Source organism: Phyllostomus discolor, chromosome X, assembly GCF_004126475.2.
Source record: "Phyllostomus discolor isolate MPI-MPIP mPhyDis1 chromosome X, mPhyDis1.pri.v3, whole genome shotgun sequence".
NCBI classification, from domain to species: domain Eukaryota; kingdom Metazoa; phylum Chordata; class Mammalia; order Chiroptera; family Phyllostomidae; genus Phyllostomus; species Phyllostomus discolor.
In genome coordinates this window covers 55,343,600-55,487,778 of record NC_050198.1, presented here as the reverse complement: position 1 = coordinate 55,487,778, position 144,179 = coordinate 55,343,600, and the positions used below count along the sequence as shown (strand labels likewise).

Genomic DNA, 144,179 nt, shown 5'->3' with positions numbered 1-144,179 from the left:
ATTTTTTATAAGTAGGAAGAGTATGCTCAAATGATAAAAAATATAGTATAGTAAATATAAACCAATAATGTAGTTGTTTATTATTGTTATCAAGTATCATGCACTGTATATAAATGTATGTGCAATACTTTTATATCACATGCAGAGCAGTGCAGTAAGTTTGTTTATACCAGACTTATTGCAAACTCATGAGTAATGTGTTGTGCTATGCCTTCAATGCTACAACATCACTAGGCAGTGGGAATTTTTCAGCTCCATTTTAATCTTATGGAACCACTGTTGTATATGCAGTCCATTGTTGGCTGAAACATCATTATGCAGCACATGACTATATCTGAGTATAGTTACCACATTGGTTTCCTCAAGTCTGTCTTTTGACTTCTATTTTATGTCACCTTGGCCAAATCTACAACATTTGCTCAGTGGATGCCTTTCATGGTATGATTTCACAGCTGAGCTACTTAAATCTCAGGTCCATAAACCTCCTGGAATTATATATAAAATATTGGCTAAGTGTTCCTATGTGTTTTCCTCCAGCGTTCATAGCTTTCGACAATGGTCCAGGACCTAGAACAGGCCTTAGTCTATTGACCTTATAGCATCTTAGTTACTTTCCTTTGGTAACACTCAGATTTGTGAAGATGCCTCTTAGGGTTCCTGGCCAAAACTGAACACAGCCCTCCTGGGGGGCTCTAACCAGCACAGATTATAGTGGACACAATGCTCGTATGAACAGCTTGATATTGTACAGTTCTCACTTTTAGAGAACTCTCAGTTTAATGGTTGGATGAAAACATCTTGTTCTTAGGTAACGAACCCTCACCAGGACTAGTCCTGGTGACCTTTTTCAAAAGGTGACTTCACTTGAAGAGAATCTCAGTTCTTTCAGTGGGAGCTAATGGAAGCCCATTATGGAGACTTGTCAGTCATACCACTTAGAAGGCTAGTAGAACAGCAATGTGACTGAACAAAGTCCTCAAGTTTTCTCCAGTACCTCCATTTTCTAAATTCTGTTCACTGTAAATAAATGCTTGTTTCACACACACTCAGAAAGGACTAGGACACACAGCTAGCCCTTCTTGAAGGAGCAGGCCTAGGTGCTTTTAGAGATAGTTTGGGGTTCTGGTGGCATCAGTAGAGAACAATGTCACAAATGCCTCAGGAAGGACCATCACTTAAACATGAGTGGCTGGTGTGACTCTGTGACTGAGTGCTGGCCTGTGAATCAAAGGGTTGCAGGTTCGATTCCCAATCTAGGGCACATGCCTGGGTTGTAGAACAGATACCCTGTAGGGGGCATGCGAGAGTCAACCATGTGTTGACATTTTTCTCTCCTCTTTCTCCTTCCCTTCCCCTCTCTAAAAAATAAATAAAAATCTTAAAAATAAACAAAAAACAGAAACATCTTAGGAAGATAGGCTCTTCCCTATTCACTGTACGCTAGTCACCCAGACACAACACAAAAGGCTAAATATTAAAGGCACCAGGGACTATATCGGGTAGGAGCAAGCTGACTGGTAAGTGACAATCACCTACAATGTGTGACATGAAACAATGATGCCTCCAGAGTCCCATGTTCAAAAATATATCCCTTATAGCCTGGTGGTTAGTCCAGTCTAACCATCACTTCCTCCACTAACTGTAAGGGTGCCTACTTTCACACTATCACAGTCAGTCTTTTAGGTGTAGCTATTAAAGATTGTTGTGAAAATGTAACTATATTATATGAGAGAGGAAATGCCTCAAATAAAATACTAGTCCTGTAAACTGTTCTACAGAAAGAAAAAGAAAAGAATCTGTGGCCAAATAAGTTTCAGAAATGCTATATTCCCCTGTTAGATTTTCACAATGCACATTAGCATATTAAAGGCTCTGAGAATTCCTGTATTAGAGAAACCTGCTAACATTGTTTAAGGCTTCCAATATGTATTTAATCATAGCTCACCATCTTTCTCTTTTCCTCCTCAAAAACAATCTATTGACATCCACACAACCGCTCTAGAGAACTCAGCTTTCAGCCACGACCCACCATTGAAACCTGGGTGCACAGATGACTCAGTGCATCCAAGGTTCTGGAGAAATGAGATAAGGGTAGGTGAATTGTGTTGTGGTGAGGCAGTATGAGACTCTTGGGACAGGGAGAAAGCATCAGGAATCTGGGAGAGGGGACCTCAAAATTAGGAAAATAAGACGGGATTCTGGAGACCAGCTTCTCTCCACCTACCAGTTTTTCCACTGGCCAGCTCTGGTAGATGCCATGCTCCCAGCTCTGAGCTAATGATAAGCAAAGCAGAGCAGATTTGGCTGGGCCCAGACCCTGCTGGCCTGGTCATTGGCTTCTCAGCTGGGACCTTTCATTCCCTGCCTGCTGCTCTCCATCCCCTCCATGGGTCTCTGGTGCAGTTTCAATCTCATTCTACTAGTTGATCCATTTCATATGGGTCTTCTTCTTTCCTCTTCCCTTCAGTGGGACTGAGGAGGCTTTTGAGTTTTCTGCTGCCAAAGGGAGGAATGAGAGGATGGGGTGGGAGAAAAAACAAAGAAAAGAACATGTCTTCTGCAGAAACTGAGGCAAGTCTGTATCTCCTATGTACCCTCAGAGTAGTAATGGACACTTATATAGCCATTGCTGGGCTTTGGGGAGATGCCAAAGAGATCTTTGGAAGTAGAGAAAACTCCTACATTTTGTTAAGAGAATTTAAGAGTAGTTGAGGGTCAGAAATGCAGGGGGTTCCCTCTGGTTCCCAAAGGGACATAAGAGTGAAGGACTCCAGCTGTTATATGTTTTTTTAATCATTTTTTAAAGATTTTATTTATTTTTACAGAGAGGGAAAGGGAAGGAGAAAGAGTGGGAGAGAAACATCAGTGTGTGGTTGCCTCTTGCATGTCCCACACTGGGGACCTGGCTTGCAATCCAGGCCTGTGCCCTGGACTGGGAATTGAACCTGTGACCCTTTAATTCACAGTTGGGTGCTCAATACATTGAGCCATACCAGCCAGGGCCAGCTGGTATCTGTTGAAAGTGTCTCAGGCTGGAGGAAAGAAGAGGGAAGAGAGAGAGAGAGAAAGAGAAAGTACACAGACTATATGTGTATAAACAGTGGTCCCTTCTTATCCACAATTTTGTTTTTTGTACTTTTACTTATCTGTGGTCAGCCACAGTCCAGAAATATTAAATGGAAAACTCCAGAAATAAACAATTTATAATTTTTTAATTTTTTAGGTTTGTATTTAATTAACTTATTTTATTTTAAGTATATTTTATTGATTATACTATTACAGTTGTTCCAATTTTTTTCTCCCCTTTATCCCTCCTCTGCCTTGCACCCCCCCTGCCCTCCACCATTCCCTCCACCCTTAGTTCAGCTCCTTGGGTTATACATATAACTTCTTTGGCTTCTCAGTTTCCTATATTATTCTGAACCTCCCCCCATCTATTTTATGCCTACCAATTATGCTTTTTATTTCCTGTACCCTTCCCCCACATTCTTCCCCTCCCCCTACCCACTGAAAACTCTCCATGTGATCTCCATTTCTCTAGTTTTGTTCCTGTTCTAGTTGTTTCTTAGTTTTTGTTTTGTTTTTTAGGTTCTGTTGTTGATAGTTATGAGTTTGTTGTCATTTTTTTTGTTTATAATATTTGATCTTCTATTTCTTAGATAAGTCTCTTTAACATTTCATATAATAAGGGCTTGGTGATGATGAACTCCTTTAACTTGACCTTATCTGGTGATCCCTGTATCTGCCCTTCCATTCTAAATGATAGTTTTGCTGGATAGGGTGATCTTGGATGTAGGTCCTTGCCTTTTGTGACCTCAAATACTTCTTTCCAGCCCCTTCCTGCCTGTAAGGTTTCTTTTAAGAAATCAGCTGATAGTCTTATGGGCACTCCTTTGTAGGTAACTCTCTCCTTTCCTTTTGCTGCTTTTAAGATTTTTTGTTTATCTTTTATCTTGGGTAACTTAATTATGATGTGCCTTGGTGTGTTCCTCCTTGGGTCCAATTTCTTTGGGACTCTCTGAGCTTCCTGGACTTCCTGGAAGTCTATGTCCTTCACCAGATTGAGGAACTTTTCCTTCACTATTTGTTCAAGTAAGTTTTCAATTTCTTGCTTCTGTTCTTCTTCTGGCACCCCTATGATTTGAATGTTAGAGTACTTAAAGTTGTCCCATATGTTCCTAAGCCTCTCCTCACTTTTTTTTTTGAATTCTTGTTTATTCATTCTGTTCCAGTTGGATGTTTATTTCTTTCTTTTGTTCAAAGTCATTGATTGAGTCCTGATTTCCTTCCCTTCACTGTTGGTTCCCTGTATATTATGCTTTATTTCACTTTGGGTAGCCTTCATTTCTTCTTTCATTTTGCAACCGAACTCAGTCAGTTCTGTGAGCATCCTGATTACCAGTATTTTGAACTCTGCATCAGATAGGTTGTCTATCTCCTTGTCACTTAGGTCTCTTTCTGGAGTTTTGATCTGTTCTTCATTTGGGCCATATATCTCTGTCTCAGTGCACCTGTTATGTTGTAATGGGGTGGAGCCGTAGGTATTTGCCAGGGTGGGGCAACCCTCTTTGCTGTGTTGTGGAGCTGTCTGTGGAGGAGGGGTCAGAGAAGGAACAATGCCACTCACTTGCTCCTCTCTAGTCCCACTTTCCAATGAACTCTCCTGTGAGACTGGGAGTTATTCCTGCCATTGCAACCCCCACAGTATTTTATAGCTAGTTTTGAGTCTTTAGTTTCCCATTCAGCCACCCCCTACCTTGCCTGAGTGGTCCTGTCTGCTCAGCTGCTTGTCTGCCATCTCTACCCCTCCTGCTGGTCTGGGTGAATGTTTCCTTAACTCCTTAGTTGTCGGAGTTCCATGCAGTTTGATTTATTGGTTGTTATCCTTCTTTTGGTTGTGCAAGGAAGCAAAGCATGTCTACCTATGCCTTCATCTGAGCCAGAACTATGTTTTTTAAGATTTTGTTTATTTATTTTTTAGAGAGAGGGGAAGGGAGGGAGAAAGAAAGGGAGAGAGGCATAAATGTGTGGTTGCCTGCTGCATGCCCCCTACTCGGGACCTGGCCTGAAGCCCAGGTATGTGCCCTGACTGGGAATCAAACCAGTGACCCTTTGCTTTGCAGTCCAGTGCTCAATCCACTGAGCCACACCAGCCAAGAGAACAGCTGATAATTTTAAATTGTACATTGTTCTGGATAGCATGAAGTCTCACACCATCTTGCTTCGTCCTGCTTGGGATGTGCATCATCCCTTTGTCCAGCATTTTCACACTGTATATACTATATAATAAGATATTTTGAGAAATCACAAAGAACTTTTATTGCATTGTATTGTTATAATTGTTTATTTTATTATTAGTTATTGTTGTTCCTCTCTTACTGTGCCTAATTTATACATTAAACTTTATCATAGGCATGTATGTTGAGGAAAAAACATGGTATATATAGAGTTTGGTACTATCCATGGTTTGAGGCATCCACTGGGTTGTTTTGGAACATATCTCTTGTGGATAAGGGGGAACTACTGTATGTATGTGCTCTGTATATGCTCATGTGTGTGTAAGTAAATCTGCAAGGTGCTGACTGTTTCCTGACTGAGAAGGTCTAGGGGTCACCTGGACTTTTGCAGGGCACATCAGGATTACAGAAGTGACTTGTCAGTTAGGAGAAGGGGAAAAAATCCCTGTAGTGTCATAGCCTTTTACTAATAAGTGAAACTAACTAGATGGGACAAGCTCATTCCTTCCATGCAGGGTGCAAGGGTGCGAGTATGTATGTGTTAGCGCACACACATGTGTTCACCTCTGATGACTAACCCTGCAAAAGGCTTTTTAATGCTTTAGGCTTTTTAAAGGCTTTAGATCCATTCAAACCCCCACATTTTTCCTTATTGCTTTCAAACAGGAAAGATTTCCTGGTACATACTGATAACCTCCCTAGGAGCTGATCTTGCCTAGTTTGAATGCTTCAAATAGTAATGACTCAACCTCTGCCCTTGCTAGGCAGTTTATTCTGCTGCCTAACTTCATTAAGGTTAGGGAATGGGCTTTTTTCCACATACTAAGTTCTTTCTGTTTTTAAATATGAAGACCCCAGTCTTGCTCTCACTCACTGTCTTTCTCCCTCTCTATCTCTCTCCCCCTCCTTCCCCCTCCCCCTCTCCCTCTCTCTTTTCTTCTTCTCCCTTGTGCTCTCCCTCCTTCTCCCTCTCCCATACCAGGTCACAAAGTCCTGTGGTAATAGTACATTTTCCTACTCACACAGAGATGACCCAAGTTTGCTTTGAAGCCACAAAATGTCCAGATATTGAATGCTCCATCCTGCTCTAGAACCAAGATTTTCCTTTTTCTGATATGTGGGCTTCAGTTTTGCCTATCAGGAAATCCCTTCCCATCTTTCCTTTTGACTTCACTATACTTTCTCCCCTGCAAAGACTCTCTCCACTACCCAGAAACTGCAGAAAACCTCCCAAACACCTCCCTCCCACTTCACTGTCTCCCAGATCACCCCTTTGGAAATTTCAAGACTAGAACATCATACAATATAAAAGTGCATGCCCACTCCACATCACCCCATCCCTAGCAGCCCAGTAAGACAGGGTAGTGTGGCTAAATGGATTAGAAAGCTGAGGCATGGACAAGAAGTCCTAACAAGTTTACACAACAAGTATGATCTCAGAATTTACATGCATCCAGTGTTATGCTAGATGCCGTGGAAAATTGAGGATTATGATGTAGGCCTTGCTCTTAGGATACTAGTTATCTAGCTAGGGAAAAACACACAAAGGAACTTCCAGATGAAACTTCTTTTTCATTTAACCAACTAATATTTAATGAATACTTCCTATGTGTCTATCCCTGTTATAGGCACTTGGAATACAATGCTGAAGAAACAGACAAAATCTCTGCCCTTGTGGAGCATCCATTTTAATGGGAACACATGTTTCTTTTTTAAAGGTTTTATTTATTTATTTTTAGAGGGGAAGGGAGGGAGAAAGAGAGGGAGAGAAACATCAATGTGTGGTTGCCTCTCACGTGCCCCCTTTTAGGGACTTGGCCCACAACCCAGGCATGTGCTCTGACTGGGAATGGAACCGGCAACACTTTGGTTCAAAGTCCAGCACTTAATCCACTGAGCCACACCAGCCAGGGCAGGAACACATGTTTAAAACACAAACAAATAAATCATTCCTACTTTTATTAATAGTGACAGGAAGGAAAGAAACAAGGGTCTGGGGTGGAGAGTAACAGAGAGCTACTTCAGCTGGGGCAGTCAGGAAAAGTTCCTCTGCAAAGGTGATATTTGAGCTGAGGATTGAGTGGCTTGAGGACAATCCACACTTCATGCTTCAGACAGAAAAATCACACAGGCAGGAGGAACTAGAAGGCTTTCAGGGCTTTGACTACTACTTTCCTAGGATTGGTCCCATTCTGGCAAAACAGAGAAATGCACTTCCACTCAAGTAGAACAGTCAGTCTCCTCTTTGGTACCTAAGATGACCATATAAGAGGAAGGGTCTTAGGATTTCTCCAGATGACATGACTATAAAACCCTTTCTATGTCACACTTAGTAGTTTCCAGTTAGAAACACTGAGGCTTTCCAGGTAAGGTACAGTCAGGAAGACAGTTTATGGGTTGGAGAAATCAGGGGATTATTGTAGCAGGAAGTAGAAGGTATGTGGTGGAGAATAGAGAAAGATATGTAGGCAGGGCCAAATTACAGTAAGGGTCATGAAGAGTGCTTTGGTCTTTGATCCAGTAGGCAATGGGAAGCTGCTGTCAGTTCTTGAGCAAGGAAATGAAGACAGAAGGAAATAAAGAAAAGGTCCTGCCCTGACTAGTGTGGCTCAGTGGGTTGAGTGCCATCCCACAAACCAAAGGGTTGCTGGTTCAGTTCCAGGTCAGGACACATGCCTGGGTTGTGGGCTAGGTCCCATGTAGGGGATACATGAGAGGGCCAGTATCTTCTTATTAAGGTATCTTATTATCTGGCTTTAAAATTTTTTTGAACATTAATTCATTGGCCATTGTCACTGGGTACAAAGCCTTCAAGGGAATGGGACACAGGATGGTATATTAGTTATCTATTGCTGTGTAACAAATGACCCTAAAACTTAGCCATTTCAAAAAACCAAACATTTCTCATATTACAGTTTCTGAGGATCAGGAATCTGGGTGCATCTTAGCTGAGTGGTTCTGGATCAAGGCTGCTCATTAGAGTGCGGTCAAGCTGTCGGTCAGGACTGTAGTATCTGAAGATTTAATTATGGCTGAAGGATCTGCCACCAAATTCACTCATGTGGTTGTCAGCAGGCTTCAAGAATTTCAGTTCCTTTCCATGCCATGTAGGACTCTCCATTAAGCTCCTTAGAATATGGCAGCTTGGTTACTCCAGCATGATTGATCAGAGAGTGAGAAAGAGTGCATGCATGTGCAACCAGAGTCGGGCCAGCACAAGGCAGAAGTTTCAGTCTTTTTATAACCTTATCTTGGAAGTTATATTCTGTTACTTCTGTCATATTCTATTTATTACAAGTGAGCCACTAGGTTTAGTGAAGCTCGGCAGGAGGGGAGACAAAAAAGTGTGAATATCAAGAAGTAGAGATTATTAGGGCCATTTTAGAGGCTGTTTACCACAGATAGATAAGGATTGATGGTAGGGGATAGAAAAACCCTAGGAAAGAGGAAACGTGAAATACTTTGGCTAATTGGGGTTAGCATAGTATAGTTATTGGACTTAGTGGTAGCCGAAGATAATGAGTACCAAAACAGCAAAGAGAACAACCAAAAGTTATGGTGGATGGTAGCTGGGAGGTGTCTGCCCCACATCTGGAGTTACCGAATGTCCTGGGACCTTCTTCTCTGATCCAGGCCCAAATTTGTGCAGAGGTATCAGACACCCCTGCCCTTGCCTATAAAGCCCAGCCCTGTGGGCAACACTGAAGATGGAAGAGGGACCTGGGATGCCTTGGAAACCCAATGGCAACAGAAGCAAGAGAGGGGAATGCAGGTTCAGCAACTACATTTGTTTGCAGTTGGGAAAAGTTGTTAATTTTAGCTTCACACTAGGGGCTGAAGCAGAAGGGTTTGTGATTTCTGCTGATCTAGCCCTTGGCTGCCTCTCACAGGCCACTGCTGCCTTGTCAGCTCCAAGCCGCTGTTTGCAGTGTGGTGAGTTTGGCTAACAGTAAAGAATGCAGTGTGTTCTGTTAGACCTGATGGGTCTGAGGCCTTGAGTAGGGAGCCCAGCTACCCCTGAGCAAAATAGTACTGTGGGCTAGCAACTGCCTGCTGATACCTCCTCCTCCCACTTCTGTGTTCCTACCCTGGTTCTACCACTTAGTGATTTTGTGACCTAGGACAAGTAACTTTATTTCTCAGTTTCTCCATTTCCTCCTTTGCAATATGGAGATAAATAGTCCCTAACTTACATGGTTGCTGTGAGGAATCATGAACTCATGTAGGGCAAGAACCAATAAATGGTAGCTGTTATTACTTATATACCCAGCTCTGACTCAGGACACCCAATCCAAATGAGGTAGATCTCTCTCAGCACAGGACTCCACTTTCCAAACCAACCAAAAAAACCTCTCTGAGACTAAGTATCTTCTTGTGCTGAGGACTTTACATGGGTTTACATGGAATAAACACTCTAAGAATCTCTACTTTACAAGAAGAAACATGAGGGTCAAAGTGGTGAAGTGACTTTCTCAGGGACCATAGTTAATAATAAGTGGAAGAGCGGGGACCGGTAACTCAGATCTGTCGCAGTTCCAAATCTGCCATTTTTCTATCTTACTCACAATTGATTGACTCAGAGCATCATTTTGGGATCTGATGGTAGACAGTGGAGCCACAGATTGGTTGCAAAGGTAGAAGTCTTTGGGTCCAGATCATACAACATCTTGGACCCCACAAACTTGATTTTGTAGTAGAGTTGTACTGCAACTCCATATGGCTGAGGCAGGAGTAGACACTCTAATTTGTGTAACGACACTCTCCTACCCTCACTGCCAACACAAACACACACATTCACTCTTCTGTCAAATTGCTACTTTCCTTTTGAACATATTTCTGAGATCAAGAAATAGGGGAGCAGCCCTGGCTGGTGTGGTTCAGTGGATTGAGTGCCAGCCTGCAAACCGAAAGATCACAGGTTAGATTCCTTCAGGGCACATGCATGGGTTGCCAGCCAAGTCCCCCATTGAGGGTGTGCAAGTGCCAACTGACTGATGTTTCTCTCGCAAATCAATGTTTCCCTCTCTTTCTCTCTCCCTTCCACTCTCTCTTAAAATAAATAAATAAAAATCTTTTAAAAAAAAGAAAGAAACAAGGGAGCAGATGTGAGTATTGGCAAACCTGTTCAAAATGCTAAGTTCTGAGAGCACAGTCATCCTCCCAGAGATGCGGATACCCTCTCCTCCTTACCAGGGGAAACCCTGGTCTGATTCCTGTGGTGGGAGGTGGGGATCTGGCTTTGCCACAGCTTGCCCTGGCTTTGCAGTTTATGATAAACTCACATTCTCCTTTATTTACAATAGCTGCAGAGAGGGGAGAGCTTGAAACCCTTGAGGTTTGAGACAAGGAATTAGGAATTGAGAAGATTCCAGAATTAAAGTTTGGGCTGGAGAGAGGCAGGCAAGGTGAAAAATATGTAGATTTGAGAGGTCAAAAGAGGATTAGGAAGAAGTACAAGGATTGACAGAAAGACTAAAGGAAAGGGAAAAGGAAATCAAGGAAGAGACGAGTTTGAGAGACATGAAGGAATAGAGGAAAGATAAAGAGGGCAAACTCAGATTGCAAAATGCAAAAAGATACTGAAAGATGGCTTCCAGAATTGTCATACAGGAAGAACATAGGGGCAACAATTTCCTTGGTTGAGGGCTTAGGAGATTTGTCTCAAAGCTGTTTTTGCACACGGTTTATACTTAGGTTCTGTATTTGTTGGAGGTAGTTTGTAGTAGGGCAGATGCTGGTTAGATTAATGGTTTCTCCCCAGCTACTCCTTGACACTACTACCTCTAATGAGCAACACTTATGAAGTGCTTACTGTGTGCCAGGGGGGATGAGACTAGAAAATCAAACAGCAAGAAGTAAAGAAAAGGAAAGAACCCAAGGGGTTGATGAAGGCTGCAACAAGTTAAATTGCCCTTAAGTGGGTAGGAGAATAGGGTTGCTGGTGGAAGCTTTCTTCCTCTTTAAGGATTTTATTTATTTTTAGAGAGGGAGGAAGGGAGGGGGAGAGAAACATCAATGTGAGAGGGAAACATCTATTGGTTGCCTCTCATACACACCAGACACCACTGGTGACTAAACCAGCAACCCAGGCATGTGCCCCAACCAGGAACCAAACCAGCAACCTTTTGCTTTGTGGGATGATACCTAACCAACTGAGTTACACCAGTCAGGGCTGATGGAGGCTTTCTGCTCAACAGCCTCTGGAGGACAAGTTGACAACATGAAGGCCTAGTATGAGAGACTCCCAAAAGAGAATGGGTGTATATTGCAGAATCTTATTTTAGAGTACTATCAGACCTACCTCCACCAACAGCAAGACCAGCTTTGCATTTAGAGTAATGATACCAAATGTGTGTACACACACACACACACACACACACACACTCCCAGAGAGGAACATTTTCTGTCCTGGAACACAGATGCATTGCACACCCATGGATAATACACATGGTGAGTGTGAGAAGGATGATGCTCTGTCTGCTCTCTGGATGGCAGTGGGTCTCCCCTTGGCCTGTGAAGTCCATTTAATCCCAGCTCTCTTTCTCCCTGAGTTCCTTTCATGTGTCTGCTCTGCTCTGTGGAAGAAGAGCCCAGCTGGCAATGTGTTTTCTTTTTTCCCTGTTTTTCCTCTCTCTTCTTCCCCAACCTTAGCCTGAGCTGCTATTTCCTCAACAACATCCAAAGGGGGAAGTGTTCATTGGTTGGAGAAGAATCTTCGAGCCAATGAAACATCAGCTCAGCTGTTGTTTCCAAATGCCTAAAAGAGAATGGTTCACAGATGGAGTGAAACCTCTGTAGACCAGAATATTGGGGAATGGGCAGGTAATAATGTAGTTTTCTGGATCTTCTTTTCATTTTGATTCACGGTTGAATTTCCCTCTAAAGTCAGAGGCCTCTTTCTTGCTTTAGAGTATAAGGTCCAGTGAAATGAATTCTGTGTTTGATGACTGAGGTCCTCACTTTCTAAATATCAGCCCTGATGTTTAGGATCAGAGGATGTTGGCAGGCTTCAGTGAAAACACTGAATTCTACAAGTCAAAGGATGTGCATTCCTGTACAATGCAGCCACACACAACCAGTGTGACTTTGAGCAGTGGCTGTTCCTTTTTGTGCTTTGATTTCCTCATCTGTAAAATGGAGTGGTGTAAGTTTTTAAAAAGGGAGCAAGTATAGGTGAAAATGTGTACAGACCATTTCCTGAAAATTAATTGCTAGAATTATTCCATCATGAAGGCTGATTTCATTATGCTTTGCCTCTTTCTCCAAACAGCTGAGTAAAGAAAAAATGTATCTGATCAATTGATGAATCAGAAGACTGTACTTTTATTGTCTGAAATTTCACCATTTCTTCACCAGAACGTTAACACCAGATGACATACTGTGCCAGCCTCAAATCATTCACACCTCTCTTGTTAGTCATGTTCAATGATGGTGCCAGTGCTGATACCTTCATCGCTCTACTACTGGGCCAGGCCACATGTTCAGACATGATCCCTGCTTCAAGACCTGTGGATGAGCACAGGTCTTGGCATTCAGTGAGTGCTTTTTACCTGATGGCTGCTGGTCCTGTTACCATTTTTCTTTGGTGGCTACCTACTCACTGGGGAAGACAGTAGGAATGAACACAGGGTTTCCAATGTCATTGTGAATGCTGCAGTTGTATGCATGTTTATGGAAAGGGGAATACTAGGGCTGGAAGAGACCTGGCAGATGAGAAAACCAAGATCAGAGGCTCCTAACTTACATAGCACACCAGAGGCAAGTCTAAGCATTCTCTCTTCAGGGGCAGATAGTAGAAAGGGAGGCAGAGAGGCAAAAGCTGAAGAATGTTGTAGTCTGGGCTCAATCCTCTCCCCCAGCCCTTTTGCATCTGCTAACTGGGATTATCTCACCTGCTGATTGAAGGTTTGGGGTAGAAGAGAGGTAAGAGTCCAGGCCTAGCTGACTTGGGTACATTTGTGCCCTCAAGAGAAGAGAGCAAGAATGCGTGGGGCACCCATGCTAGAAAGACAGTCAGAGGGCATCTAGCCAAGGGCTGGGGCAAAGGGTGGTAACAATGGCATATATATCTTCCCTTAAAGACATCCAGCCTACTCCCCAATATTGCCTGAGGATACTGGAGACATAGGGTGCTGGCATTGCCCTAGGAAATCTCTTTGGGGCTCCAGGAAAGAAGTAGAGCCTTCTGAGTGCCCCAGGGCTGTTGGTAATTCTGCAGACAGAGCTGTGGTGGTTATGATCACAGCATCTACTGCAGAGAGAACTGTGGAGAGGCCAGGCCACCTGCTCACCCAGGATATGACTGCCCTATAGAAATATTCCTATCTGGATAGTTCTAGAGAAGCAAGTCTAGGTAATGATAAACTATGAATTTTATGCATGGATTGAACATTGAAAAACTTCAGCCCCAAGCTCCTGGTTAGCATCTGAGCCAAATCCCACTTGCACAGCATTTAATCAGCTTCCTGTCAGATCCCAGTAAAAGGGAGATGAATTTATGAAATTGATTAGCTAATACCCAAGTGTTAGGCTTATTCTGTGATCTAAAAGCACCAGGCTGGGGCATCTAGACTTTCTGCTGCTCAGATTCTGGAACTGCTGCCATAGCAGGTGGGCCTGGGAGCTGCTTCCTAGGGAAGGGACTGAGGTGAACTATTCCTGCTCTCAGGCTCCCTCCCCAGCCTGAGATGTTTCTCCCCTCAACCTAGGATGCATCTGGGCCTTGGGAAAGAATCATTCTTCTTTTTGCCTTCCATCCCTTAGCTAGTTTATTGCCCACCTTCACCTCATTCCAAGATGCCCTCTTCTTGTCTATACCAATCCAAAACCTGCCAATCCTTCACCTGCCTGGACTATCACCTCTTCCAGGAAGCCTTCCCTGACTATCAGAGCCCTTGCTGTGCTTTTCCTTCTGTCAACTCCAAAGGTTCAGTATTGTTTGAATTACAGATAATCACAGTCCATGGTTAGAGCTAAAGCAGACTTCAGCTGGTTCCATCCATCACCATTTGTAAATGTTTGCTAACTTTAACCACAAAAGTACAATAATACATGCACATTACAAGTCAAAAAATACAGAAGCTTAAAGAAAAAAAATGTATTTCTCTCTTAAGCTCATCTCATCCCTTCACCTCAGAAGGGATGCCCTGGCTGGTGTGGCTCAGTGGATAGAGCGCCAGCCTGCAAACCAAAAGGGTTGCCAGTTCAATTCCCAGTCAGGGAACATGGCTGAGTTGTGGGCCAGATCCCCAGTTGGGGGCACACAAGAGGCAACCACACATTGATGTTTCTTTCCCTCTCTTCTATTCTGTCTAAAAATAAATAAAATATTTTAAAAGATTAAGAAAACCAATTTCTTAACATTAAAAAAGATTAAGAAAACCAGTATTACCAGTCTCTCTGCTCTGTCTCTATACTTATATAAAGATATGTTCACAGTTCCTTTGTCCTGTAAGAAAACTGAAGCCCAGAGAGGTGAGATGATTTTTCCAAGATCACATATAGCTGGCTAGTGGCTAAGCTGGGAGTAAGAACTCAGGTGTCCAGGCTTCTAGTTCCCAAACCAGTGCTATTGTGGTTTAGTCACCTCCTGAGAGAGTCTTGTCTCTCCAAGTGAATTGTAAACTCAACTGAGAGTAAAAATATAAATAAAAACAAAATGTGTTCTCTCTCACATTTCCCACAACACCTAACACAGTTTTGAGCATCTGGTCCATGGTGTTTACTAAATGTTTGTATTCTAGTTTTGAATCCTTTCTTTAATAAGACACAGCATAAATAAAGAAAAATAAAATATTTGACTCAGTGCCTAGTGCTAGACAGCAAAACCGATCCATGAAATCATACAGAAATTGATTGTAAAGAAGCAGGAAAAAAGCAGTCAAAAGCTCAAGTGATTGGTGACTGTGTGCAGGTATCTGGAGGCAGAGACAAATCCAGAGACTTAGGAGCTCAAATGCTTAAGTCAGCAGAGCTGAGAACCTGGTTTGGGGATGGTTATGGGCAGTGCTAGGGCTGGGGAGGGAGGCCCCTCTGTATCCCACTTTCTTTGGTAATTGTCACTCTCCACATGAATGGCTTGGCTGCTGCAGTCCTCCACATGCTAATAAAGGCTGCTTTCGTGTTTCAAGTCTTGAGAACCTACTTTATGGACTCCTTATGGACTTTATTTTACTCCTTTGTGGTGTGCCAGTGATGGGCTTTGTATGGGTTTCTTTGATATATTTGTTTATTGCTGATCAGATGTGAGGGTACAAAAGTCTGGGCTGGAATTAAGGCTCTTATCCAGAGGAGTATCTCCATGCCTTAGGGATCTAGGGAAGGACTGAGTGTGGCCTCCGGCACATCAACTGATCTAAAGGTGGAACCCTTTGAAAAATAATAAACTCTAACTGAATTTTAGAGCTGAAACAAAATTGCAGGATCATCTAATAAGGTTATTAATGCCTCAATTTATATAGCACTTCATAATTTATGAAATGACTAAATGTGACTCATGCTTCTTATTTTACATATAGAAATCTTTATTTATTTAAGAAGACCCTGGCAACTGGATGGTAGATTATTTTGTGTTCAGTGTGAGAATGGCATTGTGGATATATGGGAATGTTCTAATTTTTAGACAATGAATGATGGCATATTTAGGGGCAAAGGGTCATGATGCTTCAAACTTTAAAATGATACAGCATTTAAAGGATGAAAATAAGAGCTAGGGAGGATACAGAGTTGTTTAATGAGTATAGAGTTTGTGTCAGGTGATGCAGATCCTGGCTCCTGGGATCTGCGGTGTTATGGATGAGACAAGAGAAATTCACTCAGACTACCAAGTCCTGTGAAGGAAAAGGGATGGTGCAGCCACTCTCTCAAGGGGAGAGTACCTCGGAGCACCTCGACCACTCTCTCAAGAGGAGAGCACCTCGACCCTTGCCTTGACAAGTTCAATTTGCAGAGGAATACAGGGTGTATACATAAAGCTCATCAATCATTGTCAGGCAGAAATGATTAAACAACAGGTAATGTTTGAAGAACTCTGAGGGGCTTATTCTGAGTCAGGGTCAGATAGTTAAAGGACCATAAAACTTTGGAGAACAAACTCACTTCCTGCTTGGACCCTTATCATTTAAATTGAGGGTATTAGCAAAGTAGGTTTCATAGGATTTTATGCATTCTTTCTTAGGCCTGATCACCCTAGGGAACCCGACCTTTCCAGCACAGGGCTGCACCCACCTCTAGCATTGTTTCAGGCTTAAGGCATTGTTTCAGGCTTAAGTCAGGCAGGAGAAGTAAGGCAGCCAAGAGATTAGGAGACTTCTTGAAGACAGAATGAGGACTCAGGCTATGTCAAAGCTGAGGGGCAAGGGTCCATCACCCCCTTTTTCTGTAGCCCCCCAAGTCCTTCCCTGAGGGCCCCTTCATGACCATGCCTGTCTTAGGTCACCCCTCTTTTGAGGAATCTTACCCATCATTGGCTAACCAGTCATCCGCCCGGGGCCAAGCAGGTTGAAGAGAAAGGGGGCAGAGGTGGTGCCCGTACAAGGAAGATAAGCTTTGTCTCCTAAGTGGCCTATGGTCCCAAGGTTCTTTACTCAGGCTTAACCATGGGGGATTGCAGCTTCTGAAACCAGGCAGGGCAGTTCCCAACAGTTGGAATGCACAACAATGTGAATGTACTTAATGTCACTGGACTATATATTTAAAATGGTTACTTTAATGTTGTGATATTTTGCCACAGTAAAAATATATAAAAATAAATGCACAGAAATAGATGAATAAAGAAAATGGCAAAATACAAATAAATATTTCTTCTAGGTGATGAATAGAAAAGTGATCGTATTATTTTTAACACTACTTTAGCAGCTCTGTATATTTGAAAATATTTACAATAGAACATAGGGGATAAAAGAAACTCTTAATGGGAACAGGCTTATGGAGAAGTAGACAATGGCTTTCTGTATCATCCAAAGACTGTTCCAAAGATGAGTTGTAGGACCCAAGGGCATGTGGAAGACTCATAATGGAGAAGGGAAGCAAGTGGGTTGCGGGTTGCTGTGTGGTTGGGCATTGTTGGCCAGTAGATTGGTGAGATGGCAGAGCCGAGCAGTTACCACTCTGGATGTTACCTGGGGTGGGTGATAGAAAAGTTGTTACATAGAGGGCCTTTAGTTTGTAACACAACACAGTCCATAGTGAGGGGTACATGAAGGGCTCTGAGTTACTCAAAAGCTGACTATCCTTTTTCTGCCTCACACCTCCAGGGCCATGGCGATCGATACTTGTGAGTTCTCCATGACTGAATAAAGTAGAGAGATAAAAGTTGCTGTAACTGTATCAGTTTATTTGTGTTGGCTTCGTGCTATCCAGATCCACTCTCAAAATCTCATCAAATTGTGCATCTTGACCCTCATGTGCATCTACATGGGGGTCAGAACAGGTCCCTGAAAGGTGACTCATAGTGTCTTGGTGGTCCACAGTTTGGCAAAAGAAGTCAAAACATAGGACCTGTGATTCAGTTACCCAGCCCTACCTACATGTGTTCTGTTGGCCATTTGAACCTTTGCTGATGAGAGGGAAGGGGAGGCTCAAGCCCAGTCCTGGGGCCCTCCAGATGTTCTAGCTTAGAGTATAGAAGTTCCATCCACCCCACTGTTGGCAGGGTCTGAGGGTCAGTTCAAAACTCAACAAATAGAGCTATTAGGGTGTGGTCCAGCTGCCCTCCCCCACAACAAAGTGACAAGCTGTAATTTGTGGGGGTCATTTTGTCCCCACTGTTGCTTTGCTAGACTTGCCCAACTTGAACCCCATTCCTCCTCATTCCAGGCCTCATTCCTCCTCAGCAGACAGTATGGCTTTTGACTAATGCTCCCAGTACACAAAGAAAAGAGGCAGGGCTTAATTTGCATTTTCCCTTGGCCAGCCATTTGTCTGGTGTCTACGTTAATCACCATAAAGGATACAAGCCATGAAGAGCATGCAACATGCCAGTGAGAGGGAGAGGGAGAGAGAAAGTGAGGAGGAGAGTGAGAGAGCTAGAAAGACCAAGAAAGAGTGAGAGAGAGAATAAAAGAGAGACAGAGACAGAGAGAGTGTACCTGAACAAGCACTGGGGCCTAATGGGAGAGGAACTAGTTGGTCAGAAAAGAACTGGCCAAAACAAATCCTTGGTGAGCTCTCACTTCATCTCTTGGTTCTCTTGGATTTCAGCCACTTGAAAATTAGATTTCCTTCAAAGTCATGTTTGATAGCCATGTTCCATAATAATGTAGTCTGGGACTAAAACAAATTAGGCTGTGAATAAGGCCTGATGCAGTGTAGCATAAAAAATTAATGCAGGTGGGAGATAAGAGGGACAAGGATAGAGCAGAATGTTAGAGATTATTTAAGTTCAAGGTCCTTCCTTATTTTACACACCAGGAAACTGAGACTCAAGGAGAAAGGACTTACCCAAGACCACACAGATAATTAGTTTAGGTGGATCCTCTGAATCCTAATCTAGTCCTTTTTAAATAAATCATAACTTGCATTGTGCTGGCAAGCAAAACCGCCATGAGCTGAGAGTTCTTTTCACTCAAACATCTTTTCAAGGTGGCATGACAGAAACTGCCTTGGAAATCAGTTGCCCCTCCTCCCTCCCAGTCTTACCCAGCAAGGTGGTCATGTTCTGGAGTCAGGCCAAGCTACAGTAAGTCCTCAAGCTGTCTTGAGCCTGCTCCCCCTCCCCCTCCCTCTCCTTTGTCAGCAGAGGCTTACTGAGAAGGCCATTCTAAAATGAAGATAATGCCAATGAAGTGCTTGTTAGTAGGTAGCCACTGGGTGACTCCAGACTTGGTCATCTCCCTTGTTCTTGGTCTGAGACTCTTGATCTGTGTTTTACCTGGTCTAACTCCTCTTACATTCAACACTGAGCAGAAGGGTCACCAGGTTCTCTTCTGGGGTCCATATTTTTACCCACCTCAGCTTCCAGGGCCACACAATCCCCTGTTGGGATGCTGAAGAGGTGGAGCTAAGGAGCAAACCTTGGAGCAGGAATAGTAAAGTGTTTTCAGAGTCACAGAACCTCAGAACAGGATAGGACCTTTGTCTTCCCCCAGTGTATAGATAGGGAAACTGAGTATTATCCTCGCAAAAATATAGCCTAGTTCTACTTTAGAGTAGAGCACGAGGGAACATGGTCTTTAAAGAGTTTGCTTGCATAGTAGTACTAATATGATTGGGCAGGGTGGTCAAGTGGGTGGTTAAGTGGGGGCTTTGGGAGAGGGGAGTCCATGGCAAAGGTTGGGGGATGCAAAAGACATGAGTATTGCTTTCATGACAGAATAAAACACAGTAAAAACAAAAAATTGCAAAGCTCTTAATGGACAGAAGGACCTGGAAGATAACTTCCTCACAAAGGAAAGGACATCTCCATCTCGACCTCATAATATAGCTTCCTGCTGGTCTTGTGCCCAAGCTCAGGTCACCATTATCCCTGTCCAGAGACTGAGCCCTTTCCTTGCTTCTAAACTGATGAAGATGGGATACAGGTAAGGCTTTCAGTAGCTCGGTCTTCCTGAGTCTCACTGTGGAGGAAGAGGGGAGTTATTTGCTGCAGTCAGAGCTGCCATATACAGTTGTGCAGATTGTGAACTACGTAAAGGTGCTTGACCAAGGTGGTAGGTAGGGGCAGAAATCTAGCCTATGCTCTATTCCTCAAAACAGGTGTCTTGATGCAGGGCTGAGTCCACCTGGATGAAGGGGTACATTTTCATTTGACAAAGAGTAGCTTTTTCTAAGCTTTTCACACAAAGGCACAGAATAGACTACTTGTGGCTCTGGCAGTCACTGGTTATGGGCTCCCATGCTCCATGGTGACCCATCTCTAGGCTCCTGAGTTCTTCACTGAGGCTCATCCTCATCTTGTATACCCCATGGTCCTGGGCTTTTTGTTCTTGCCAGTCAACTTCTGAGCACAAGGGCAGGAAATCCAGTGAGGCAGGTCTCCTAGGGCATGGAGCCTACCTCATGAAGACTCCTCAACTTCTGTGTTGTCTCAGACCTGAATTTTCTGCACCTGTGGTCTGCCCACCTGTTTGGCTCAGCTGCTACATCTTAGATGTTTGTTCCCTTCCTGATAGTTTGGTGCCAGCTGTTTATCTGAATCATGATTCTGTCTGCTGTGTCCTCTGTTTTCTGTGCCCTGTTCTCCCAACTGCCCCTCCATAGTCAGCTGTTGTAGCCAGAACACATCTCCTGGGCCTATAAGGCTTAACCAAAGCACAACAGTTCCCTCCCCCTGCCTGCCTGCCGATCTGGATAGAGGTCTCCTGTAGATGCTTTTCACTACAAAGGAACTTAAGTGTGGGGTGAGTGGGGAGGAAGACAGTGTCCAGGGGCTCTCAGCTGAGGCGCTTTATCATGTCCATATCTTGCTGTGTCCAGACCCCCACCAAACGCCTACCCTGTTCTCCTAGACTGCAGGGGAGGGACTGTGGCAGGGCCAGGAACTGGTAGAAACCTATGTGGTATGAAGGGGAGAGGGACAGGTTGGTCCTAGAAATCAAGTAGCTCCTTCTGGCTGTTCTTAGTGTCCCTTCCCCCACTTCCTCAAGGTACAAGCCCAAGGCTTCCAAATGAGCTCACTGGGCCCTCCCAGAGGCTAAAAGATTATGGTGCCAGATGGGCTTGAAACAAACTACCCAACAGAGTACTGCTAGGGAAGAAAGGTGCCTCAGGTCAAGACCAGCACTGGGCCAACCAGGGAGGAGGCAACAGGGAGGGTGCCAGATTCTGAAAAACCTCTCCACTTTAGCAGGGATGCCAGCATCTTCTCATCCAAGCCCCTTCAACTGAGGACTAGAAAAAGCTCTTGAAACAGGAAAAATGTAGATGGAACAGCTAAGCAGCCTCCTCATTCCTCTCTAAATCCCAGAGCTGGAATGAGCCAGACAGTACAAGAAGGGGAGGGGAAAGAAAGCAGAGGGCCAGCCATCAATCTCCTGCCCTGAAAGCTGTATCATTGCTGGCTTCTGCTGCCTCCCCTAGGGCAAGGGAGATGGGAGCTGGGTATGGATCCTGGCCAGGAGAAACAAGGGGGAGACACACACGTACACACATATACACACTTGTGCACACTCATGCACGGCACTTCCAGTAGTGGGTCTTAGAGTCAGGACCAGGACCAGGTCCAAGGCAGAAGACTGGGGTGCCCATCTAGGGATACAGAGAGACCCAGCAAATTTGGTTCCTTTAGGGATTGTACAGACCAGGACAAGTCCAGTTCCAAATGGATACAGGACAGGGAGCCAAACTTTGTAGAGTCCAATCACCATCCTTCTCCTGCCTCTCAGGGGAATAGAAGCTACTGGTTTTCCCAGTGCCTGCCTTGCTACCCCCCATCACTTCTCACTTCTCACAGCTCAGTCCCCTCCCCAGAAGTGGGTGCAAATCCCAAAGGATAATGTTAGGTAATTGAAAAGATTTTTGTTATGCGAAGATGTGAAGGTATAAAAGAGGAGGGAACCCCAAGTGAGCTTGCTCTGTCAGAAATGACTGCTTCCTGGTTCTTTGAATTCTCTTGGAAAGAACCACACACTCTGGAAAAATGTTCCAATTTAGTCACACCAGTGGGCTAAACCAACCAAGTAATTTGGTGAGGGGGAGGAAAGGGGAAGGTGCCCTGGAATGGAAGAGCTTCTGCCATGGAGCTTGGGTTCCTCTGCTGGTGAGGCAGTTCTTCAGGAAACTGTTTTAGGACTGCGGCAGGTCTTTGCAGAAACTTGTCATATGGGATTTTCTTGTGAGGGTGCAGGGGAAATGTTGAAGCAGAGGAGAGAGTTTTTAACAGAGCAGCCGGGTCTGTGAAGCTTATTTTATTCAGAGCTGCATAAAACACTGGAGGGGTAAAGAGTTTGAAAGGCTGTGGAGGAGTGGGGACAAAGAGAGACTGGTAGCTGGGTGTGAGAAGAGCCTTGTAAGGCTGGAGTATGCCTGGATCTTTCTTGGGTACCTACCATTTCCAGCTTTCCTTGAAGACTAGGCTCTGCTGTTCCAGACATTTCTCCAATGTGGAGCTCCAATAATCACCTTCAAGGGTAGCCAGCTACCCACATGGCGTGCTTTGATAAACTTCACAGGTCCCTTCCACCACCAAACATTCTCTATGCTTTATCATTATTGCTGCAGGTCAAGGCCTTGTCCTTCAAACACCCTTGTTAGAATGTACATTTTTTTGTGTCTGAGAAAAGTTTTTATATATCAGATCCATTGGCTTTAATCTTTCAAAAACAGTTTCACAGCCTGACCTGTGTGGCTCAGTTGGGTGGGTGTTGTCCCACAAAGTGAAAAAGGTCACAGGTTCAATTCCCGGTTGGGGCGCGTGCCTGGGTTGCAATTCTGTCCCAGTTGTGACATATATGAAAGTCAACTGATCAATGTTTTACTCCCTCTCTTTCTTCCACATTTCTCTTCTGTCTAAAAACAAAATCTTTTAAAAAATAGGTTCACAAACAAATGGGATCCAGGGCAAATAATGTTCAATGGGAAGGGAAGAAGAGTATATGTTTGCCATAATGGGTTAGCTGAGTTGGGAGGCATAACTACTTGGGCAAGACGGAAGAACTGGACAGCCAAAGGGGAAATCAGACAACTGGCATCAGTTAGATCCCTGTAATTCCTACAGGTCAACATAAGATTCCTTCCAATATCCATGTTCTCCCAGATCTCTGCATTCCAGAGGCCCCCCTTCAGCCTGTCCCCCACTGCTGACTGCAAGCATCTCCTTCCCCTGAGAGAGTTACACCTAGACTATTGGTTCTAAACCTTGGCTGTTTATTGAGAATCACTTGGGGAACTTTTAGAAACATTTTTGATGTCAGGCCCCACCCCAGACTAATTATATTAGAATCTCTGAGGGAAGGACCCAGGGACCTCTCCAGTTTTTAAAAGCTCTGTTAGGTGATTCTAATATGCAGCAAGCACAAACAATTTAAAATGTAGTTAGGAGTCCTGGACTTAAGGAATCCTTGGTCATTTTCCCAGTCAGGCTGTAGCCTCCCATCCTCTTTCCCAGTTCCCCTCTCATTCGTCCATCTACTCCTTTTCCCTCTGCTCCCCCACAGCCCCAAAGTTCTGTTCATTTTCACCAACCAGTGTTAAGCTCTTGCTGCCTTGGTTCCTGCCTACCCATGCTGTTAAGGCAAGCATCTTATCAATTTTTTTCTGGAAGACAGTCCCAGTTCTCTCCTTACGAGGGATTCTGGTGTCAGCTGGTGAGATGATTGAAATTTCACCCCAGATCCACATGGTTTTGACAAGGACCCTGGAGGGCCTCATCGTTACATCTCTACTGGTTCTGAGAAGCATCACAGACACACACTCTGCTATTTCCATCCAAAGATGCAGGGCCCACATCTTGCAGAGGAGGCCCAAAGTTGGCAAAGCATTTGGAGAGTTACTGTCTGTGTATCCACTTGAAGAGTCTTTGTGTACTTGTGGGTGTCTAGCCCTTATGGCTGATATTCAAATTTGGCCTGTTTGCAGAGTAATAGGACTTTCCTAAATGCAGAGAAAAACATTCTTGATTCATGACATTTTATACACACACACACGTATACACACACACACATATTTGTAGCAAATATATATATATATTGTAGCAAATATATATATATATATATATATATATATATATATATACTACTTTGAGATGAAAAGGTGATGTTTTATTCAGTGGGTTTTCATTGGGCACCATCATATGCCAGCTACTGGGCCAGGTGTTTTGGAGTTGATGGTGACCCAAGCCTGTATGCCTAGTACATATGGTACACTGGTTTAGTAATATCTGTTCTGAACTTTTCTTGAAGTAAAAGACACTACTTAAAAAAAAAAAAAAACACTTCAAGCTTTGAGTCAAGAATTTCTGTGCACTGTAAATTGTCCTTCACCAAACAGGTGGGTTTCTGTAGATAGGCCTGAACATGTTATTTCCCTTTTGTGTGTATGAAATAGTAATGTGTAAAAAGGCACATGCTGTGAATATAAGATTTTTATGGGCCTACCTCTGATTCTCAGAAAGGATTATAAAGGCACCCTGACTGTTAAAACTTTGCTTCCCAGAGCTCTCTCAAATTCTGAGACAATGGATCACTAGCTAGCTAAGTGGCTAATAGCTATCAGTGCTTATAGTGCACCAGGCGCTGGGCTTGCCACTTCATATGCATCATCTCATTACATCCTCACAACGGTGAGGGATGTTAAATTATTGTAACCATTTCACAACTAGAAAAACTGCTCATCAGCTAATTGGTAGCAGACTCAGGATTCAAACCCAGGAATATCTGACCCCAGAGCCTTTCAAAGCTCACCACCTCCTGATGCCAACCGCTAAAGCATACCTGAGAGAAAGCAAGTTCCATTGTCAATAACAATATCATCACTGTTGTCATGGTTTGGGTTATGCTCATGATCATGGTTATTGTCATCCTGTCATATCAGTAATCATTTGTCAAGCACTATCTTTGTGCCAAGCAACCACACTGAAATGCTAATAATAATAATAATAATAATAATAAAATACCCCCTTATCCACAGTTTCACTTTCCATGGTTTCAGTTACCTGTGGTCAAATGATATTTGAAAATATCAAATGGAAACTTACAGAAATAAATAATTCATAAGTTTTACATTGCATACTGTTCTGAGTAGGATAATAAAATCTCATGCAATCCCACGCTGTCCTACCTGAGATGTAAATCATTCCTTTGTCCTGCATCTCCACGCTGTATATGCTACCTGCCTGTTAGTCACTTAGTAGCCATCTCGGTTATCAGATCGATTGTCAAGGTATCACAGTGCCTGAGTTCAAGTAGCCCTTATTTTACTTAATAATGACCCCAAAGCACAAGAGTAGTGATGCTGGCAATTTGGATGTCAAAGAGAAGCCATAAAGTGCTTCCTTTAGGTGAAAACGTATGTAGGAAAAAGATTATATATATGATTTGGGACTATATGCAAGTTAAGGCATCCACTGAGGAGCTTAGAACATCTCCCCCTCAGATAAGAGGGGATTACTATAATACTAATAGCAGTTAACAATTATCGAATTCCTATTATGTGTCAGACACTATCCTCACCATCTTACCAGGATTTCCCTAATCATTCCTTACCATGTGCTATGCAATAGATCCTATTCTTAACCCTATTTTAGAGAGGAGAAAACTGAGGTTTAGACAGGCTAATCTACCCCATGACCTCATAGCTAGTGAGTAGCGGTGCTGGGGTGTGGCCTCTGTCTGACTCCAGAACCTGAACACCTGTGCTATACTATCTCCCACATAAGGGGTTCCCATCTCTCCCTTTTTTTTTTCCATTTTGGGAGTACTGTCTTCCACTGGCTTCTGATAATTGGAGAGCTCTTTTGGACCCATCTGCTAACTGGGATAGGGGCTGGAATGATAGGCCACCATGGATGTAAGCAGATGCCCTCCTACATGAACTGACAATCTAGACCCTTTCTATCTGACAGCCAATGCCATGAGAATGAGAAATCTGCTCAGGGATGGCCTCCCAGCCAAACAATTTGTACACCAAAAGTTTGGAAAACTACACAGCTGAGACTGTACAGACAGAGGCCAGGTAAACAAGATTACTCTTCATGTTTTCTTCCTTCTCGTTCTATAGGATTAGATTTTATAGAATATTTTTTCTCTTCATTGCACTTCCTTCCATGCCTACTAACATCTCTTATTGATGGTTCCTTCCTCCTCATCCTGAATAACCCAAGTCCTTTACCTAATGTCTACTTTCAGAGTCATTTGTTCGTCATCTCATTTAATTTCTCTTTTGAAATATGCCTGCCCCTGCCCTGGATGGCATGACTCAGTGGGTTGAGCATCATCCCGCAAAGCCAGAGGTCATCACCAGTTTGATTCCCCATTATGGTACATGCCTGGGTTGTGGGCCTTGTCCCCGGTTGGGGTGTGTGCAAGAGGCAACTAATCCATGTTCCTCTCACACATCAATGTTTTTCTCCCTCTCATTCTCCCTCCCCTATCTCTAAAATAAATAAATAAAATTTAAAAAGAAAAATGCTTGCTCCTTTCTCCAAATCTCTTCATTTTTCCCTGCTTTCATTTCAGCTCCAGCTGCATTAAAGTTGTAAAGCACTTTGGAAAGCAGTGAGTATGGCAGGATGGTAAATAGTTCCATATTATTTTGCTGTCATTGAGATTGGAGTCTTTGAAAACCAATGGCAGTTCACAGCCCTGGCAACCCATTGTCTCTGCAGGGCTATTAACTATCACTAGATGAGGTCTGTGCCCAAAATGTATACTTCTTAGATGCTATAGAGTCACTGCAGGTAGGACAGTATTAGCTTGACCAGCACTTCCCGAATTGGCTTCCATAGTACCCTGAATGTGAGAGATTAATAGGTACCATAGGGGAGAAAAAGGTTTCTGAATACAAATGAATTTGATAAATGCTGAGTTAGATAAGCTAAACTTTACTACAGCATTTTATAGAACCCTTAACATACTAATGAGAACCATGAATCTTCAAGAGGACATTTACAGCCATGCCACCCAAAGTGTGGTCTGAGGATTGGTAGCCTAGGCATCACCTGAGAGCTTGCTAGAAATGCAAAATCTCAGGCCTCCATCTTTCTGAGTCAGAATCAGCATTGTAAAAAGTTCCTCAGGTGATTTGTGTGCACATTGAATTTTGAGAAACCCTGATTTATAGCACCTGGCATTTCTAAAACTTTTTTTTTGTCCATGAAACCCCCTTATGGAGCCTCTTTTGGAACTCACGTTCCCTGCAACATACTTTGGGGAAATATAGACAACCTTCCATATCTGCAGGGTTTGCATCTGTAGACTCAACCAACTGTGGATCGAAAATCCATGATCGATAGAATCCCAGAAAGTCTCAAGAAGCAAAATTTGAATTTGCCACATGCAGAGCACTACACTGAATCCATGTGAAAGAAGTGTTGTGTAGGCACACCCTGATGTAGCCTATATGCAAATACTACACCATTTTATATGAGACTTGAGCATCTTCTAATTTTGGTATCTGCAGGGGGTCCTAGGCCAAATCCCCACCAGAGGTACTGAGGGAGAACTATACTAACACTACAAAGCCCTTCTTAGGAATTTCTCATTGTCCAGAAACTCCATAGAAAGACATTAGCCAAAGCAACATTTAGAAATTAAGGAGCTGATTCATTTTATGTTACTCAAGCCTCACTATTTAGAAGTTTCAAGTCTTCTGAATCTTCTATTACCAGAAAGTCTTCCCATATCTCCTATTCCCAATTAACTCATTCCCTGGGGCATTCTTAAGCAGTGTTCTCTGGCCCACCCAGATCAACCCATTTGTTTCTTTTTTTTTTTTTTTAATTTATTTTAATCATTGTTCAAGTACAGTTTTCTCCCCCCTACTCCCATTCCAGCTCACCCACCCAACCCTCCCCCCTTCCCCCCCATTACCCCCCACCCCTAGTTTTTGTCCATGTGTCCTCCAGATTTGTTCCTGTAAACCCTACCCATTCCCCCCTGAAATTCCCTCTTCTCTCCCCTCTGGTCACTGTCAGACTATCCCCTATTTCAGTGTCTTTGGTTATATTTTGCTAGTTTTTTTTTTTTTTTGTTTTGTTGTTTAGATTCCTGTTAAAGGTGATATCATGTGGTATTTGCCTTTCACTGCCTGGCTTGTTTCACTTAGCATAATGCTTTCCAGCTCCATCCATGCTGTCGCAAAGGGTAGGAGCTCCTTCTTTCTTTCTGCTGCATAGAATTCCATTGTGTAAATGTACCATAGTTTTTTGATCCATTCATTTACTGATGGGCATCTAGGTTGCTTCCAGCACCTAGCTATTGTAAATTGTGCTGCTATGAACATCGGGGTGCAAAGGTTCTTTTGTATTGGTGTTTTAGTGTTCTTAGGATAGAGTCCCAGCAGTGGAATTGCTGGGTCAAAAGGCAGTACCATTTTTAGTTTTCTGAGGAAGTTCCATACTGCTTTCCATAGTGGTTGTACCAGTCTGCAGTCCCACCAACAGTGCACTAGGGACCCCCTTTCTCCACAGCCTCTCCAACACTTGTTGTTTGTTGCTTTGTTTATGATGGCCATTCTGACTGGTGTGAAGTGGTATCTCATTGTGGTTTTAATTTGTATCTCTCTGATAGCTAGCGATATTGAGCATCGTTTCATGTGTCTTTGGATCTTCTGTATGTCCTCCTTGGAGAAGTGTCTGTTCAAGTCCTTTGCCCATTTTTTAATTGGGTTACTTGTCTTCTTAGAGTGGAGTCATGTAAGTTCTTTATATATTTTGGAGATTAAACCCTTGTCTGAGGTATCATTGGCAAATATGTTTTCCCATACAGTTGGCTATCTTTTATTTTGATACTGTTTTCTTTAGCTGTGCAAAAGCTTTTAATTTTGATGAGGTCCCATTTGTTTATTCTTTCCTTTATGTCCCTTGCTCTAGGAGACAAGTCAGTAAAAAAGTTTCTGCGTGAAATATCTGAGAGTTTCCTACCTACGTTCTCTTCTAGGACTTTAATGGTGTCATGTTTTATATTTAAGTCTTTTATCCACCTTGAATCTATTTTTGTATAAGGTGTAAGTTTGTGCTCGAGTTTCATTTTTTTGCACGTAGCTGTCCAGTTCTCCCAACACCATTTGCTGAAGAGGCTATTTTTATTCCATTTTATGTTGCTGCTTCCTTTGTCAAATATTAATTGACCATAGAGGCTTGGGTTTGTTTCTGGGCTCTCTGTTCTGTTCCATTGGTCCATGTGCCTGTTTTTATGCCAGTACCAGGCAGTTTTGATTACAGTGGCCTTGTAATACAGGTTGGTATCAGGTATTGTGATCCCTCCTACTTTACTCTTCTTTCTCAAAATTGCAGCAGCTATTCAGGGTCGTTTATGGTTCCATATAAATTGTTGAAGTGTTTGTTCTATGTCTGTGAAATAAGCCATTGGTACTTTAATAGGTATTGCATTGGATGTGTAAATTGCTTTTGGTAGTATGGGCATTTTGATGATATTAATTCTTCCAATCCATGAACACGGTGTATGTTTCCATTTGTTTGTGTCTTCCTTGGTTTCTCTCCTCAGCGTTATGTAGTTTTCTGAATACAGGTCTTTTACCTCTTTGGTTAGGTTTATTCCTAGGTATTTTATTTTTCTTTTTGCTATTTCAAATGGGATTTTTTTCTTGATTTCTGCTTCTGCTGTTTCATTGTTGGTGTACAGAAATGCCTTTGATTTCTGGATATTGACTTTGTATCCCGCTGTTTTGCCAAATTCATTTATTAGGTCAAGCAGTTTCTTTGGTGGAGTCTATAGGATTTTCTATGTACACTATCATGTCATCTGCAAACAGTGACAGTTTTGTTTCCTCCTTTCCGATTTGGATTCCTTTTATTTCTTTTTCTTGTCTGATCGCTGTGGCTAGAACTTCCAGTACTATATTGAATAGAAGTGGTGAAAGTGGACATCCTTGTCTCGTTCCTGTTCTTAGTGGAAAATATTTTAATTTTTGCCCATTGAGTATAAATCCAGCAGCTTCTCTAGAGTACTAGAGCTCAGGATTTGAGCCTCCAAAGAATGTTGCATGGTCCCCTGCTATAAAGCATTAGAAGGGCAATTTTCTAGAAGCTGGTGAACTTTTCAGTCAGATGTGTTCTGTTCTGTCAAGCTGTTGTTTTACTTTTAGGCCTTTAGGCCAAACATCAAAATAACAACAGCTATTTTGTATTCAGATCTTGTGACTCATTTGGGGACATTGTTAATATTTTATATGAAAACCCTCATCTTTTTTTATAATATTTTATTTATTTATTTTTAGAGAGGGCCAAGGGAGAGAGAAAGAGAGGGAGAGAAACATCAATGTGTAGTTGCCTCTTGTGTGCCTCCCACTGGGATTCTGTCCCACAAGCCAGGCATGTGTCCTGACTGGGAAAATTGAACTGGTTACCCTTTGGTTCACATGCCAATATTCAATCCAGTGAGCTACACCAGCCAGGGCATTATTTTTTCATTCATATTTGTGATTTTCAAGTGTATTACTGCATTGCATTCATAAACATGATTTTTATTAAATTATAGAGCCCCATTTTTTTTTCTCCTCAGAGAAACACATTTCCTGTTTTGTTAAAACTTAACTGGAAAATAGGCTTTGATATGTGAAAATTTGACTTGCAAGGAACTTGTCAGGGATGGAACTATTCTGTGCAGTAAGGTGCTGAAATGCCCAGGCTCTGGCTAGCATGTGGATGAAGCTCTCAGCAAGGTTTCTTAGAAGTTGTCAACAAACGCATTCTCAATGGCCACTTTCAAAGGCTAGCCAGGATTGTCTGCTCAGATGCAGGAAGAGCAGGTGACAATAAGCATCAGGGTGATACTTAGACATATGTGAAAGTGAAAAAGATGTATACCATTAGGCCCCTCAGGCTGGAAAGCCTGCCAACCCCAGAAGTTGCCTTCTCTGGTTTTGAAATGGTGATTCTGACCTCTCCAACACTCCATGGAAGCAGAAGCAACAGAGTAAATAGGGAAGGAGACATGGAAACACCTCCCCACTCTGGATCAAAAGATCCAAGCTTCATTTGAATTTTCCACCCACTCAATGATGCTGGCAATGCTACTGTTTAGAGCCTGTCAGTTTACAGCTAAATGCAAACACACCTAGAAGAGGTACCCATTGATGTCAATGGTTCTTTGTCTCTCTAAGTCAATGTCTATTTGCAATGTATAAAATTTAGGACACTTCCCCCAGTAGTGATTCTACTTGCATTTTTTTCTCTCTACTGACAACCCACAACTGATGCATATAAGAACTTTTCTTGCAAGAAATCTTTGCCTTTCAGAGGACCCAAGGCCCACTGATTGGTTGTTCTCTATAGTTTGTAATGGGTATGAATGAATAATATCAGCTACCATTTCTTGAGCATTTTTACTATGTGGCACACACTGGGCTCAGCATTTTACATGCATTATCTTATTTAATTCTTCCAACACCTGATTATCTCCATTGTAAAAATAAGGAAATTGAGGCTCAGAGAAGTAGGTGATTTACCCCCCAAAAGTCACACAACTGGTAAGAGACACAACCAGGAGGCAAGCCCAGATTTGTGGAATCCCCAAGTTGTGTTCTTTATTCCTCAGGCTGAGGAACTGGCTGTGCTGGGAGAGAGCACTGGAGAGGCCCCAAATTCGAGAGTGGGCAGATGGGCTACTGAGGAGACAAAAGGAAGGACTAGGAGGTTGAAGAGTGGCAGGCATGTATGTTTGCCTCATAGTTTTGCCCACAGCTAGTCCTGCAAACCAGATGAGGTGTAAGGTGGCTTTCATAGGCCACTTGGAGATCTAATGACAGAGTCCATTCCTAAATCCACCTCTGTACACACAACTGTTCATTACATGTTCTCAAAGACAAACTGTTTCAACAGCACTGACCTCCTTTACAGATCTTTGGTCACTCCAGACACACTGAATCTCTGGGCCTTTGCACATGCTATTCTATGAGTTTGATAGGCACTTCCCCCAGACAGATATAAGGCTCCCTCCATCCCTTCCTTCAGGTCTTTGCCTAGTGACACCAGCTCACTAAAGCCTTTCCTGACCACCCTATTTAAAATTTCAACCACTCATCCCCAATTCCTTGATTCATTTTTCTCCAAAGCACTTACCATTCTCTAAAATAGCTTATAATTTTACCTATTTATTTGTTTATTGTCACTAGAATGCAAACCCAAGAGGACAGAGATTTATATGTTTTGTTCACTGCAGTATCCCCAGTGTGGTAGCTCAATAAATATTTGTTTAAGAAATGATTGACTATGCAAATAGCTTTATACATGGTCCCCCCATCATATCTACAGAGACACACAGATCTTCTGAAATAAAACAGAAGGTGAGCAGATAAGAGAATGAGTAACTTCATTGGTGAGAGGATGTGAGATGGGAGTACTCTGTGCCCACAATTCTCAGTCTGGTTAAAGCCAAGAGGCCATATTCTAGACTCCTCTTGACAGCAATTTTACTCTTTGTATCTGTCGATTGAGAAACATACTAATGACCACAAACTACTGTGAATGTGTGATGTTTTAAAAATGAGTTTTGTTAATAATTATAACATCTGACTAAAATTTGGAAAATAGTGGTATGTATATGAATAAGATGTTTTAGGATAGTGTTTAAATACTTACTCTCTGGCATCTATCAGCCAGGGTTTGATTTCTAGTATTGCCACATATTACCTGTGTGATGTTGAGCAAGTTGCTTAAGCCTCTGCTTCAGTGTTCTTATGTGCAAAATGTGGCTAATAAAAGTACCAAGCTCACATGATTGTTATGAAGAGTCAATGAGCTATTGTATGTCAAGCTCATGTAATGTACCTGGCAGGTAGTAAATATACCCCACATGGGAGCTGTTCTCCTTCTCATTATCATCATTATCATGGGTTATTGATTGACATATCCACAATGTTTCAAAATGCATGTATGGGCATCCCTCTTGCAATATGCTGCAGTCCCTGGGGTCCTGGGCCCACAGTTCTGGGGACCAGTGTGGTGGACACTACATGTTGTTGGCAGTCAAAGAAGAGGAGCTGGAAGCTGGGTGAACAGAGCAGTTGGTGGGGTGAGAAGGGGAAGGTAAACAAGAGAGAGAAAGTGGCCACAGGCAACATGTTGGAATGGCTTGATTCACACATTCAGAGAGAGAAAGCCAGCAGCTGTGCAGGAGGCCTTCCAACACTTCTCAAATCCTGACTTAGCTAAAGGTTGCTCATGAAGGCAAATAGAGATAGTTATTACAAAATGGCCCTCCATTTTGTAATAACTATAAGTTTCAAGTGTTTATCACCTCCAAGTGTTAGCTCTTCAAGATGTGAGGCTGCTCTGATCAACACCATGTTTGGTCTTGCATTCTGGAGAATTATGGAGAATTCTGAGTTCCAGGTGGTAGCCCATTAGCAGCAGCTTCGGTCTGCAACACCAAGAGCAACCAGCTGAGGTATTTGGGAGAGCTGAGCTGGGAGCAGCAGTGAGTGGGGCTACTGGGCAAGGATACTCTCCTCCAGGGCACTTCATTACTGCCCCCCTGCAAAGCAGGAAGCACAGGGAAGATTAACCAGGGGGTTCAGTGAGCCCTGGTGATTTAAGAGATACAACAATAAAGAGGTCAAGGATGGAGTTCCATGAGGGGCTGGGGTAGGGAGGAGTGGCCACCCCTGAGGCTTAACATTATCCCACAGAAACCAGTCCACCCATAGAGAGAACACACAAACTGTGGCCATAGACTGATTGATTTGATGAGGGAGTTGAATATATGCTATGATTTTTTTTGCTCAAAATTGGAAATACAGCCAATTAAACTTCACCTTCCCAGGGAAGAAATAGGAAATCCCAGTTTTTGGTTTTATTTTGGGAAGCTGTTCTTTCTGAAAAGACAAAAACTTCAGTGGCACTTGGCAACATGCCACAAGGAAACTTCTTCATGACCTTCAGTTGGAAAACTCACTCTTGTGCAAATCAGGAATTTTTGTCCTCAAACCAAGGATCTTAAAAAAGATAGCATTGTCAGTTCCAAAAAAATTGGCTGGGGCCCTCTCTCCATTTGTCTTGTAAGCCTTGACTCCATTTTGGTAGACATGCAAGTGGGCAATTTGTAACTGTCCAGACACTTTCCAGATCTGATGGTGAGCTCTTCTCTGGGGCCTCATTTGCATGGACAGATGCAGGCTGGCATCTTTTAGCTTAGCACCTCAAGCCAAGGAGCTGGAGTGGTGATGGACAACCTTTAGGGCAAATACCCTGCATATTGGATTAAAAACTCACAGTGTCATCTTGGGGCTAATTTGCATGGGGTTATCAGGTTAATCACTACAGTGTCTCCAGGAACTTGAAAATCCTTGAATTCTTATGCAACCAGAATGCTCAGAGTCTGTTGCTATGAAACTTGGAATATAAATTACCATGAATACCATTAATCTGTTCACTAGGAGGTTAATTTGCAGTTTGTTGGCAAATCACATGTGGGTCTTATAGCACGAGTGTGGGTGGTGTTTTTGTGCCAATGTGTGGCCCTGCTTGTATTTCTGGATCTGTGTGTGTGCATGTGCACACACACATGCACGCCTATGTGGCATTGGGATTGGCACTCTATGGGAGCTCACATTGTGTGTTTTCTCACTGCTCCTCAGATCTCACCTGGCTTTTCTGCCACATCCTGGGCCCCAGGATATGTGCTCTCAGGCTTGGAAGGCTGCTGTGCTGAGCAGTCCTTGCTCCATTGCCAGCTTATGAGACATTAACGCCTCCTGAGATAGAATCACAAAGGGATCTATTAATGCTTAGAATCATCTGGATTTTCTGAAAGACACACTTTCCCATTCATGGCTCTCAAGTTGTTTTGCACACAGACAGTTTGCTCCTGGCAAAGGAACTCAGATTGTTAACAGGAAACAGGGCAGGGGGAGTTGCATTAGGGTAAGAGATGGTGTGACTTGGACCACACTGGTGGGGCTAGAAAGAAGAAGACTGCTGAGCAGAGCTAGGAGCTTTAATGGTTACCTTGTGTTGTTAATAGGTTTGATGATCCAAACTTCACCCTAGCTAAGCTAGCCTGCTGTCCCATAAAACACAGGTATTTATAACTAAGTGAGAAAAATCCCTTCCTGACTTAAGGGACAGGCTATGGGGTGTGATTGAAGGAGTATTGGAACCACACTTAACCAGAAATAGCTCCCCAGCTAGCCTCCCAGTGCTGGAAATCCACTTTGAATTGGAGGCACAGAAGATTCAAATATACTGTCTGAGAGGGAAGTCCTAATGGGAAAGCAGCTCCTGAAGGAAATTGGAACAGAAAACATTTCCATTGTGATACTCAGTAGGGGTCCCTCAGGGGATGATCAGTGGTTTGGGGGACTCATAGAACAGCCTGAGGGATGGAAGTTTGTGGGTCCATCACAGTGAAGGTTTGTTCAAAGGCACAAGGTCATACTGAAAGTTGGGAAAGACTCCAAAAAGAGTTCCATCCACCTATGTTACAGGTAATCCTTAGAATATGCCTAGGAGGGGCAGAGTTAATTTGTGATGTTAGTTAGAACTTGAAGGGCCACTCAGAAGCAGACTTAAGAGGCCTGCTGCTAACCAGAGAGCCCCAGAAAATGTGGCTGCTAGAAAGTCTTCTTCAACTTTCTCTCCCCCACAACCCCTCCTCCCACTTCATTCAATCATCTTTGACAGAGTACCTATTATTGCCCCAGTCACTGGGGATACAATGAACAGGACTTATCCCTCAACCTACCCGCCACAAAATCACATTCTAATGGGAGGGTCGATTTTTAAAAAAAAATTATTGATTTGAGAGAGAGAGGGAGGATGAGGAGAGGAAGAAGAAGGAGGAGGAGGAGAAGGAGAAGAAGGAAAAACAACATCGATTTGTTGTTCCACCTATTTATGCATTCATTGGTTGTATATGTGCCCTGACCAGGGATCCAACCCATGAACCTTGGTGTATTGGTAGCTCTAACCAACTAAACTACCTGGCCAGAGCCTGAGACACAACTTTTAAATTAACTCTACCTGGGTAGGCAGACTGGGCTCAGAGAGTTTCCCATGGTGAGGGTACAGAAGGTATGGTGGGTTCTGGGGTGACCTGGAGAGCTTATTCCTCATGCAGAAGGGGTTCTGCTACTTTGTTCCATCTCATCATTATTGGGTGGGGCTTAAAGCTCAAGGTTGCCAGCTATGATTGATTAAGAGAAGGCAGAAATCCAGATTCTTGTATGAAATCAAAGGATTATTAAATGATATATATAAGCTTTTAAAAAGTTGAAAATAATCTGCAGGCCAAGCAAAAGACATATATGCCTGCTAGCTGGGTGACCTTTGGACAAGTAATTTTCACCTCTTGAGCCTCAGTTTCCTAATATATAAAAATAAGGAAAATACTACTACCTACTTCATAGGGTATGAGGATTAATGCAGTCATAGAAGTGAAATGCCTGTCACATAGTAAGTGATTAATACATGATAACTATTATGATGGTCATTATGTTCCAGTCCGTCAACTGAGGAGCATCTCTTTATAGGTGATTGGCATGAAAGTCTCTACCCTTTACCTCTAGAGAGACACCATGCTTTATTCAGGGAACTTTAGTTCCACCTTTGCCTGCAGATGATACTAAAATAACACTTGCAGAACAATTGGCCAGCGTGTGTATATGGGGGATTGAGGTGCATTTCTTTCCTTATACTCCCCTCACACAGCAAATCCAGTGCTGATTGATATACAAAGCCAGTCTGGGTCTGGCAGGGGGAAGGGCTGTGGAGGCCTTCAGAATGATTTCCTTCAGGCAAAAAGGAGGAAAGTAAGGCAGGGAAGCTGGGTCAGAGTTCACATCCTACTCTACCTTCAAGTCTTATGGGGGACACCCAAGATTTTTAAGAAAGTTCTCAGCTGTTAAAACTTTTATGCTCTCATCTATTATTTTTACTTCTTCCTTTCAAACAGTGGTTCTTATCCCTGTCTGCACATTAGAATCACCTGGGCAGCTTTTAAAAAATACCAATGCAGGGGCCTGAACCTCAGGTTCTATGACCCCTCACACAGTTGTAAACAAAATTTCATAAGGGGGTGTGTGTATACATACTTTCTCAAGACTTGGTTGGGGCCTCAAAGAGCCGTGCCAAAGATGAGTGCCATAAACTTGTGGGTACTATGGGAAAGAGCTCTGGTTCTAGGCCCACTGGGCCATCAAACAGTATCTATCCACACAGACAGGCCTTTTTAACTATGAGCCCTGGTTTTCTCACCGGTCCCACAGGGGTCAGTAACATACCGACTTCGTTTCCTATGGCAGCTGTGAGGATGTACTGAACTACTAAAGCAAGTTATGAAAACGGTCTTTGAAAAAGCCCAACCCCCTCTTCACAGGAGAGGGCCCATTATTACAAGGTTAAGGAGGGTGTGGGTGGAGAGGTAACAGAGGCAGCAGGGAGCAGCACTACACATGGAGAAAAGGCCAAACATGTTAAATAAGTAGCTCACAAATGAGAGCAAATTAATACGGGGCCCAGTGAGAACAGAACATTTGCACTGCAGGTGCAAAGCGCCCATTGGAGCAGTTAAGCTTTAGCAGGAAAAATGAAGTAAAATAGCAGAGGAAGGGAGACAGGGGCCAAGTGGGGAGATTTTCAATGCTAGAGAGTATTGCTGTGGCTAAGAGATAAAGGAAAGGGGACAGCCATGATGGAGGGAAAGAAAATGGTGGTAAGTACCCCCAGTGGGCCTGGGGAACAGGCAGCAACACTTGACAGCCCTTGATGGGGGAAGCCAGTGGAGGGTACAATATCAGTGCCTCATCCAGTAATAGTGGTGTCATCCTCTGGCAACCAAATCCATACTGAAGGGCAAAGGGTCACCAGAACAGCTGCTATTGACTACAGAGCCAACCCCCATTCCCTGCCGCCTTCTTTTTCTTCCTTCTGTGTAATAGTCAGAACCCACCTGACTCAGAGGTAGGGAGTGGGACATACCTCAATTCAGAAGCCCTTGACAAATCTTGAAGGAGAAATGGCCTGGGAAGAAATGGCCCTAAAGTAGAGCAGTAGAGCAGTGTCCTGGAGGGCCCCTACTAAGCATTAACCTTTTGATTGCTGGATCAAGAGGCAGTGGGGACAGTTGGAGGGCACTCAGGGGGTCTTGGGCCAACAGCTGTTTACTGATCACTAAGTCAGGAATGTTAGATCTGAATAAATATGATGGAGGTACAGGTATTCACTGGTGGAATGTCAGCCTTGATCTGGGGTTAGCTGGAATAAGTCCTGGAGGATATAGGACTTGTAGGTAGAGAACTGCTGCTGTCAACTTGAGGAGTTGTCTCTGCAAGATGGGGTGGAGAATAATGAATAACTTTCCCTTTGCTCCTTAGCAAAGGTGGATCTGACACTGGCTACACTGTTGAATAGCAGCATCAGACTCACACCCATAGTGCCAACCTTTCATGCCCTTCTAACTGTCATGTATACACAGTGCCATGTCCAGTTTCCTGGAATGAGGGCCCATTCTGGAAGGGACATCAGTCTATCTCAGTGCCATACAGCCTAGAATCTGAGCCTGTTAGAACGGAAAGGGACCCTGGAAATCAGCTAATCCAGTGCTTTCTATTGACATGTAGGAAACAGAGGCCTCGAAAGGGAAAATACAGGGTTATATATATAATTAGTCCTAGAACTGGGATAGGCAGCAGGGTATCCCTACTCCCAGCCTGGTGTATTTTGTATGCTTTCTTTGCTCTTATTCCAAGTCTCCGTTATGGCCAAGGGAAAATGTTAGAATATCCTTAGGACCAGCCTTACACATAGGTAGGCATGATGTGATCAAATATGTCTCCTCAACTGCCTGTCATTGTGCCTGGAATTTCATCATCAGTGATTTCACTCCTTTGGAACTTGAAGCTTTCTAGTCTTTCAGGGGGATAGACATGGGGGATTTATTGACAACTACTGAGAGAAGGGCTTTGCAAATTGGACTCAAGCTATACAGCTGAGGTATAACAGCAGCAGCTGGTCCAGGGGCAGGCTGACATGAGCATGGGAACTCAGGGTGAGAATCTGAACCCAAGGTCTAGGCCACCCTGATGGGACAGGGAAGGGATAGTTGATACACCCATACCAAATGCTTCTATCTTGCCCTGGCTGGGGCTCACATAGGAGACATTTCATCAGGAGACTGTACTATGACTTGGGAGGTCTGAATCACTGCTGTGTGGTCCATACTGGGAAGATAGGGCAGGATAGTGAAGGATAACATCAGACTGTCTGGAGTGGCTGCAGGGGCACTCTATTAAAAGAAGCAGCCTGGGCGAGATGGATGCAATGAGGGAATCTATGAAGACATTGAGAGGAGACTCAGCTGCAAGAAGGAGGGGGTCCAACACTGCCAAGGGAGGCTGGGTGTGGAGTCTGTCTGTTCTGTGCCTCTCCCAGGGACCTGCTGGCTGAAGGTGCCCTCACCCACTGCTGAGCTCCTCCTTTCTGTTGCTGTCTCTGATTACCATTTTAGTATGGCTCCAGAACTGTGCAGTGCAGCTCTGGGCTTGGCTGGACACAGTGCCCAGGTTCCTGAGCCTCCCTGTTCTTCATCAGCTCTAGTATTTTCATGTTGAAGAGGCTTCAGGGTTATGATCTCATGGGAAGGAGAAAGGAAGGAGGCTAGTGAGTTTGTCTGGAAACAATTCTGGCAAGACCCCATATTTCCTTACAGTTTGTGTTTACTTGGGATAAGAAGGGACAGGGAAGAATGCTTCTGGAAATCTGGTGATTTTTCTTGAAGCTGTCTTTGCATAATGAGAATGGCATTGTAATTTAAAGTTGTAGGTAGGTCTGTTTGGAGTGGCTTGCAGGGATGAGCAGAGCCAGCTGGAGACCCTCCCAGATGCTCCACTAGTTCTGTTGTAGATCTTAACTACCTGGGCTAAAACCAGAACTCCTAGCTTCCATAAAAAATACAGTGTCCACCCTGAAGGTTACCTTCTATTATCTGATATGAGTCCTATGCCTCCTGAGGGGGTATCTCTGGGGGCCTCAAGTGGTTTCTACCCAGACACTTGCAATCCTGGGCTCAGTTGGGCTTGGGTCCAGGGATGATGCTGCTGTTCCCAGGAATTAGAGACCCAAGGCTGCCCCATCGATCCCACTCAAGTCCCCCAAATGATCTTCCTGGCTTAAGGCCACATCCTCCTAACCCCAGGTGTCATGGGCACTATTGAAGGAGGATGATACTTCACAGAGCAGAAACTCTTGCTCCTATGCAGGATCAGTGATTTGGGGGAATATGGAATTCAGTGCAATCAATCTGTGAGAGTTAGCCAAGGTTCTTTTAAGCTTTACTTCCTAGCAGCTCCCTCCCACCTTGGAAAGAGATTAGTCCCTTCCACTTGTCTAGTGGCTTCATGCTTTTCAAAGCTCCTTCTCATCCATTATCTCCACTGAGCCTCAAAAACATCCCCATGAAGTAGGACGGGCAGGTGTTATTTTCTTGTTTGACCAACAAGAAAATTGAGGTCCCAAAAGGAGACATGACTCACCCAGGGTCACAAAGCTATTTATTTAGTCAAAAAACTAGGACTTAAAAATGTGTTTCCTAATTTACAGTCCTGTGTGCTTTCCACCTCCTATGTAGACCCCCACACAGAGCCATGGAGGTGCCCAGCACCTAGCACCATGTCTGACACACAGTAGATACTAATAAATATTTGCTAAATGAATTAATGAATGGATAAGTGGAGGCAAGGCAGGAGGAATACAAGTTCTAAAACTGCTCTTTTTTAATGATCAGAAGAGAAAAACAGGAATACTATATTATTTCATCATTTTGACCTGGAAAGAAGAAATCTTACCCATTTCACAATTATCATTGCAAAGGCAGGGAGATTAGGGTAGCTCTCATAGAGAAGCCACAGGGCTCAATTTCCCAACAAGGCTGCCTTCCACTCATTCTTTAAAGAGGAATATGTGATGTGGGCCCTCACTTCAGGATCAGGAAGGAATCAGAGTCAGCCCCATGAGAAGAGCCCCCTCCTCACACTGTCACCACTAGCTCCTTCTCTCCCTATGTCCCCACCAGTGGTGGTTCCTTGAGGTTCTGCCATGGGAGGGATGTCTGAGAACAATGGCTACTCCCTCCTTTAGGGCCTCTGTACCCCCAGCCCCCTCCTTCAACCCTTTTACCATGCTGAAATCTCACAGGCTCAGTGCTTGTCTCCTGGATGACACCTGGACCAACTATCTCCTATTACACTTTGAATCTTCTGCAAGGCCTGGAACATTGTAGAAGAGGTAGAGATGGATGGCATCTCCCTAGCACTAGACACTACAGTCAGAATACTGCCTCCCAGGGACCCACCTCAACCTCCACCTCCACCAGCAAACTGACAAGGAGTTGCTACTTGTCCCTAGTCCTGGCAGAAAAATAGGGAAATGAGGTGGAGACACAGGTGTTCCAATGTGTTTTAAAGTAGCATAAAAGTGACTTTTGAGGCAGGCAGCGGCCAATTTGAGATCCCTCTGGTTTCCAATCGTGGCCTCACCACTTATTACTAGCTAGTGTATCTGGGGCCATTGGCTTTGCTCTGCTGAGCCTTGGTTTTGTTTTCTGTACAATGGGGAGGATGCTGGGATGAGGATATGGATGTAAAGCACGGTGCATATCAGCTGTTTTATCCACCAGTCTCTGTACTTGGAGATCCCTCCTCTGCTCCCAGCTCCCCTGCAGGGGCTCGCTCATCCAGTGTTGAGGGGAGCTCTTCCACGGTGGATTTCGAGCTGCGAGAGGCAGCAGACGCTGTGTTTACCAGCTGCCTCACTAGTCCATGGCTCTGGGGCTGGGCCAGTCGCCTACTTCTTTAAGAGTCTGATCACAGCAGGGGCTAGGTTTCTAAGGCAGGTGTGATCTTTCTCTTCCTACAGAGGCTGCTGCTGCTGCCGCCGTGGGAGCTGGGCACAGCCTGGGGCAGCTCAAGGGGGACACGGCCTGGAGAGGACCGGACAGTAAGTACTGCAGTCAGAGCAATGGGGTCTGGGCTCCTTTGGGAAACGGCCAGAAAGTGGAGCACCTGGCTAAATGTCTGGAATCTGTGAGGTTAGGGATCGGCAGCCTGGTGTTGGGTTCCTTGCCGGCCCCTCGAAGTGACTCAGGACAGACCTGGCAAGGGTCCCAAGGCCCTGGGTGGGCGCCTGCTCAGTGCCTGCAGTGGATGCACCTGGTTGGCGTGTTGGGAGCCGACGTCCTCTTGCCCCCACCCCGAGCACACAAGGATCTATTCAGGTTGTCTGGCCACCCACAGGCCCCTGCTTGGTGCTTCCTGCGAGGGAACTGGAAGACAAGATGCACAGGGCTGTTTTGGACGCAGGTAGGATAGTGGCAGCTTGAGCGGGAAGTTTACCTCTGGAGTGGGCTGCCTGGAAAGCTAGAAGCTGGGAAGGCTGGTAGGAGAAACAGCTTAGGGGCTAGGCGCAGTCAGCCCTAGAGGGCCCGATAGCCCTCTCCTCTCCAAAGCTCCTCCCTCGGCCGGGATCCCTTTGTCTGAGGTGCAGAGCCTTCTAGATGCCTTTTCCAAGCACCTGGGATTCTGCAGGTCCGTAGCACCCTGGCTGGCCTGCCCTCAAATACCTCGGTGTTCACGAAGCCTCGCAGAGCTGAGAAACAAGCCTACATTATTAGGCAGTACATTACTTGTTAGTTAAATAAATAAATAAATAGCCTTGGCAAGTGGGAATATGCAGGTACATACCCGTCACTTTCTTTTCTTGAGCTGTGTAGAATTCAAAAAATGGGGGCATCTGAGATCACAAAGGTGAATTTACACTAAGTCACTTAGTCCTCCTCTCAGAAAAGACCCAGATCTCCCTTCTGCTTCTCCAATCACTCATCTTTACTGAGAATACTGATGATCACAGTAACTGGTATTACTATGTGCCAAATGTTGTGTTAAGTTCTTTAGGCAGTAATAAGAATTTGTATACAATAAGAACATTAGCTGGCATACATTCAGCATTTTCTGTGTGGCAGGCATATTTTTAAGTGCTTTACATGTATCATCATATTTAATCCTCACGGCAATCCTGTGAGGTAGATCCTGATAGTATCCCCATTTTTACAGATGAGGAACTTGAGGTGGTGGAAATGGAGAGGTGGACAAGCCCAAGGTCTCACAACTAGTGAAAAGTAGAGCTGCAGTTTCCACCCAGTCTCATCTCAGCATCCCCACTGTTAACTACTAGAAATAGGATAAGAAGTTAGCTTTAATGAAGTAGTCAAGTAGAGTTTGTTTTCTCCACAACAAAACTTATTTATTCTGTAAATCTGAAGTCTGGGCCCAAGGTCTTAAGGTCCAATTTTTAAATCACCCCCATTAAATTCTATGAAGAAAGGCATTAAATTCTATGAAGAAAGACACTTATACCCCATATGTAATCTTTATGTAGGTACTTTATTTTTTAAGATTCTATGTATTTACTTTGTTTTAGAGAGGGGAAGGGGGAACATCAATGTGTGACAAATGCTGGTTGCTTCTCTCACACCCCTTACTGTGGACCTGGCCTGCAACCCAGGCATGTGCTCTGACTGGGAATTGAACTGGCAGCCTTTCAGTTCCCAGTCCAGAGCTCAATCCACTGAGCCATACCAGACAGAGCTTTATGTAGGTACTTTAAATTAGGTGCTATCATTAAGTCCCATTTTACAGATGAGGGAACTGAGGCCCAAAAGGTTAAATAACTTGCTAAAGTTGGGATTCCAGCCCAGATCTACTGCCTCCAAAGCCCAGACTGGAACTAACCTTTGGCAGACTGGTGTAAGAGGCAGAGGTTCAGCCATCGCCTTCCCCAGCCAGGCTCCTCAAGCTGTCTGTCCCCTCCTCAGCCAGTAGCCTGGAGAGCTGCACTGTTTTCTACTTTCCCTAGCCCCCATTGGCATTAAAGAAGGGATTGCGCAAGTTGTAAGAGAAAGGGCTTCCTAGAGGCCATGAAGTATTCTGCATGAATTTGTGTTTTGTTGTTGTAATAAGTGTCATGCCTTTAACACCAATAAGTTGTTCTGCTTTATAAGTTTTGTTAATTAGACAAGTGTCTGGTCTGCTCACTTTTAGTTGTTAATCTGACATGGCTCTATCTGAGTGCCCCTGTTAGGAATTATTTTCTAAAAAGTTTTTAGAGACTTGCAGTGCTGAGCAAAACCATCTTCCCACTTCCTTGGGAGGAGTAGGGGGCTTGTTTCTCTGCCAGGACTTCAGTAACAGGAACTGCAACTGATACTTTAGTAGTATTATTATGTCTTTGAATTTTCAGCCCTTCTTCACCCCAGCTGGCCCCTGTGAGCTGAACAGAATGTGACCATGTCCCCAGGGTTTCTTCCTCTTCACATCTGATCCTGCAGTGAGGTTGTTTGTAACTTCCCACTGTTTGCCCTGGCCCTTTTATAAAGCTGGCTTCCACAGATTCTCTTCCATGAGGGCATAATGTGGCATGTGAGCTTCTTGGCTTTGGTCTTCATTACCATGACTGGATCTCAATGCATCTGCTGGTGGTCTACCCTTCCTGCCTCCTTCTGTGATGTGAGAGGGGAGTCTTCCATGTATAACTTTTGGGTGGTGTACTGGATGTGTGACTGGTAACCCCAGTGCTGGATTGTGTCCCAGGTTATCTCTGTGGCCTCTTCTGTCTGAGTTCACTAAGTGCACTGCATCGTCTCACATGACCACACAAAAGAGGCCAAGAGCTAACACAAGTCCTCTGCCTTCATTCCTACAACCAGAATAGAAGTTCTCCTTCAATTTTCCCTGAATGTGTTGTACAATTTCTTCTTTTAATTTCAGTGGCTTAAATACCTAGAGGTTTCCCTCTTTATGGAATCTTCTTTATTATTAGTTTGCTGTCATGTTTGACATTCCTTTACTGGAATGCCCTTCTCTGCCTTGTCCATCTGCTGGACTCGTATTCACCTTCACCACTCAGCTGTTGGGAGTCATGGGGGGGCAGGAGACAGGCCCTTCCCTGTGCTCCCATAGCATCCTCTCCTGCCTCTTGTGGTGCCAGTTGACACATGGCTTTACATTTGTCTGTTTACACACCTGCCCCCACCTCAGACTGCAACCTCCCCGAAGGGAGAGACTGGGCCTATTTTACCTCTGTATCTCCAGTATCCAGCACCATGCCTGGCACATAGTAGATTTTCAGTTAAATTGTGTTGCATATATGAATGAATGCTATCTAAAAGCTGGTGGATGGAGGTTGTGACTCACAGTACGGCACTACACTATCTGTTCCCTTTACAAAAAGGAATATGGGAACAGAGCTTGCATTACTCTAGACAGAGTCCCAGCTGTATGGGTTTTAATCACTAAAAAATATAATTACACTTCAATTCAAAAATAGAATGTTCTGGATAACTAAGGGTTGGGCTCCCCCAAATCATTTTTTTTTTTACTTTTTGGTTCTGAAATACCTGGGTCTGCTTTTCTTAGCTTAGTGAGTCAAGTCTGGGGTCTATCTTTGAAGCTGTGTTGCTGATTAGGGAGTTTGCAGGTTCTCAGGATCTGTTAAGATCCTGTCTCCCCACAACCTGGTTGCAGAGTATTGTACAGTCTTCTTACCATCCCCACCCTCACTTTCACCCAAAGGCAGTGCCAATAGGCCCTTTGAGGTTTGCAATTTCACTGTCACTCACCTCCAGAAAACAGATGGGGAGGTCCTGATTAGCAGTATGGGGGAGGTTCAAAGTGATTGGGTGCTATGTCATGCACTCTGAGAAAGTAACTCAGCTCCTGCTCTTGCCTTTGATTTCTAGCAGGAGTATTCACCAACCTTGCTGTCCCTTTTCTATTCCCATAGGATCTTCCCTTTTCTTTAGAAAAGAGCTAATAATCCCTTCTTCCTTCTCAGAAGGAATATGCAATTGGGCAGTATAAAAGGTGTCTTATTGTCCTAAGGCTGTAGTTGGCATCTGGATACCTCCAGACAAGGTAACATGAGTTTACCAGGCCTCTGCTCACATAACCTCTTTTATTGAGTTGCTTCTTAGCCTGATTTCTACCCTGCTCCCACCCTGTACTGCTCAATGGACAGCTTGGAGATGGTGCATAGGGCAGAAGCTCAGGGTGCTCCTATTTGCACCCTCACAGGAAGTCAGCCTGGTACCTACTGGGCATGGTGCCTGGGCTTCAGATATACTTCCATCATCTCAGGCAAGGAGGGGCCAGATGGGCATGTAGGCAAAGCAGCAGGATGTGAGAAGAGGGACCTGGAAAACGGTTTACTCACTGTGTCCCCGGGCCAGCTCCAGCTTCTTGCTTTCTAGCTAGCCTCTCCCCAGCAGCCCCTCCCCAACTCAGACTGTTGCCTTCATGCCTCCTGCCACAGTATCCCTGCTCCTCTTCTGTTTCTGGGTCTTTTCTCAGTGCTCTCCCTCTTTATTTGCCCAAATACGGCCTCTTCTGTAACATCCAGCTGCAGTCCTCCTCTAGAAAGCCTTCCCCTGCTGCTTCCGGAAGTCATCAGAGGGTGGACAAGGGTGAAGTAAATAACTCCCAAGGCTCCTGCTTACTCTGAGATTTACCAAAGTCAGGGGTAGGGAACATCCCAAGATGGTGGTCCAGGCCATTCATGCCACTAGCCTCACAGAAAAGAGGGAAATGGCAGTCAGCTAGCCAAGTAAGCACTCACTTGGATTCAAGAGACTTTGCCTGGAGTCCTGTGCAGCCAGTTTTTGCCAAGCAGCCCCCAGAGTGACCGTATTTGTGCCCTGGGTCTTTGGCTGCTAGAGGCAGCTAGCTACATGTTGGGATATTCCCAATAGCTCCTGCCCACACCTGCTCCCCCTATCCAGCCTCCAAGCCTTGTTTATTGTTTACAGTTCAACCCTTGGCAGATTAGACGCTAGGATTCAAGAGGAGAGAGAGGTGGCCAGGGACTGTCTCCTGGCTTAGCATTCTGTTTTGGAGCTCTGCAGCACAGTTTGGCCTTGGAGAGATGTGTTCATCACATCTCCCAGGAAGAATTCAGGCCTGCTGCTCTGTTCCCTGCCAACTCCACTTTTCCCATCATGACCATTCTTCTCACCTTCTGATATGCTCTCACCTTCCTGTTTTCTCCTCTTGATCTCATTATCTCCCCGTTCCCCCCCCCAAAAAAAAATATAGCCTTTGGTAGTTGGGGAATAGGCCTAAGTCGGACAGTGGCCTGGGTCTCTTCCACAGGCTGCTTCAGATTTGCTCCTTGCACACCACATCCACATTTGTGAAATGAGGAGGGTGTTATCATGCTTGTTGATATGGTGTAAGTGCAGTATCCCTCCTGAAAGAGTTTGATACCAGAAGGCTCTTACCATGTGGTTCTTTCCCAGTAGCAGGATCCTGGGGTGCAGGCACAGTTCAAGAACATTTAGAGAACAGGATAGACACTGGAGTGGGCCTCCAAAAAGCTAGAGTTTGTGGGTTCAAGTTCTCTGCCCAGCCTGCCTTTCCCAAACTTGTCCTTTCTTCTTTACTGTCTCCAAGGCCCTCCTCTTGACTTATATTTCTTCTTCTGTCTGGTTTTCCCTGCCTGGCCTCACCTCTCTTCTCTCTCCTGGCTCTCAGTCTGGCCCTCTTTCCTGCTTAGTTATCTCCCTCCATTCCTAATCTCCACCCCTCTGGCTCAGACAATCTCTGTCTCTGCACTCCTCAGAAATACTTGCTGTGGTATGTGGTATGTGGGGGCTGTGGTGCCCAGGGCTCTTTGGAGTGACATGACAACTCCTTCAACCCCTCCTGAATATTTCATTGCTCCAGTTCCCCCTCACTGCCTCTGCCAGGGACAGGTGAGTGGGGGCCAAAATGCAAGGATCTGCCCTGGCTGTTGTGCCTCAGTGGCTTGAGTACCAGGCTGTGAATCAAAAGGTTATCAGTTCTATTCCCAGTCAGAGCACATGCCTGGGTTGTAGGCCAGGTCCCTGGTGGGGGGCGTGCAAGAGGCAACCACACATTGATGTTTCTCTCCCTCTCTTACCCTCTCTAAGAAAATAAATAAAATATTTTAAAAAATGGAAGGATCTCCCCACTAATTCTGCCACAGCTCAATGGCAGCAGCTTTAGACTTTGTGACCCACAGTGCCATATGGTATCAGCCTCACATCTGGCATAGCCCTCAAATCTGTAACCAGGCTGGCAAACCCAGCAGGGAGGGTTTAGGACCATGTTTGGGCCAGTTGGACAATGTGTCTGAGTCTATTGGATGTGTAGCCCCTGAAGAGAGAAGTTGGGAGGGAAGAAAATGACTGCCAAGCAGGTTCTCTGCAGCATCCTCTAGGAAACATCATGGGGGTTGGTCTTTGTGAGGTGACTACAAACTCCCAAGTATTTGTAGGAGGACAAATGGCTTTGGTTTCTCTACCTGCTCCATTGTGACTAGCTAGAACAGATGACAGGTGTTTCTGTTCCAGCCCACTGGGTAAAAACCTGTGTTTGGCAACCAGAAAATGAATCCATATGTCAGCAGGTTTTCCAGAAATATGCCTCTGCAAGCTCAGCTGAAGAAGAAGTTGTATGGCCATAAAGACTTGGAGGAAAATAGGGAGGCAGCCCTAGGAAAGTACCCATGTCTACCCAGAGACTTTCAGGACTAGGAAGGACTATCCAAAGTCATCTTTCCTCCCACCCCCAGCCTCTGGAAATTCTGAAAGAAAAGTTGTTTGCCATTTAAAGAAACATTTCTTCCCTGAGAGGAAATAACTGTTAGGTTTCCCATCCCAGTATCCCTAAAAGAACTGGAGTCACACTGGCTTCCATTTCTTCTTAGATTGTAGCCTTTCTTGTACTCTCCCATTCACTCCATTTTCTCTCAACTTTTGTCTTTTGCCAGAGATGTTGAGGGGTTTCTCCAACCAACTAGACTCCACAGCCAGAAACCCATCTTTCACAGAACCAGTGGGCATTTGATAATGAATTTCAGGGAATAGGCAGAGGAGTCTAATCTATATGTCTCAAAATCACATCTATCCATGTAACCATTCAGCAATTTAGAAAATATTAGGCACCTACTATGTGCCAGGTACCAAACTAGATGGTGGAGATACATTGTTGAACAAGAGAGGCATAGTCAATACTCTTAAGGGATTTACAGCCAAATAATCACATAAATGAATATATAACTACAGATTATGATGAGTCTCATGAAGGTCGTGAACAGGTTGCAATAATAGGGAAAACCAAGGCAGAGTTATCAGGGAACACCTTTGTGGGGAGGTGATATTTAAGTAGAACCCTGAAGAATGAAAGATCAGCCACATGAAGAAAGAGGTTTCCAGGACAAAAGGAATGCCAAGTGAGAAGGCCCTGAGATGGTAGAGAATTTGATGTGTTCAGAACCTAAAAGGAGGCCAGTGGGGCTAGATTGTTCTAGGCAAGCAAAAGAGTAGCTTAAGAGGGGTATGGCAAGGAGAAACCATGGATAAGGAGTTTGGATGTTTATTCACTTGGGAAAGGTCCACAGGGTTTTAAGCAGGAGTTTTAGAATCTGATTTAGACTTTTGCAGTTTCTAAAGAGACCCAATTTAGAACAGAGCAGCAGTGGCTACAGACAGACCAGAAAGGAGTCTAATGCAGCAATTCTCGGGAGAGATGATGGTGGCTTGGAGACGGAGAGTGTTGATCAAATTCCGAGGAACATCAGTGAAGACTTATGGAGAGATCAGGTGTAGGGAGGGGGTTCTGGTGAGGGAAAGGAAGAGACAGGACTCAAGAAAAACTCTGAGGTTTCTGGCTTGAGTTACTGAACAAATGATGGTTCTGTGTATTCAGATGAGGGAGACTTATGGAAGCCTAAGCTTGATGGGAAAAAAATCAAGAGTTCAGTTTTGGACATGTTAAGTTTGAGATACCTGTGAGACATAAAAGTGGAGATGTCAGAATAGATAGTTGGAATATAGGAGCAACAGAAGAGGTGTAGGTAGAATGCAGATCTGGGAGTTGTTTGCATGTACATTATATGAAAAGCCAAAGGAGTGAAACTTCTGGTCAAGATGGTGGCATAGGTAAACACAGCTCACCTTTTTGCACAACCACATCAAAATTACAACTGAATTATAGAACAACCATCACTCAGAACCATCAGAAATCAAGTTGAATGGAAGTCTGACAACAACAGAATTAAAGAAATCATATCCATCCAGACTGGTAGGAGGGGCAGAGATATGCATAAGGCTGGTCCTACATCCAAGTGTGGTGGATAACCAGCCTCACACCAGGCCTCAGAACCAAGGGTTCCAGTACCAAGAAGGTAAGTCCCTATAACTTCTCATTGCAAAAGCCAGCAGGGATTGAGTCGGTGGAACAAATGTCTGGAGTCCCAAGTGGTTCCTCTTAAAGAACCCACACATGACCTTATACAGACTTCCTCCTTCTGAGCTCCAGCACTAGGGTAGCAGCTTGAAAGATACCAGTGCCATATGGGGAGAAACTGAAGTGTCTGGCATCAGTGCAAGAGGTGGGGGATAGCTTTCTCTCAGACAGAAAAGTAGGCAGAGCCACAGAGCTGTCAAGTGAGTGTCATATCTGAGACTCCATCAACCTGGCTAACACTGTTTGCCCCACTCTGGAGATACCCTGAGGCTCAGTCGCACCCAACTTACAGCTGTTAACAGTGGATTTTCCTTATGAATGGCTGGTCTTGGCTCATGCTTCATAGCTTCCTAAATCCTTTCAAATAAGCAACAGCTGGCCTTAGTGAGTCCAGGTTCCCATACCTCTTGCTAAGTGGCCCCAAGCACAGCACTAAGAGCAACAGCCTAGATTCAGTTTGGCTTAGCCTGGGAATCTCCAAGTCCAGCACAAGTAGCAGCCATCTCAGATTGCTTTATAGCTCAGGAGGGTGGCCCTAGGCAAAACATATGTGGGGGCTGACTTTGGCCTGAACCATTCAGGAAACCCCTGGGCCAGTATACCCAGTGGACAGCTACAGCACACATCAGAGCACCACCATCCTGCCCCTGCACAGCTAATCCTCCCTGGAGGGTGGAAGTTGGTGGTAAGTACTCACAGCCAATCCTTGCAGCTGACTGGCCTGGGTAAATCCCTCCCATTGACTTACCAACAGCAACCCAGGCTCAACACAAGAGGAAGGTATACTCAGCCCACACGAAGCGTACACCCTGATGGGGAGGCATGCCACTGGACCCTACAGGACACCTACTACATTAGGCCACATTACCAAGACACCAAGTCAAAGCAGCTCCACCTAATACATAGAAACAAACACAGGGAGACTGCCAAATGAGGAAAAAAAGAAATGGCCCAAGTGAAGGAACAGAACAAAACTCCAGAAAAAGAACTAATGGGGGGAAATAGAGATGAAGTGGGAGACACACAGAGGTGGTACATACCCACTGGGACTGTGGATGCTAGCACCAGAGAAATTGGAGTGCCAGCAACACCTGGAGAAGGGAGGAGTTGGGCCATGTCAGACCCTGATTTGGATAGTCTCCAGACAGGTAGAAAAAGTGGGGCTGTGTGGTTCACTTGTTAAGAATGGTGGGCAGCTGCTTTGTAAGGAACTCTTCAGCAGCAGCTGGCATGCCCCAAGGGACATTTCAGTCTTTGCTCGCCCAGAGTGAGCAGCAGAGGGGAATTGTGCACCCCGCTAGTCTTGTTCAGTGCGCCCAAAGACAGTAGATGAGCTAAACCTTGCACCCCACCTATCTTGCCCTGCACGCACCCAGAGTGAGTGGAGGAGGGGAACCCTGTGCCCTGTTGCTCTGGCACTGCATGCACAAAGACAGTAGCTGAGCTAAACCTTGTATCCTAACTGTCTGGCACTGTGCGCACCCAGAGTGAGTTGGAGGAAAGGAACAGTGCACCCCACAGCTCTGTCATTGCATGCACAAAGACAGTAGTAGGGGGAACCATGCATTCTGCTTGCCTCAGGCTCCCTGCGGGAGATTGATTCACGCTGTGAGCAGCTGAGTGGCTGATTTGAGCCTGGCAGCTCATGGAAGACCGGGGCCGGAGGCCAGAAAACTGTGAATGGTGTGACCCAAACCTGGTCCACGTCTTCTCAGAACCAAAGGAAGGGAGAAAAATGAAGCCCAGCCCCCTCTTCCTGTAGCAGCTAGGAAGACCAGCATTACTCACTGAACAGGTTTCAAGTCAGCAGGAGGCTTATTATTATCTTTTTTTTCCTTTTGGATCCTTTCTCTTCCCTCCCCTCCCTTTTTTACTTTTCTTTTATTCTTCATCCAAGTGAGACAATAAGACACAAGTTACAAAGGGTCCAAAGACAGATCAAAAAGGGGGAGCACAAGGCTGACCCCAAAAACCCAGAAACTGAGACAAATGTCACTTTGCTATCCCACAGAGCTGGCATGTTATTGTGTATGTATTATTATTACCATGCAATTATTTTTTACCATTTTTATTTTATTGGTATTTTTTTTATTTCTCTTCCCTATGTTTAGCTTTCCTCGATTTATTTCCCTGTTTAATTACATTACTTGACTGTTTTTCCTTATTCTCACTCTGTATTGTATTTTAACTTTCCTTCTTTCACTTCACCCATATTCCAATAACACCCAACACTTGATGGGCTAATTTCTATTCTGTTTATCCAAGTCATTTATTTCTTGTCACATTATTGTTCCACTACTATTGTAAATAATTGTTGTTCCATACAATAGTACATACTGCATAGCAACCCTCCAGGATTTTAGCCCACTTTACTTTAACCCTGAGCATTAGTATTGTTGTGGTTAACTATTCTCTCTCACACTACATCTACTTTCTTTACTTTAATTTCATTATATCTCATCATCTAACCTTGCACAAGCACTCTATTTTCTAGATTCAGCTCACAATCATCCTCCCCTCTAACAAGAGCCTTATCTCTCTTTCACATTTTATAAAAGGTAGCTAACTGGGTGAAATACCACAGTTAATGCTATACTTATCCAAACAATCTCCTATCTATTCTCTACTTGCTGGTATTTTAAACCCCATCAAATACTTGCTGTTTTAATCCATTTTTCCTACTCCCTGTCACTGAGCAAATACAAGAATAGGTGAGAGCTGCAAACATCAGTATTCCTGCTGAAAAAGAAAAACCACCAATAAAGGAACCACCAAAAAGTACAAAGCAAAGTATAACAAGAAAGTCCTACCCTGGCTGGCGTAGCTCAGTGGATTGAGCGTGGGCTGCAAACCAAAGTATCCCAGGTTCGATTCCCAGCCAGGGTACATGCCTGGGTTACAGGCCATAACCCCCAGCAACCATACATCTCTCTCTCTCTCTCTCTCTCTCTCTCTCTTTCTCTCTCTCCCCCCCTTTCCTCTCTAAAAATAAATAAATAAAATCTAAAAAAAATTAAAAAAGAAAGTCCACATAAACAGAAGAAAGGGCAAACCTAGATCATCCAGTCAAAGAGATCAGAGACCTTACCACTGAACCTCAAAGAATTCCTACCATAGAAATTCACCCTACAAAGACAGCTAACAAAGTGAAACATCAGGAAGTACAGAAACAAACAAAAAGAGTCATCTAAAATGGTGAGACAAAAAATAGAAAATGCAATTAAAAGGAATGGAAGACTCCCCACTAAAAAAGCTAAATGAAATGGAAGTAACCAAACTATCAGATATAGAATTCAAATTAATGGATATAAAGATACTCAAGGAGCTCACAGACAACTACAAGGAACTGAGTGAGAACCACATCAGCATGAAAAATGAAATACAAACTATAAACAAAATCCAGGAAGAAATTAACAATGAAATATAAGAATAAAAAACACATCAGAAGGAATTACAAGCGGGCTGGATGAAGCAGAGGATCAAACCAGTGAGTTGGAGGACAAGGTAGAAAAAAGTCCAAGATAGAGCAAGAGAAAGAAAAGAGACTCAGAAAGAATGTATAGGTGGTAAGGGAACTTCAAGACAACATGAAATGTAACAATACCCGTGTAATGAGGACATCAGAAGGAGAAGAAGAAGAGCAGGGATAGAACACCTGTTCGAAAAAATAATAATGGAAAACTTCCCTAATTTAATGAGAGAAAAAGTCACACAAATCCAGGAAACACAGACCCAATCAAGAGGACCCAAAGGGGCCCACTTCAAGACACATCATAATTAAAATGGCAAAATTCCAAGATAAAGAGAGGATCTTAAAAGCACTAAGGGAGAAAAAGGAAGTAACATACAAGGGAGCCCCAATAAGTCTAATAGCTGATTTCTCAATGTAAACGCTTTAAGCAAGAAGAAGCAATTGCAAGATGTACTCCAAGTTAATGAAAACCAGAGACCTGCAACCAAGATTACTCTACACAGAATGGCTCTCAACTAAAGTGGAAGGCCAAATAAGGAGCTTCCCAGACAAAAGAAGTCTAAAAGAATACACCTCCTCCAACCCAGCTTTGCAAGAGATGCTAAAGGGATTGCTTTAAGAAAAGAAAGGGAATGAGAAAGAGAGGAACACAGGGATGAAAAATGGCAATGAATAAGTACCTATCAATAATAGCCTTAAACATAAATGGATTAAATGTTCCAATCACAGGACATAGAGTAGCTGAATGGATAACAAAGCATGACCCACACATATGCTGACTAAAGAGGCCCACCTCGGGACAAAATTACACAGACTGAAAGTGAAAGACTAGAAACAAATATAAAAAGCAAATGGACAGGAAAAACAAGCTGTGGTAGCAATACTCATATCAGAAAAAATAGACTTCAAAAAAAGAGCCATAAAAAGACACAGAGAAGGTCACTTCATAATACTCAAGGGAATAATCCACCAAGAAGACATAAACATTGTAAATATATATGCACCCAACATAGGAGTACCCAGATACATAAAGAAAATCTTGGAGGACTTCAAGAAAGACATTGACAGCAATACAATTACAGTAGGGTATTTTAACATCCCACTGTCAAAAATGGACAGATCTTCCAAAAAATATATCAACAAAGATATTGTGTCATTGAAAAATGCCATAGATGAAATGGACTTAACTGATGTATATAGAGCTTTTCATCCCAGAGAAGCAAAATACACATTCTTTACAAGTGCACATGGAACATTTTCAAAGATAGACCACATGATACATCACAAAACAAGCCTCAACAAATTCAAGAAAATTGAAATCATAGAAATAGCATTTTCTCTGACCACAAGGGACTGAAATTAGAAACGAACCTCGAGGAAAAAAACCCCAAAACACTCAAACTTGTGGAGATTGAATAGCATGCTATTAAACAATGAATGGCTCAAGAAGAGATCAAGGAGGAAATCAAAAAGGTCCTAGAAACAAATTAAAATGAATTTACAATAACCCAGAATTTATGGGACACAGCAAAGGCAGTCCTGAAAGGGAAATTCATGACCATACTGGCCTACCTTAAAAAAATAGAAACATTTCACACAAACAACCTGACCCTACATCTATAAGAACTTGAGGAACATCAACAAAAACAGCCCAGAGGAAGCAGAAAGAAGGAAATAACCAGTATCGGAGCAGAATTAAATGACATAGAGACTAAAAGCACAATTCTAAGGATCAATGAATCCAGGAGTTGGTTCTCTGACAAGATAATAAAATTGACAAGCCTTTAACCAGACTCATCAAGAAAAAAAGAGAGAACCCAAATAAGCACAATCATAAATGAAAGAAAAGAGATTACAAGTGATAAAACAGAAATACAGAGGATTGTAAGAAATTACTATGAAGAAATGTATGCCAAGAAATTTGAAAACCTAGGTGAAATGGACAAATTTCTAGAAAAATATAATCTTCCAAAACTGAATGAAGAAGAAACAGACCAATAACAGCAGATGAAATTAAAGCAATAATAAAAAAAACTCCCAACACACAAAAGACCTGGACCAGATGGTTTCACAGGAGAATTCTACAAAGCATTTAAGGAAGAGCTAACCCCTATCCTTCACAGACTATTCCAAAAAATCCAAAAAGATGGAAGACTACCAAACTCTTTTTATGAGGCCAGCATCATCCTAATCCCAAAACCAGATAAAGACACAAGAAAGGAAGAAAACTACAGGTCAATATCGCTAACAAGCATAGACACTACAATCCTCAGCAAAATATTAGCAACCTGCATTCAGCAATACATTGAAAAAATCATGCACCACGACCAGGTGGGATTAATCCCAGAGATTCAAGGATGGTACAACATTTGCAAATCAATAAACGCAATACATCACATGAACAAAAGCAAAGCCAAAAATCACATGAGTGTATTAATACATGCTGAAAAAGCATTTGATAAAGTACAGCACCCTTTTATGATAAAAACACTCAGCAAAGTGGGAACAGAGGGAGCATTCCTCAACATAATAAAGGCTATTTATGAGAGACCTACAGCCAACATCATACTCAATGGGCAAAAACTAAAATCTTTTCCAGTAACATCAGGAACAAGACAAGGCTGTCCACTTTCACCACTTCTATTAAACATAGTGTTGGAAGTCCTAGCCACAGCAATCAGACAAGAAAAAGATATAACAGGTATCCAAATTGGAAAAGAGGAAACAATACTGTCATTGTTTGCAGATTACATTACAGTGTACATAGAAAACCCTATAGACTCCAACAAAAAATTACTTGACCTAATAAATGAATTCAGCAAAGCAGAGGGACAAAAAGTCAATATTCAGAAATCAAAGGCATTTTTGTACACCAACAGTGAAATATCAGAAACAGAAATCAGGGGAAAATCCATTTGATGTAGCATCAAGAAAAATAAAACACCTAGGAATAAACCTATCTAAGGAGGTAAAAGACCTGTACTCAGAAAACAACACAACACTGAAGAAAGAAATTAAGGAAGACAACCAGAAATATATACCATGTTCATGTATTGGAAGAAATAACATCATCAAAATGGCCACACTACCAAAAGCAATTTACAGATTCAATGTAATACCTATTAAAGTACCAATGGTATATTTCACAAGCATGGGAACAAACACTTCAAAAATTTATATGAAACCATAAACAACCCCGAATGGCTGCAGCAATTTTGAGAAAGAAGAACAAAGTAGGAGAAATCACAATACCTGATATCAAAATGTACTACAAGGCCACTGTAATCAAAACAGCTTGGTACTGGCATAAAAACAGTTACATGGACCAATGGAACTGAACAGAGAGCCACAAAATAAACCCAAGTCTCTACAGTCAATTAATATTTGGCAAAGGGTGTAACAGCATAAAATGGAGCAAAGATAATCTCTTCAACAAATGGTGTTGGGAGAACTGGACAGCTACATGCAAAAAAATGAGACTCAACCACCAACTTACACCATACACAAAACTAAATTCGAGGTGGATAAAAGATTTAAATATAAGTCTTGACAACATTAAAGTCCTAGGGGAGAACATAGGCAGAAAATCTCAGATATTCCATGCAGCAATATTTTCACTTATATGTCCTCTAGAGCAAAGGACATATAATAAGGAAAAAAGAAACAAATGGGATCTCATCAAAATGTAAAGCTTCTGCACACCTAAGGAAAACAGTAATAAAATGAAAAGAGAACCAACTGTATGGGACAACATATTTGCCAATGATACCTCAGACAAGGGTTTGATCTCCAAAATATATAAAGAATTTACAAGACTCCACTCTAAGAAGACAAGCAACCCAATTAAAAAATGGGCAAAGGACTTGAACCAACACTTCTCCAAGGAGGATATATAGAGGATCTAGAGACACATGAAACGATACTCAATATCACTAGCCATCAGAGAGATGCAAATTAAAACCACAGTGAGATACCACTTCACACCAGTCAGAATGGCCATCATAAACAAAGCAACAAACAACAAATTTTGGAGAGGGTGTGAAGAAAAGGGAACCTTAGTGCACTGTTGGTGGGATTGTAGACTTATACAACCACTGTGAAAAAACACTATGGAATTTCCTCAGAAAACTAAAAATGGTACTGCCTTTTGTCCTAGCAATTCCACTGCTAGGATTATATCCTAAGAACCCTGAAACACCAATCCAAAAGAACTTATGCACCCCAATGTTCATAGCTGCAATATATACAATAGCCAAGTGCTGGAAGCAACCCAAGTGCCCATCAGTAAATGAATGGATCAAAAAACTATGGTACATTTACACAATGGAATTCTATGCAGCAGAAAGAAAGAAGGAACTCCTACCCTTTGCGACAGCATGGATGGAGCTGGAAAGCATTATGCCAAGTGGAATAAGCCAGGCGAACAAATACCATATTATCTCGCCATTAACAGGAACCCAATCAACAAAACGAACAAGCAAGCAAAGTATAGCCAAAGACAGTGAAATTGAGAAGAGGCTGACAGTGACCAGAAGGGAGAGGGGAGGGATAAAGTGGGGAAAAGGGTGAAGGGTTTAAAGGAACAATTATAAAGGACATATGGAGAACAATGGGGGGTTGGAATTGGGGGAGGGAGGCGGGGAGGGCTGGGGTGGTGGGGAGGAGTCGTAGGAAAAGGCAAAAATAAATAAATAAAATTTAAAAAAAAGAAAATACTAACAAAATGAAGACAAGCAATCTCCTAGATGCAGAGTTCAAAACACTGGTTATTAGGATGTTCAGTGAACTTAGTGAGAACCTCAAGAGCATAAAAACGGCCCAGTCACAAATGCGGTATACACTAATTGAAATGAACAATTTATGGGGAACCAACAGTAGAGTGGATGAAGCCTCGAATGAAATCAGTGATTTGGAATATAAGAAGCAAAAAACAATCAATGAAAACAGCAAGAAGGAAAAAAATTTTCAAAAAAGAAGGATAGTATAAGGAGCCTCTGGGACAACTTAGCTGTACTGACATTCATGTAATGGGGGTGCTGGAAGGAGAAGAGAGTGAGCAAGAAATTGGAAAACTATTTGAAAAAATAAAGACAGAAACTTCCTTAACTTGGTGACATAAATGGACATACAAGTACAAGAAGCACAGAGAGTCCCAAACAAGATGAACCCTAAGGGGCCCACACCAAGACACATCATAATTTAAATGCCAAAAGTTAAAGATGAAGAGAGAATCTAAAAAGCAGCAAGAGAACAGCAGTTAGTTACTTACAAGGCAGCTCCCACAAGACTGTCAGTTGCTTTCTCAAAAGAAACTTTGCAGGCTAGAAGATCTTGGCAAGAAATATTCAAAGTGATGAAAAGCAAGGATCTACAACCAAGATTGCTCTATCCAGCAAAGCCATCATTTAGAATTAAAGGAGCTGTAAAGAGCTTCCCTGATAAGGAAAAGCTAAAGGAGTTTGTTATAACTAAACCAGTAACGTAATGTTAAAGGGTCTTCTAGAAGAAGGAGAGGGAGAGGGAGAGGGAGAGGGAGAGGGAGAAGGAGAAGGAGAAGGAGAAGGAGAAGGAGAAGGAGAAGAAGAAGAAGAAGAAGAAGAAGAAGAAGAAGAAGAAGAAGAAGAAAATGGTAATAAATACCTATCTACAATTGAATCTAAAAAAAAATAAACAAGCAGAACAGAACCAGAATAATAGATACAGAGAATGCTTTGATGGTTACCAGAGGGTAATGGGGTCAGGGAGACGGGCGAAAATGGTGAAGAGATTAAGAAGTACAAATGTGCAGTTACAGAATAGTCATAGGGATGTAAAGCCTAGGGAATGTAGTATCCAAAGAACAGAAAACTGTACTTGAACAACAGTAAAATTCAGAAGTATTTAATAAAAAAAGAACAAATATGCATGACCCATGGGCATAGACAACATTGTGGGGATTGCCTGAGGGAGTGGGGGTGGGTGGTTGGAGGGAAGCAAAGGGAAAAATTAGAACAACTGTAATAGCATAAACAATAAAATATAGACTCCAGTCAAGATGGAGGCATAGGTAAACACAGCTTGCCTCCTCACACAACCACAGCAAAAATTACAACTAAACTACAAAACAACTATCGTTCAGAATGATCAGAAAATCGAGCTGTATGGAAGACCAAGTAAGGAATTAAAGAAGTCACATTCATCCAGATGGGTAGGAGGGGCAAAGATGTGGATATACATAGAGACATGGAAATGTGGAATGGGCGTTTCTCACTCCCACATGTGGTAGATAAAAATTGGGAGAGATACCTCGGGAGTGAGGGATCCCAACCCCACACCATACCACCCAGCCCAAAGTACCAGTGCCAGGAAGATAAGTCCCCATAACTTCTGGCTATAAAAACTAGTGGATTTGGAGCAGCAGAAGAAACTGCAGGGTTCTCAGGCATCCCCTCTTAAAAGGTCCTCAAGAGACTTAGGACTTACACAGATTCACTCCCTCTGGTCTTCAGCACCAGGGAATCAGCTGGAAGGACACCAGTGGCATATGGGGAGAAACTGAAGTGTGTGGCATCAGGGAAAGTGCTGGGTGACAGCTTCTTCTCAGACAAAACTCCAGAGGCCAGGCAGCATCATTGTTCTCTATCTGAATCCTCCCCACACAGAGCCACAGACTGGCAACACCATATCAGGGACTGTATCAATCTGGTTCACATGGGTTGCCCTGTGCTGGTGATTACTTAAGGCTCTGCCCCATCCAACTTACTAGGGCACTTTTCTACAATAGGCCACGCTACTAAGTCAGGAAGTCAAAGCAGCTCTACCTAATACAAAGAAACAAACTCACAGAGGCTGCCAAAATTAGGAGACAAAGAAGTATGGTCCAAATGAAAGAACAGAACAAAACTACAGAAAAAGAACTAAACAAAATGGAGAAAAGCATCTATCAAATGCACAGTTGAAAACATTGGTTTTAGGATGCTCAAGGAACTCATTGGGTTCTTCAACAGCATTAAAAAAAAAGGCAGAAATGAAGATTACACTAAGTGAAATAAAAAAAAAATACAGGGAATCAACTGTAGAGTGGATGAAGCTGAGAATCAAGTCAATGATATGGAACATAAGGAAGAAAAAAAAAAACATGCTATCAGAACAGTGAGAAGAAAAATGAACCCCCAAAGCCTAGCATAAGCTAAGGAACTTCTGGGACAACTTCAAATATACCAACAATTGAATCATAAGGGTGTCAGAAAGAGAAGAGAAAGAGCAAGAAATTTAAAACTTATTTGAAAAAAAAATAATGACAGAAAAATTTCCTAAATTGGTGAAGTAAATAGACATGCAAGTCCAGGAAGCACAAAGAGTCCCAAACAAGATGGACACAAAAAAGACTGCAGCAAGAAATATTGTAATTAAAATGCCAAACGTTAAAGATAGAGAGAATCATAAATGCAGCAAGAGAAAGGCAGAGAGTTACCCACGAAGGAGTTCCCATTAGACTCAGCTGATCTCTCAACTTTGCAGGCTTGAAGGGACTGGCAAGAAGTATTCAAAGTGATGAAAACCAAGGACCTACAACCTAGATTACTCTATCCAGCCAAGCTGTCATTTAGAATTGAAGGACAGATAAAGTGCTTCCCAGATAAGGTCAAGTTAAAGGAGTTCATCATCACCAAGCCATTATTCTATGAAATGTTAAAGGGACTTAAGAAAAAGAATGTCAACACTATAAACATTCAAATGACAATAAATTCACAACTATCAACAACTGAATCTAAAAAGCAAATAAGCAGACCAGAACAGAATTGTAGATATGGAGATCATGTGGAGGATTATCATTTGGAAGAGGGAAAGAGGAGAATTGGGTAAAGGTGAAGGTATTAAGAAGTACAGATTGACAGGTACAGAATAGACAGCGGGGTGTTAAGAACAGTATAAGAAATGGAGTAGCCAAAGAACTTACGTATTTTGCTCTGTATAATGTGCACTGTTTTGTCCAAAATTTTGAGGGGAATAAAAGGATGTGCATTATACATGGGAATAATGATTACATAGCATGAATATAATCCATGTATGATGCACACAAAAAGATGGGTGTGCATTATACACAAAATGCAGTATATGCATAACCTGTGGACATGAACTAATGGGGGAGATTGCCAGAGGGAATGGGGGTACTGGGTGGAGGGGGAGAAAGGGGATAAAATTGGGACAACTGTAGTAGCTTAATCAATAAAATATAACTTTAAAAAACAAAATACACCCTGGCTGGTGTGGCTCAGTGTATTGAGTGCTGGCTTGGGAACCAAATGGTTGCTGGTTCGATTCCCAGTTAGGGCACATGTCTAGGTTGCAGGCCAGGTCCCCAGTGGGGCCATGCAAGGGGCAACCACACGTTGATGTTTCTCTCCCTATCCCTCCCTCCTCCTCTCTCTAAAAATAAAACAAATAAAAAATAAAGTTTTAAAAAAGAAGAGAATAGGAAAAACTAGAAAATAGTAACAAGTGTTGGCAAAGTGTGGAGAAATCAGAATGCTTGTGGTTGAGAATGTAAAATGGTGCACTACTGTAGAAAACCATACAGTGATTTCTCAAAAAATTAAATGCAGAAATACCATATGATCCAGCAATTCCACTTCTGGGTATGTATCCAAAAGAAGTGAAAGCAGGTACTCAAACAGATATTTGTACATCCATGTTCACAGCAACATGAGTCACAAGAGCCAAAAGGTAGAAACAACTGAAGTGTCCATTGACAGATGAATAAAATATTGTACATATATACAGTGGAATATTATTCAAGTTTAAAAAGGGAATTCTGACACATGCTACACAACATGGATGAACCTTGACAGAGTTACACTAAGTAAAGTAAGCAAATCAGAAAAGGCAACTATTGCATGATTCACTTATACAAGGTTCTTAGAATAGTCAAATTGATAGAGACAAAAAAATAGAATGGTGGTTGCTAGGGACTGGGTGGAGAGGGGGTTGAGGAGTCAGTGTTTAATGGGTACAGAGTTTCAGTTGGGGATGATGAAAAAATTCTGGTGGTTGCACAACAATGTGAATGTACGTAATGTCACTGGGCTGTATACTTATAACCTGGTTAAAATGGTAAATTTTATGTTACAAATATTTCACCACAATAAAATAAAAATAGTTGGAGTAGAGGAGATCACCTGTGGCTAGGAATTAAAGTTCTCAGTCAATGTATGGACTACCCAAGAAGTTGTAGATAACAACTAGGAGTGGGGAGCCCAGAATCACAGAGGTGGGTGGCAGGGATGTTTCTCAAAGGAGGGGGACATTTGCAGAACAAAAGGAGTAACGGTATGGAAGGAGGAGGCATGGCAAACAAGAAAGAAACCTACCCTACCTAAAGGTCTTGAGATTTGAGAGGGGAAAAAAACGAAATAGCTTCTACTTCAGAGGGCTGGTGGAGAAGTGATGTCTTCATGGAACAAAACAATGCTACATTGGGAAGGAAAGTGAAGAGCACTTTCAGAGAATAAATTAAGGATATAGGGAAGTTTGCTGTGATTAAGAGTTCCAGAGGGTGCAGTGAAAGAGTTTGAAGGGAAGAGAATGGCGCCATTAGTGCATGAACACACTACTGTGGATATGAAAGTCTGTGCTCTAAGGGATGACCAGAAGTGAGTAGACTTGTTTGTAATGGCAACTGAAGTTAACAGGCATTTGAGGCCTCATGGGATGAGTCTCCCCTATGGGAGAGTAGACTTAGCGGGATGTAGAAAGTCTTTACTGGGACTGGGGTCTCCAGTATGTGCCCTCCTGTGGAGACTCAGGGAGGGTGCTCTGACAGTCATCACTGGGGTGGCCCTCAGTTCACTTGCAAAACAGCAGCCTGCTCATCCTGTTAGGCAACTGCTCAGTCCACATGTGCTTGGCAAAAAACATGTAGGAAAATTGGCTCAGGAGGTAGTCAGACGCAGGTTAACATGGTAGTTCCACCACAATGTATACAGGTGTGTGTCCTGGAGCAATTTACTTAATACTGTCTCAAAAATATGGTTTTTTTATCTATAAAATAACAATAATACCACCTACTTGTGGGTTGTTGTAAGGCTAAAGTGAGGCAATATATGGACAGTACCTAGTGCACAGTGAGTCCTCAGCAAAAGGCAACTACTGTTTTCTGCACTGTCCTCTCTTTCAGCATCTTCCTTGCCTTATTCCCAGAAGTTATGAGTACTTAGGTTGTCCTTATGTTGACCAGACTTTTCAGTAGGGCTAAACAGCATCCCATTGTCCAGATCTTTCTATCCTTTCCCCTGATGCAAACTCACCTGTCTTATTTTATTTAAAAAAAATATTGTTTTTTCCATTGCCATTTAACCCCTTTATATCCCCCTCACACCCCACAATCACCACACCATTACGCTTTCCATGTCCATGAGTTTTTTTACCTTTTTGCTCAATCCCTCTACCCCCTAACCCTCCTGTAACAGTCATCCTGCTCTCTATCTATGAGTCTGTCTCTACTTTCTTGTTAGTTCACTTTGTTCATTAGATTCCACATATGGGTGAAATCATGTGGTATTTGTCTGACTGGCTTATTTCACTTAGCATAATGTTCTCCGGGTGTATCCATGCTGTCACAAGGGGTAAATTTTTCCTGTTTATGGCTGAGTAGTATTCCATTATAGAAATGTTCCATAGTTGTTTTATCCACTCATCTATTGATGGACACTTGGGTTGCTTCCATACTTGGCTATTATAAATAACACTTCAATAAGCACAGGGGTGCTTATGTTCTTTAGAATTAGTATTTTGTTTTGTTTTGTTTTTCAGATAAATTCCCAAAAGTGTGATCACTGGGTCAAAAGGCAGGTACATGTTCAATTTTTTGAGATATTTCCATACTGCTTTCCACAGTGGTTGTACCAGTCTTCATTCCCACCAAGAGAGCAAAAGGGTTCCCCTCTCTCCACATCCTTGCCAGCACTTGTTCTTTGTTGATTTATTGATGATAGTCCTGACAGGTGTGAAGTGACATCTTATTGTTGTTTTAATTTGCATTTCTATGATGATTAGTGACATTGAGAAGCTTTTCATATATCTGTAGGCCATCTGTATGTCCTCTTTGGGGAAGTGTCTATTCAGGTCCTTTGCCCATTTTTTAATTGGACTGTTTGGGAGGGTTGGTGTTGATTTTTGTAAATTCTTTATAAATTTTGGATATTAAGCCCTTATCAGATGCATCAGCAAATATGTTCTTCCATTCTGTGGGTTGTCTTTTTATTTTCTTGATGGTTTTTTTTGCTGTGCAAAAACTTTTTATAGAACAAAGTTTGGTGTAGTCCCATTTGTTTATTTTTTCTTTTGTTTCATTGCCTTAGGAGATATATTGCTAAAAATATTGCTATGAACAATGTCTGAGATTTTACTGCCTATGTTTTCTTCTAGGATTTATATGATTTCAGGTCTAATACTTAACTCTTAAATCCACTTTGAATTTACTCTTGTGTGTGGTATAAGAAGGTGGTCTAGTTTCATTTTTCTGCATGTATTTGTTCAGGTTTCCCAACACCATTTATTGAATAAACTATTTTTTTAATAAACAATCTTTAGCCCATTGTATGTGCTTGCTTCCCCTGTTGAATATTAATTGACTATAAAGGTGTGGGTTTATTTCTAGGTTCTCTATTCTGTTCCATTGATCTATGTGTCTATTTTTTTCCAGTACCATGCTGTCTTGATTACTGTGGCCTTATAATATAGTTTGCTATTAGGTAGGGTGATTCCTTCAACTTTGTTCTTCTTTTTCAGGATTGCTATTCTTATGTGGGACCTTTTATGGTTCCATATAAAGTTTTGAAATATTTGTTCTAGTTCTGTGAAATTTGTCATTGGAATCTTGATAGAAATTGCATTGAATCTATAGATTGCTTTGGGTAGCATGAAGATTTTTATGATGTTAATTATTCCTATCTATGAACATGGTATGTGCTCCCACTTATTTGCATCTTCCTCAGTTTTTCTCTTCAATGTCTTATAATTTTCTGAGTACAGGTCTTTTACATCCTTGGTTAGATTTATTCCTAGTGTTTTATTCTTTTTGAAGCAATTGTGAATGGGACTGTTTTGTTTACTTCCCTTTCTGTTAGTTCATTATTGGTATATAAAAATGCAACTGTTTTATGGATATTAATTTTGTATCCTGTTACTTTGCTTAATTCATTTATCAGTTCTCCTGTTTTATTTCATATCCATTTAGTGGCCTTTGCATTCTCTTCTGGGGTAAATCTGATTCCACCAGCGAGTCCTCTGCATGAATTTATGTGTCCTTTCTCCAGGATAATATTTGGGGGGGGTTGTTTGTTTGTTCTTTTAATTTTATTTTAATCATTGTACAAGTACAGTTTTCTGTCCTTTACTCCCATCCCAGCCCACCCACGCATTCCTCCCCAATTCCCTCCCATTTCCACCCCCCTTAGTTTTTGTCCATGTGTTCTTTATATTTGTTCCTGTTAAACCTTCCTTTTCCCCTGAAATTCCCTCCCTTATCCCCTGTGGTCACTGTCAGCCTGTTCTCTATTTCAGTGTCTTTGGCTATATTTTGCTTGTTTGTTTGTTTTGTTGTTTAGGTCCCTGTTAAAGGTGAGATCATGTGGTATTTGTCTTTCACTGCCTGGCTTATTTCGCTTAGCATAATGCTTTCCAGCTCCATCCATGCTGCTGCAAAGGGTAGGAGCTCCTTCTTCTTTCCGCTGCATAGAATTCCATTGTGTAGATGTACCATAGTTTTTTGATCCATTCATTTACTGATGGGCACCTGGGATGCTTGCAGCACTTGGCTATTGTAAATTGTGCTGCTATGAACATTGGGGTGCATAGGTTCTTTTGGATTGGTGTTTCAGGGTTCTTAGGATATAATCCCAACAGTGGAATTGCTGGGTCAAAAGGCAGATCCATTTTTAGTTTTATGAGGAAGTTCCATAGTGTTTTCCATAGTGGTTGTACCAGTCTGCAATCCCACCAACATTGCACTAGAGTTCCCTTTTCTCCACAACATCTCCAACACTTGTTGTTTGTTGCTTTGTTTATGATGGCCATTCTGACTGGTGTGAAGTGGTATCTCATTGTGGGTTTAATATGCATCTCTCTGATAGCTAGCAATTTTGAGTATCGTTTCATGTGTCTCTGGATACTGTGTGTCATCCTTGTAGAATGTGTCCGTTCAAGTCATTTGCCCATTTTTTAATTGGGTTGCTTGTCTTCTTAGAGTGGAGTCATGTAAGTTCTTTACATATTTTGGAAATCAAACCTTTGTCTGAGGTATCATTGTCAAATATGTTGTCCCATACAGTTGGTTCTCTTTTCATTTTATTACTGTTTTCCTTGGGTGTGCAGAAGCTTTTTATTTTGATGAGATCCCATTTGTTTCTTTTTTCCTTATTATATGTCCTTTGCTCTAGAAGACATATCAGTGAAAATATTGCTGCGTGGAATATCTGAGATTTTTCTGCCTATGTTCTCCCCTAGGACTTTAATGTTGTCAAGACTTATATTTAAATCTTTTATCCACCTTGAATTTAGTTTTGTGTATGGTGTAAGTTGGTGGTTGAGTCTCATTTTTTTGCATGTAGCTGTCCAGTTCTCCCAACACCATTTGTTGAAGAGATTATCTTTGCTCCATTTTATGCTGTTACACCCTTTGCCAAATACTAATTGACTGTAGAGACTTGGGTTTATTTTGTGGCTCTCTGTTCAGTTCCATTGGTCCATGTGCCTGTTTTTATGCCAGTACCAGGCTGTTTTGATTACAGTGGCCTTGTAATACATTTTGATATCAGGTATTGTGATTCCTCCTACTTTACTCTTCTTTCTCAAAATTGCAGCAGCTATTCAGAGTCATTTATGGTTCCATATAAATTTTTGAAGTGTTTGTTCTATGTCTGTGAAATATGCCATTGGTACTGTAATAGGTATTGCATTGAATCTGTAAATTGCTTTTGGTAGTATGGCCATTTTGATGATGTTAATTCTCCCAATCCATGAACACGGTATATGTTTCCATTTTTTTGTCTCTTCCTTGATTTCTTTCTTCAGTGCTATGTAGTTTTCTGCATACAGATCTTCTACCTCTTTGGTTAGGGTTCATCCTAGGTATTTTATTTTTCTTTTTGCTATATCAAATGGGATTATTTTCCTGATTTCTGCTTCTGCTGTTTCATTGTTGATATACAAAAATGCCTTTGATTTCTGGATATTTACTTTGTATCCCACTGTTTTGCTGAATTCATTTATTAGGTCAAACAGTTTTTTGGCTGAGTCTATAGGATTTTCTAGGTACACTATCATGTCATCTGCAAACAGTGACAGTTTTACTTTCTCCTTTCCAATTTGGATGCCTTTTATCTCTTTTTCTTATATGATTGCTGTGGCTAGGACTTCCATCACTATGTTGAATAGAAGTGGTGAAAGTGGACAGCCTTGTCTTGTTCCTGATGTTAGTGGAAAAGATTTTAGGTTTTGCCCCTGGAGTATGATGTTGGCTGTAGGTCTCTCATAAATAGCCTTTATTATGTTGAGGAATGCTCCTTCTATTCCCACTTTGCTGAGTGTTTGTAATCATAAAGGGGTGTTGTACCTTATCAAATGCTTTTTCTGCATCTATTGATATGATCATGTGATTTTTGTCTTCGTCTTTGTTTATGTGATGTATTACATTTACTGATTTGCAAATATTGTACCATCCTTGCATCCCTGGGATTAATCCTGCTTGGTCATGGTGTATGATCTTTTTAATGTATTGTTGGATGCAGTTTGCCAATATTTTGTTGAGGATTTTAGCATCTATGTTCATCAGCGATAATGGCCTGAAGTTTTCTTTCTTTGTTGTGTTTTTATCTGGTTTTGGGATTAGGATGATGCTGGCCTCTTAAAAAGAGTTTGAGAGTCTTCCATCTTTTTGAATTTTTTGGAATAGTCTGTGAAGAATAGGGGTTAGCTCTTCCTTAAATGCTTTGTAGAATTCTCCTGTGAAACCATCTGATCCAGGTCTTTTGTGTGTTGGGAGTTTTTTTATTACTGCTTTAATTTCATCTGCTGTTATTGGTCTGTTCAGGCTGTCTGTTTCTTCTTCATTGAGTTTTGGAAGATTATATTTTTCTAGAAATTTGTCTATTTCACCTAGATTTTCAAATTTCTTGGCATACAGTTCTTCATAGTAATTTCTTACAATCTTTTGTATCTCTGTGGTATCAGTTGTAATCTCTTTTCTTTCATTTATGATTATGTTTATTGGGGTCTTCTCTCTTTTTTTCTTGATGAGTCTGCTTAAAGGCTTGTCGATTTTGTTTATCTTTTCAAAGAACCAGCTCCTGGATTCATTGATCCTTAGAACTGTGCTTTTAATTTCTATGTCATTTAATTGTGCCCTGATCTTGGTTATTTCCTTCCTTCTACCTGCTCTGGGCTGTCTTTGTTGTTGTTCCTCAAGTTCTTGTAGATGTAGGGTCAGGTTGTTTGTGTGAAATGTTTCTATCTTTTTTAAGTAGGCCTGTATCGCTATGAATTTGTCTCTCAGGACTGCCTTTGCAGTGTCTTTTAAGTTTTCAGTTGTTGTGACTTTGTTTTCATTTGTTTCCAGAAACCTTTTGATTTGTTCCCTAATTTCATTCTTGACCCATTCATTGTTTAATAGCATGCTACTTAATTTCCATGATTTTGAGTGTTTTGGGTTTTTTTTCCTTGAGATTGGTTTCTAGTTTCAGTCCTTTGTGATCCAAGAAAATGCTTGGTATGATTTCAGTTTTCTTGAATTTGTTGAGGCTTATTTTGCATTCTATCATGTAGTCTATCTTTGAAAATGTTGCATATGCTTTTGAAAAGAATGTTTATTTTGCTTCTTTGGGATGAAAAGTATATATATATATATATATAATCAGTTAAGTCCATTTGATCTAGGACATTGTTCCATGCCACAATGTCTTTGTGGCATTTTGTTTAGAAGATCTGTCTGTTTTTGACAATGAGGTGTTAAAATTCCCCACTATATTAACGTTGCTGTCAATATCTTTCTTGAAGTCCTCTAAGATTTTCTTTAGGTATTTGGGTGCTCCTATGTTGGGTACATATATATTTACAATGTTTATGTCTTCTTGGTGGATTATCCCCTTGAGTATTATGAAGTGACCTTCTGGGTCTCTCTTTGTGGACCTTTTTGCAAGTCTATTTTGTCTGATATGAGTGTTGCTACCCCGGCTTTGTTTTCCCTGTCCGTTTGCTTTGAAAATTTGTTTTCAGCCCTTCACTTTCATCCTGTGCATGTCTTTTATCCTGAGGTGGGTCTCTTGTAGGCAGCATATGTGTGGGTCATGCTTTATTATCCATTCAGCTACTCTATGTCTTTTGAGTGGAACCTTTAATCCATTTACATTTAAGGTTATTATTGATAGGTACTTATTCATTGCCATTTACGTACCTGTGTTCCTCTCTTTCTGTCTCCTTTCCTTCCTTTCCTTAAAGCAGTTTCTTTAGCATTTCTTGCAGAGTTGTTTTGGTGGAGGTGTATTCTTTTAGATTTCTTTTTTCTGGGAAGTTTCTTATTTGGCCTTCCATCTTGATTGAGAGCCTTTCTGAGTAAAGTAGTCTTGGTTGCAGACCTCTGGTTCTCATTACTTGGAATATTTCTTGCCATTCTCTTCTGGCTTGGAGCATTTCCATTAAGAAATCAGCTGGTAGCCTTATTGGGGTGCCTTTGCATGTTACTTCCTATTTCTCCCTTGCTGCCTTTAAGATTCTCTCTTTGTCTTGAAATTTTGCCATTTTAATTACGATGTGTCTTGAGGTGGGCCTCTTTGGGTTTCTCTTGATTGGGACTCTCTGTGTTTCCTGGATTTGTGTGACTTTTTCTCTCATCAAATTATGGAAGTTTTCCATCATTACTTTTTCAAATAGGTTTTCTATCCCTTGCTCTTCTTCTTCTCCTTCTGGTATCCCTATTATACGGATATTATTACGTTTCATATTGTCTTGCATTTCTCTTAATCCCTCTTCATTCCTTCTGAGCCTCTTTTCCTTTTCTTGCTCTTTCTGGGTGTTTTTTTCTACTTTGTCCTCCAATTCGCTGATCTGATCTTCTGCTTTATTGATCCTGCTTTTCATTCCTTCATTTGTGTTTTCAGTTCAGAAATTATATTCTTTATTTCCTCTTGGCCCCTAGTGATAGTTTCTATTTCCTTTTTCATGTTGATATAGTTTGCAGTGAGTTCATTGTAGTTTCCCTGTAGTTCCTGGTAGCTCATTATTAGCTCATTGAGCTTCCTGATAATCATTTCCTTGAACTCAATATCTGATAGTTGAGTTCCCTTTATTTCATTTAGCATTCTTTCTGAGGCTTCCTCCTTTCCTTTCATTTGGGAATTGTTTCTTTGTCTTCTCATTGTTTGGGAGACTCTTCTTGTTAGCCTTTGTTTTTTTAAATTGATCTGTTTTGGTTCCCTGGGTTTATGGTGTGAACTTCTGTGGTATGCTGTGAGATTCAGTGGTGCAGTCTCCTTCTGGTATCCTGGTGTTCACAGCTTCCCCCTACTCTTTTTTGTGATCATTTGGAGGGGTAAGGCAAAATGGTTTAAGACAGCAAGAGAGTGTTCTATGATATTTACAGGAGCAACCAGTAGAGAAGAGATAGGAGATCCTTTGGCTATGTATAGTATTAACCGTGATCTCCCACCCCACTAGCCACTTTTTAGAAAGGATGGAAAGAAGATAAGACTCTTGTTGGGGAGGGAACGATTGTGAGTTGGATGTAGAAAGCAGTGAGGTTGTGGGAGGTCAGATTCTGAGGTAGACTGGGAGTGAAGAATAGTACATAGGTGTAGTGTGTGAGAGAATAGAGTTAACCACTATAGTTATAGATTTCGGGAAACCGTGAAGCAGGCTAAGATCTGGGAGTCGTGTTGTGTAGTATTTACAATTGTGGAATAGCTAGTATTTACAGTAATATTAGAGCACCAATCATATGACAGAATCTATGAGATCTAGATAACAAGAATAGGGAGTATAGAACCTTGTGTAGTATACCAATGGAACACAAATGAAGGACAGTAAATTAGCAATGCACTATGAATGAGATAACATGGGAAACCTATCAAACAATACAATATAACCAGTCAAGCAAAGAAGACTATACAGAAAAAAGAGGAATACCAAAATACTATTAAAATAAAAAATGTAAAAATAATGAAAAAGTGATAATACAAATATGCAATAACTGGCATGTTCAAAAAAAGGAGGAAAAAAACAGAAGAGGGAAGGAAGAAGGGATAAGTTTGGAAAGAAAGGAAGAAGGAATAACAGTAGGATGAAAGTACGAGAAGCATAAGGAATTGAGAGATATAAAAATAATAAGAATTAAAAAAATAAAAAGTTACTTTAAAAAAGACAAAATCAAATAATCAAACAAAAAAAAAAAACTTCTTGTTGGCAAACAGGCCATACCGGTTTTTCTGGTCTTGCTGGCTTCAGTAGGCTGAGGGGAGATTGGTATTGCTTTTCTCCCCTCACTCAGTCAGCCTCTCCCCAGGGCTAGCTGTGTGTTCTACCCAGGGCCAATCTGGTGCCTCTCCACAGGGCTCTGTGTGTGAGATCTGGGTCCTCCTAAGCACGCTCTCCGAAGCTCAAGGCTGTGGGTCCCAGGATCCTGTGGAGTGCCCGCGCCTTCCCTGTGTTCACAGCTGTGTGCTCTGGGGATCCTGTGGAGCACCTGTGCCTTTTCTGCGTTCATGGGTGTAAGCTCTGGGGCTCTGGAGGGCCGCGCACTTCCCCCGAGTTCAAAGCCGTGGGCACTGGGGATTCTGCAGAGCGCCCACACCTTTTCCATGTTTGCAACTGTGGGCTCCAGGTCTTCCACAAAACCTCACTCTCTCTGGGTTTCGGGCGCGGGGTCAGGCTGCCCTTGATCACACAGGCTGGGGCACACACTCTTCCCAGGGGTATGCGTGGGTGCTCACAGCCCCTGTGTGATTGCCTCTCAGTCCTCACTCCCCTGTCTGTGCCTTCAAGCAACCAGGCCTCCCCCCAGTATTGCTCAATCCTTGTTTGGCTGGGGAGGGAGAGGTTGACCCAGCTCTCTCCCAAGTGCCCTGAGGCAGACACAGGAGCGCTGCGCCTGGGGCTGCAACCTCCCTGATTCCCGCGCTGATCCCTGGGCCTTTATTATCCTGAAGCAGTCTCCTTACCGTCTGGTGTTTCCATGTCCACTATAATTTTTGATCTCCTATTTTCATAAATGTTGTGATACTGTTGGGTGTTTGTTCTGTTCCTCAGTAGATCATCTAGGTTTTTCTCCTGTGTGTAGGAGGAAGTGGAATCTGCTCCATCCTACCATGCCACCATCTTCCCTCCCACATTTGTGGGTTTTTTTTTTAAATATTTTCTTTTTTAGATTTTATTTATTTATTTTTAGAGAGGGAAGGGAGGGAGAAAGAGAGAGAGAGAAACATCAATGTGCGGTTGCTGAGGGTCATGGCCTGCAACCCAGGTATGTGCCCTGGCTGGGAATTGAACCTGTGACACTTTGGTTTGCAGCCCACGCTCAATCCACTGAGCTACGCCAGCCAGGGCCCACATTTGTGTTTTAATGAGACCTTCAGTGCCATAACCCAACCTTAATAAAAGCACCACAGTACCCCCACCTGATTGTGGCCCTCCCATTCTCTGAGAATAACATTCTTTTAGATCCTCGCTTCTCAAAGTGTGGTCTGTGGACCAGCAGTATAGACATCACCCTGGAATTTGTTAAACTCTCAGACCATACTCCAGACCTATGGCATCAGAATCATTTTAGTAATATCCCTAGGTGACTCATATGCACATTCAAGTTTGAGCAGCACTGCTAGGGTAAGGAGCAGCTAGCCAAAGTGAGGGCTCCTTTATAGGAAGAAGGAGTTGTGTTTAAACTCCTTATAAGAGGGCTTCAGAGCTCCAAGGATGAGGCTCCCATCCCTTCCACCCAGAGAAGATGGTGTCTCCTGGGGTTCTAGTTGCCATGCTGGATCCCTGGAGCTTCTAGGAGATTCAGGCTCCTGTGATTTCAATAAAAGGGCTAATTGGCCCCACAAGGCTCCAAATCTTGCCAGTTGCAAGGGGAGTGACAAGACTCCCCAAGGAGCCAACCAAATGTAAATAGAAAAGAGCTAAAGACTGTTGCTGATGATTGGAAGTCTAAGCTGTTATATGTATTCTCCTGCCAAAATGTGCTAATGAGAGAGCATCATCTCATAACCTCTCCATCTATTCAGTTCACTTGTCCTTTAGCCATGTTCTACCTAGCAACAGTTGTCAGTGTGAGCTCTAGTAACCTATCCCTCTTTGGACAGTTTGGGGAAGGGATTGGTTTAGCCCACAGAGGAACTGCAGTCAGGGCATCCACAGGGTGCCAGGTGGGTCAGAGAAAGAGCTGCCTGGAAAACAAGGGGACAGAGTGCATTGTGGAGCAGCCTGTTAGAGGCAGAGTTGATGGTGGAAGGGCCTGAACTGTGTGAAGTGGGTGAAGTTTATCTTTAACTCTCTTTCTCTGCTCCTCTGGCTACCCCCAAACAATGCTACTGGTAATATTGCCATGTCTGCATCTGCATGATACATTTAAACTTCCAAAGTGCTTCTGTAGCCACATTTCATTTTATTCTCTCAATAATTCTGAATGAATGGGATCAGATTCAGGTTAATTAGTATGTGGGGTGGCCATCCAGAACTGGTCAGGACAAGGAGTGCTTCTGGCTATAGGGTTGGGCCCAGCCCTGTAATGGAGACTCAATAGCTAGAGAGTGCAGGGCCCCTGAGTGGGTGTAGGCAGGGGTGCTGGGGTTGTGGGCCCTGTCTGAGAGATTTGGCTCTAGCTGGGCTGCTAATGTGGTTCACTTCCCTGGGTCACTTCTTTTTTAACTACCTTGGGGGCTGGGATCAAGGAGTAGTGGTCACCTAGCCTATTTGTCAGGAGAGTTAGAGACCGTGAGGGAATAATGGATGTGAAAGCACCTTTTCTCAGATGAGGTAATAAGTGTAAAAATGAAAAGAACTACCTGACTATAAAGTGTTATCATTAGGCAGAAGAAAAAGGCTAGGCTTTTACCTGGGTCACTGACTACTGGGGGTAAACCTGGCTAGCACAGGGTTAGGAGTTACCTTTGAGGGCCTTAGGTAGTAAGGGGACAGAGTGAAGGCATTGTGCATGTGGGACAAACAAAAGAAAATAGCAGGGCCTAGAAACAATGCTGGGTGGGGTGGAGGGACCATAAGTTTTGGCTGCTTCATAATTTTGTTCAGGGTTGCCTTGTTTGAAGGGACCAGAAACAAAACATCTTTTGAACTCATACTGGTTATTTCTCCCAGGAAAGAACTCATGTGACCTATGGACAGCTGATTTCCTGTCATCCATCATTTTTGCCTTCAGTGTCACTCCCAAGTCTCCAGGCACTTAGCAAATTTCAAAGGAACTGAGATGTAGGCACAGAAAGATGCAAACCCTGGGAGGAAAGGGACAATTTCCATTTGCATTTAAAATGGCCTTCTAGTCTGTCAATGAGGGTGTTTCTTCTCTGACCACAGATGCCTGGGAAGGCCCAGACAGTGTGAGGAAAGGGCTGCCTGAAGGATCTGGGGAGGACTTAGTTAGGGACAGTTTGTCCAACTCAGTTAGGGACAACCCCAGGATGATGTGCTCCACTCACACCGAGACATGTCTGCTTTGTCTGTGGGAAAATAGCTCAGTCCCCTGTGGGAAGATGGGGGCCACCCATGCATAGAACTAGGCTTCATGTCTCTTGCCATCACTGCTCTTTCCTGGTCATTTTAGCACAATGCTTGCCTATTCCATAGATCCCTCTCCAGTTACTACATCTCCTTCTCTGAATATACAACTTAGACCTTAATGCAGGACTTTGTATACTATTCTCAGTTACCACTCTAATTCTTTTGTTCAGTGTATACTTGTCTCTTTTCCCCCTACTAGACTGGAAGGTCTTTGATGGCTGAGATCTGTAACTTTTCTTCCCCTGGAGCTCTGATTGCGTGAGTAGGCATTCAATAAATACTTGTTGATGGATTAACATGAGTCAAAACAGTAAAGCAGAACACTTATGTTGCAAAAGGCTCTTAATTGGGTGGTTCCTCTGGCTCCAGGAGTGTCTGTTTTCATCAATATTGATGGTACCTGATGGCCCAATGAAGACTGAAGTGTCCCCAGTTTTGATAAAAGAAAAAGGCAGCATACTGAGTCTTCAGTGGCCAGGGAACCCTGAGCTCAGGACACCCTGTACTGAGTGCTTCCACGTGTGTCTGGATCTTCCTTCCCAGTGTCCCTGCTCCTTGTGTCACAGCTGTGCAGCCCAACAGGCTCTCATCCTACAGCTTGCCCTGGCTGATGCCTGTGTCAGAAATGAACTGGTGTCATCTGAAGAAGAGGCCCTTTTCCTTCCAAAAAGATCAGATGACAAGAAGAAAAGGGCTCATTTCAGAAGCAGCCCCAGGGGTGAGGCAAAACAACAGCAGCTACAGGAAGATGTTCTCTGGCTCCCTTCAAGGCCAAGTTCCTGCTTGCCACCTGGAGCAGAAAGGAGAGAGGCTCCAGCCTGAAGCCACCTTTGCTGAACCCCTCTTCTGGGAGGACACCAGCCAGCTATGTTCCAGCATCTGAGTGATTTTCTATTAAAAAGTGACCATTTATATTACCAGTGTGGGAGGGAAGGGGCCAGTTTCTGAATTTACTTTCATTAGGCTTGACCTCATCCCAGCAGCCCCTTTTGGCTCCTTGAGGGGTAACAGGCCCCAAGCCAGCTTGTGTGCAGCTAGAGGTGATGTGGCTGGATTCAAATTAGCCATAGTCTGCCTTTATTCTCGAATTCTTTTATGAGAGTGACAAGCCCAGAACTTTGAATTTATCTTTTATACAATTACTTTCTCCTCCCCCCATAAATAGACCTAAAGTTCCTCTCTAATTACTGAATATGTGTCCTGATAAATGAACTAATTATTTGAAACCATTTGTTAGTGAGGTATTTGGTATTCTTAGCTAGTAAATAATCATTCTCATATTGTGAGAACCTCCCACTTCTTTTACAAACTTTATACTAGTTTGATTAATTAACTCCTGGCCCTCTGTATCTTGTTCAGAAGGGCTCTGCCCGGAATCCTAGTTTTCAAGGATACACACACTGAGGCTAGGAAACTCAACCCATTTATTAGGCCAGAAAGCCAGAGGGTAGAGTGATGCCAAGTCAGGGAATTCAGGCCCTGGGTTTCTTGGCTCTGGTCCCCTCTCTTCCACTTCCACCTACCTTGTCCTACCCATTGGCCATTCATTCCCCTCTTTACCTCCTTCCCTGCTGCTGTCACACAGTGCCCTCACCCCTCAGGGCTTTTCATTCTAATACTTAGCTCAGAGCCATACTTCCATGCAGGTGGCCTCGCCCTGGCCCTTGCTATGGAACCTTTATAAAGTCCTTGTGTAATTCCTAACCTTCAGTAACTTAAGTTGTAGGCATTGAAGAGCCATCTGTAATCCCTCCCAGGTACTGTGTCAGCGATATTTCTTCTCCAAGCTCACCTGGAGTTCAGTTCTTCTGGCAGCCATAGGGCACAGCTCTCCTTCTTGCCCACAGGAGCCATTGTGCAGTTATTCCATTTACTGAAATTAGTTGGCATTATGTCCAATTGTGTAAGGCAGTGGTCCTCTCTGTTAGCCCATTTGTTTATATATGCCATCTAAATATTTTATTGTTATATATCACCCAAGGGACATTAAAGTTTAAAATCACTCAAGGACTGAATGAAGGTGCTCCACATTCTGAAATGGTTTCACAGTCCTTCCCTATATACTTGCTTATTTTGTAGTCCTTTCCCTCATAGTTTTGGTTTCTCTTAAGGAGGTAATAGCCAATTCAATGGATAGTACCAATTAACCTTCAGAACAACACAATTCCATTTAGGCTCCTTTTAGAGTCCCAATATCTTGAGGAAAGGATTGACTAATGTCAGGCTCTGGCAGCAGTGTCCTCTATTGACTCTGGCCCTGTAGACAGGAGACAAGTGGCTTCTCCTTTCCAGACTCCTCTTTCTCCAATCTGAAACAGTGCCTCTGCTGGTTCCAAAAGATGCAGGAAATTAAGTGTGTGAACTCCCAGGTGCCATGGCTGGCACCCTAATCGGTGTCCCTTACATCTGCTTCTGAGGTTTAGTTGCCTTTGCATCTTGTTTTGCTCCCATGTTCCCCTTCCCTTAGTCATGTGATGCAGGAAAAGAGTACAAATGATATGGAATGTGAGCAGCTGCCAGCAGAGACACTGCGACAAGTGACCATTCACCGAGACCCTATATATGGCTTTGGCTTCGTGGCCGACAGTGAGAGGCCTGTGGTGGTGCGATCTGTGAGGCCAGGTAGGTGTCCCTCAGGTACTCCCCTAGCCCTGGATCCTAGCCTCCAACACCTACACATCTTCCCAAAGAGAAGAGCTCCTGAGTACATTGTGTTGCCAAAGAACTCACGAAGAGTTGGTAAAGACTTGCCAGCCGATCACTGTGTGAGGGAGCTGGTCTTTTAAGACTGACTGACATAAGCCTTTGAGACTGCATGGTACTTTAGACAGGGGCTGCAGTTGATCATTTAGTAGGGTCTGGATCTTAATGAAGCTTCCCATTTGCCTAGAGCCTTCATAGAAGAGCCATACTGCCTTGGATGAAAATTTTAATTTCAATTCAACAAGTATTTATAGATTGCCTACTCTAAGACCAGCAAGGTTGTAGGGAAGTACATGACATAGTTCCTGTCCCCAAGAATATAACCATCTGACTGTGGAGACTGGTACACAGTCATGAACTACATCAGCCACTGAAGACTGGAATCAGGATTCAGACCGTAGGTGAGAGAGAAGAGGAGAATGAAATCTCTGAATGCCATAGTGGCAATAACAGTAGCTACCATTGATTAAGCACCTGCTTTGTGCTTTACATAATCTCATTTAATTTTCACAGCCAAGCCTGCAAGGTAAATAATATCATTGTCATTTTATAAATGAAGAAACTGAAGCAGAGAGGAAGAGAAATGACTTTTCCAGGGTCACTCAGCTAGAAAGAAACAGAGGCAGGATTTGTAACTGAGCCTGATTGATACCATGCTGGGGAAGCAGGGCTTGAATGGGGCCATGTGAGATGAAACACGCAAAAGCCCCACCTTAACAGTGAAACATTCCATCATGAATGAAATAGGAAAGGGCCTAGACACTGTTTTATTCCAAACCTGCTAGGCATTGACAGAAAGGACAGACAGAAAGCACCTTTATTCCTGACTTGCTGGTCCTTAGGATTTAAATGTTTACAACAGTTTCTTGCTTAGTCAAGAGGAACAGCCAGAGTACAAAACTTTCTGGCAGAAATTTGATAAATTTTGTAATCCTCAAAGGACAAGAAATAGATTTTGTAAGCTCTCTCTTGAACTAGAGGGCATAGAGAAAAAAATCAATTCAGTACAGGAGTTCGTGGCTGACCCAAGACTCCCAATTCAGTCATACTGTTTGGCAAAAGGTTTTTGGTTTCTGAGTCTCTGATCAGAAGTCAAAGTAGTTCTGGGTAAGAGGAACCAGATAAGACTTGGTAACAGACCACCAGGAACCTCTTCTTTTACTTCAAAGGAGACAGAATTCACAGGGCCAAAGGAAGCCTTGAGCTTCAAGTGGCATAATGAGGAAGAAGAGTTGCAAGAGTAGAGAGAAGGAAAGCCACAAGAAAGGGCCGCAGAAAGCCATGAGACTGGTAGGCCAGTCTAGTGTAGACTTGGGCTGATTCACAGAGCTGTTTATGCCCCAGATGGCCCCCATATGTACATGACTTCTTTGGTTCTATATTTGAGACCTCAAGAAAGGACAAGAAGTATCCTATAGAGAAATGAGTATGGTTGAACATGCCAACAAACCATTCTGTGAAAGCAGCAGAAAATGAATGCTTCTTACCACTGCCATCAGAGAGTTGAGTTCCATAGGACATTTTCTATTAAAGGGAAGGAAGGGAGAAAGGGAGAAAATATGTAGAGTTGCCTCCACTTAAAAGATTGACATTTATGGCAGATGTAGATAAAAGGAATGAAATGAGTTGAAGAAACTGTCCCTCAGAAGATATAATAACTAACATTTATCAAATTCTTATCAACATCAATCAGCTGTTTTAAGTGCTATACATTCATCATCTCATTTATCCTCCCAACATTCTTTTGATGTGTAGGTCTAAGTATTTTCCCATCTTACAGATGGGGAAAGAGATTCAGATAGATTAAATGTCTTGTCCAAAGCCATGCATCTAATGAATGGCAGTTGGGACTAGAGTCCAGGTCTGGCTGACTGCAAAGAGTGGACTCTTCACCATTATGCTTTCTGCTCCTAAAGTCACTGTGCTGTTGAAAGACTTGGCTGAGGGGGTTGAAGGCCATTGCTGTTGGAATGGTGAATCCTGTTGGCTGAGCTGGCACAGCCACCCTCAGAATGCAGGCCCCATGCTCCAGAGCCATTGAGCTACATGCTCAAGTGACATAGTTTCTTGCGTTTTGTTCATGTTTTTGGAGTTTTCATAGGAAACTTCTTTGTAGAGAGAGGAAGCACTTGGGATCTGACCCTTTAAACTGGACACAATCAAGAGTTCAGGATGGTCTGAGATTGGAACATGTCATTAAACATTTCTTTTGGGTTTGAGTGAGGCTGTGTCTCATTTCTCATTCTCCCTGAATCTCTGAAAAGCTTTTCTTTTTTTTAAGATTTTATTTATTTATTTTTAGAGAGGGAAGGGAGAGAGAGAGAGAGAGACAGAGAGAGAGAGACAGAGAGACAGAGAGAGAGAGAGAGACAGAGACATCAATGTGCAGTTGCTGGGGCCTGTGGCCTGCAACCCAGGCATGTGCCCTGGCTGGGAATCGAACCTGCAACACTTTGGTTCGCAGCCCATGCTCAATCCACTGAGCTACGCCAGCCAGGGCTTTGAAAAGCTTTTCTATAAGAATATCTTTGCTAAACACCAAGGGCAGCACTGCCTGTACCACTCAACCCCCACCCTTTACCTCAACCAAGAAGATAATGTCAAACAGATCTGCTTTCTTAACCTCAACAGTAAAAATGAGAATGAGAAAAAGCAATTTCCAACTTCCCATGATTTAGGATCTTTGTCTTCCCCACCGTCATTTATTGGAGAACATCCCTCAGAGTTGAAAGAAACCCTTTGGGTTTTTTAGTCAATCACCCATCTCCAGGCATGTGAATGCCTAAATATTTCAGAGCAGCAGGTATGAATAGTGTTCAAGTAAGAAGATTCTTCTCATCATCTGTATCACCTCCAGCAGACTGAAAGTCATTCTTTAAGCCTAAACTTGGTGAAGTGGAAGCCTGTGTTCCTCTTTAGAACCCAGCCAGGACAACACTCATTTGCCTCATCTGAGGCCTTTGCTACCACACTGCTCCCATCCAAAGGAGGTCCACTTCATTCTCTTTCTTTAATCCCCTGTCCTCCATCTTCTACAGGCAGCAGTGGCAAAGCTCAAACACCACCACTGCCACCCCCTCCCCAGCACCACTCAGCCTGCACAATCTCCTACAGGCTTCAACACACACTTCAGCTTCCTCAGACACTGGGAATTCCCTCAGAACTGAGCTTTCCCACCAGTGGCCCTAAGCCCTCATGCCTCTCTCCTCTCCTCTGCAGGAGGCCCCGCTGAGGACAAGCTCCTGACTGGTGACCAGATTGTGGCTATTAATGAGGAGGACGTGAGTGAAGCCCCCAGGGAGAGGTTCATAGAACTCATCAGGTAACAGGTGCCTTCTGGATCTTGGCAGGAGCTGAATACTCCCCCTTCCCCTGTCCCACCAGTGGCATAGGGCTACCATGGTCCTCCCTGGCACTGAAAGAGGAGCCCTTTCAGGAACAGCAACCCTAGCCAGGGCTCCTGTCTACTTAGGACTTCAGGGTTCAGCCCTTCTGGGACTCCAGGGGCCCTCATACACTCTGGTTTAGCCTTCTCCAGTGATGTGAGCAGACACAAAGAACAGCCTCCTGCCAGAGTTCCCCTCACACCTTCTAACTCACTACTCACCTCACCCAGACCCCTTGGTTTTTGACTTACTGTGCAGTGGGACAAACCAAGTGACCAATGAGTACCAAACATGGCATTAAAAGAACACTCTGAGCCCTGGCTAGTGTAGCTCAGTGGATTGAGTGCGGGCCTGTGAATCAAAGGTTCACCGGTTCTATTCCCACTCAGGGCACATGCCTGGGTTGGGGGCCAGGTCCCAAGTAGGGGGCATGTGAGAGGCAACCACACATTGATGTAATTGACCAGGGTTGGGGCCCACACATATGTATATAAAGAAATTTTAAAAAGTACACTCTGAGATAAGTACAGTGTAAACAAGACATTGTTTTGTACCTCTCCACCCCTCCACCCCCCAAAAAAAACAAGAAGAAGAAAATCGAAATCCCTGGCCAGTGGTTTGAGGATGGGAACCTGCCATTGTGGATTTTACTCATGGTATGTGTGACCCCTTCATGACCTCCACATGGGGGCAAGTGAGAGAAAGAAAAGAATATCAGGGGACCACAACCACCTGTATGTGGGGGTAATCACATTGACATTTTCCCTTCCTTACACCATTCACACTACATACCACATACTCCATGCATACCACACACACTCATACACATACCATGCCACCACGTAGTGCACACACATACACCATTCACACTACATATCATGCATACACATACCACACACCATGCCTTCACATAGCACTCACACACCACATGACATACATACACCCTATCGCAACACACACTCACACACACCATGCACACCACATACATGAGATCTGTCTAGAAGGTATCCAGCCATGTAATATGAAAGGCAGAAACATTTACAGAAGAAGAGGCAAGGTATAAGGAACATTGTACATAGGACAATGAAGCCTCACTCCCCTTCAAAGTAGGTACCTTGGGACCTCTCACACTTATCCCAATCTCCATCAGCTGCTCTGTCATATTTTCCTGAATATCACTGATGGTCTAGAATTGCTTCCCTTTCCTTTTTTTTTTAAGATTTTACTTACTTATTTTAGAAAGGGGAAGGGAGGGAGAATGAGGGAGATAAACATCAATGTGTGGTTGCCTCTCGCGTGCCCCCTACTGGGGACCTGGCCTGCAACCCAGGCATGTGCCCTAAACTGGGAATTGAACTGGCGATCCTTTGATTCACAGGCCCGCACTCAATCCACTGAGCCACACCAGCTAGGGCTTGAAATATCTTCCCTTTCAAAGGTGATTTTAGTTTTGGGAAAAGCCAGAAGTCGCAGGGCACCACATCTGGGCTGTAGGGGGCCTGAGTCACCTAGGTGATTTGATGTTTCATCAAAAACCTCTGCATGAGACATGATGCATGAATGGGCATGTTGTTGTGATGAAGCTGCCAATCACCAGTCACCTATACCAGTGGCCTTCTGATTCATCCGAATAGTTTCCAATAGTTTCTACAGAGGAATGTTCAAGCTTAATGCAAAATTTGATGCAGATTCGTTGCTTTACTTGCTTAGTCATTTTGCATGCAATAACCACACAGTACACATGCTCACTCAATGGCATCTACCACCCCCACTAATATAGTGCAGTCATCCTTGTTCATGCATGCTCATTACAGTCCACTCTCCTTGGCTGCTAGGTTATACTGATGTTTCACAAACCATTCTCGTTGTATTGTTAGTGGCTGGACTTTTTGTGGACAAATCTTGTATGCTCACACATACACCATGCACACCGCATGCCTCCCACACCACTTATCATCTACTTTATTACCACACACACAACACACATACACTGCACACCCACACACACCACAGATTCATGCTATGCCACCACAAACCACACACACCATGCACAATACATACCACACATGCCGTGCACATACTCATAACATGCCACCACACACCACACACCATGAACTACACACATGCTTATATATACCTGTGCCACATGCTTACATACACATACATACATCATACGCAATCCACTACCTCACACTCCCACCACATGCACACATACATACCACCCACATATACCCTTGCATAGACTTGTTGTTAGGGAATGAGGGGATAGGGGTGCAAGTTTTAAATTCTGTGGGCTAACCTTAGTTTGGGGGACCTGGCTATCTCTCCCCAAATGAAACCATGTGCTATCTCTCTCACTCTCTTTCTCTGACTTATGTAGCCTGTTCCATCTCTGCCTCCATCTCTTTCAACCCTTCTTGCTTCAGAGTGATTTTTATCCCATTCATCTTTCATGCCCTACCAAAGCCCACCTGACCCTGAGTTCCTGCCTCACCTTCAAAGGCCGACTTAGTGCTCTGAGTATGCAGCAGCACCCTTTCGTTAGCTCTGAAGGGATTTGGAATGTTCCCTCTTGAAGTCTACAGCAGGCCTTTCTTGAAAAACCCCCCTTCCAGCTCAATATATTGGAATGTGTCTGGTCCCTAATGACATTTAGTTGGTCTCTTCTCTAAATTCAGTTGTCCATTGTATTCCACACTTCTCACTCTATCACCATACCAGTATGAAGTGAGTTCTTTTAACCTAATCTGGACATGTTGGGGTTCTTTCAACCCAACCTCTCAGAAGTCTTTGCTTTGCTTCCAGTAAATATCTTTATACCCTAGAACAAGGTAGCCCAATCTTGTGAGGGAGTCCAGAGCTCCTTTGGGGTCAAAATGGAGCTTGCTCACTTGATATCCTTAGGGGCTAGTAGATCATTCATTCATTAGTTCATTCATTCATTAAATATTTATTATTGAGTGTGTACTGTGCACGAGACACTGTTCTAAAGCACTGAATATACAGCATGTGTGAATAGGACAGACAAAATCCATGTGCATTAGAGTTTACATTCTAGTGGAATGAAATATACTATCAGCAATAAACATGATAAATAACTATACAGTATACTAGAAGCTGATGAGTGTTATTAAAGACTCGAATGTGGATCAGAATAAAGAGGATCAGGAGTACTGAGTACAGGAGTACAGAATGCATGGCCAGTGTCAGGCTCATTGAGAAGGTGACATTTGAAGAAAGTCTTGAAAGAGGTGAGCATGTTGGAGAAAGAAAGACCCAGGGCCAAGGCACCATGGCAGGAGTGTATCTGGCATATTTGGGTAACAGGAGAGAATCCAATGTGTGGAATGGGGTAAGGAGGGGGGAGAGTTGTAGGCACTATTAAGGACTTTGGCTTTTTTCTACTTGAAATGGGGAGATGTGGCAGGGGCTGGAGCAAATAAATCACATAATTATGTTCCTGCTCTCTGTAAGAGACAGATTTTTCTGTGGTGTTTTCCCTGGAACACAACTCCTTCTTTCTCCTGGGAGCTTCCCAGACCCTGGCACTGATTCATCCTGGAATTTTGCCTCACTGAATATGCATAATGTTCCAGTCTTTAAGCAGGGGGCTTGGCTTTTCTTGAGTCACCAGAATCAAGGGCATTTTCACTCTCCTTCTGGGATACCTTTATTCCCAGAAACATTTGAAAAAGGCCAGCAATGAGAGGGGGTGCTCCTTCAAGGCAAACTCTTTCCAGTAATTTTAGTTATTTTAAAGGATTATGCATTCCTGGGAGAAAATGTTCATACCTCACAGCCTGTTTGATCATTGGCATAATTCATGTTGGAAGAGTTTCAACTTCTTCATTCTTTTGAATACTTGCTATCAGGAGAGTCTTGGCTTCCATCTGTGGCTCCCTGGCTCATGTTTTTTGATCCTTCAATTAAAACAAATCTGTTGAGTATGAGTCATGGTGACCAAACGATCTCCTTTGGGTTTTTCCTTTGAGTGCCCCCTCTTGCTTAAATATCAAATTGCCAATAATCATAGTACATGGTTCTCAAGACTGAGTGTGTGCCCTTTGAATTTCATAATTCAGGCCTTTAGTTTTTCTTGAGAATTTTCTAGTCTGCAGATAAAATTACTCCTAAGGTTTGGGGATTTCTACAGAGAGAATATGAGAAGGATTATTAAAAATCCTGAAAAATGACAACCTCAGGGATAATGATAACACCATTTCAGATACCTGTGTGAACCTATATGGATGGTGTATGTCAGCTACCACAAATGATGGGAGGTGAGGCAGCTATGCAGATCTTCAGATTGCCCTCTGTCCTAATCCATATACCTGAATGAAGCTCAGGGGGAAATTCTGGTGTTGCTTCTTGTGCTAGATGAGTACTTAGTGCATAATACACTACTCTTCTGTTCCCTCTTTTCTCTTTAGGAGTACTAAGGAATTCGTTGTTCTTACAGTTCTGCACACTCATCAGGTGAGTGAGCTTCTTTGCTATCTACCCTTCTTCCTAAAATGAGAGGACTCCATATAAGAAAGTGATAGTGATGAGAGAGAAGGTGGGAGAAGAGACTAGGACCAACATTTTGTAATCCAAGGAATTAGGACTAGACTTAAAACATACCTTCTTAATGTCTTACCTACTCTCATGTCCAAGGTTTGAGAATTTTAAAGGGCTATACAGTGCTCTATGCCCTCTACTTTATCCCACTTAAACTGCCTACCTTCACAGTTCCAGAGGTACTTTACAGAGATATTTTCTACATCTTTTTTCTGTATCCCATCAAAATTTATCTGTCCAGTGTTTAACCCCCATAAAGTCCTTGCAGGCAGTGGGTGGAAATCTTATTCATTCATTCATACAGGTATTTACTAAATGGCCTGCATTGTATGAGACCCACCACTGTATGTGGGGAATTTAACATACAGTTTCTGGGGAGGTACAGTTCAACAAACAGGTTGATCTGTGTCCTGGTTCAATCACTAATTGGCTGTGTGATCAGTTAAAAGGTGTTTCCTTTTCTGAATCTGTTTCTTCATCCATAAATTGAGGGTTTAGACTAGAACAGTGTTTCCCAAATTTGCCTGATCACATAGTCATCAGGATTACTTATTAAAAGTGAAAATTCCCAGGCTCCTCTCCTTAAGAGTTAGATTCACAAGGCCCAGTGTCCTTTGCTACATTATATCCTGATAGTAATTTTAACTCAAATGCACAACTTCAAGTATACACATTCCATGTGCAAAACTCAGAGCCTTCCTTACACCTCCAGTCTGGTTGTCCCTTCCCAGTGTCTACAACACTCCCCTACACCCCAGCACTGAAGTTTCACTCCCATCCTATAGCCACAGGAGAATCACCTGTTGGGGTGAGGAGCATGAAAGCAGGGGAGGCTTCACAGAGGAGGATGCACCTGAGCTAGACCTTGAAGGATAGGGCAGGATTTCCCAGGCAAAGATGAAGGGAAAGATTTTCCAGAGAATGATGACATTTCGTGCAAGGCCAGGGACAGGGCATAGGTGCAAATCAGGCTGCATATCACAGGCCAAGTTTTTGTTTCTCTGGGATACATGCCCAAAAGTACTATTGTTCAGATATGGAGTATATTAAATGAGTAGTTTATCAAAGAAAACTACCATGCCATTTTCCAAAGTGGCTGTGACATTTTACATTCCTGTGAAATATTACATTTATATGTATTTATTGTATACATCCCTCATTTGAATGTCAGTTCCATGAGGATAGAGACTGTTTTGTTCACTGCTATATCCCCAGTGTCTGGAGTAGCACCTGACAGAGTTGGCACCTGATAAATATTTGTTGAAGGAATGAAGGAAATCAAACTGCTAGCCATCACAGCAACCTAAACTAAAGTGTCCAAACTTAGCTGCAGAATGAAAAGGTAAACACTCCCCCTATCTCCGTCTCAACTGTCATCCTAGTGCCATCGCCCTTTGCCTCCAGTTCTGATGCCCCCACTGTCCTACTCCATAGCCTCTTTGCTAAGGCCAAGCTGTTTTCCTTCTCCTCCTTGTACATTCCTTAGTTCTTGCTGCCCTGCAGACTTCTGTCCTTGTTTTAGTCCATATCTCTTCTAATAGATGGCTGTTTCCTTTAAGACTTGGCATATGACTCATGTCTTCTAAACACCTATTCCTGACTAACCTCAGTGAGAACTTTTAATTCATTCATTCATCAAACCTTTACTGAATGCCTACTGTTCTAGGTGTTCTTCCAGACAGGAAATATAGCAGTGCATGGGACAGACATGGTTCCTCCCTCAGAGAGCTTAAATTCTAATTCCTGGCCTTGTGATCTCTAAACTCTTTGAGCATAGATGTGGGAGAACACATACACACAGGGGTGATAATCAAAACAATTAGCAGCCTGTACAGTAGGGGCCATCCTATCAGAATGTAAGCCAATAGGCACTGGAGTAGAGCCTTGAAGGCCCCCTAACTGTACCAGGTGTTAACCCTTCAGTTGATCAATTGTAAATAGGTCCCAGGGGAGAAGTCAGGTGGTATCCAGGAAGCTTAGGGCAGTGGCTACTTACCAATTAGTGTGAAAGAATCCCTCAATATTTTACAATAGGTATGGCCATACCAGTGCCTCCTGACTGAATGTCAACCTTGCATACATATACAGTTGATCCTCATTATACAGATTCTATGTTTGCAAATTCATCTATTTCCTAAAATGTATTTGTAACCACAAAATTAACATATTTTGCCTTGTATAGTGCACACTTTTTTGCCCAAACTTTTGGGGGAAAAATAAGGGTGCGCATTATACATGAGTAGCAGTAAACTGTGGGTGCACATCATGCACAGCAAAATACGGTACTACTCACAATGCTTTACTAGTCATTTGCAGACACATGCAGAGCATGAAAAATTGAGTCTCTTAATGCACACATTCCTAGCTGAGGTCAAACTAGGCAACAATCTGTCTTCTTGTTTCAGCAGTCATACAGAGGTGTTCCAGGGGATAGAGGTGGTAGGGGGCAGTGCAATGTACTGCAAGAAACTGGATGTGGTGATAGTTGCATGGGATTTGAATCCCAACTCTCACCCCTTTAGTGGGGTGGCCTTAGGAGAATCACTTAACATTTCAGAACCTCATTTTCTCTTGGTAAAATAAAGGAAATAGAATCTACAGGATGAGTTGTTTTTAGAATTTAAGATTGTAATATATGTAAGATACACACATACACTTTTCCCCTAGTAAGAACTGTTCAGTATTTATTAGTTCAGTTTTCAAAGTGACTTTTTAGACCATAACCACCATGAAGAACAAAAATTAACTGAATCTCCTCTCTAAAGCTATAGTGAAAGCTTCCTGAAGACCACCAGCATATATTCAGTATTATAGCCCCTATATCACAAAACATATTAATAGTACTGTGTCCAAGGTAGGTACTTGGCATCTCATGGGTACATGGAGACTGCTGCCTCTTACCAAACTCTTGTTATGTTCAAGCTTACCACTCCTTCCAGAAGACAGTCCCCCAATAGATCCCGAATGTGGCCCAGTGACTTATTTTTAATTAAGAGCCACAAGTAAACTTGATGCTCAGTAGAATTTAGGAAACATTGGATCAGAAAATGTCTAAGGCTCCTGGTAGCTCACTCCTACATTCTATGATTGATAATGGTCTAATATAGTGGTTTTCAACCCTGGCTATGCAATGGAACCCCCCCAAGAAGCTCTTACTAATATTAATACTTGGGCTGTAGCCCCGACCAAGTGAATTAGAAGCCTTGGGAATGGAGCCCAGATATTGGTCTTTTGAAAAGGCTCCCCAAATGATTCTGATATATAGCCAAGGTACATATTATGAACTACTGGTCAAACATGTAGTCTCTTTCACATGGCATTTTCTTTTTAACGGAGGGACGCATACCATGGCAGACCATTTTGGGATATATTGAGCAGTCACAGGGGTCCTTTCTCAGGGCCACTCAAATCATTCTGCATAGATAGCCACTTATTAAGCCTATATGTATTTAAGGCTGTTTCCTAATCTTTGAATGACCATTATTGACTGAATATGTATTAATTTGGTACTGTTAGACCTTGGCACATAGTATGTCCTCAATAAATATTTTAAAATCGATGAAGTACTGGGTTGTTGCATAGAATGGCCCTGGTAAAGCAAGCAGACAGTCCCTTCAGATGGTTCTGAAAACTTAGCTTTTACCCAAAGAGCCACTCTCTGCTTAGAGCTGCCTGGCAGAAAAAAACAAAACAAAACAAAACAAAACAAAACAAAAAAACCTGCCAAAATAATAGGAACCACTGCAGAAGCATTGTTTTTCCACAGAGCTTCTTGGAGTATAGTGCTTGGAAGATGGTAGGTACTCAAAAAGTATTTGCCAAATTGATTAAGTAATTCATTATTAACCTAGCAACCAGCTATCTTTTTTCTGTGCTTGGTGCTAGGAGAGACATAGTAATGTAAAATGTCATCTCTTCTACAACCTAGTGGGGGAGGTGAGCACCATTGTCATGTGGATTAACAAGGAGTACTATAGGAAACCCAGGGAGGGGAATGGAGGAGTTGGGGAAGGATTCAGGGTCAATGTAGAATTTGAGCCAGGCTTTAGAGATGTCATTTATCTGAGCAAAAGGGACACTGGAGGCCATGGAAGTCAGGGATGGTGAAGAGAGAGTATGAGGTGGGCACAGAAGAGCTCAGTGTGTCCAGGGAGCTGTGAGCACAACCACCTGGCTAGGCAATAGATGGGGATCATGTGTGGCTTGTGGGGGACCTTGGAGGCTGGAGAGAGGACATGTTCACCTCTAGGCAGTTCCAAGTCAAGGAAGGAAGACCACCTGGGTCTTTTATTAGTGGGCCCATGACACCAGGATAGCTCCTTATTATCTCAGGGTCCCATAGTGCTTGCTATGGGAATTGCTTATAATTAGGCTCAGGTAAGAAAGACAGCAAGCCAGCAGAAAAGAGAATCAGGAGGCTGTCAAACATTTAAGAACCTGAGCTTCATCCTCTTAAAATTCTTTCATAGTTATCAAAGTAGGGCTTTATCATGCACTAAAATGTCTGGCCATATACTCAACTTTGGCTAATATATAAGTGAACACAACCCCAAAATCTGTACTAATAGAGCCACCAAATTTTAAAATGACCAAAGAATCACCAGCTTCTGAATTCACTTCTGAGGGAGAGACAGGATCTGTCCTCTATTGCTTATTCTACCCAGCTGCTGGCTTCGTATTTTTTAAGGGGTTTGCAGTGGCCCAGTGGCCCTTTAGCAATTCTAGTCCCATGTTTCAACTGAAAATTCATTTTAGCCAGAAAGGGCAGCTATTGCAAAATGAGGCTCCCAGCTGCTCGAAGGAAAAATGGGTCAGTGAAGAGCTCAGATGTCTCATCTTTAAGATACTCAATTAATCTATGCTTCGTGGATTAGGGCATTTTCAACAATGTAAATTCCTGGGCCCCATCCCCTCAGGGATTCTGACTTTTTAAGTCTGGTGTAGGCTTAGGACTCTGTATTTTAACAAGCATTCCCTAATGATTCTTGTCATTAGGAAAGTTTTAGAAACAGTATGTGACTGTATACTAATGAGTTAGTACAGGGGTCAGAAAACTTTCTGTAAAGGATCACATTATTTTAAGCTTTGTAAGCCATACATGATAGCCCAAAAGCAGCCATTGGCAATATATAAATTAAGGGCATGGCTGTGTTCCAATAAAGCTTTATTTATAAAAAGACAGGTGGTATGCAGGATTTGGCCTACATATGCCCATAGTCTGCTGGCCCATGAGCCCCTGAGCTCCTGATCCCCTGAGCCCCTGAACTGTGTTCATTACTCCTCCCTCATACCACATTTGTAGTTTGGCCAGGGCCTTCCCAATCCTCAATATTTTAATGCAAATGAGTGATCTCAGTGTTAGGAACTTTAGGCTCCATAGCTGAGCTTTGAACATGCTTTGGAGACAGGATAACCTTTGAGAGCCCCTTGTATCCACACAGCAAGGCAGTTATCACTGTGTCAAAGCATAGGGCTAGGTTTGACTCTGTGAATGTAGCAAAGAACAACTGGCAATGAGTGAATCACCATCAGCCATTGAGGCTGAATAGTGAGAATAGGATGGAGTCTTAGAGACCAAAAGGGCAAGGGTCAGTGAGGAATGGGGCACAAACAAGCTGAAAATAGTTCTGTTATATATAACAGACACCAAAAATGATTATAATCCCTGAAAATATTGGAAATTCCACTTATTCCTTCATGATTTTGTTCCCATATATCTGAATCTTTTGTTTCTAGTAATATCTCTAGGATAGGATCTAATCTTGGACTTTTTTCATAAGTATAGAAAGGAGGCTACCCCTTCCATATAGGTAAATACATGAAAGGATACCAGTTTTAGTTCTTCATACATTTGAATCTATTCAATAGGACCAAGGTAGAACTATAACCAGTGGATGAAAGATCAGGAATGGACTTTCAGCTTTGGCCTGCTGTGGGGAACAATTCACTAATCCAAGACTCAGGAAATCTGGGTTCTAGTTTCAACTCCACTATGAAATTATTTTGATAACTCTGAGCAAACCATATCACCTTCCCAGGCCTCCATTTCCTGTGTAGAAATGAAGGGTGGGCAGCATTTCCCATTCAGTTCTCTAGAGATGCCTCTTTCCACACTGCGCACGAAGGCATCCCATGATAGATGATCACAGAGAAAGGGTATCTCTCAGGTAGCACAAAGAATTTGCTTGCCTCATGTCTATGGTGTCCATGGAGTCAAACAGAGCTGCCTAAACATAGCTACAGATCTCTCTCTCTCTCTCTTGCCCCTTCTCTGTGTTCCTGCTACAGCCTGCATGATTGGAGCACTAAGATGTGTAACACACAAAGGCATTTCTCAACTCCAACGAACAATCAGTACTGTAAGCTGCAATGATCTCCAGCGCTGGGTGTTGTTGTAGTATATCATCTGCAGCCAACAAATTGACTCTGTGTCTCAGGATAAGATGCCCAAGGTTCCTTTAGTTCAGTGGTTTCCTACCTTAGCTGCATTTTTAAATCATTGGAAGCTTTAAAAAATACCGATACCTGGGACCCATCCCCAGGAATTCAATGTAATTGGTTTGGAGTGGAGCTTGGGCATCAAATTTTAAAAGCTCCTTCAGAGCTCAGTACTACCATGCAGCTAGTACTGAGACCCACTGAGGTTTTGCTGGACTTAGGTTGAATAGGTGGCTTTCTGCAATCTGCCCTATGTGGGGAATGAGATTGCTGGTTGTGGAAGAGAACACAGCTGGGACCAGGGCCCATGACCTGAAGAGGACATTTGTTTCTGTAATGTCTTTATCTTAGGGCCCTGCCCTCCTGTAGCTGATCTGATAAATGAATCTCAGCCCAGCATTAATGGCAGGAAATAGCTAATGTATGGCCTTCTGAGATGGCAGAGACCTTCAGGATCTTAACATGAAGGAATTCTGGGTTGTAGGACTTGAAGGCTTCCTGACAAGGCTGGTAGGGGAGGTGGTTTGAAGGAGCTCCAACTTGATTTCCCCCAGTCTCCCTCATCTCAGAAAATAACAACCCTGTCTTTCCTTGTGACTCCTCTCTTTTTTCTACCTCTTATATCCAATTTATCAACATATTGTCCTGGTTCTATTTTCAGAATATATCAAGAATTCACTCACTTTTCATCATCTCCATTATTACCATCCTAGCCCAAGCTGCCATCATATTTTAACTGTATTTTGGCGGTAGACTCATAACTGGACTTCCTGCTTTGGCATCACACTCCTATACTATTTTCCACACAGCAGCCAGAGGAGTCCTTTTATGAATAAAATGCAAGTCAGACCCTGTCTACTCAAAATCATCCAGTAAAGTAAAATCCAAAATTATTGCCATGGATTACAAGGCCCTACATGACAAAGCCTCACACTGCCTCTGTAAGCACAACCCCTCTGAACCACCACCCCTCAATCATTCTGCTGCATCACACTAGGATCCCTTGCTGTTTCTCACATACCCCACTTCAACTTCCATCAGAGCCTTTATTGTTCTTTCTAGCTGGATGGCTTTGTCCAGATAGCCTCATGGCGTGTCTCCCTTACTTTTTTCAGGTTTTTGCTTAAATGTCACCTTCTCAAAGGGGTCTTCCCTGGCCATCCTGTCTAAACTAACACTCCCATTACTTCCACCCCCACTCACTCATTCTCTTGTGGTATGCCTTACCCTGTTAAGCTTGTCCTCATAGTCATTATTTGCTACTAAATGATATTTGTTCATTGTATGCTTGTCCCTGCTAGAATGGATGTTCCTTGAGTTCAGAGAGTTTTATCTGTCTTATTTACCACTGAATCCCTCATCACATAGTACAGCTCTTAGCACATAGAAGGCCCTCCCTAAATTTACCACATGAATGAATAAATGCAACTGAAGACATGACTCCTGTATTTCCTCCAATCCAAGGAGCACCCAGGAAAGACTTAGTTTCAGCATTTGCTAACCATGTATCCTGCTGAATTTGTGGGACAATTTTCAAGAACTAGAGATACTAGCTGATTCTATGGGCATTTCATATGGAATAGTATGAACAAAGTGGTAGACATCCCAGAACTGGAAAACCAGGACACCTGGGTAAATCCCCAATATCTATGTTCCTGAATAGTGTATAAATTGTAGGTAAATCATTTTGGAGTGCTAGGCACCCTTTCTCCACACCTAAAATAATATTTTCTACAAGCTGCCTTCCTAGGGGCAGAGCACAGCTATGAGATGAATAAGATCAATAAAAACCACCATTTAGGTCTATCTCACATTAAGAAGACCAAATACATAGCAATTCACTGTATGTTATTATTAAAGAATTTTTGCAAACTGCCTTAGACCTAAAGCATTAATAATGAGATTCAGTTTACCCAAATTTGATTCATGCCCAGCTTTTTCAGAACACACCAATCCCAGGGTGAGGCAAAAGTAGGTTTATAGTTTGTTCATATGGAAAATACTCTAATACAGTAATTAAGAAATGATAATACAAAAACAAACTGTGTTTTGCATACTTGCAACTGTAAACCTACTTTTGCCCCACACTGTATAAGGAAGCACTTAGCAAATTGCCTTGTACCTAGTGGGGGATCAATAATTATTTATTGACTTATTGATAAGTAAGGGAAAGTATACCCTTCCTGAGACATCTTAACTCTGGTGTGGCAACGGTCAGGTTTTTCTGAAGAATGAAGAACTCACTAGCTCTCTGTTCTATTTCCAGTCCCCCAAATCTGCCTTCATCAGTGCTGCAAAGAAGGCCAAGCTGAGATCCAATCCTGCGAGGGTCCGATTTTCCGAGCAGGTGGCAGTTGGAGAAACAGATGCAGTAAGTGCATCTTCCACTCTCTTTCCTCAGCCCTTGGCCAAAATCAACTCTGCCTTCGAAGTCTCATTCTGGGGCAGTTGCTCAACTGAGTGGATGGCATTACGAAAGGGTTAAAAGGGGGATATCTCAAGGTTCTGGGTGGATAGCGAGTGAGGAATGTGTATCATTCAGAGAGGCCATGTGCATTGTGGGGAGAAATAATATGTTAATTCACTCAAGATCCTCATGTTGCTTTGAGAAATTTCATCTCTAGCACAGTAGCTTATGCTGAGAACAAGTGCTCTATAAATATCTTTTGGCTACTTAATAGAAACAGGAATGAAGTAGTGGTTTTCTGAAGATCCAGAGAGAGAGAGCAGCTGATGAAATTGAGGTATCTTCACACTGAAGTGGTCCTGCAACTCCATATCTTCACTGAGAACTGTGCGGTGAAAGGTGAAACAGACTAGGGGAAATGATACAGACTCTATTAAGTCACAAAGCTTTTTATTAGACACCTGCTATGCTCCCAGCACTGAAAGGAATGTGAAATAAATGTGCTTTCTGCCACTGGATACATTTCGGTGATGTCGGAGGGTGAGTGGTTCAGATGGGGACAGTATAGGATACCCCACTGAGTGGTATGGTTTCAAGGGGCAGGTGATGCTTGGCAGCTCATGCTATGTACTAGCCAGTTTTGGAGGTCATGGTCCACTTGCAGTCTTTCTCACTTCTATGTGGGGTTTATATGAGCTGAGCTGTCTTCTCCAGATAAGCAAATAAGAGTAGGTCGGTGGAGAGCAGAGAGATGTGTAGTAAGCCATCACGGATTATGACCAGAGTCCCCCAGTAATCTGCAGTTGTTGGTGATATCTGGCTGGGATAGGGTGGGGTTGGGTAATGGAGAGGAATAGCCAGAGCTATCAGCCACCTGTGTACTTTTACAGGCTGTCATGTGCTGGGCTTTTGGGTGGCCCATAGCACTTATGTACTGAGGCACAGCTGCAGTTGAGAGACATTAGTAGGCCCAGATTTAGTGGGAAAATCAGTGGTGCAGAGGCACTCAAAAGGTACAGAAGACACAAGTGTCTTTCATTTCCATTTGCCTGACTCTCCTTCCCAAACTCAGCTCAGGCCCTCCTTTATTCCTGTTGGAGGAAGGCTATGAAGCCCAAGGGACTAACTACAGGTCCCCACTGGTAAGCTGTCTGAATAATTGGTGGTTGGACTTTACTTCAGTCCTAGGAGAAGAAGCTGAAGAGAGGCAGGGGTTGGTGAGGAGAGAGGAAAGGGATGAGTATGGAGTCACTGCAGATCAGGAAGAAGCAAACCCTGAGGTCCAAGTCACTAAGAGGATGTTATGTCTTGAGACCTTGAATATCCAGAGAAAATGTGACTTGATTTTGTAAAGTACAGACAGGTGCAACCTATTGAATCTCAGCATTATAGAGTAGTCAACCAAGGCCAGGTCACTCAGTAAAGAGCTCCCTCCCTTCCTCTCCCTTACCTTCTTCCCCTCCTTTTTTTCTCCCTTCTCTTCCTCTTGCTTCCAGTCTTCCTTCCAAATTCTTCCCTTCCTCTACCATGACTTGCTTCCCCATACATCTGTCTCAGCTAGCTACAGGCAGAATCAAGCCCCACTCTAGACCAGTCTGAATGCAAATACTCCAGAGCAGCTTAGACCCTCCCAGGTTATTTGTTATTGCCAGACAGGCCACTAGGTGTGGTGTGAGGCTCTTATCTGCAAGAAGGGCAGACATCAGTCTTCCCATTCTGGGTGTGCTCAGGAAATTATATGATGTCACAATAGCATACCACTCCTACTGCCATCAGTATGGACCTTGGGACCTGGGGGAGTCCATATATATTAACCCTTTCCCTTCATGTTCCAGGGCTTTATTAAGCAGCTGGAGCAAACAATAAATCCTGTGGGTGGTCCTTCCCAATTCTATTTTTAAACAAAATCAATTAAGTAATTATCTGAGTCCTACCTAGTATGCTAAATAAAACCTGCCACCACTGAGTGTCATCAGCATGGGGATCTGAGCCTCTGGACTTAGCAGGAGCAAGGTATCTCAGGATCAGGGAGAGAACCAGGTAGTCACATATTTTCAACTCTATAACCCATCACTTCCCACCATGGCTTAACTCCTGGCTCCCTACCACTGCCAACTATATCCCAGCCTGGGAGGATTTATTTGTTCATGTTTTCATACTTTGTCTGTGACAGTACATAAATCTCAACTGTTCTCTTATGGCCTCCCAATAGTCCACCCCCACCATCTCCTTCAAAATAAAAATCTAGCACTGGCTGATGTGGCTCAGTTGATTGAGTGCTGGCCTGGGAACCAAAAGGCCACTGGTTAGATTCCCAGTCAGGGCACATGCCTGGGTTGCAGGCCAGGCCCCCAGCTGGGGGCGTGTAAGAGACAACCACACATTGATGTTTCTCTCTCTTTCTCCCTCCCTTCCCCTCTGTCTAAAGTAAATAAATAATATATTTAAAAAATAATAAAAATCCAATTTACCTCATCTGGGAAAATTTGGCACTTGTTGGTATATTTTGGTTTTATAATGGTTCTCTAATGAATGCATGTGTGTGTGCATATGCACACAAACCAAGGCACTACAACACAAGTGTAAGACTAAACCCAGGTCTTCTATTTTTCTTCATATCCCCCATGGGGCTTAGCACAGTGCAGGGCATATAGTAGAGGCCCAATGAATATTCACTGAATTAAGGAATCTGGCCATCTTATACAGTTTTTCAGTTCCTGGAAAACTGATGACGTTGGCCCTGGGAAATGGATGGATTCTTGTGATGAGTCTAATTATTCAAGTAAGCACATATCAAGCACTTACTGCTCATATATTCAGCAGTAATTTATTGAGCACCATCTGTGTGCCAGGGACTCTACTTAGTGTTGTGACTACAAAGATTAAATAGAACATGGTTATTTTGTTCTCAGTTTACTGTTCAATTGTGAAAGACAAATGCTTTTCAAAAATATGAGAAGAGCACTTAGAGAGGTATGTATAAGTTGCTGTTGGAACACATGAGAACACCAGACATGACGATACTGGACAAGGTTTTCCAGAATACATATTTAAGCTGGATTTTAAAGGATGAGTAGGAGTTTGCTGAGGAAGGAAAGAGAAAGACAGAGGGCACAATTTTTATTTTATAAATATTTATTGATAATTTAACATGCACTGCTCTATAAAGTAAAGAAATGTCTGGGCCAGGAAAACTTTTGATAAAGAATAATCAGGTATTCAAAAAATGGGCTTTTTCAGTGGTTCTCAATCAGGGTCAGTAGTATCTACTTTCAGAGAACTTTTGGAAATGTCTGAGAGTTTTTTGGTCATCCCCATGGTTTGCTGTGTTATTGGCATTTAGTGTCTCAGGGTCAGAGATGCTAAGTGTCCTGCAGGGAGTGAGACAGTCCCTGAATGCTGTCAGAGGTATGGAGGCATGAAAGAGCAGCGTGGGTACCTGGAATGGCAAGACATGACTCTGGGGAAGTAGGCAGGTGCCAGGTCAGACAGGACCTAGGATGCCACAGGGGAGGGGGAACTGTAGAGCAAAAACACGGATATGGAAGTGAACTCAGTATTTGAAGGGCCTGGTGGAAAGGGAGGTGTCAAGAGATAGGAGTGAGGTGGACTCCTAAAGAGATATCCCATCAGCTCTTCAGTATGTGGTAGCCTTTGTGGGTCAACCACCATCCTAAGCTGTGGAACTTTGAGCCACAGTAGAATGTGAGTATGCTGTGGCATCAAATGGTGAACTTTAAAAAAAAAGATTTTATTTATATTTAGAGATAGGGGAAGGAAAGGAGAAAGAGACAAACATTCATTGGATGCTGGTTGCCTCTTGCAGGCCCTCAACCGGGGACCTTACCCACAGTCCAAGCATGTATCCTGACCAGGAATCAAACCAGTGACATTCTGGTTTGTAGGATGACACCCAACCCACTGAGCTACACCAGCCAGGGCTCAAATGTTCAACTTCTGATTTTGGTGTCCATGCAACACTATTAGTGATCTGCTCTTTCTTGTCTCTTTGTCCTTTCATACCTTTGGCTCCTTGCCTCCTTCACACACTCCTTTCTCTTTTTAAACTCCTGCTCTGGCTTCTTTCCTTCTTCTAAATGAGAACTTCTCTTTGTACTTTCCTTATCTATTCACAGAAAATGATGAAGAAAGAAGCTCTTCTCCTCATCCCCAATGTCCTGAAAGTCTTCTTAGAAAATGGGCAGATCAAGTCATTCACATTTGATGGCCGGACCACTGTTAAGGTACCTACAGAGTCTCCTATCAAGTCAGTATTGCCCTCTGCAGAGCACACACAGCTGCTGGTTCCCTGTTTAGTTTTTCTGAATCTGCACAGAGCTGTTTGCTGCCAGAACAAAGTAGCCTTTGAGCTCCTGCTGCTGTGAGCAGCTGGCTGTAAAAACACAGTCCTCAGATGATGGTGGGTGGGGGGGGGATTTATAAGCCCAACTGTATGCTAGTAATTGTAAATGTTTGTGTACATGCCAGACATGTGTATGTGCATGCATAACTGTATATGTGTGTACATGCACATGTCCACACACATCTACTGGTGAGCTGATTTGTGTTGGTGTTACACTGGTTCCTTCAAGACTCAGGAGCTAAGGATGTGAAGATCATTAAACCACTTAAAGAGCAAAAGTGATTCATATTGATACACTAACACCTATGCAAATTTACACACAGAAATCAACAAACTCAATCTCTGTGGAGATAAGCTTAGCCATGCCTTGCTTTTTAAATGATAAGCAGATCTTAAGCACTGAACCAAGATTTGAAAAGTCCAACAATAGTCCCTTCGACTGTTCTTCTTACAGGAAGAGCAATTACTGATTCTTAATGGCTCAGCCAGGTGTCTAAAATTATAGCAATTTCCTCAGTCCTGAGGAGGTTAAACAATGATAAAATTAACACCCAGTTTCAACTGTACTCTGGGACAGAAATTTCTGCTCTTGTTTCTTCTGAACTCTCTCCAGAAAGAGAATGCCATTTCCAAAATGAATGTTTCAATGTAACCAATGCTGCTTAGACTGATGGGTGGCTACAGTGTCTTCCCAGAAAACCCACATTGGCTCAAAGGTGTTCTGAGGTACCCATGCAGAGACTAAGAAAACCCTATAAATCAAGAAACCCCTGGGCCAGGAAACTTTCCCTAATAGGTGCTCTGAATTGACCTTGCCAGTTGTTCTCAGCCAGGGTTGGCACTGCCCTCTTCCAGATAGCTTTTGGAAATATCTGAGGTGATTGGGGGTCATTCCCATGTATGCTACTGGCATTTAGTCTCTCAGGATCAGAGATGCTAAGTGCCCTGTAGGGAGTGGGACAGTCCCGGAATTATGGAGAATCATCCTGCCCAAAGTGCCAGTAGCACCCTATTTGCAAAATGCTCAGCCTACCCCGTGTTGATTGAACCAAGAGTTTCCTTGGAAGACACAGATCTGGGGGATCCCCCATGGGACCTAGGACCAAAACACACTCCTTAGTGTGCTCTGGGATAGTCCTTTGGCAATTGAATGTGTCAGCCTATGGGGGAAGCATTGAACCAGAACTAGGTTACCTAGGAGTATCCAAATGTCCCAGTTGTGGATATCTCTTTGTGTCAGAATCCTCCTTGGGGTTGATTCATGTCCCCATACTGGAGCTTTTACTCCTCTCTTTCCCCTTGGAACCTTCTCCAAGTGTTCTCCCACCTTACAACATCACCACCATTGTGACTTTCAGATAGCCCTGGCCTTCTAGGACAACAGTGATCCCTGGCTTGTGATCTCACTCTGACTTTAGGGGGAGGTACATTGGCTATTCATTGGAACTTAGATAGGCTGCCAAGCCACTTGTCCCACAGAGAAACCTGAGTGAATTGACAACATGGCTCAGGGGCTGTTATATTTGTAACACCAATTGGCAATCACCAGCTTAGCCATCCACAGTCCCAATGCAGCTGAACTGCAAAGAAAACCTCATTTGTTACTGCCAAAGCTCCAGAAACATTGGCACCTCTTACTACTTGGATAATACAAAGAGATAGTCTCAAGTACCCACCAATTTCCAGCTGAACATTTGAATGCATCACTGTCTTTTTCATGGTTACTGAGGGGCTTTTTGGCAGCCCTGACTGTAAGGGAGCTTCATAATCCAAAGCCTGCTTCTTCCCAACCTTTGCGGGGCTGAGTGATGCTGACTCCACAAACACACACTCTGAGTCCAGTGTGGGCTGAACAGCAAATAGATGGTAGAAGTTTCACACTGACATTTGGCTAACTCCCACAGATATGTTTCCAGACACCCTAATATTAAAAGTAGGGCAACAGAGCAGACAGAGCCCAGAAATATTCAGATTTATGACTGTACACAAGACGGGATGATGTAGTTCCTATGTGTGAGCACATTTTTCAAGTTGCTAAATTGATTGTCTCTAAAAGCCAGCTACAATAAAAAGTGAACATTTGCCAGTAACTCAGGTCATTCGATTGAGGTTTTGAATCCAGAAAGTCGACTTTTTAATCATATAATTGTAGCTTTGCTTTTTAAAAAAATTCCTAAATAAAGAGTTGAGGGACAAACCAGAGTGAATATTATTACATGAGAAAGTAAGGGAAGAACAGCACAGTGCCTGACATTTAGTAAGCACTCAGAAAATAATTTGTTGAAAGGAAGAAGTGAAGGAGGAAATGAGAGCCAGCAATTATACTTTCTTTTGCTATATGCCTGGCCAGTACAAATACAGAACACTTCTCTCCACCCCCTGCACCATTGGTGTTCCCCAGGACCCAGACCTCCAAAGAGCACTCATGTGTCCCTCTCCTCATCCTGGAGTACAATGGCTAGACCACCACAATGGCCAATATCTCTGGCTGGCCCACTTTCCCAGCCTCAGCCTTCTCCCCAGGACTACCTTTCTTGATAGTCAGTCCCCCTCACCCGTGTTTGGTGTTTAGAGTAGCTTAGAGCTAGAATTGAGCTCCCTCTCAAGGCTCTTTTCTCTTCCACAGGATGTGATGGTGACATTACAGGACCGTCTTTCCCTGAGGTACATTGAGCACTTTGCTCTTGTCCTTGAGTATGCTGGGCCAGAACAGAACCACAAGTTCCTGCTTCTCCAGGAGAAGCAGTCCCTGGCTTATGTAAGTTACTCTTTTATCCTGGCTTGATAGCTTTGCATGTTACCTCTACTAGAAAAGGGGACCCCAGACACTCTCTTTCTGGAAAATTCATAATCATGTATTTGGCCAGCTCCCAGAAGTTACAGTTCTCAATCCAAGTCTGTACTACTCACCTCCAGAGGGCTTTTGGTAGTGTTCCTTGTGACTTAAAAAGGGCATGTAGATTGTTAGTTCTGGTCTCTAAGGGAAAAGCGTGGGGTGGCAACTCACTGCATGGCTCCCAGAATGCTGAGTTGAAGAACATTGACAACTCTCCTGTCTCCTGGAAGCTGTGCCTACTAGACTTTTCTGCCTCAGAGAGGAAACTTGGCCTTCACTTGAAGCCTATTAATGAAAGGGTCAGGCATTGGAGCTTAGTGAGACCAGTGAAGCCAGAACAAGTGTCAAATGGGAATGGGCTGATTTGGGCCAAGGATGGGCAGTATGTTACCCATATCAACTTCCAAGACAGAGTAGGAGGCAGTGTCTTATCATCTGAGCTCTTGTCATATGGAAAAAAAGGCTGGGGAAATCCAGGATGGCTGCATAGTATTTCACCAATAGTTAAGCACCAGGAAGAACCAAAGAAGCAACCAGGGCCAATCAATATTCCCAGAGAGGGAGGGAAGGAGTTGGAGAAGAACAGTTGGAAAGCATTGGCTAAATGGAAGTGAAACAAAAGCCAGAATCAGATGTAAAAAATGGAATGATTTGGAGGAGAAAAGTTCTTCAAGTTTAGCTTTCAGCCAAATGCAATCTAGGGACTCACAAGTTCCCACATATGAAGGGAAGGTTGTGGGTGTCATACTTGGAGGGAAGCGTAAATGCCTCCCTGACCCTCAAGAGGTCTTTTGAACCCAATTGGTCTCTTGTTCCAAATGGGATTTTAAACTTTTTTATTGAAAAAAAAACATCAAATAGTCATAAGAATAGAAGGAGTTGTATAGGGAATTTTTATTACCCAGCCCTCTTTGAGTGCCAGCTTCAGCAGTTACTATTTTATATTGCCTGTTTGTTTCATCTATGCCTCCAAATGGCATTTTAAATCTTTGGTTTATCTTCTAATCAGTAACTTACTCTGCTTGAGTCTGGGCCCCTTCACAAGGTGAAGAAATTAGCCCCACAGCAAGAAAAGAGTCAGAAATTCCCAGGAGCCCTCTCTTCAGACTTAGTATCTGGGAGCTTAGATCCAGTTGTTGATAAAGGCCATGGTCTGGATGAATGATTCGAAAATTCTAGTCATTTGGGTCGTAAGGCAGAAAAGAAGGGTGGCTCCTCATCACTTTTCTTTAAGGGTAATTGGAATTGGCCAGGTAGGAGATAACACCCTTGCTCTGCCCAAAGCCCCACCTTGAAGAGCCACCAAGCTAGCTCCCACTAGCATAGCCATTGATTCCCAGATCTCTTTGCCTCCCACCTCTCATCCCTGGGATTCAGGTGGTGCAGCGGACACACTATCATGGAATGAAATGCCTCTTCAGAATAAGCTTCTTTCCCAAAGACCCTGTGGAGCTGCTGCGTCGGGATCCTGCTGCTTTTGAGTACCTGTACATCCAGGTAGAGTCTGATTTGAGATACTCAGAGAGACAGACCATTGGACAAAAAAGCAGGCGGGCCATCACAATGAAGTCACTATATAAGTTTTTCCAACCTCCAGGTAGCCATGAAGGCCCTTTCCTTTTCAGCTACCATTGTAGAACATGGCCAAGTTGATTGGCCTGGTGACCTAAGCTGGTTGTGTCTCAAAGTCCTGTTGTTTGTTTACACAGATCTCATCAATTTTCAGGAGCAAGCAACACCAATAACTGCGGTACCATCACAGAATCCCAAGGTTTAACAAGCCTGTTTAGGTATACAGGGGTTCCCAACCCCCAGTACCTAGCTCCAGTAAGGAGATGATTCCCAATTTAGTTCACCTAGAGACATTTACTCTGGGCCAGGCCCTGTGCTCAGTGCTAGTAATCAAAATGAACAAAGAAATGTCTTACTTGCTAGAGCTCAGAGATATGTGTATTTATATTTATAAGTAAATATAAAATCATGTAGCAGGGTGTGATGCCAGTAGCAGCATCCAGGAAGCAGTTTGCCAGCTCTTCATGGGAAAGGATCATGAAGGCTTCACAGAGGAGGTGATGTGTGCATGCTCTTAGCCTTGAAGGATGAGTGGATGTTTGCTGTGTGCAGAGTTGGAGTGCAGGGGGCACATTCTACACAATGGGACTTACATCTGCAAAGGCTTGGTGGCATGAAACAGCACAGCATGATGCAAGAGCTGTGAGTAATTTATTACAGCTGGAGTGCAGAATGTGAAGTAAGGAGTTGTAAGAAATGAAATGGGAGAAACAGGAAGCAGATGGTGAAAGGCTTTATAGGTCATGGAAGCATAGGCTTTAAAATGCTTTAGGGTAGTGTTTCTCAAAGTGTGGTCCCTGGACCAGCAGCAGAAGCATTAACCAGGAACTTGTTAGAAATGCAAATTCTTGAGCCCTAGTCTAGTCCTACTGAATCAGAAACCCTGGCGTTTGGGCCCAGCAACCTGTTTTAACAAGACTTCTAAGGGACTTTGATGTCCAATGGAGTTTGAAAACCACTGTTTCAGGGCAATGGGTCTTAACTCTAGCTGCACATTAGAATGATCTTGGAAGCTTTGAGAAAAATGTTTTTCCCTACCCAAGACCAAATAAATCAAAATCTATGGGAATCAGGTCCAAACATTTACATTTTCTAAATTCCTCATGTGATTCTAGCGTGCACCTAAAGAAATCCTGTTGTAGGGTGGGGACACAGAAGTGTTGAAAGGAAAATAAACTGGCCAGATGAGTAATTTTGAAAGAACTCATCATGCTAAGGAAGTACACCAGGTAGGGAATCATCCCAGTGATCCATAGAAGAAATAATGGGGGTTGGAATCAGGGCAGCAATGGAGGAGGTGGGGTATGGTGCAAGAGATATTTAAAAGATAGAATTGATGAGCTTTGAGTTGCTAAGTGGTAGAGGTGGTATTATTTCCCAAGTTAGGTAGTGGAATGAGTTTGAGGAAAAGATGAGCTCATTTTGGAATATGCTGAGTTTCAGGTGCCCATAAGATATACAGAGTGCTTGATAAGAGGGGACAGAAACCCTCAAAACTCATCTCTAATGATGTCTTATGGAGTTGTGGTATAAGACATCATGGTTGTCCTTGCTGCCCCTTCTGACAACCTAAAATGTTAGGGACATTTTTCAAACAGCCTTGGGTTTCTTTACCAGTACTTTGACTCAGTTGTGGTTCTTCTATGAATTTTATAAGTTTAGTTCTCAGTTTATTTGCCCTATATTTTTTCATTCAAGCCTCTGGGAATCATCTTCGTTCAAATATTTTGGAGTTTTGTTACAAAACATGTCCACCCTCTCTCTCTCCCTTTTGTGATGATATAGACTTCAGCTGTATTCTTCCTTTTTAAAAAATATTTGAGAGATTACTTTTAAAATTTATTTTCAGTTATAATTGACACACAATATTATATTAATTTCAGAGGTACAACATAGTGAATAGACACTTAGGTACCTTATGAAGTTATCACCCTGATGAGTCTAGTACCCATCTGGAACCACATATTATTATTACAATATTGACTGTATTCCTTATTTTTTATTGTTGTATATTCCTTATTTTTTATATTGAACAGCTTTATTGAGATCTAATTGACACACAACAAACTGCATATTTAAAATATATAATGTGATAAGTTTTGACATATGTTTATACCCGTGAAACCATCACAGCAGTCAAGATACTAAATATATCCAGCACCCCCAAAGGTTTCCTCAGGCTCCTTTGTACTTTATCTTCCCATCACCAGGCAACAACTGACCCGCTTTCTGTCAATATAGATTAGTTTGCATTTTCTAAAGTTTTATATAAATGAAATTGTATAAATACAGTATGTGAACACTTCATTTGGCTTTTCACTCAGCATAGTGATTTTGAGATCCATTCATGTTGTTGTGTATATCAGTACTTCATTCCTTCTTATTGTTGAGTAGTAGTCAATAGTATGGATGTACTAAAATTTGTTCATCAGTTCATCTGCTGATGGATATTTGGGTTGTTTTATGGTTTTTGGCTACTACAAAAAACAAAGGTTCTGCAAACATTCATGTACAAGTCTTTGTATGACACATACTTTCTTTTCCCTTGGGTAAATATTTAAGAATGGAATGGTTTTATCATATGGTAGATCTACCTCTCCTTAACTTCTTAAATAAATTCCAGTATGATTTTCCAAAGTGGTTGTACCATTTCACATTCCCACTAGCCATATATGAGAGTCCAAGTTTCTCCACATCCTTATCAGCACTTGGTATTGTCAGTATTTTTCTTGTTTTAGTCATTCTAATAGTGTGCAGTGGTATTTCATTATGGTTTTCATTTGAATTTCCCTAATGACTATTTAAACATTTTTTCATGTGCCTATTTGCCATCCTGCATCTTTTTGTGGTGAAGTGTCTGTTCAAATCTTTTGCCCACTTTTTAAAATGGGGGTTGTTTGTTTTCTTGTTATCAAGTTTTAAGAGTTATTTATTCATTCTAGACACAAGTTATTTGTTGCATATATTATTTACAGTTATTTTCTCCCAGTCTATGGCTTATCTTTTCAGTTTCTAGACAGTGTATTTCACAGAGCAAAAGTTTGAACTTTGAAGTCTAATTTGTCAATTTGTTTTACAATGGATTATATTTGTGGTGTCACATCTAAGAAATCTTTCCCTAACCCAAGGTCACAAAGATTTTCTCCTATCTGATTCTAGAAGTTTTATCATTTTAGATTTTACATTTAGGTCTGTAATTCATTTTGAGTTAACTTTTGTATGTGATACAAAGTACTAATCAAAAAAAATTTTTTCCCTGTGGATATTTAGTTGTTCTAGCATTATTTGTTTAAAATGCTATTCTTTCTCCACTGAATTGCCTTTATACTTTTGTCAAAAATCAGTTGCCTATATGTATGTGAATCTATTTTTGAACCATCTTTTCTATTCCATTGATCTACCTGTTTATCTTTATGCCAACATCACAATCTTTGGATTACTGTAGCTTTAAAATAAGCCTTAAAAGTCAGGTAGTGTTTGTCCTCCAACTTTGTTCTACTTTTCAAAGTTGTTTTGACCATTCTAGGCCCTTTGCATTTCCATGTGAACTTTACAATTCACTTATCAGTTTCTGCCAAAAACCAGCTGGACTCTGACTGGGTTAAATCTATAAATAGATTTGGGGAAAATTAACATTTTGGGGAAAATTAACATCTTAATAATATTGAGTCTTCAAACCCACGAACACAGTATATTTTTACATTTATTCATGTCTTCTTTAATTTTTCTCAGCAATGTTTTCTGGTTTTCAGTGTAAAGCTCTTTCACATATTTTGAGAGATGTATCCTTAGTTTTCTCATATTTTTGATGCTATGATAAACAGTTTTGATTTTAATTTCAATTCTAATTGGTATAAGCATGTAGAAATGTAATGGATTGTTATATGTTAATCTTATATCCCACAACCCTGCTAACTCATTAGTTCCAGTAATTTTTTGTAGATTCCTTTGGATTTTCTATGTAGACAATTATTGATGAAGCATTCCTTCTCCCCTTTCTCCTATGCTATAGTGATATCACCATGGCTCCCTAGTCCCTTCCTTAACTCATCCTGGTTCTACTTCAACATAATGGGCAACTGGTTTAACCAAGAGTGAATCTTTGATAGCTGGGACTCCAACCCTCAGAGTGTGGGAATTAGCATACCCTTGGCCAGTAGCTCTAGCATACCCCTTTTATGACAGCATAAGAGAGACAGACTCATCAGTGCTTTTGACCTTCAGACCCCAACAAACAGAATATCTGCCTCATCTCTGCAATCCATCTCTCATTCTAGGCTTCTGGGCCAGAGCTCTGTAGAGAGCCCCTCCCAATGTCTCTCTTCTTTTGTTCCCATCTGAACTGGGGAGGGGACAGTGAGTAAAAGCATGGAGGGGTTCTTATAAGAGGAGTAAATAGAGGAAGTATCACTTTTGCAGCAACCTAGATATTCTGCTCACTTATGCCAGTGTGTGCACCCATCACTAAGGAGAAAACCATTCAATATCTGCTGAATGAAGTGAATAGTATCTCTGAGACCTGAAGTTCCTCTGTTACCTCTCCCCAAAGGCAGAACTTTTCTCTTCTCCTTGATCTAGAAGTCTCCCTGGCACTAGGATGCTTTTCTGTGATGGAATGCAGTAAATCAGTGGATGAGGAGGGGATGACCCCCCTAACTAACAGGTTTGGATTGTCCTGTCTCGCAGAGCCGGAATGACGTTATCCGAGAACGCTTTGGAATGGACCCCAAGCCGGAGATGCTTTTGGGCCTGGCTGCCCTCCACATCTATATCACTGTTTCAGCCACTCGACCTAGTCAGAAGATTTCACTCAAGAATGTGGAGTGAGTTGTGTTGAGACCCTTTGGGATGGGGCCTACCTAAAGCTATGTAGGAAGAAGGTGGATTGTGTGAGTTGTAATATACTTTTCAGGAATGTAGATCTGGGATCAGAGTGAGAATTGGCATTCCTCATACCTAGACCATGATGTCCTTGAGCTACAGCTTATACTGGGGAACTGTTGCCAGTGTTATTCTCCTTCTCCACCCTACCCAGTGATACAGACACCGGCCCGCAGTGTCCGCATAATTATGGATGAAATGAGACATTCACATGAACTACCGAGTCTGGTGGAGGAAAAGGGACAGCATGGCTTTTCTCTCAAGAGGAGCAAAAGCCACAGCCTCCACCATGACAGGCCTTTATTGGGTTTCTCTGCCCATTACACAATGGTCCTCATTTACTATGCACAGGTTCACTTTAGGTGGTTACCTTTTACAGAAAACAAAGGAGCCAATGCTGCTAATCACATCACAGAAGAGGAATATTTGAAAATGAAAAGGCAAAAGCAGTTGAACCCGTTACACTCATCCTTGGAAGATTTAGCATGGATTTTAGGAAGTTACTTTGCAGTAAATGTCCTCAATTCAGAGTGAGGAAGTTTTTCACAAAAAGCAAGACTCAAAGTGGCCTAAGGCTCATTGCAGGCCTGATTCCATGGGAGAACCTATGGAATCTGGGGCATGGGTCCTGTGCATCTTCAAGTGGGAGCTTGGCCCACACCACACAGAACAGTCTCCTATACCCAGGCTTTCTCCCAGGGTTCATTCTTTTGTCTCTGCCTCTCAGATTCAGTCTGTTTCTGTCTTACCATCTTCCTTTCTCTGTTCCACTTTGTCTCTCTCATTAATTTCTTACTTTTCTTCTGCTTTTAGGAAGGAATGGGGCCTGGAACCCTTTCTTCCCCCCTCCCTCCTGCAGGGCATCAAAGAGAAGAACCTCCGGAAATCTCTCTCTCAGCAACTGAAGGCTCACCAAACACATCCTTCCAGTGGCACCAAGGTACCCAGAATACACCACTGAGCACCCTGTTCAGGCACCAGTGGCCATGGGGACTCCTGCATGGTTTCCAAGCAGGCCTGGCCTTCTGGGGATCCTCTCCACTGTTTTCAACTTGGGTACAATACAAGTTGGCTGGATATGGGGAAGGATTGTAGAGAGGGGATTTCCCCAAGCCTGAGCCTCCCTCAGGGACAGCTCAGTGGCTAGTCACTGAGAAAACCCAGGGTCCTCTGAATAAAGGGACAAAGATGCAGGAAGAGAAAATTTTCAGGTCATTTTACCCATTTAGGCAGTGCTGGTTAAGCATCTGCCATGTGAACAGCACTAGACCCTGGGTAGCACATGTTTTCCATAAAAGTGACTGATCTTTCTCTCATTTAATTTCTGATTCATTAATCCTGGGACAGGGTATTTTGGGAGATAAAAGCCCAGCCTGGTGATACAAGGTATGATTTGGAAAATGGGTCACTGGGTGGTATGTTGAGGACCCAGTTCACTATTCTGCATTCCTGAACATTCTTGGGCACCCTCTGAGGACCCACACTCTCTGCTCCCCCAGCCCTGTATGCTCTTCTCATGCTTGTTAAGCTCAGTCTGCTTGTGCCTAGGAAGCAGGAGGTGGTGAGAGGGACTGAAATCAGTATGCAAATGTAGACTAAAGACACTGTCACCTCCATTTACTCCACCTATTTCAGATTCCTTGCATTACTAACTAGCTTCTTTTTTAAGATGCAAATTTCCCCTAAGAGTTAAGCCATTCATACTTTACTGTGCATATTTAACCAGATTGTTTTCTTCCCAGTAGAGGAGAACATCAGTGCTCCCAGCCATCTCCTCAGCAAACATTTTTTTGAGGCTCCCCAGTCCTTCAACTGGAGGTTCAAAGTTGAAGAAGGCCTGGTTTCTAATCTCAGGTTGGGGAAAAGGCTATTGGGGAAGCACCAGTCAGTCACAACACAATGCAACAAGCATGCGACTCTGAAAGCATGCAGAAAGTACACCCAGCCCAAACTGAGGAAGGCAGAAAAGGCCAGGAATTGGTGCATTTGATGCCAGAGCTGAATATTGATGGACAGACCATCAAGAGTTTGTCTAGATGAATTGGCAGGGGCAGGACTTTCCCATGGAGGGAGATCTGTTTGTACAAAGCCATCAGGACGTGAGAGAATGTGGTACATGAAAAGAAATGCAAATAAGTTACCATAAGCCAGGACAGAGAGTTCAAGGAACACGTCTGGGTCAGGGGAAAATAGGAGCAAGAGAGGAGGCTGGAGAAGTTGTCAGGAGCCAGTTCATGGAAGGTTTTGTGTGCTGTGGAAAGGGGTTATACTTCATCCTGTAGGGCAGCCAAGGGCCACTGAAGGGTGTTTAAGCAGGCAGCTGATGGGATTAATCTTATATTTTAGGATCTTCCCTATAAGCAGCATGGAGGGGTTGAGGAAAAGGAGTGTCAGTACTGAAGGTAACCTGGCTGCCACCCTGTTACAAGTGGGGGACATCAAGGCAATGACCATGGGGCTAGAGAAGAGGGTTGGATAGACAGGAGGTAGAATCAAGATGATTTGGTGACTAGTGGACTTCTCAGGTAAGAGGATGAGGGAGGAGTCCACCGTGACTCCCAGGTTTCTAGCTGAAACCCCCAGGGGATGCTGCTGTTACTATTAGAGACTTTTGTATGAGTAAATGCTAGAGGAAGAGCAGGCTTGGGACTTAGGTGTGCTAAGGATCAAAGGTTTGGGATGGTTAGTACCTAGTGGCTACAGGGGATCTCAGGAGACAGGTATAAATGAAGTGGGGGTCTCACAGTTGGAAAAAGGTGTTGTAATTAACCCAAAAAATGAGTAAGCTGGATTCTTAAGGAATGAGGATCAGGAGGAAACAGAGGTTTTAAGAAGGGAGAGGGGATGCCAGAAGCAAGACCTGTCTGAACGGGAACCTTCCTGCAGTTTCTCCAAGGGTTTCCTCACACTCCCACAGTGTGTCTTGCTGACTCTACCCTATCTTGAGATGTTGGCACTCCTTCCTGGGAACACAGGTTTGCTTTTGTGTGCCTCAAGTTTCTCATATTTTTGAGTGGGTTGTTTCCACAGGGCTCTGCAATACAGGCAAAGCTCCAGTATCTTCGAATTCTGAATGAACTTCCAACCTTCACTGGCGTTTTGTTCAACACTGTGGGCCTGGTCAGTAAGGGCAGTGGGATTGGGTGGGAGGGAGCGCTCTGTGGGTGCTTTCCTTGGTTAGAGGGCAGGAAGGGCTCCATCGGAGCTTTAGGATGACACTTTATCTCAGCAAATATTTCTGAAGGTCTTCTCTCCTATTCCTCCTTCTTCTCCCTCTCCCCTCCCATGGTGTTCTGGTAAAATGGTAAAGTAGGAGGTGATTTTTGTTTTCAAAAATCTCTCCTGATCCCTCCTATCCCTCCATGACCCTGTTTTGTCTCCTTTCCTCAATTCAGAAGTTGGCAAACTTTTCCCATAAAGGGAAAGATAGTGAATATTTTAGGCTTTGCAGCTGGGCTATGCACATGTCACAAATACTCAGCCCTGCCATTGTAGCATGGAAGCAGCCATAGACAATACATAAACAAATGGGTGTGGCTATGTTCCCATATTTATGGACACCAAACTTTGAGTTTCATGTAATTTTCACATGTCACAAAATATGTTTTTTTGTATATTTTCCAACCATTTAAAAGTGTAAAAAAAATTCTTAGCTCATGGACCATATAAAAATTGGTGGTGGGCCAGACCCTTGCTCTGTTTCATTGCATTCCTTATAAACCCACAGGCCCCCACCCCAGGCCTCTTCAATCAGTATGTTTTCCTCTGCCTACCTAGGACCTCCACTACAGCAACACTCTTGTCAGGAGGGGAACAGACTGCTGGTCCTCCTAAGACTGTGCCCCAGGCTAGTTTATCCTAGTGAACTAAGAGGAAAGGAAATTCAAATCATCTTGCTGACTGGATCCAAGTGCTTGTCATGCTCTGGGGAATAAACTGTCATGCTCATGGGGCACCAATGGAAAGGTGCTTATCAAAGTATCTACACCAGATAGAAGAGGTTCCTTGAGGATGATGCTCACACCCTGGAATGGGCCAGCAGATGGCTCAGGCTTGATGGTGCCCAGGAGCCTGTCAGGATCACTTAAGGGAATTCAGTCCACCCAGCACAGAAATAGCCATCTACATACTGGGATTTGAGGATCACTGAAAACCCACTGCCCACTCCCTCCACCCCTCACCCTCCACCCTGCCACTGCTGAAATTCTTATAGGCCATTCCTCTGGGTTAAGATTGATGTAGTGCCTATTAAAAGGCAAATATCTTCTTAGGGAGAGAGACCCCCCCCATTAAGTGTCCCACCAACCGTTAACACTTTAGACAGAGTTACTTTTTGTCTGTTTATCTTTTGGCAACCAGTGAGAAGTGAACGTTTGAGTGGCTGTTTGTTGGGGTCGGGGGTTAGGGAATAAAGACCAAACACAGGATGCTACCTGTTCAAAGAGAGTACTGGGTGGATGCCTTGAGTGGCCTGCAACAACAAATGGAAAATCAGTGGGGCTTGATAGGAACAGGATGCTATAAAGGCACCAGAAAAAGCCTCACCTACTTCATGATTTTGCTACAGCCAGCTCTGCTGCCCACTTCACTCAACCTGCTCCTGAGGCTAAGGTATCAATTTGGACAGATAACTTGGGGCCCTGTCCTGACAACAGGAACATCCAAGACCATTTCCCCCTCAAGGTTGTCTTCCTCTGGCACTGAGCACCAGATGTTTCCAAACTTCCCAGCAGAACCGGTCCAATGCTTGTTTTCTATTTCCTACTCCTGTCTCTTCTCCCTGCCTTCTTTGCCTTTCTCTCTGTAAATGCTGCCCACCACACTTGGGTACCAGGATGAGAAGCAGTCAGCCACCACTCTTCTGGTGGGACCCCGTCATGGCATCAGCCATGTTATTGACCTCAAAACCAACCTTACCACTGTGCTGTCTGAGTTCAGCAAGATCAGCAAGATCCAGCTGTTCCGGGAGAACCAGGGAGTGGCCCGAGTGGAAACCAGCATCATGGATGCCAAGGTAAGCCTGGCTTTAGGACTACTTCTTTCAAGGGACAGGCCTTGGGAACAAAGGAAAAAATAACCTTGAAAAAGAGAGTTTGGGCCTGTCAGGTGAGGTTATTCTGAAGTGGTTCTGATCGTGAACCCATTTGGGCTCATCTTTCTTGTCCTTCTCAAACCTGTGGGACATGCTATCTTGACCACATATTAAGCTCAGTCAGTGCTAGGGAAAGCTAGGGAGTGTCCAGTCAACCCATAAGAGGTCTTTAGCAGTGGGAAGGGGAAATGGAGAACTTGGAGCTACCTCCAGGCCACCACTCCCCAATCTTGTGTCATAGCACAGATAGGAAATTACATTCGTGTAGAATAGTGGGGTAAATGTACCCCAGAAACTCTGGGCACCCCAGGTCCTGTCTGGCTGTTCCAAAGCCTGAAGGGATATGTGTATACCAGTTGGAGAGCCCTACCACAGGCACACACACTTGGAATCATGAAGGAGGGAATGTCTGAGTATGTAGAAGAGATCTAAGGGGGCCTGGGGAGATAGCAAGTAGAACCTGGTCCCCATTTCACCTCCCAGAGTCCACCTCTTCAAGAACCTTACAGCCTTTCTCATCAATGAGCTCATTTAGACTACCAAGCAGCTGGTACCTGTGCAGAGTCAGGCAGCCTTGGTCTGCCATGGCTCTCCTGTTTGAACACTCCGTGACCATTATGCATGGGGGCAGGCCTGCCTGCCATCTGGTGAAAGGTATTAGAGACGGGCAACTTTCCTTCCTTAAAGGATTTCCCAAGGGGAAATGTTTTAGCAGATTAAGAAGTGGAGCATTTGCTGTTTCTAAGAGAACTATTTTTGTCTTTTTTAAACCCAGAACACTTTACATGTTAATTTTTCCACCTGCAATTCACAGGAATGCCATTGGTTTATGAATGTGCCTGGAGCTAATATTTAATTGGCTTGTGGGCACTTCCTTAACTAATAATTGGTTCCCTGTTCATATGTTTAGTGAAAAGCCAAATGAGCAGGTAGGGAAACGGGTGGAAAAACAGGACATGCAGGAGAGATGTGGCTTCCTGAGAAATAAAGCAGAGAAACAGGACTTCTGGGCAAGATGGTAGTGTAGGTAAATGCAATACTTTCCTCCTCCCACAACCACATCAAAATTACAACTAAACCACAGAATAACCATCATTCAGAACCACCTGAGATCCAGCTGAATGAAAGTCCTATAACTAGGAAATTAAAGAAGAATCCACATCAAGACTGGAAGAAGGGACAGAGATACAGAATAATCTGGTCCCATACCCATGTATGACAGGTAAAAATTGGGAAGGTTATCTCAGCTGCAGAGGTCCCTCTGAGGAGTGAAGGGTTCTAGCCCCATACCAGGCCCCCCAACCCAGTGCCAGGAAGAGAAGTCTCCACAACTTCTGGCTGTAAAAACAAGTGAGGATTAAGGCTGAAAGAGACAGAGGGCTTGTAGAGTCCCAGGCTATTCCTCTTAAAGGGCCCATGCATGGGCTTACTCAGACTCATTCGCTCTGAGCTCCAGCACTGGGTCAGCATCTTGAAAGGCACCAGAGACATATGGAGAGGAATTGAATTGTCTGACATCAGGGTAAGAGCTAAGGCGACACCTTTCTCCCAGAAAGAAGAATTGGCAGAAGCCATTGTTCCTTTGATGAGCCCTCTCCCAGCAGAGCTGGCAGGTGGGTGTCATATCTGAGTCTCCATCAACCTGGCTCACACTGTTTGCCTGACCCTGGTGATTTGTGGATGCCCTGTTTCACTCAGCTTTCAGGCCCACCCAAGCTGTTTCCATTCACTTTTCCATACAAATGGTTTGTCTTGGCTCATGCTTCAGATTTTCCTAAAATATTTCAAACAAGCAGCATCTGGCCTCAATGTTCCCAGTGCCTCTCACTAAGTGGCCCCAGGCTTAGTAATATTAGCAGCCAGCCTTAGTTTGCAGCTTGGCCTCACCTACGCACCTCCAAGCCCAGCACAGCTACCAGCCATCTGCATTCATTTTGTAGCTCATGACCAGTGGCCCTGGGGTGACCACTGACCTTCACTGGCACCTCCCAGGGGGCCCCAGAGCCAACACACCCAGTGGACAGCTTCAGGCCATGTTGAAGCATCACCACCCAACCACCTCCACAAATGACACACTCAAAGGGCACACTCAGATGGCACCAGAGCCCTGCTGAAGTAAGTCCTGCTCTGTGTAGTGGGATCTTGCACAGCTGATCCTCCATGGTAGTCAGTGGACTCATTGGTGCTTGAAGCCAGTCCTTGCAGCTGACTGGCCTGGGGGTAAATACCTCCCGTTGACGTGCCAATAGCAACTAACTATAAGAGGAAGGTGTGAATAGCCCACACAGCAGGGCATACCTTGAGTGCCTAGCTTGGGTGATCAGGAAAGCTGTGACACTGGACCCTACAGGACATCTACCATACTAGGCCACTCTACCAAGCCCAAGAGACATAGCAGCTCTACCAATTATATAGAAACAAACACAGGAGAGGCTGCCAAAATGAGCAGACAAAGAAACATGTCATAAATGAAGGAAGAAAACAAAGCTCTAAAAGAACTAAACAAAATGGAGACAAGCAATCTACTAGATGCAGAGTTCAAAACACTGGTTATAGGGATGTTCAATAAACTTAAAACCTCAACAGCATGAAAAAGGACCAGTCAGAAATGAAGGACACAATAACAAATGAAGAATAACTTACAGAGAATCAACAGTAGAGTAGATTGATCTGAGAATCAAATCACCAATTTGAAATATAAGGAAGCAAAAAATACCGAACCAGAACATCAAAAAAGAAAAAAAACAATCCAAAAAAAAATGAAAATAGTGTAAGGAGCCTCTGGGACAACTTCAAGCATGCTAACATTCACTTCATGGGGGTTTCAGGAAGAAAAGAGAGAGCAAGAAATTGAAAGTGTATTTGAAAAAGTAATTAGAGAAAACCTCCCTAACTTGGTGAAGAAAATAGACATACAAGTCCAGGAAGCACAGAAGAGTCCCAAGCAAGATGAACCCAAAGAGGCCCACACCAAGTCACATCATAATTAAAATGCTAAAGGTTAAATACAAAGAGAGAATCTTAAAAGCAGCAAGAGAAAAGCAGTTAGTTACCTACAAGAGGGCCCTGATAAGACTGTAAAGTTGATTTTTCAATACAAACTTTGCAGGTCAGGAGGGAGTGGCAAGAAGTACTCAAAGTGATGGAAAGCAAGGCTCTACAACTGAGATTACTCTACCCAGCAAAACTATCATTTTAGAATTGCAGGACAGATAAAGAGCTTCCCTGATAAGAAAAACATAAAGGAGTTCATCACCACCAAACCAGAATTATATGAAATGCTAAAGCGTTTTCTTTAAGAAGAAGGGGAAAAAGATAAAAATATGAACAATAAAATGACAATAAATATATATCTATCAACAATTAAATCTAAAAAAAAACAAAAATAAATGAACAAGAACAGAAACAGACTCATAGAGAACATTTTGATGGTTGCCAGATAGGAGGGGGCCTTGGGGGATAGGTGAAAAAGGTGAAGGAATTTGGAAGTACAAATTGATTGTTACAGAATAGCCATGGGGATATAAGGTGCAGCATAGGGAAAATAGTCAATAATATTATAATAACTATGTATGGTGTCAAATGGGTGCAAGATTTATTGAGATGATCACTTAGTAAGTTATGTAATGTCTAATCACTGGGGTGAACACCTGAAACTAATAAAATAATGTATGTCAGCTATAATTGAAAAATAAAAATGATTTAAAATTGAAAATAAATAAAACAGAGAAACAGCTTCACAACAGAATCTTCTTTGTTCTACAAGTGATTCTCAACGTTGGCTGTACAATAGAATTTACTTGAGAGCTTTATATAAATACAGATACCTGGGTCCTAGTCCCAGTGATTGTGGTTTAATTGATTGGGGTGCAGCCTTAGCATCAGGTTTTATTTATTTTTCAGTTCCCAGGGTGATTCTGCAGTATAGCCAGGTTTGAGAACCCCTCACCTCTGGGTCCAGAGCTCTGGGAGGAACCAGGCCAAGCAGGGTCAGTAGGGTATTTCCTGGGTGAGGAGCAATAATCTCATTTATAGAAGTGATCCAGACACAGCTGTGGGCATGAATGCTGCCCTGGAGCGGCTACACTCTTATTGGGGACACCTAGAATCACAAAGACACATGACTTACTTTAATAAAACAATATTAGAAATTCCATAGAGTTCTAGAATCAGACAGACCAAGTCCAGATCTCACCTACACCAGTTTTTGGCTAGGTAGCCTTGAAAAAGTATCTTAACCTCTCTGAGCACTGCAAAATGGAGTACCTATCTCTAAATGTTGTCATTTAGGATTAAATGAGGAAAATTTATGTAAAATGTCTTACCACACTGCCTGACACATAATAAGTACTCAACAAATGAGACCTGATATTTTTTAAAAAGCAAAACATCAAGAAAATTCAAAATCAAGTAAAATTTGTAGACAAGCATAGCATAGAACATGAAATAAAAGAACAGGAAGAGGTTAAACAGAACTATCTTTCCCACAAGAGAGTGTTTTAAGATGGATATTGAAGTGATAGGCATGGATTAGCAGAGAGAAGTAGGATGTATTCACAGGCAGAGAACAAGCATGGAAATAAGCAAGACATATGTGCATGTTGGTAAGCATAGTTGCTTGGCTGGAGATGAGAATAACAAGAAAAGAGATTGGAGAGATTGGGGATGGCAGAATATGCCAGTTTTAAGCTACAGTGGGAATCCACTGTAGGCCCTGAAGCAGAGGAGTGACAGAATGAAAGCTGATTTGGACCAGTTTGCCTGATGTACAGGAGCAAAGCTAATGTGAAACCAGGGAGGCAAGGAGGGGATTGTGATGCTAAGAGCAAGAGTGAAGTGATAAAGTCAGGGCCTCAGCTGGAGGGGCAGCAATGGTAATGAAATAGAATGAATGTGAAATGTATAGAACCATTAAGAATATGCGTGCATCTCCCCACACACATTCCTCTCTTGTACACACAACACACATGCTTTATTACACCTAACCTTCATTGCATGCTGCATGTAGCCCAAATGCACTGAACAATGACGCTATGCATGTACACACATGGGTCGGTGGAAAGATGAGAGACTACATTAGGTGATAAACAGCAGATCTGGTTGGTGAATGGAGGGGGCTAGGAGAAGGTTGCACTTTGCTGAGTGGGAAACAATGAATGGTTAGATGTTGCAACCATCAGGTGACATAGAGTTCAGGTATGCCCTACTTTAAGCGAAATGTATAGTCCCGACTGGTGTGGCCCAGTAGATTGAGAGCTGGCCTGTGAATCAAAAGGTCACCAGTTCAATTCCCAGTCAAGGCACATGCTTGGGCTTCAGGCCAGGTTCCCAATAGGGGCCATGCAAGAGGCAACCACACATTGATGTTTCTCTCCCTCTCTTTCTCCCTCCCTTCCCCTCTCTCTAAAAACGAATAAATAAAATATTTTTTAAATGTATATGAAAAACTGTAACAATTGTTTACTTTATATTAAAATGTTTCTATTTTGTAAACAGATTTATCATGTGCAGTGGGCAGAGTAATGGCCTCCCAAAAATGCACTACTCTCCAGAATCTGTGAATATGCTGTGTTATATGGCAGGGAGGAATTAAGATTACTGATGGAAGTAAGATTGCTAATAAACTGTCCTTAAAACAGGGAGATTAGCCTGAATTTTCCAGATGGGTTGTTGTAAGTGAAAGAAAGAAGTAGAAGAAAAGGTTAGAGTGATGCAATGTGAGGAGTCAGCCCAAGCTTGCTGGCCTTGAAGATTGGGGAAGGAGCCATGAGCCAAGGATTGTGGGTGGCCTCTAGAAGCTAGAAAAGGAAAGAGAACCCATTATCCCCTAGAGCCTCCAGAAGGCAAGAGTGATGCAGCACTGCATACCCTTGATTTTAGGCCAGTAAAACATGTGTCAGACTTCTGACCTCCAGAACCGTATGAGAATAGATGGAGTTACCATGGGCATGTTAGAATACAGAGAAGGTCAGAATTAATTTTGGCTGGAGGATTAAGGAAGCTTCTTCAATCTCTGGCTGGTATGGCTCAGTGGATTGAGCACTGGCCTGCAAACCAAAAGGTTGCTGGTTCAATTCCCAGTCAGGGCACATGCCTGGGTTGCAGGCCAGGTACCTAATTGGGGACATGTGAGAGGCAACCAATCCATGTTTCTCTCCCTGCCTCCCTCCTTTTCCCTCTCTCTAAAAATAAATAAAATCTTTTTTTAAAGAGGTAGCTTCTTTGAGGCACTTGATATCAGCAGTATCTCTGGTTACTGAGTTGTGCCTCTCTCCATATATGTATACAATGAGAAGGATTTGAGAAGATGGGGTTAGGAAAGCTCTTTACTGGAGAATGGCTTCCCTGGGCTTAGTAGGAGTCAGTACTTAGGATGAATGTCATGCTGGAGCCAGTTCACTCAGCTGCAAGAGAGCCAGTTGTGTATATCTGTCTCAACTCTGCATTCAGTGATATCTCATTGATAACTTGAAAGTGGCCATGGTGAGAGTATGTACACCAGGGAAGTTGTCAAACACTACAAATCAGGACTTCAGAGAACTGGTTGTTAAGTGTTTACCAGCACACCACTGTAGAGGGTACAATAAAGAAAAAGACTATCTGAATTCCTTAACAAGGAGCATGGAAGTTAGAAGATAGACTTTGCCCATTTCCATCTAGATATGCCACTCTGGTCTGGAAATATTCTGGAATGGCCTGGTAAAACTGTCATTCACTTAAAGCAATAGTTCTTATCTCTGACTGCACATTGGAATCGTGTTTGGAGTTAAACAACAACACTAGATGCCCAGGCCCTTCCTCTGAGACCATTTAAACCAGAATGTCTGGGAGTGAGACTAGAGTGTATAGGTTTTTATTTTCTTTTACTTTTTTAAACTTTAGAGTATATAGGATTTTCCCCTTTTTTACTGAATTTATTGGGGTGACTTGGTTAGCAAAGTTATATAGGTTTTAGGTGTGCAATTCTATGATACAGCTGTATGCTGTATTGTGTGTTCATCACCCCAAGTCAGGTCTTCCATTACCGTTTATCCCCCTCTACCCTCTTCTACTTCCCCAAGGCTATATAGGTTTTTAAAGCTTCCCAGATAATTCTGATATGCATTTGGCTGGAGAACCACTGCCTTAAAGTGATACTCTGCCTTGCCCCTAAATTGGATGGCTATGCCAAATTAGCCTTTCTCAATGATGTGGAAGCAAGGACCCAAACATACTGGTCCTCTGGAGCTCAAGGACCATCATCGTGTACCCTTGCCCTTCCAGGCCCCTGAATTCAAATTCTTTTCTCATTTTCAGGGATGCTAGGGTAATCTGAGGCTACTCTAGGACCAGTCCCCTCCCTGGTTGGCATCCCAAAGTACTGGGTGCCTTCAAGCTCCCAGAGCACCCCAGGAAGGAGATGGGGCTGGAGCATGTCAAACTATACCTTCTTTTGTCCCGCCATATCTCCAACTCCATTCTCCCTTTCTCCTTCACCATGTAAAGATAGTCTGGGCATATTTTTAGTTAGTTTTCATTCAGTTTACTTGCTCTTAGTGGAGTACACACAGTCTGGGGCTGAGACAGCCCCGGGCTGTTAGTACACCCATTACCACAAAAAGCACACAAGGAAAGAAAAGAAGCCATCTAAGGAATGTCCTAAGGGATCTCTTGTGGCCCAGTGTGTCTCCTATTCTCATGGTTGAACTTTATTACTCTAGTGCTTTCTATAGGGACAAACATTTCATTAGATATCATGATCACTAAAATCCTATTTAAAAGAAAATGTTGTTTTTGAAGGTTTCTAAGAAAACCTATCCAACCTCTTTGATTGCCTGCCTTTGATTTCATTTTTACCCCTGCTGGCAAAAAAAAAAAAAAAAAAGCATATGTGTTTCTTTTACAAGCTATCATTTGGCTTGTGCTGGAGCCCACTTGGTTATGTGGGGATGGAGAGGAAAGATTCCTGATGTGCTGTGCTATGCTGAGCCATTCTGAGCCAGCTGGGGATGTGATTGGCTCTCTCTGTGCACAGGATTTTGCTTTCATGCTGCTTTATTACTGACATCAGGCTATATTTGGTTTAAGAAATAAGAGGGGAAACTGAAGTGAAGCCAGACAGTTAAGTCAGTCAGCCAGTTAGTCACTTAGGCTTCAAACTGTCCATCAGCCAGCTGACCAGCCAACCAGGCAGTTTAACTGGTCAGGATGTCAGACTGTTAGGCTTTTAAGTATTCTTCTTGTCTTGCAGCCCTCTTGTCAGCCAGGGCATCAGTAGGTCAGACAACCCTGAAACCAGCTAGTCTATTAGTTTGTCTATCAGTCAGCCAGCCAGTCAGCCTGTACTTTGGTCAAGTGGTCTCTTATTTTTCAACCAATGGCATTTCCTCAAAGAAGCTCTTTCTAGCTTCTGCAGCCAAATTATTCACACATGCACACATTTGCACCCATCTGCCTACCCACACCCTGATGCAGGACATTACGTGTTCTGAGCACTCTCTATACTTTTCCTTCATAGTGCTTATCATACCTTGCAATCATATTCATTTCTGTGATTATTTGGTTTATGTCTTAGTTTCTGCTAGATTATAAGTGCCATGAGGTCAGGAACTATTTTGGCCCTGTTCTCAGATGAGTAGCTGCATCTTTTCAGTGGGTCATGTTGTCTGTGAGCCATTTAACCACTGGGTAGCAGCTTGCTGGGTAGACTGAGTGGGATGCAGGAGCATTTCAGCCAGAGGGACCAGCATAGGTTAAGGTATGAAGGGGTGTAATAACATGACATCTCTGGCAAACTGTAAATTATGTGTCATTGCTGAAGCATAAGATGAGGGGCTGTGATAGGAGAGCACAGACAGAATTAGTGGGAGATATAGGATGGGTTCAGGTCCTGAAGGGATTTGTGTGACAGTGAAAGGCAGTGGGCTTTAGGTGATGAGCTATTTAAGGTTTCAAGTGACAGGGAGACTCATATTTTAGAACATGACTTAGGCAGCAATATGGAAGTGAAATGGAGTGAAGTGGGTAGACACCGGAGGCAGGGAGTTCACTCAGAAGGCTATGGAGATCCTGAGGTATATCCCACCTTTTCTGTATCACAAAAAAGTCCAGATTGGTATGGCACACTGGAATAAACATATGAGGCAGCCTGTGGCCAGAGGCAACAGGACTCAGAGCCTGAGGGGTTCAGGATCTCTGTACACTTGTCACCCATTTACACATACCTCGACAAATTTTGGTCTTGAAGGATGATGATGAAGGCCTGAAATAAAGCAGTGGCAGAAGAGAGAGCTATGATGTCTGTGACAGCTCCAGGGGCAAGACTAGTGAGTCTTGGGTATTTATAGTAATGGTGGTAGCAGCTGTTCATAACCCTTTCGCCACTGGTGACGGGGTGAGACAGAAAAGGGTAACTCTCCCCGCCCTCCCCTGCCATTCTATTCTCCTTCTGTCTCTACTTTGTTGTACACAAAGTTGACCCATTGTTGTGAGTGAGAAACATTTATTAACTGGAGGTACAAATATCCCCTCTGTCCCTTGCTAATAATGACCCAAAGGTAACATCTCATCCTGACCCCTTCCTTACTGTAGAAAGGAACCATTGCTTTTCTTGCTGATGGTATTGTGTAAGCTCCACAGGAGTATTGCTAACTCACTGCCTAAGGGGTAGAATTCGAATACCTTACTCTGACTTGCAGTGTAATTGGATATACAATAACTATTAAACAACTCAAGACAGGATTCTTTCAAGCACAAGATTGTATGATATAGACAACTTTATAAGTTCTGAGATAGGAAAAGTGTTCCAGATGGAAAAAGTCTGGAGATAGTGATTTTGAAATCCCCAGCACAGAGATGAAAGTTTATGCCGTAATGATGAAGAACTAAGGGTTGAGGACTGAGCCTGGGACATGGATTGGGTGGAGAGGTTGTACAAATAGAGATGGCCAAATACAGAGGGATGGGAATAGAGATTACAGAACCAGAACACAGTATCACCTAACAGAAACAGAAGCCAGGAAGAGAATTTCCAAAGGAGAAGGTGATTACTGTTGGCAAATGAAAAAAGCAGAGAAGTGTGAATTAATACAAACTATTGTATTTAGCTGAAAAGAAGCTTCACTCATAGGTCAGGTGGCCAACTGTGGCCCATTAACCAAACCTGCCCCACCACCTATATCTGTAAATAAAGTTTTCTTAGAATGCCATCACATCCATTTATTTAGCTTATGGATTATTTATGGCTGTTTCACACTACAATAGCAGAGTTGTTGCAACAGAGCCTTGTATGGCTCACAAGGCCTAAAATATTTACTATCTATCCCTTTATAGGAAAAGGTTGCCAACCTCTGGTCTATTTGAACTACAAAATATTTAACTTGAGCTGTGTGCTAGAATTCTAGGAGATAGCAAAGGAAACTGGTGCAACTTTATCTAAAAGCTGAGCTGGTGTGGATTCAGAATGGTTCCCAAAGTCCAGCCGAAAAGGCTAGTCTACTTGGTGACCAAGTTTCATTGGATCTCTATGATGCCCATTTATATTGCCACTATCCTAGTGGAGGCCCTAATCATCTTTTGCCTAGACTGGTGAAGTAGTGGCCTTCTTTCTGGTCAGGAAAGGGACTGATTCCCTACTCTTAATTCTTTCAACTCTTAATGCCTGGTCTGGGAACCCTCAAAAGTCAGGTAACCCATAGCCCTTTGTTGCCTCTTTAGCAAGTCCAGTTTTCAGTAGTCTTAATCTGGAGGCCACTGCCCTATCCCAAGTACAATGCTCTTATGGCTACTATCCATCTGAAAATAGTATCTGTTTTCAAGCCACACTTTTAAAATTACAATGCAGATATTAGGAAGGTTAATTGAAAAAGTGCTGATTTTTTTCATTATTTTATTTATGTATGTATGTATTTATTTACTTGGTGTGTCATTGCTGGGTCTTTGAAACAGTCAACTAGCTAGTCCCAGGATTAATTTAACCTATTTAAGGTTAGGAACAGAAGTCAGCAGAGTATGCTAGTATTGCCCAAAGTGGGTTAAAAACAACAACAACAACCCTGATAGTCCCATGAGATGTTCTATTACAATAGATTTTTTGTCAAATAATTCAGAAAAGTTGGAATACTGAGGGCCCCCTCCTGAAGTTTGGCAGTGCACATTAATATAGTAAAGGATCTGAGAACTCCCATAAGTACAATGATCTGTAAAGCTTTGTTTTACCCAGTGTTTCACACATGCATTTGACCAAGGAGCTCTTTTAGGGAGCACCAATTAACATCTTAAGAACACTTTGGGAAACAGAAGGAAAAGTGGAGTACATGAAGGTCTAAACAGGCCTGAAGATCAGAAAGACTTTGGCCTGCAAGGCACAGTGAGGACTTGATTGCATGGAGTGTCCATGTCCAGAGCTGTTCTGGGTATCATGGGCATTTATAGAGATGATCAAGAGATAGCTTGCACACTCAAGGAAGTTCCCATCAAGGATGTTCTTCAGTCTCACCTCAACTTCTAGGTTCATCCAGCTTTTCCAGCTGGCCTGCACACCTTCTGAGCCCTGAAAACCCAAATAAAAGCCACATGACAATCACATCACGTTTTTTATTTTTAGTCTTTATCAGTCAAAGTGGTTCATTAATTAAATGTGTAATTAAGGTTAATTTAGTTTTGGTATTGGGGTAAGAGTTTACTATAATTTGATTCTCAAATCAAAAGAAACCATTTGTCAGGCTAAGTGCCTCAATTTTTGGTTCAGAAACTATGGTTTCTATAACTATGCAAATTATCTTTTCTTTACTATCATTCTCCAAGAATTGAACCTGCTTTCCTCCTTCCCATGTCCTCATGTTTCTTCTCGTCTTTCCCCAGCCTCTGGTGCTGTTGATGGAGTGGCCTGAAGCCACCAATTTTGCCTGCCTGATTGCAGGGTACTGCCGTCTCCTGATGGATTCCAGGAAGATGGTCTTCTCCAGGCCCACCAGCCAGCCTCTTCCACCTCCAATGATCAAGGCAGGTAGGGCTCAGCCTCAATTTTCAGTGTGGCAGAGGCCCTTTGGACCCTAGGGACATGAAGGGAGGAGCTCCACTGACTTAGCACTCACCCCATTCTACCAGTTCCTGATTTACCAGGAGCTGACACTGTACTACTGCATCCTACTTGGCACAAGCCAGGGGACAAGACAACCGGCCTTCAGATGGGCTTGTCCCAAAAAGGATGCCTGTGCCAATACATTGCAATAAAGTCAATGTAAAATAAAAATGGCAAATAAGCAATAAATAGAACCAATTAAGGAATCTCGTTGAGTCTAAGGTAAAGCTTTAGAGGTACATTGACCTTGGAGAGATGCCTGAAGTGGAAGCTGAAAATGAAGATAAAACCTTTATTTTGTTTGTCATGTTGTGGGGGGGTGGTTTGACAGCTGCCTGCTGGAAGAGGCCACAGAAGACTGGAAAAGACTGCAGGACCAGAGTCTAGTCTATCAGGTGGTTTAGAGATAGGAGAGGAGGATCACTAAGAACAAAGTCAAGTGCAGCCCCCAGATAGCTGAGTGAAGCCACTCCTCAGAACTGTCCTGATGATGGCACAGTCAGAGGCCTTGGGGAAAATCAGCACAATCCAGATACTGCTTCCCCTAACCAAAATGGAAGGAGAAGGAGGAGACCCAAAGAACAAGTATTCCACTTGTTAGACCTAAGGCTTACATACATGCATTGAATGTTCCCCCCACCCCATCACCCAAACATCACAATTGGAAGCTGAGACTTATCACCAAATAGTTACCCTCCTTACATGTTGAAGACTCTTCCTCCACTTGCCTTGCTGCTTAGCTGTTTCTTTTCTCTTCAAGTCTGTCTTGCCTTGCAGCATGGTCACATCTGATCTAGACTGAGGAGTTTGTGAGTTAGAAACTCACAGCTTATGGATGACCCAGCACCCAGTGGTCTGTGTACCTACACACACCCTCTCACCTCATTTTCTTCATCACAAACATCACAACAAGCTCGTGTTTACATTTCATAACATTGTCCACCAGAATTAGAAGGTAATCCACCAAATGCAGAGTTGGGAAAGGATAGGTGTCCATAAGGCATATGAAGGGGGCCACATAGAGAAGCAAAAGAACTAACTTGGAGTAGAAAGAACCCAGGGGTCCAAGTTGCCACAGGTCTCCAGGCAAATTGCTCCAAACCTATGATAGCCAACTGATTACAAAGACAACATAGCATTGTTAGTGTCACCTGTGGTCTTCCTCTCTGTCATCACACCTGAGTAAATTATACCTCTTACTAAGCAGGATAGAGAGGGAGAAAGGGAAAAGGGAAGGCAGAAGGACGAGCCTGCAGCTCAAGTGAGGACAGATGTAGAAGTGAGGGTTGTTTTGGGGTTCATTTTAAGAGGTTCCTTGGGTGGTTCTGTAGTCCCACCCTGCCTTCCAAAGAGTTTCAGTCATCCCCTCAGCACCCTAGCCAGTGTTTTCATTAAGTATTCCCCTTGCTGTGGCAATAGTGGCACCACATGAGGGACACAGGCTTCTTGTGTGCCTTTAATCTCACTGAACATATTCCATGTTGCATCATATTGCTTTTTCAAAGGCAAATCAATTTCATTGGATTATCTTGCAGCCTAGAAAGAAGGTTTATATAAAAGCTACACATGGCTTTAGAGCCCCTCCCTAATTCCTGGAAACCCCCATCTTTGGGCCTGCAGAGTGATGGGGGCACAGGCTGTATCAAGCACAGGGTGTTTCTGTCCATGCAGGAATGAGATGGACCACCATGGTGTCCCCACTGCTTGTAGTGTTTGACCACCTTAGGGGCTTGGGCCAATGCTTGGGCCCAGTACTTGGTATTTTGGATTATTAGTTGCTGGGTTGATAGCAGCCACCCACGGTTCTAGGCAGGTGGGACAGGGTGAGTCTCATGGCTCTGCCTGTCAGGGGCTGGTGTGCACAATTTATCCCAGGGCCCCAATGACAGGAAAGGGCAACAGCAAGCAGCACTATTGAGGAGACCTCCAACCAGGTTACAGTGAGGGGTCATCAGTTCCTGGTACAATGCTGAGAATGGCTTCCTCCATCAGCCCCCACTTTCATCCCAGAAGAGAAGCCCCAGTGCTGGCTTTGGCTCAGCAAAGGCCTATAGGGAACAGTCGTCCTGCCAACTTCATCTGGTCTTTTTTCCTCAGAGAATAGAGCTTTAGCCCACTCAGAGCCTGGTCTCTCTAACCAGGTCTATATTCTTGTACTATAGTAGCTGCTGACTGCCAGCTAACCCAACTCCATGCTCAGCTGACTGGGCTTAAAGGATCTTGTTAAATCACCAACCGAAAAAGACAAAGCATCACCTCCTCTGAGAGACAGAAAAAAAGAAAATGGGGATGTGGAAGGGAAGAGATTACCTGTTGGGCTTTATCAATAGTTTTACTGAAGTACGTATTTCACCTATTCACTCAACAATTGTTTCTCCAGTATTCATTATGTTCCAGGCACTGCAGATAGAGCTGTGAATGACAGATATGGCCACAGAGTTTACAATCTAGTGGGAGAGTACCGACAGACAACTGAAGGGGTAATGCCAATATAAAGTTCCTTTGCACTTATATAGAGGGAATTCAACTAACATAACAGAACAGCACCTAGTCTTGAGGACACAAATTAGAGAAAGTCTCAGACAACTGCTAACTCTCCACCTATACTGGGATGACAGGAAATACAGAAGCCACTGCCATCTCTCTCCTGGGGGAATCTAGGAAAATAAAGCATTGGGGCCCCCAACTGAGGTAGCAGTGAGAGGATTTTATTCTAAGTTTTCTCCCATGGTTAGAAAACAGTTTGGTCTGGTGAATCAAACATTCTGGTTAATGGCTGGCTTACTGATTTTCATGTAGTTAAAACTCATTAACATGCACAGAGTGCTAAGGCAATAGTAAACATAACAGACTCTTTTATTTTTTTGATGATTCAAAAAGACATGAGGTTCATGCAAGACCTCTTGGTCATTTGTTCTTGTGATCAATAATGATCATCAGACTATAGAATACAGGAAGACCAATTAATAGAAAGTAGGTTGTATCAATGTTGTGTTGACTGTATATATGCATGTATATATATAGTAGTTTTTTAATAGCTCCAGTTGGATCACCGTCTTGCTGTTTGGAAGCCTTTTTAAAAGTCAGTCTTCTGAGTGAAAGAGTGCAGAGGGATAGACTAGGGCATGCCCTTGGGAGATACTGATGAGCAATTTACAGCAGCTTTGCAATCTGGGAGACATACTGTTCCAGACATCAGCCAAACACACCTGGCTTTACTGGCATTTCTAACCATGTGTCTGGGGGAGATTTAGGCTTCTTCAGCGACATTTTCTCCTCTGCACAGCCCCTTGCTACTCCTAAGATCTGGAAATGACAGCACCAAGTGGTGGGCTGTGCATCCCCTGGCCTTGACAGCCTGGCGTTGAGAAATGATTCCATTTTGCAGGGAGAGAAGCCACGCTTAGACCTCCAGCCCTTGTCTTAGAGGAGACACCACCTCTTTGCTGGACATACCCCTGGGAGCCACCTCTGATAGCAGCCAATTGAGATTGTTAAGCTGTCTCATAGTTAATTAGCACCTGGTTCATTGCCAGGACCTGTTAACAATACCCGAGGATAGAGACCTCCAGAACTGACAGTTTGAGTTCCTGACTCAATGCTCCCCTGGAGCACTTCTTTAAGTCAGAGGGTCATTACATACTATTCCCCCAGCTAATCCAGAGTTCCCTAGATACAGCCACTAAGGCCTAAAGTGAACCCACTCAATGTAGTTACATTGACTATATTTAAAGGGGCAACATAGTCTATTGAAAACAGCAAGGGCTCGGGATCCAAAGTCAAAGAGACTTGGGTTTGAGTCCCTGTTCTGCTGTCCCTGCCCTGCTTAGCTGTGTGATCATGAGCAAGTTCCATAAGCTGAGTCTCAGTTTCCTCATCTATATACTAAGGATAATAATAGAATCTACCTTATGAGAGATTGACAGGATCATGTGGGATAAAGTCCTTTCTAGTGCAGAATATACTTTTGTTCTTTTTTACAATGATTGGAAGTTGATCATGTGTCCAGTTCTTACTTCTTTTTATCAAACAGGTTTATTTAAGTATAATTTCCAAGCCATAAAACACCCATTTAAAAAGTTCACAACTCGATATTTTTAAGTGCATTTAATATATTCACAGGGTTGTACAATCATTGCCACAATTTAATTTTAGGATATTTTTGCCCCTCCTAAAACAAACTCTGTACCCATTAATACTCATTCCCTATTCCCCTCCTAATCACACCCAGCTCTAAGCAACCACTTATCAGCTTTCTGTCTCTATAGCTTTGCCTTTTCTGGACATTGTAAATAATGGAATCGTACAATATATTCTTTTTGTGGCTTGCTTTTTTCACTTAAGCATAATATTTTCAAGGGTCATCCGTGTTGTAGCATATATCAGTCTTTCAGTTCTTTTTATGGCCAAATAATATTATATTGTATGGATAGACCACATTGTGTTTATCCATTCACCAGCTGATAAACACTTGGGTTGTTTCTACCTTTTGGCTATTCTGAATAATAATGTAATAAACATTCATGTACAAGTCTATGTAGGGACATATGTTTTCATTTCTCATTGGTATATACCTAGAAGTGGATTGATATTGCTAGTCAGATTGTAATTCTGTGTTTAACTTCAAGAAACTGCCAAACTGTTTTCCAAAATGACTGCACCATTTTACAGTCCCTTCAGCAATGTTGAAGGGTACAATTTTACCATAACCTCACCAACCCTTAATATTGCACTGTCTTTTTTATTACATCTATTGTAATGAGTGTGAAGTGTATCTTGTTGTGATTTTTATTTGCATCCTGGCTGATGATGTTGAGAATGTTTTCATGTGCTTATTTGTCATTTGTGTATCTTTTTTGGAGACATATCTATTCTAACCCTTTGCCAATTTTTAAATTAAGCTATTTGAACATAACCTACAGATTTCTTTCTGGACTTTCAATTTTATTCCACTTATTTGAATGTCTACCCTTACGCAGGTACCACACTGTCTTGATTACTATTGCTTTGTAGTAAGCTTTGAAATAGAGAAATGTGAATCCTTCTAACTTGTTCTCTTTTTTAGTTTATTTTGGTTATTCTGCTTCCCTTGTGATTCCATATGAATTTTTAAATTAGCTTATCGATTTCTACAAAGTCAGCTGGAATTCTGATAGGGACTGTGTTGAATCTGGAGATCAATTTGGGAAGTATTGCCATCTTAACAGTATTAAGTTTTCCAGTTCATGAACATAGAATGTCTTTCCATTTATTTAGATCTTTTTGACTTTCACAAATTTTTAATGTATGGCTAAATATTTTTTTTTTCTTTTTGGTACTATTATAAATAGAATTGCTTACTAATTTCATTAACAGATTGTTCATTGTTAGTGTATAAAAATACAATTGATTTTTGTATATTAAGCTTTTATCCTGCAACCTTGCTGAGCTTGTTTATTTCTAACACTTTATTATTTATGAATTGATTCAGTTTTTTTATGTACAAGATTGTGCCATCTGGAAATAGAGATACTTTTCTTTCTTCCTTTCCAATCTGGATGTCTTATATTTCATTTTACTCTCTAATACTCCTGGCTTTTAGTACAATGTTGAATAGAAGTGGTGTAAACACAAATTCTGGACTTTTTCCTGATCTTGGAAGGAAAGCTTTCAGTCTTTCACCAACAAGTATGATTGATGTTAGCTATGGGTTTTTCATACATAACCTTTTACCATATTAAGGAAGTTTACTTTTATTTCTAGCTTGTTGAGTTTTGTCATGAGATAGTGGTCAGTTTTGTCTAATCATTTTTCTGTGTCCATTGAGATGATCTTTTGGTTTTACCCTCTGGTTTATTAACATGGTGTGTTATCTTAATTGATTTGTGGATGCTAAACCAATTTTGCATTCCTGCAACAAATCACATTTAGTTATGGTGTATAATTGTTTTTATATGTTGTTGGATTCAGATGTCTAGCATTTTGTTGAGGACCTTCGCATCTATATTTATAATAAATATAGCTTTGTAGTTTTCTTGTGATGTTTTTGTCTGGTTTTAGTATCTGGGTAATATTGGCCTCATAGAATGAGTTGAGAAGTGTTCCTTCCTCTTCTATTTTTTGGAAGGGTTTAGTATAAATGCTTCTTTGAGCATTTGGAAAAACTTACCAGTGAAGCCACCTGGATCTGACCTTTATTTTTTTTTTTTGCAGTGGGGGGCAGGGGTTAATTACTAATTCAATATCTTTTTCTGTCATTGGCCTGTTCAGATTTTCTATCTTCTTAAGTCAGTTTTGATAGTCTGTATATGGCTAGAAATTTGTTCATTTCATATAGGTTATCTAATTTTTGGCATAAACTTATTCATTATCTTTCCTTATAATTAATTCTGTATCTGTAGAATCAGTAGCAATGGCCCTCTTCTCATTTCTGATTTTACTAATTTGAATGTTCTCTCTCTCTCTCTCTTTTTTTTTTTGGCTTGGTCTGTATAGCTAAATGTGTGTCAATTTCATTGATCTCTTCAAAACACCAACATTTATTTATTTATTTATTTATTTATTTATTTATTTATTATTCTATTACAGTTGTCCCAATTTTTCCCCCTCTGCCCTCTCTTCATCCCATCCCCCACTCCCACAGTCAATTCTCACACTGTTGTCCATGTCCATGGGCCATTCATACATGTTCTTTGACTATTCCCCTTCTTTCCATCATTATCTCCATCACCCTTTCCCTCTGGCCACTGTCAGTCTGATCCAAGTTTCCATTTCTCTGGTTCTATTTTGCTTGTTAGTTTATTTTGTTCATTAGAGTCCTCTTATAAGTGGAACCATGTGGTATTTGTCTTTCACTGAATGGCTTATTTCACTTAGCATAATATTCTCCAGTTCCATCCATGCAGTTGCAAAAGGTAGGAGTTCCTTCTTTCTTTCTGCTGGATAGTATTCCATTGTGTAAATGTACCACAGTTTTTTCATCCACTCATCTATACCAACTTTTAGACTCATTGATTTCTCTTATACTTTATACATTACTATTTATTTCCTTCTTTTTGCTTTGGATTTAGTTTGCTCTCCTTTTTCAAGTCTCTTAAAGTAGAGTCTAGGTTTTTGATGTGAAATCTTTCTCTTTTTTAATGTAGGCATTTACAGTTATAAATTTATCTGTAAGCACTAATTTAGCAAGATCCCATAAGTTTTGGTATGCTGTATCTTCATTTTCCTTCATCTCGATATATTTTCCCACTTCCCTTGTGATTTCTTCCTTGACCCATTGGTTAATTAGCAATGTTTAATTTCCATATGAATGCGAATGTCCCAAATTTTCTTGTTATTCCTTTCTAATTTAATTCTGTTGTGCTCAAAAAACATACTTGGTATGATTTCATTCCTTTCTAAATATATTGAGGCTTATTTTATGACCTAACATTAAAGATCTATCATGTGGTCTATCTTGGAGAAGATTCTGGGTGCAGTTGAGAAGAAGGTATACTCTGCTGCTGTTAGGTGTTATGTTGTATAGATTTTTTTGGTTGATAGTGTTGTTCAAGTTCTCTATTTCCTTATTCATCTTCTGCCTAGTTGTTCTATCCATTATTGAAAGTGGGGTATCAAAGTCTCCAACTATTGCTGTTGGATTGTGCTCTATTTTTAAGTGCCAGCATTATGCTTTTGTGGTGGCTGCAAGCTCTAGTGACAAGCAACACTGACACCTTGACCCTGGCAAACTTGAATTTGAAAGGTATTTTGAAGTTTTGTTTTCCAACACCTCGACCACCATGATGAATTATAGGGTAGTAGTTAAAAACATGGGCTTTGTGTTGCTTCAGACCTGGGTTCAAATCCAGACTCATTTATCACTCATTTGACCTTGGGTAAATCACATAATCAACTGGATCAGTTTCCTCTGTAAAACAGGGCTAATAACAGCACTTACCTCACTGGATTGTTGTAAGGATTAAATGGGATTATATCTGATGACCTTATCTTAAATCAGTGCTTATTTGCCACCTGTCAGATACTAAAGTGATTTGGCATTGTCTGAGTATATTCTCACAGATAACATGGGGAAGGGCCCTCAAAACAGAGTAAGAGAGGGACACCATTCAGAGATGAAGCATTTGATACAGAAAATCCTCAGAGGTACAGACAAACCATCATCAAAAGCTGTTGACAAGAACATTTTACTGCAGGTATGTGTAGCAGATAAGGTGGCCCTACATGAATACAGAGCAATAATGAGTTTTGAGGAATTATAACAGTATTCCTCCTGCCCTCTCTCCCCATATATGCACATCCCAGCATGCCTCTTACATGCTTTACACATTCAAATGCCCAGAATTCTACTAATAGAGCTCTATTCTTTTAGGTCCCTCCATTGACAGTCCTCTTTAAAGGGCAAATTCTCAGGCATTGTACATAGCCTATTTTACACTTTCCCGCTAAAGCAGTAGTAATTTGTCAGATTTATTTCCTTCTGCTAGAAGAGATCTAACATAACACAAGAGTAACAGAGCACTGGGGGGTTGGAAAGGTTCTGAAAAGGGTGGGGGCAGGGACAGTTCCAAGAATGACATAAAACAAATACCACTTATTTAAGTATACTTACAGCTGACTCTCAGAGCAGACCTATCTATGTAAGAGTCCACCCGTGCCCAGATACCAAGGTGTTTACTCCTACCCCACCTCACCTCAGGCCTCTTCCCATTTCAGAGGTGAAGAGGCTATTAGCAGCTCAGGCCATTCTCTTCTACTCACTCTACTTTCAGGGTCAGTAGCACCATGGGCAATTGAATCCCCTTCCCCTAATTCCTAGCAGCCATTTAAGACTGTCTTGGTACTTGCCACCCAACTTTGCATCAGAGACACAGTCCAGAGATCACAAGAGAACTAAGCCACAGTCTGCAGCACTAGGGCTCATCTGTTGATTCTCTTTCTGGGTTTAGATTACATGCACAGCGCCCACCGCCCTGTCACTGGGGGCCACCTGGGGAAAAAGGAGAGTAGTTATGTGGGCAGCATGGGCACCAGCCCCAGGAAGTCAAGCCGCTGCACGCCCTCACCTGCCGACTCTGAGCTTGTCAGCTTTTGCTACCTCCACATGCGGGAACAAAGAAAGGAGCAGGGAAGCCAGATGGATGTCAATGAGAATTTAATCTTCTTTGAGGAGCCCAGGCCCCGGACCAAATCTGACCCTACATCCAAAAGCTCTGGTCAAGGTCACAGTGTGGTCCCTGATGACTTTGATGCAGCCAGCCTGGACCATGAGCCTTGTGCCAGCAGGGCCCGGTCTTATACCTTGGACAATTCCCTTGGGGCTGAAGCCCTGAATTTCTACTGTGACTCTTGCAAAACCAAACTCCAGGAGCAGCTGGGTCCTCACAAAGGTGGGAGGCCCAGTTCCTCTCGTGACAATATAGTAGACTTGATGTCCCTCCCACCCCCCGGGAGTGAGGAGGAGGAAGAGGAGGGAGATGAGAGCACTTCACTGTTGCCTGCCATTGCTGCCCCACCTCCTGGTTTCCGAGACAACAGTTCTGATGAGGATGATTCCAAGCGCCGGGCTGTCCAGAGCCAAGAACAAGGACGCCATCTGCGTGGGCTACTGTATGATGAGATTCCGGTGACACTGATTGACAGCGTGCAGACCCGGACCGTCAGAGATCATGCCCAGGAGTTAGATGATGCCCTTGTGTCCACTCTGCAGGCTCTAGAAGCCCTGGCAGCCTCAGAGGATGGACCACACCCCCCAAGCCCACAGACTGCAGGTAACAGCCCATTCCTCCTCCCTCTTGCCTCTCCTTCCATGCAGGACCAGCAGCTGACATTGTTTTTTCCCAAGTAGAGATCAAAGTCACTGTATTGTGTCAGGGCAGCAGATGGGCCAGAGGTGGTTTAGATAGTATTGGGAGCAATGGTGCTATGGCAGGGGTCTACCGCTCAGCTCCAGGTAAAACTCTAGCTCTTGCCATTCTATCTCTGGAAATGTCTTGCAGATAGACCCCAGGGACTGGGGCTGTGACAGCTACAGAGGCAGGCCAGATTGGAGGATCAAAGCAAAATTGTGAGAGATATAGAAGACAGGCAAAGAACACCCAGCATGAACATGACTGGAAGAAAAATAAAACAACCCAGTAACCACCAAGTGACCTGGGATCAGGGGAGCCAGGAGTTTTCATTGCTCACAATAGAGGTTCTGCCTAGAGAATGGGCTCTCAACTAGATGCACCCAAGTCCTGGCTTCACTCATTTTCAGTGTGGCCCTAGCAAAACACTTACCCTCTCTGAGTCTCACCTTTGTCATCTTAAATGGGTTTGATAACAATAGTCATGTCTCATAGAGTTGTTCTGAGGTTTAAATGCAAATGAGGTTTAAATGAGGTTTGCCATTCAGGCAAAACACTTAAGCACTGACTAGCACATAGGAAGGACTCAATAAGTGGTAGCTATTATTATTAATTATTATTTGATGGGAAAACCATACAACATGCATGCTATTCTCTGTTCTACATACACATATATCCATCTTGTAGATAAACACACGTCAGACATGTACCCATAGTCATACATACATACCTCCATAAACATACACCTTAAAAAGAAGTAGTCAGTGATATAGCAATAGAAAAGGAATAGGGAGAAGTAAGGCATATGAAGAAGCACATGAGGTGGGAGAAAGTGTTGACAGAGAGGGTGAAGAAGTTGGAGTCAGTAGGAAACTGCCTGATCAGAGAGAGTACCAACTCCTACCTTTTCTGTATTTAGGACATCCTTGCTGTCAGGCAGCCCCTATGTGTTTGGCCCCCACAGCTGGCATTTCTCTTTGCTCAGAGTCTTGAGCTCTAAGCACTAGCTGCTCCCAGGCTAGAGGCCTATGTGGTAGCCAGAGGGAAGAAAAGCTCAGCTAAATGGCCTGGCCTCAACTACAAGAACTGTAGGAAGGCCTAACCAGATGAGGAGGGCCAGATAGAGAGAGACATCTATTTGCCAGCCCTTTCTTTTCAGGACAATTAACAAAAATGTCAAAAATATATTTCCTACTTGTGAAATCTAAAAATAGTGATGATTAGCATGTTGTTTTGCATGTTAATTTGCCATGAAACTGCCCAGATCTTCTCTGTGCCTCTTTTGTTCTCTTCTGGATTCTAGTCTCTCATAACCTCTCCCCAGCTTGCTTCTTGACCCCTCCCCTCAGTCCTCCCACCCCCAGCCCTGCAGTTCCCCCAGGTCTGACTAATTTTCCCCAGCTTGCAATACTGCTGGCTAATCTTGACCCCCATAAACTCTCTACATATGATTGGGAAAGGACTTTATCTCAGTTAAGTGCAGCAGGCCCTGTCCCTGTTCCTCCAGGTCTGATTGTGCTGGCCACAATCACCCCTGAATCATCGCTGGACTCAGGCCATGAAACCAACTCTTCAGAGCTCACAGACATGTCAGAGATGATGTCTGCCATGAAGCATCAGAACACCACCTACTTCCTGGCGCAGCACCTCAACAAAGACAGTCTCCTGGCCCGCAAAGACCTGCCTTTCCGGATCCAGAGCTGTGCAGCCCAGGCTGTTCTCACAGCCCCTTACACTCTTGGGCACCTGGATCCCAACCCATCCCTCCAGCCAGCTGTCACAGGCCAGAGTCCTGGCCCCACTGGTGCTCGGAGGAAGCTGCCCCAGTCAGAGGCCCAGTCACAGCAAGAGCGAACATACGCCCTGGCAGTGCACCCAGCACTGTCCCCACAGCTTAGTGAGCAGAAGAATCTGAGCCTGCTGTCCCCAGTTCCTGAGGACAAAGGGACTGGGCACACTAGGACAGGCCTAGAGATGTCTCTGAGGGCGGCCATGCCATCCTTCAGTGAAGAGCAGGTCTCTGAGCTAAGGGAGAACCTGCCAAAGGAGGTCAGGTTGAGCCCCAAGCTTATCCTGGACCCAAACAGCAGTGTGACCCCAGCGATCATCTCAGCTGCCCTACAGCAGGTGGTTCACAGTAAGAGTCTACCTGCCCCTGGCGGGGCCTTGGGCAATCCCTCCAGCAGTGGGGAAAGAAGGCTGGAGGCCAGCATGGGGAGGCCTGAGGCTAGTGTGGGAAGGCCGGAGGTCAGCATGATGAGCAGCAGTGCCAATAAGAATCTTAAATTCAAAATGAGTCCTAGTGCTCCAGAGATGCCATGGAATTCCCAGCAGCAACTGAGCCCACAGATCTCTTCCAGCCCCAGAACACTGACAGGCAGCCAGGCTGACAGCCTGCATCTTTCCCCACAAGAGGACAGGCTGCCTATTCAAAGTTTTCCTCCCAAAAGCTATCTTTCAAGAGCGAATCGAGAGTCAGTGAGCAAGCAAGCTACAGGTGAAGTGGCAGGCAAGGGTGGGCCAGACAGTGCTAAACCTTTGCTGCACAAGCAGGGCACTGGCTCCAGCCAAGGGGAGAAGGGGCAGCTGGAGAGCACACCCCAACGCAGCAAGCTTGAAGAGCCCAGCCTGGTTTCCCGAGCTGGCTACCCCATGGCTCTGCAGAGCCCCAGCTGCCAGCCACAAAGCCACAGCCACATCAGCCAGTCTCGAGACCAGAGCCCCAGCTGCCACCCTCAAGGTCAGAGCCCACTGAGGCCCCAAGTCACCAGCCGTCAGGTGAGCACCATGCCCTCTAGGAAGGTTGAAACAACCCTGGATGGAGCCCAAATGACCTCTGAAGGCCCCACAAAGTCCAAATCATCTCGAGGTCCTTTTCGGCTACGCAATTTATTTTCTGCCACCTTCCCAACCCGCCAGAAGAAGGAGACTGATGAGCGGCAGGCCCAGCTGCAAAAGGTAAAGCAGTATGAGCTGGAGTTCCTTGAGGAACTTCTAAAGCCACCAGGCCAGGGGGAGCTGCCGGGCACTGAGTATCTGCAACCCCCAGCACCAGGCCGCTGCAGCTGCCAGCTACGCAGCAGCCCCTTGCAGCAGGGGCCTGGCATGTCCCGTGAACAGAGACGCAGTTGTGATTGCAAGCGCATGTGCCGGGGGGGTTGGCCACAGGTGCCCCAGACACCATTGCCTGGCCTCCAAGGGAGGGAGAAGGACAAGGTCTTGCCTACCCAGAGGCAGCCAGAAGCAGGCCCAGACTTGAGCCTCAGCAGTCCCACCAATGTCCAGCGCATCCGTTCCACCAGCCTGGAATCCCGAGAGTGCCGATCAGATCCTGAAAGTGGTGTTTCGTGCCTGACCACATGTGCCTCGGGAGGCGAGTGTCTGGGAGCTCCCAACTACAGGAAACTGATGCACCACTACAGTATCAGTGAGCTGGACCAGGGTGACAGGGCCTCACTGACCTTGGATGTCTATCCACACCCACCCCTGGGCATGCTACCCAGGGAGTCCAAGGAGGTAGAGGCAGGCCTCCCCCTTGGCTTAGGTCTGAAAAGCAAGCGTCTGGAGTCACCAACCCTGGGAGACCCTTCATATGTCCAAGTTGCCCCTGAGACCAAAGGCCCCAGACAGATGGCTGTGTTTTCACTGCCAGAAGAGGTATACCGGAAGCCCAACGAGTTGGACGAGGACAGTGAAAGCAGCAAGTGCTGCTCTATCCGTTACTGCTTCTACTACCGCAAATGCGACATGGCAGATGATGCCAGCGATGGCAAGGATGAGCTCTCCTACTCCATCCCCATGAAGATCCTACCTGGCATGAAGCTGGATGAGAAGGTGGTACCTGTAGTGAGCAGGACCCTCCAGGTGCTAGATGCCACCACTTGCAGCAGCAGCAGCAACCCTGAGGCCTCCCACACCCAGGAGATTGACCTTCGGGTGTCCACCTTCGAGGGGAGCCTGGCCAAGATCAATGCCCTGCGGGCCCATGCATATGGCCTACCTGACGGTTTCCTGGCTGCCCGGCTGGACACAAATGAGCTGCTGACAGTGCTGCGGCAGTGTGTGTCCAGCCCTGAGGCCCGCGCTCCCAAGCCCTATGTCTCCCAGATATCTGAGTACAAACTCGAGCTGGCTCTGAAGTTCAAGGAGCTCCGGGCTTCCTGCCGCCGAGTGGCCAATGTGGACAAAAGCCCAACTCACATGCTGGCAGCTATCACGGGCAGCTTCCAGGTGCTGAGCAGCCTCATTGAGACTTTTGTGCGGCTGGTGTTCATCGTGCGCTCTGAGGCACAGCGCCAAGAGCTGTTAGCCAAGGTAGAAGAGGTGGTGAGGAACTACACCTTTCTGCTGCGTGCTGCTGAGGAGTCCACTGCCCGGAATCTTAAGCAGCAGCAGCAGCAGCAGCAGCAGCAGCAGCAGCAGCAGCAGCAGCAACAACAACAACAACAGCTGCAGCAGGCAGCAACAGCTGTAGGGGTGGCCATGGGGCATCCACCAGGATCCCCAACTTCAGCGACTGTTATGAGCACATTCACCCACTCCTTAAAAACCCTTATTAAGTAGGGTATCTGCCCAGGCCTCCCCCCTACCCTAGTCTTAGCACCAGCTAAGCTTTGAGCTTTGTGGTCCTTGCATTCTGTGGTGAGTGTATGTGTCTGCTGGGCCTATAAGGGGCTAAGAGCTCTCAGTCTCCAGGGAGCAAAAACCTCTCTGCATCAAGGCTATACCTGAAGTCTTCTGCCTGCTGCTGCCCTGGGTATTCTTACTCCTTCCCTGGCCTTTTGGTGTCACTGTGAGGGCCAAGGCCCCCCATCACTACGTCCTCTGCAGAGCTGTGTTTTATCTCTTCTCTAGGGCTGAGAGCTGACATCAGGCTCACTTCTTGCTCCATTTTTGGCATGAGGAAGCCAGGGCCTGAAGCAGGCCAGCCAGATGGCCTTGAGCTTGTTCTGATATCTATTCCCCTCCAGGGAGCAGTGGCAGTAGCAGCAGGTCACTGTGCCAAGTGGAGAGGAAAGGGTACTCTGTCTAGGTATGCCCATCTACCCTGGGCTCACACTCACTTCACAGAAGCCACCCCAGAGGGCTCATGCCCTGGTGGTAGTCCTGCAGGAAACAGCCACACAGGGCTGTTTGCAGCCAGCCCAACAGCTGGCAGACTTGGGAGCCCTCGCCCCCTAGGCCTAGTAGCTCCACACCAGCCATCCTCAAAGTGTCCTGTCCCTCACTAATGGGCAGGGCAGCTCAGTCCACTAGGGAGCAAGCATCTGGGATCATCCCACTCATTCTACTCATTCTAGTTAAGGTACCTGGTGAAAATGTCCGCCCTGGGGAGACCCAGCACAGGCCTCAAAAACTGCCTGGCCCAGCATAGTGCAGGGGCTGTGGCTGCAGGCATGTGGCTCCTCTCTTAATATCTGTACCAGACAGACTGTCCTTAGGAGTCCACTTAGCTACAGATTGGGGATGGGGGGTGGGGGGAGGGGGCAAGGGGTTTGGGGATGGGGGTATTGATGACTATATCTTAAACTGCTGGAAGCTAGTGTGATATGTTAATCCTGAGTATATGCTTTTGGCTGTGTATTGACCCTGTGGATTTGTCTCTCTAAGAAAAGAAGCTGAGCGCCTTACCAAGTGCAGTCCTGCACCCCCCACCCTCTCTCTCCCCCTCTCCCTCTCCCCAGAGTCATCTGGAAGGGAATTCACACTGTTTAGCATCTCCCTTGACACACATCTACTGCTGCCGTCACCGCCCCCCTACGACCTTCCTGGGAGTGAAGACACGGAGTCCCTACCAATTGCCCCATTGTAGGGAACAAAGAAAGCCAATGTTCTGTATAGATTGCTTCTCATTCACCTCTCCATACCTCCCCATTTCCCACATGCTCATACCCTGTGTCTGCCTCTCATCATCATTACATGAGATACCCATGTGAAATTTCCCATTCTTACATGAGTTTTATAAAGATGTACACTGTGCTTAATCCCTACCCATCCTTGGTATCCCCTAGTGCAATAAAGCCCCCCTGAGTGGTGATTCCTCCCAACAAGGATTACAGGACCTCCTTCTATAGAAGCCAGCCTCCCCCTTCCTTGTCTCTCCTCCCACAGGACCAAGTTATTTAATGGGCCAGAGATGCAACCAGTGGGGAACCGTTTCCCTCTTGACCATTGCAAGTGTGAGTGCTGATGTGGTCTTCCTCTGCTCCCAACTTCTTAATCCTGCACCTTCGCCACTCAGGCCCTGCTTGTATCATTCTACCACCATCCTTCACCTCTCCCTCCGCCTCATGGAGAGGATACATTTTCTAATGTCTGTATATAGTATATATACTACATAAAATATAAATTATATATACTAATTTATGTCTTGTTTTTCAAACAAGAATGATTAAATCTATTCATCTTACTATCCCAATAAGCCTTGGTGGTGCCTCTTTGTCGGTGTTCTTGTATCCTTGAATTGTTGGTTGGCAGCAGCACTCTGAGCGTTTTCCCTGCGTCTCTCTCCTCCCATCTACCTGGGATCCTGTGGGTGATGACAGCTAAGGATGCTGTTCCTTCCACTTCCCCTCTGCTCCTCTTAGAAGCCTCTTGTTGGTCACAGGAGTTGTATACTGTCTACTTCTTTCTCTTTCCCCTGGCTCTCCTGGCCACCATGGCTGTGACCTCAGAGCTGAAGAGGGTAGGGGTGGAGTGGAGGCAGAATATGCTCTGTGCCTAGTTCATTGGATGGCCTGGGAGACAGGGGACAGGGTTTTAGGCCAGCTCTCAGGATGGAATTAGGAAATGGGGCACCTCTCCCATTGAATGGTGCCCCGTCACCTCAGAGTATAGCCCAACTGCCTTATGGTTTAGGTTAGCAAATCCCTTGCAACAACTGCTGGAAATTTATTGGGTGGATAAGAGAGAAGCAACAGGACCCTAGGCAGGGCTGACCTCTCCATCTTTTCAGCAAGTAACCTAATGGTGAGAAATGATTTTGTTTCTCAGTTGTTTTATTTCTTTCTGGTAATCTCAGGTCCCTACTAGCCTATGAGGTGCATTTGTGCCAACTAAAAAAGGTTTCTCCCTGCTGAATGCTGCTACTCCAAATGATGCATTAGGAAAAAGAAAACCACCTTCTGGGTGATGTTAGCTCTGCAGGCACATGGCTTGGTCATTTCAGCTCCACCTAGCCCTGCTAGCCTCATTAGCCTGGTGCACATAATACACAACCATGTATAGTGGCCCTGATTAGTCGTTCCCTCCCAAAGATTGAGCACAGAATTTTTTCATGTCTGCAAAAGTTGTGGCTAAAACAGTAAGGAAGCAAAACACAGAGGAGTGAGAGACAGTGTAGTCAGGCTAGGCTGCTTTGTGTGTTCCCCCAACACCAAACCGGAGCTCCACTGTGCATGCAGGAGGCCACCAGCGGTGACAGGCTTAGCCTTGGTGGCAGAGCTCTTCTGGCAACTGCCCGCCAGGGATCCTGTCTGGCTCAAGTGAAAGGCAGTGCCAGTATACAGTGAGGCCTGCTGCTCTTCAAAATCACCTGACTGGACAGTCCAGACACTTGGGCCCCCTTTGGCCCTGTAATACACTGGTAGCTCACTACAGTCAGAAAGCATGTGTATTTGGTTCTATACCTGGGTACATACCCATACAGAACCTGGCACATAGTAGGTCTTCAATAAGTATTTGTTAAATGAATGAGTGTTGAATTGAGATGATGGTCATGAGAGAACCCTCCCAGGCCTTTGTACCTTCTCTGAGCCCTTTCTTCTCTGGGAATGGTTAATCCAGAGCAGTGCAGTTGGACAAGTCCAGGCAGGCTGCTACCTCCTATCAAAGGATAAGGAGTTGGGTCCATCATTCAACATCCTGCTGACTCAGCTGTATTTTACCAATAACTTTCACAAAACTTCAGAAACTCTCCTGAGGTAACTGACCAGTGGTCTCCTTTTCTGTGGACCCAGAGTAATTATCTTCAATAGCCAGGAATACTGGGAGAGGCCATTTTTCTACCAGCATCTTCCAAATGCCCTCTTTGGTCTGAGCCAGAGCCTGAAGTGGATGCTCCCTGGCCATCCCATACCAGACACCAGCCCCCAGAGCCTGATGCATGCCTTTCTTATTTCAACCAATAAAGGGTGATGGGTCCATGCTATTGGAATGGGCCCGGGATGCCTGTGGTGCTGGCACAGTCACATTTTTTCAAGTTGTTGTCAAGGTACTGTGAATAATAGGCAGTTTCATCAGCAATGAATTAAAAGGACCTGCCTCAGCCAGAACATTTCCTGCTAAAGGGGCATGAAGCGGGGGCGGGAGGGGGGATCAGCTGCCAGTATGGGGAAGGGGCATGAAGTTATGTCTTAGGCTTTAATTCCTCCAAGCAGCCGCTAGGATGGGATTAATAACTGCATCCCATTCCCCATCCTGTAGGCTGGAAGCCAGACTGTGTGTGAGAAGAAGGAGGTCCTCCATGGAGTGCAAAGAAATGATCTCTGAGGGTTCAGTCCTGGGCCCTGGCAAAATGTCCTGGACTCCAGGTGGGTCTCTTGGTTCCAATGCCTTATCCTCCTGGAAGCCACTGTTAAGTGAAAATTATGGAAGCCCACCTCTACACAGGAACAAAACCACTTATTTAACTTCAGTGTATCTAGCTACTCCTTTCCATCCATGCCCACATAGCCACATTTCCAGTCCTTGGGTGCTTTCCACATTCCCAGCATCAT

The 144,179-nt window shown here is 43.3% G+C and overlaps 1 protein-coding gene across 5 annotated transcripts; it reads left to right on the top strand.

Moving 5' to 3' along the window:
• The first annotated feature begins 25,322 nt into the window (after positions 1-25,322).
• Positions 25,323-141,816, top strand: FRMPD3 (FERM and PDZ domain containing 3). 5 transcript variants are annotated; one of them, XM_028522987.2, is made up of 16 exons: positions 25,323-25,844; positions 26,348-26,386; positions 77,804-77,958; positions 81,259-81,361; positions 85,856-85,901; positions 94,690-94,794; positions 98,967-99,074; positions 101,820-101,951; positions 103,407-103,526; positions 108,288-108,424; positions 109,296-109,422; positions 111,513-111,602; positions 113,317-113,496; positions 125,416-125,560; positions 134,563-135,384; positions 136,970-141,816. In XM_028522987.2, exons 1-16 carry the CDS (start codon positions 25,768-25,770, stop codon positions 140,023-140,025), a joined length of 5,442 nt encoding a protein of 1,813 aa, XP_028378788.2. In that variant the 5' UTR covers positions 25,323-25,767; the 3' UTR covers positions 140,026-141,816. The 5 variants fall into 5 exon arrangements, with proteins under 5 accessions (XP_028378788.2, XP_035873018.1, XP_035873019.1 ...); XM_036017125.1 differs by lacking the exon at positions 94,690-94,794; XM_036017126.1 differs by lacking the exon at positions 113,317-113,496.
• The last annotated feature ends 2,363 nt before the right edge of the window (positions 141,817-144,179 follow it).

What these genes read in the sequence shown, in the direction of transcription:
- FRMPD3 (XM_028522987.2), top strand. Translation starts at nt 25,768, where the DNA reads ATGGCCTCCCAGCCAAACAATTTGTACACCAAAAGTTTGGAAAACTAC. An exon ending in ACTGTACAGACAGAGGCCAG is followed by an intron (nt 25,845 to 26,347) that starts GTAAACAAGATT and finishes CTTTCATTTCAG; the next exon opens with CTCCAGCTGCATTAAAGTTG. An exon ending in ATCCTTCCAGTGGCACCAAG is followed by an intron (nt 109,423 to 111,512) that starts GTACCCAGAATA and finishes TTGTTTCCACAG; the next exon opens with GGCTCTGCAATACAGGCAAA.